This window comes from Columba livia, chromosome 13, assembly GCF_036013475.1.
Source record: "Columba livia isolate bColLiv1 breed racing homer chromosome 13, bColLiv1.pat.W.v2, whole genome shotgun sequence".
Lineage (NCBI taxonomy): Eukaryota > Metazoa > Chordata > Aves > Columbiformes > Columbidae > Columba > Columba livia.
The window spans coordinates 7,909,875-8,054,053 of NC_088614.1; the positions used below are offsets into that span (position 1 = coordinate 7,909,875).

The following is a 144,179-nucleotide window of genomic DNA, read 5'->3' on the forward strand; positions in this document are numbered from 1 at the left end:
AGTCTTTTCAGCAGCAGAGCCTCCAATTCAGTGGAATATGAAAAAATATTTGTCTTTTTCAAGTCACCTAATCACTCTAGAAAGCTGGCAGCAATTCAAGTGATGTACACTTAAAATGTCAGGCTAAATTATAGATTTCAGCCTTCAGAATGTGCCATTAAGAATAATTCATTTTTGTTTTTAATTTGAAAAAAATTTGAACCTTAACCTTCTTTTTGTTTTACATGTTGGGTTTTTATTGTTTATATCAAGGAAGTACCAAAATAAATAAACAAATGAATAACAGGCAAAACAGAGGAGAATATGAAGTGAACAGCATGTTTTCTGCAAATCAGCAAATATGAAAGAAGCAGAAAGAAATATGAAGGAAAAAGGGCCACGTTCTGCCCACAGCACTAAGAATGTATAATAAATCCCAGGTAAAGTCACAGCACAGCAAAGTACTTGAGGATGCCTTCAGCTTTCAGCACAAATTTTTCCCATTTCGGTCCATGGGACTTAAGCATCTTGCTGAACTGGGCTGGCAAAGGGCAGTCAGTTTAATAAACTCCTATAACTGTGCACAGATTTACATTATTATTGTAACAGGATGATTCATGTTCTAAAGGATGTTGACAGCATCTCTTTGAACAAAACTGAGCATTTTAAATCACTGTTTAAATCACTAGGCAATTCTGAATTGGAGTGAGCTGTTACTTGGGAGTGGTGGGGGACGATATTGATAATATACCATCACATGTATGCTCAGAGCTGCACAGTGACATTTTTTTGGTACCATTTTTTGCTGCCTTCTGTGAATCCTACAGTGACCAGGAAGGTCTGCCAAATACCAGTTTTCTGTTTAACGAACACAAGGCTGCTACCAAGAGGGGTTTTGTTCCAATATACAACTTATTAATTATTGCTGATCCTGCAAAGGCACGATGATGTACTCCCTCTGCCGGCTTCACATCTGCAGCCGGTTAGGAAACAACCACGAGTCTCTGTGCACTGATCGCGGGGTGGGAAAAGATGTGTTAGGCTGTGATACATAACAGCTCTAATTAAAATATAATTGCTAGGATCATTCCTCTTGAAGAGAAGGAGAGGACAGAGTCTGATCACAGTAAAATACCCCGTTTTCCCAAAAATAAGACCTACCCAGAAAATAAGCCCTAGCATGATTTTTCAGAATTTTTGAGGTTGCTCAAAATATGTCCTACTCCAAAAATAAGCCCTAGTTACAGTTCATTAAAAAGTCAATTTAAATAGTGTCCAGGCAGCTATACATATGAAAAAGTAAGCATCTTTTGGAGCAAAAATTAAGACCCTGTCTTATTTGGGGGGAAATAGGGTGCTTTTGGTGCAGAATTGAATGTGAGGCTTGAAAAGGGGCAAAAGCTGGGCAAGCCCTGCTGGTGTGCTTGGCAGTCTCTGCTGAAGTGCTGTATCTTCCACAGAGAGAGTCTGAACTGTAAATACACTTCTAATAATGTCATTCTCCTAACACTGTTGAAGGTCCTCTCCGCTTTAACTTAATCTCTGTGAGGACAAATGCCCTCAAAGGAGAGAAGAGTTGGTCTAGTTATTGGCTTCTGCAGGGACACTGAATGGCAGGGCCACTCCCTTCCTATCTCTGCTTGGTTTGCATAAATCCAGCTCAGTGTTTTACATGCCCAGAATTCCCGTTTTTGCTCTATAGGCCTAACTGCTACAGACCAAACTTGTACCCGGCACAAGAAACTCACCTCACTGTTGTAGTGGCCTAAAGGTCTTTGCGGTGAAGTCCAGGAGAAATCAAAAAGGGTCTTGCAAAATAAGTCTGCATCAGAGGGAAGGGACATATGTCTGGGATATTGAATAAATCATGTCGGGCCAGGGGGGAGTTGCAGGTGGAGGATGCTGGGTGTGGTACTTGGTCCTGCGAGGTGACCACCTGGGACCTCCACGTGTCCTGGCCATGGGGTTGACTGAGGCTCTTCTTTGTCAATGATATGGTGCCACCAACTGAGATGGGCTCTGGTATCAGTGCTACCTCCCTTTTTTTGGCTTCCTGCTCCAGTCTTTGCTTCACATCCATTCTGTCATTTTGTATTTTACCCACAATCCCTCATCCTGTCCAACCACATCATCTAGAAAGGCTTTTCTTCCTGATCACTTCCATTATGTATCCTTGGTTGTGGCAATTGTTTGTTGTCATTGTCATCCAACCTTGTTCTTCCCCATAAAGGGAACAGAATTAAATGAAATGCTTCATTTCCAATTTCAGTTTCTTTGGCTTTTTCTTCCAGCCATTGGAATTCAGCTGTCCTCTCTCAGCTACATTAAAGAGATCTTTAATATATGTTATTTTTTCTCGGTGAAAATACTTATGTGCGGTAATCAAGCCTCTGTTTGATCTTTTTAATAAGCTAAACAGACGAATTTCCTTAAGTCTATTGCTATCAGACCCCAGACACTTTAACCAAATGCTTTTGCAAAAGAAAGCTGTTTTTTGCAAAGCAGCCTGCTCTACTTCCAACGCCCATTCAAGACTCTCAATACACCCTCTCCAAAATAACAGCTCAAAGAGACATTTTGAGGCTTGACTGCCTCAACTGCTCTCCATCCCTTCTGCCTTCAACCTAAACAGACACCACCTAGCAATGGGGTTTTGGGCAATCACGGAATAGTTTGGGTTGGAAGGGACCTTCAAAGCTCACCCAGTGCCACCCCTGCCATGAGCAGGGACATCTTCACCAGCTCAGGTTGTTCAGAGCCTCATCCAGCCTGGCCTGGGATGTCTCCAGGGATAGGGCATCCACCACCGCTCTGGGCAAAGTCATGTAGTTTTGCAAGCCCTTTTGGGAGTTGTTTATGAGATGGGATTGACTGTAGTTGTTGTGCGCACACTTTGAGTTTACATCAGCCCCAATGCCAGTGGTGGCCACTGCTTCCCCCGCTATGCTGTTGGATGTGCCACTGGACATCAAGGTCCTGCATTTCCATCCAAGGGGCCAACAGCATCACAGAATCATAGAGTAATTTTGGTTGGAAGACACCCTCAAATTCATAGAGTTCAACCATTAACCCAACATTGGCAGTAAACCATGTCCTTAAGAACCTCACCTGCATGACTTTTAAACCCCTCCAGGGGCAGTGATTCCACCACAAAGCAAAACAAAACAAAAAGGAAAAAAAAAAAGAAGGAAAAGCTCCGGCATCGCTGTGGATTGACCAGGGTCACCCCACTGCTGCATGTCCAAGATGCTGGGCGTGTCCCCAGGTCTGGGGGCACAAGGGTTGTGGGGGTCGTGGGGGCCAGGCTGGGGAAGAAGTGTGGGGGAAGCGGTGGGTTAGCAGAAAATAAATCACAGCGCCTTGGTGCTGTCACTCTCTGCCCCAACTGGTTTCGACAAACAAAACTTCACTGTCCACTGACAAGAACAAATAAACATAGTTGGGAGAGACTGAAATTCACAGGGGATCTGAAATATTTACCTTGATACCTTATAAGGTTAATAACCACTTTGCTGCTTTGCAGTCAATGTCAGAATTAAAAAAAAAAAAAAAAAAAAGAAACCAAAACAAAATAAAAACCTACCTAAAATGTTTGGGGCTTTTGACTAGTCCAACCTGTCCTGGCAAAAGCATCAAAGCAGGATTAGAACAAGGTTTTAATTATACACGCTTTCCATCACCCCCTTCCCCTTCTCTCCTCCAAATCTCTTGCATTTGATTATGGAGATCAGTGGAGTCAGCCAGATATTGCAGCTGATATAAATGATTTCATTCAAGCTCCTCTACCAAAGACACAACGAGCATTTTTAAAGCCATAGGTAAATCTTTTGCTCTCGGTTGTGCGTGTTCACCAAGCTATGCTGCTTTCTTTCGTATTCTTGCAAACCATGTTTTTCAAAATTACCTGTACGAGTCAGAAAGTCGTGCATGCCAATAGCTCCAGGCAAATAAATAACCCACCCTGGGAGGAAATATCCGTCATCTGCTAGACATCAGATAAATCCTGCTTCCCAGCATTTAGCTGGATTCTCTACTGGTTTTGGCCAATACTCCTCAGCAATAAAGTAGTGGTAAATAAAAATATTCACTCATTTAGTAAATATAAAACATGGCAAAAGCTACAGTAGGGAATAATTTCATTTCTCTGCATTTTTTTTCCCTTGATTGCACAATTGCATCAAAGCTTTAAGTAGACAGTTGAAATAGCTTGAATTAAAGTTCCTGAAGCAGCTCTGTGACAGATTTGCGTCATCTGTGAATTGGACACAGTGGGTTAATTGTAGCCCTGACATGCTGGGATTACTCACTTGTGTTGATCAAAGGAAACTCAACCAAACTGGGTGAGGCTGGAAGGGATTTAAATCGTGGATGGGTCTGACAGTTCAGACTGACCTCAGCGGAAGGAGTTGGGTGTTTCACTGTGCTGTGCAAATATTCAAATATGGAGCTTTATGTTGAACTCCTGATCTTTTCAGCTAGGGACATATTCTTAATTGAAAGAAGGTAAAAAAATCTTAATTTACTGGGGCTTCAGATGGGATTCCAAACTCAGAACTAGTTTTGCAAAAAATGCCATTTTTTAAAGACGATCTTCCTCCATTCTGAATCAAACTAGTTTAGTATCACATTCATAAGGAAAGGGAAAACTCCTGCCTGAGTAGTTTTGTCAATGTCAGGGTGACCCTGTTTTCTACAGCCATAAAATTATGTGCCTGATTAATAAAGAGTGAGAAATTTGAATGCTTGAATCACAAGAACCAAATCGGAATTAAATGCAATTTTGTTTGCTGCTTGTCAGACCACTCATGTATTTTTTTTCAAACAAATTTCTTCCTTGTATAACCTCTCCCATTATTTTAAACTATGCATTACTCATAGTTGTGCTGGACTACCTTTACCCTGAGTGTGAAATCGTGGATTATAGTGCTACTGTACATGGATTTATTACTAAAAGTACCAGCTCTGCCTATGTATCCTGTTTTCATTAGCAACTAAGAAGCAATTGCGTGTGTGTGTGTAAACACGTTTAAGAAAACCCACTTATTTTCTTTCTTTGTTTGTATTTTCTTTTTTAATCAGAGATTAAAGTTTTGGTTGGCTTCCCATCCCCAAGTCTTTATAGCTGCACCATAAAACCCTGCCAGCATGCAGGAGGTTTGTCACTGCTGTTTGTCATCCCAGATTACAAGAATTTCCTCCTGTGTGTCTTCAAGGCACCCAGTTCAAGCATCTTAATTAACACCACAGTAATGGGCTGGGCAACCACACTTTTTTTCCACTTCATGATTTTCAAATGCTTGACTTTTCCGACTTTTCAGTGTGGTGGGATTTTTTTGTTTTGTTGCTTGTTTGTTTGTTTGTTTGTTTTTACATGGAATTAATCTTTATAAAGGATGATGATGTTCCTGCTCATCCTGCCCTGTCTCTTCCAGCCACTCGTGTGTCTGTCTTGGTGCCATTGATCACACCCCTAAATCCTTATGCTCCAGTTCTTGCTGGGTGGGATGGCTTTCAAATTTTTATCATTTGAGAATTCCTCAGTTTTTCCAGAAAGAGTGTAGATCCCTGTATTCATAACTAGGAGTCCTGAATTATGAATACAGCAAACAATTAAATGTTAAAATTAATAATAATTCAATGATACATTAATGATCAAGGCAGAAAGGATCATAAGACTAATTCTATTTTTAGGGTAATAGAAAACAAATACTATATAATTTTTTGTTTAACTAAGATGGTGGAGTTACTGACTGTTATATGCCTTGACTACATGGAATTACTGGAGTAAGCAGGAAATTCAAGAACTGACCAAGAAGAGCAGCTGCACAACAGTTTAGTTGGGGCGTGAGGTTTTCTTGCTCTTGGTACAACACACACATCTACATGGTGCATGGGAAGACATGATGCCAAAAAAAAAAAAAAACAAAGCCAGGATGCCCAGATTTTAAAAGGGTGGAAAATATTTTGGTGGATAATTTTATTTTGGAGAATAATTTTTTAACGAGAGTTAGTTTGGAAAGAAAGTCCTCACAGGAAATTTCAGGAACAATTTTTTTTTGTCTTTTTCTTTGGTTTACATCTCCAGCGGAAAACACTGTCGCTGGAAGATGGCACCTGTGCTCATCCCAAATGCCCAGCTGAAGGCTAAAGAATGTTCCTCAAAACCCAGCAAAAGGTATCAGTGAGAAGGAAATGCTTTCATTTCCCCTGAAGTTTACAGGGCATATTTTCTCCCCAGCCCACAAACCATTTGGGGTCATTCCACAAGCCCATTCTTTAAATTTATGATCGTTCTTTGGTATTTGTGCTGAGAGCCAACTTTCTCGCTCTGAGGGCTTGTGGTGTGAACATCTCCCAAGGAAGGGAACAGCAGTGGCCCCAGAAGCACCCATCTGCCTTTAGCTATTCCTTTTTCCACACTAATTTGTTTCTCCCCAGCCCTGATGCTGTAACATTTACTGTGAGACACTGAGGCTGGGAAGGCAAAGGGGACAAAATGTCCTGGGAGAAAGTGGGGATGAAGCAGCCCCAACTATGGCACTAATGAAACAGGACTAAAAAAGATTTGCAGAGTTTCAGCAAGAGCCATCAGGAGGAATTACTCTGGATCATAGTCAGTGCTGTGTCCAGCACAGAGGAAAGACAGTTTGTGTTGTAGAAATCTTACAGGTTACTTGAGGAAGCCTTATTTATTGAAGTGATAGGATGTTTAATAATGACAGTTTATCTTACGCAGTATACAAATCAATCACTGGAGTAAGAACTACATGCACAGAAAACCCACAGCATTATGGGCAGACTCCCACAGACACCACATCGCTGCATTCCATGTGTCTGCAGAGCACTATTCCATGGGAGCAGCTTTTGAGACATTTAAAATTACCTTATTGGGGACCATCAGGAGAAAAATCCAGAATCCCCTATATGTGATGTTTGCATGTTTGCTGCTGATGTCGGACGGTCCCACCGACTGCTCAGAGAGAAACAGGGCCACTTGGCCACACAGAGATCTGGATGAAATTTAAACTACAAAGGGGTTAAATTTAAAACCAAGTCTGTGTTTCCTTTGAAGCCTGCCTGACCCTTTCCCTTGCAACCCTTCGATTTCCATGGACGAGCCTCCCGGGAGATAGGGGCTTGGTTTATGGCCCTGCCAGGTCCACGGCCCAGTGTTGGAGGCTGGAGCCACCTGATTATTCACATGGTCTAACTGGGAACCATCTTTCAGTTTTCCCTGACAAGGATCCAGACATCCTTCTGCAGACACAAGGAGCCAAACAGTCCAGAGGTGCAATTTGTCCATCAGTGCAACCTGTAATTAAGTCATCCATTGCACACCACTCCTCTTCTCTTGCTGTCCTGTCCCCAGTTGTATTCATGCCTCTAATTTGTCATTCCCAAACAGGCTGAGAACACTAGAAAGTGGGGACTTTTTGATTTGGCCCATCTATTTTCATCCCAAAGCATTTCTGCCATTGCTGCTTCCTCTGAAAAATCCCACCGTGACCATTTCAGTGTGGCAAACAAAGCTGGACCTGGCTGTGCTGGCTCTTGTTGCTCTGATCAACCAGCTGTGAGAAAGCAACACCCGGAAGCAAACTACTTTGCTGTAACAGAGACAGCCAGATATAGTTGAGAGGATAAATTCTGGCTGCCTTTCCTGCCCCAGAGTTTCCTTCCATGTTGTACAGCATCGGGTCACTGGTCTGGGAAAGGTCCCATGTGCCAGCAGAATGATGTTCCTGCTATCAAGATTAAAAGTTAAAAAAATAATTCCTCAAATTATTTTTTCTTTTATCTATCTAATTCTCTTTTACCCTTTTTAGTCTATTAATATACCCCATCTAGATATAGGCTGTTCCCATCTTACTAGATTCCCTGATTTCCTTTTCCCACAGTTCAGAATGGGAGGTGAATAATTTGGCTTTACAACACCTACTTCTGCTGCTACAGACCCTCATCCTACAAACACACATGGGAAGTTAAGTTTCAAGTAAGTACTTGAGGCAAGAATTGAAGCAGAAATCAATATAGTCTTAATGGCAGTCTTTATTCCTCATACTTAGCCTGAGAAAAGTAGAGAGGTTAAAGTGATTCTAACTGTAATGTACATTTTCTAGTAGCTCTGAAACAATCATCTCACAGGTCTTCTCAATAAATTTAAAAAGCTGCATGACATTCTATAGGAGATTCTTCTGTAAAAATACATGGATGTTCCTTTGAAAACGTGATGCTTGATACACCTCCTCCTGTGATTCTGAAGGACAGCACATGTCTTATGGCCTAGGATATGAATAAGCTATCTGCATAAATTAAAAACAAACAGATAATTAAATAGCTGGATCACATCCCGAATAGATTTCTGAGGCTGAAATCAGTGCTTGAGAAGCAGTCCAAAATTCCATGATCATTCACCAAATGTCTGGAGCTTCAAACATCTGAAATTTAAAACTTTTAACATCTCTTCTCCATAAATTTTAGCCACCTCAAGGTCTTTCCTCCACAACTACAACTTTCCTGACATGTTTTAGTGCTTGAGGTTAAAAATCACACTTTACCTCAGCTCTGTCAGGATCAGATTTGTGGAGGGTAATTCTGTTGGACAAGATATCTTTGAGATTGCTTAAAAATCTGTCACTTGGGGGAAGAAATAAGACTTTTCCACAGTCCCTTTGAAGAAGCAGCAATTCAAGTGAACAAAAAGGGCTGGCTCAGCTTGCAACAGGGGGAAGAAAAAGTGAAGCTAAACTACCTAAACAGCATTTCAGCTCTTTGCAATATGGCATTGTTTTGCAGCCAGATTAAGTGAGTAGATTAGAGTCCTTGCCAAGGTTAAGACTAGTCACATCGAGACTGGAGCAAAAATTAGCGGGTAAGCCAATTTTCCCAGAAATCTCCAAAGACTAGCTTTAGGAATGATGGTTTTTCCATTCTATTTAGCACTCCAAGGCAGTTTTACAAAGCTTTTCAGTCATTCCAACATCCAGCTTTAATGGGTGGTATTTCCTATTTTGACTGGTACAGAGTTCATCTATACATCTACTAACATGTGCAAAAGGTCTTTTGCCAAAGCCTTCTTTTTCTCACACTCCCTTCATGAGATTTAATGGGTAGAAGAAATGTCCTTGCTCCCATGTCATGGTCCATACGCCATCTTTGTTTTTTGGGGTATTTTGTGTGTTTCTCTTGTGAAGCAGCAGCCTGCTCAAATTAAAGCAAGAAGGTGAACCATTGGCATCTTAGTTTATGGTTCAAACACCTGAGTTCTTAGTAGAAAAAAAATTACCCACCTCTAAGGAACAAGATTGTTCTTAATGTAGCTGAGTTCCAAGAAAAACGTGAGGTGTGGTCTTTCTGGAGAGAAATGTTCAAAAATTATTGCCCCTGAGTCTGGTTAGGGTGAAATTAAGAACTGCCATAAAATACATTTCTGTTGGTGGAGAGATACCCAGTAGCTTGTACTTCTAGTATGTCTTGCAGAAGGCACGAGCCCAGGGATGTTCCTTATGTTTATTGAAATCCACTTATTTTTAAAAAAGAAAAAAATCTTTGTTATTGCTTGGCTGTATGGAATTTCTTTAAAGGCTCCCTTCTCTTTGCTGTGCTGTGGAGTGCTCATGGGTTGCAGCTGCTTGTGCCTTTTGTATTCTCATGGTCCTCTTACACTTTCTCATCTCCGAAGGTGGACTATCCCAAGCAGATGCATGCTGTCAAGAAGAATGACAACTCCCTGGCAGAAGACCAACAGCCCTGGGCTGAGGAACGACAGCCTTGCTGTTTGTTTATTTGATTCTGGCATGTCAATGAAGACATATCAGATCTTGCTCCTACCCACGGTGTTGCTCCCTGGCCTTAGCGAGAGCTTGCACACGTTGCACATGATGGCCCAAGCCAGGAGGTTTCAGGGAAGTTCCCTGCATGTCTTCTCAACTTGGAGAGATCCTCAGCTGCTTCTGAAGTCCTTGTGAAGCTGTGATGTTAACCTTGATGTCCTGGCCAAATTCCAATGTAAGTAATTACAAACTGCCTATCTTATTTCAGCCTCCTATGTCGACTACATGGAGTGTATTTTGGCTCTGACATTTTTTCTTCATTTTTCTGTCCTATACAGTTGCATAGCACTGCTTTGCGGAATTACCCTTCTATCATCTCTGATAGCTGTCCAGTTTGTGATGGTCCACAAAGAAACAGCAAATAAGTCTCCCCAAATTCTCACAGTGTATAATGCTTTTTGGACAGTTGAAACATGACTTCTCTGCTAGGTCTCTGTCTCCTGACAGGGGATGGATGGGACTGGGAAGCTGGCGGCCCCATTCCAGCTATTTTCAGTTGATGGATGGAAAAAAACTGTCATTCAGAGCCTTCCCAAGAGTCCATTGCAGCACTGCAGCTGCCTCCAAATCAGGGACCTGCAATGAGCCTTCTGCCACCAGGTAGCTCACACAAGATAAAATCTCTCCCCTGCCCAATGGTGAGGTTTGGGATGCTCACAGAATCCCTGGGAGGAAGGATGCAAGAGGACATCTCAAACATGTTATGTGTATTATTTCCAGCTGCAGTTCAGCTGCTGTCTGCAGCAGTCTATGGCAATGTGTTAAAGGAGGTGAGTTGTCTTCTGAGTAGTCCGAAAATTGGAATAAACACTACCTCTTGGTAACAGAAAAACTTTCACAGCCCCCTCTGCTCTGCCAAATCTTCCCTGCCATAAATCAGCCCATCAATCTGCCTTATCACCCTGATCATGTGCTCAACTCCAGATTTCCCCCAGGTCTTAACATCTCTGCCCCTTGTCCAGACAGTACAGGAAACACGTAATAAAAAAGTTACTAGAACCTCTCAGCACAGTAAATGCAGGGACATTTGTGCACCCTGAGAAAAACCACAGACACAGTTGCCTAAAGCTTTCATTTACTCACCTTCAGATATTTATTATTCCTTTCTTCCAACCTGCTTCCTCGCTGCCATCTGTCTCCAAAGCAGGAGGAGTACATTCCAGATTATCCCTGATGTTTAAAACGTGGAAAGACAATGACACAAATGGTGAACTCTCTGGTCAGGGGTCATGGGCTTTTCTGACATCTCCGCTGGCCACCTAACCTCTGCCTCCCACTCACACCCAACTTTATGGAATTTCTATAATGTTTCCTTAAAATTGAGGGCGTTTTACTTCAGACCCAGCTCCAGCAAAAAAAGCCTCATCTTTTGTTATTATAGCAGAAGGGTATAGAGGTGGGTGATGTGGCAGAATTCAGTGATTCTTGGGCATTTGTTGTCTCTGCCCCATTGTGACAACCCATATCCAAGTACATTGAAGTCCTTGAGAGGTTTCTGTCATCATAGATCTTGTTTCTAATTCATTTACTTCTGCTCAGCTATTTTTTTTTTCTGATTGACATGAATCAGACTGTGGGATGCAGTGAAAGCTGGTTGAAGAAAGGGTGAATTTCTACTTCCAGTTTAGTCTTGGTATGAAAACTCAGCCTGAGCAATTGCAGTTGCACAGCTGAACATCCCTAACTCAAGGGTAAGGTAAACACACATGCACAAGTGAATGTGTAGTTTTCCAGGTAGGACAAACACCTGCAGTCTTTTGGGGAATAAAAGTTTTTGTCTGATCCACCCTGCCTTATTTTGACCCACAGTGCCTTGACATCATGAGAGGGAGACCCCACACATTAAAATCCCGATAGCTTCAGCACTGGAGGGACAAATCTTCCAACCATGGACTTCAGTGCAATTACATGTTACTGTCATGTAGGGCAGTATTTGAAATGGTGACTGTGTTTTGTTAGAGAGGAAATAAGGAGCCTGAATCTTTCCTCTCCCACATCCAGGCACCCCCACCCCATCTCCCCATTACACTGCAGAGGCACCAAAGGCCATGTGAAATCTTACACTGAACCTGCTTCCTTTTTCCACCTCCATGTAATTCGCCATATCAATGCAGCTCCCACCCTTGGATTTGGAAATTCTGCATCCCTTTTCAGAGATGTCCTTTGATTTTTCTTGGACCTGGCTATGTTTTTAAGCCTTTCTAAGATAGCGGCACAGGAGCAGGAAATTCTGTAGACCCCACTCTGTCTCAGGAAGAGCACATGGAGCCAAACTCCTATTAGCTCTTCCTTTTCATTTGTGAGTGTTTGGAAGAAAAAAAAATCATCAGACACAACAGAGTGCCAAGCACAGACATTTTAATTTAACTTCTTGATTCCTTTTCCCTTTCTTACAGTGTTCAGCACTAAAGGTTTCCATGCATGGTCCATGCCCAGGTCAATGGGCAGGCAGAGGGTATATCTCTGCAGAACAGTCTGTGGGAAACCAGAGCAATTGTTAGTTCTAGACAAGTTTTCAGCTTCAGTGCATGAATCAAATACCTGAATCAAATTATTATGTGCAGCTGTGAAAATTGTGATCGTGAAACCTGATTACAATTCCCCCTCCTCCTTGCAAAGGTCAGGGACAATATACAAAAGACCTTCCCTTCTCTAATGTAAATATCTCATGAAACAAAGATGACTTTCTCCATAAGCTTTGCATTTCTCAGGGAAGGAGGCTGGACAGTGCCAGCAGAGTTCAGAGCTCATGGGAGGTCAGGACGGAGACGCGCTGTTCTCTTGGCAGTCAGTCACTGATTTTTGGAAACATTTTTTTTTCCCCTGGCTGCTTGTCCCCCTCACCTCACTAACCAGTTCAAGACAACTGGTGCTAATCCCTGTAGGGCCATGTTTTGTGATTTGTTTTCTAACAAACAAACTTTTAACTTGACCGTGACCCTCTCCACATGCATTTTCCATGCGGTGAAAGCCACAGCTCCTCTACCTTCAGAGAATTTCTGCATGTAAACAAGCACCGTTGTTTCCCTAGACAAGGTATGTTGCAATGACATATATACAGAACATAAACAGGGATCTACTGCTTGTTGTTTAGCAATGCATACCTCAGCAGCATAGCACTGGTTAAGTTTTTATGCTCCAGTCAACAACTCGTTACAGAGGATGTGATCCAAACCAGATGGGCCCAGGTCATAATACTTAAGCTTCCTCAGAGTGAGATCCAATCTCATGTTGCAGGTGAAGTCTTACTTATCCATTTTCTGGAGAGAATGGATTTACTTGTTGGAGAAGAAGCAACTCACACAAGTAAAGTATTACTGAATTAGCTTTTGAAACCTGTGTGGAGCTGTAAACTGCAGTAGATTCAAATGCTTTCTGTATGCAGAACATCTGCTGCTGCTGGGTTTTCCAGGTGGTCTTTGCTGACAAAATGTCAGCTTGGTCTTCTGGTCAGCTGCTCAAACCAAGAGTTTGGAGCCTTGAGTTTAATCCTTTGCATGGCACAGGCTTTTCAGGTGCCTTAGGAACTAGCAGTCCCTAAGACAGATGGAAACACAGAAAGTATGGTAGGGTGGGACCTTCTCAGGATACACAGGGATGTGTGTTGTCCTTGCTTGGAGGGAGGACAAACTTTCTCTGTCTCATCTGCCTCATGGCTCCCATCACCTGTGCCAGCGGGAGCTGTTGAAAGTGATGGGACACAATGGGAATGTAGAGAGAGACAAGGGCACCATAGCACAGCCTGGATGGACATCTGCAGGACCTTGGTCTGAGGACTCTGGGAGCAAATAGAGGTCAGCTGTGGAGCACACAGGTAGCAAAGCAGCACAATTAAATAGGGAGGAGTAGTACTATCTCCACTGCCCTCAGGGTTTTCTTGTTACAGAATGAAAGCCCCAAAGCTGTTCATGAACTTGGGCCTTTGGATTGGCAATTTGCTGGGCTCTCTGCCAAGCCAGGAGGCCAGATGTTCCTGATGTCGTTTGAAAACCACTGTTTCAGTCAGTAAACATCACATCAGTCCAAGCTCAAACCTGAGTAAAGGAAACTTTGGATTTTCCACTTAATGAGTAAGGGGTGAAAGGTAGGAATGTACAAGAGATTGATCTTAGCCAAGAATGAATCAAGAAAGTCAGTGTCTTTATTTGACTGACTGCAACCACTGTGCTAATTCAGTCTTCGTGAAACTTCAGTTGAACGTGGTCACCAGCAAGTCTGAAAAATATTGGGTTTTGGTCAGAGGATCCTCCCAGAGTTCATTTGGTTTGTGAGGCTTATAAATATTCACATTTCTTAAGTTAAGAAACCTGGGATGGAAAATTGCACCAGAACAAGCTGTCTGTGGGAAATTCCTGCTCCTCATTGCTTCTGTTCCTGATGCTACAAAGACAACTGCCTTCTTCGTTGTGATGCACTGTCTACTTGAGCCCAAATGCAGGCCAAAGAAAGGTATCCAAATATTTTAGAATTACATAAATATTAGCTGCTACTTCTCTTTTGAAAACCTAAATAAATGTGCAGGCAGCTCTTTTGGGGTTCTCCCCCCAACTTTTCATCCTTAATCTGTATCAGAATGACAGGGGCTAGACCTCTTTTCATGACAACATTCCTCTGAGATGATGTTGAGGTGGGCTCCAATTGTGGATTTTCTCCCATATTGCAAGTTTTAATTCCCTAAAGACCATTTTTTGTGGTGTTGCTTTAAAGTGTATTTACAAGTACATCCTACGCTTTGAAACCTCTATTTCTGAAAGACCATTGAGAGAACTTTCCAGCTTTTTGTTGGGATGACAGCAAGTGAATGGGAAGTGGATTGTTAATGTTAAAGTCACACCTGCTGGCTGGATGGACTTGCTATGTGATAAGATGTAGGGCTTGGATGCAGATCTATGGTAACTGATCCCAGAGCTTGAACTGGGTCCAGCATGTCCAGTAAATTTAATACATTTCACTCCCAGAGGTCTGTAAAAATGGCTAGGAGAAGGGAAGCTTGTGTTTCAGCCCAATATCACTGTACTGCCAGCCCTCCTTGCAGTGCTTTGCCTTTTTGATTTTGTTGAAAACCTAGATGTTCTTGTTCAGTGCCAACTGACGTGAATATTAAATAAAAACAGAATATCTGAATTTTCCTGTGTGCTAGGCCCAACTTGCACACACTACTGAGATTTCTGTTACTGCATGCCTGGTTACACCCTGGACAACATTTGTTTGATGACAGCTTGGAGCATAATGAAAGAGGTTCAGTATATGATGGACAAAGCAAGGAATTGCCTATCTGGGAAGGACATTGCTTCCATTTGCTTTGTGCTGAGCTGAACCATCAACCCCTGTCTACCAGAAGCCCAGAAATGGAGATATTAGGTAAATTACTGAGTATAAAAGCGAGGTGTTGGTAACTTTATCAAACCTGATGGAAGGCAATCCCAGGGTGACAATTCACATCCCTAATGTCAGATAGGCCAGTGTGATACGTGATCCCATGCTGCTATGTATTAACTGCTATAACAGTGGAGCATGGATATAATTTATCTCACTTTCATTTTACCGCATGCAATGCAAAAAATGCTCTGGGACCTCAACGAAGTGGTAAAGCAGATGAGAGCAGATCAGCTACTTGGTGAGAGTTAAAAATGACTGTAGGAACATTCAGAGGCATTCAACAAACCATTAAATGCTTTTGTTCCTGGCAGCCTGTAATGGCCAACTCGAGAGTAGAGAAGTAATTTATTGAACTACTTTGTCCTCCACATGCACATGTGTGATGTAAACAGAGAGATAATAAACAGCAGCTGGAGATCCCTTTTTCATGCGAAAGGGAACTTGATTGAAATTTTTCTTGCTCCCAACTGTAAAAATGTTTACTTTTTTCAGGCTAGGACAATAGCCTTCCTATCGCAAAACAACGTTAATCATCCTGAGTGACAGGCTCCGAGACAGAGAGATGAAAAAAAGGTGGAAGCTTTGGCCATTTGGGATGGTTTAAACCAATCACTTGAAATCAGACAATGTCAGTTTAGTTTACTACACATTTTTATGTAAGTAGTCAACGCTGCTATTAACAGCTGGACTTCAAAGTTCAGATGGAGCAGGAGTCTCGAGGTCTGTGCAATGTTACTTTTTTCACCCCTCCCCATCCGTGTAGTCATTAACAAGAGTTGGTTTACTTGAACATCAAGTGCTGATAAGGATGTCTGAGTATTGACACAGAAATTGCTCAGTAAAGAGAGCGATTTATAGGAAAGCCAAGTGTAGGACATTAGTCATGCACTATTAGGGGACAGCTAGGTTTTACAGGAGGATCTTTTGAACTCGATTGGACTTGAACTTAATAAAAGCAAATTCCAAAGGAGAGGTTTGCTTTATGTCGGCCAAACATATTAAAACAATATTGCTCTGAAGGTAATAACAGCAATTCAATTAACCTAATTCTACCTTCATTGGAAATACAATTATTCTGAACAATCAGAACTTAATTGCAAGCTCATAATCATTACAGGAGGTTGAAGGTTGAAAAAGGGTTATTCTCTAATATTTTATCTGCTGATAAATGCAAAATTGCAAAGGATTACTGCCATTGCAGCAAAATAATTGCAGTATAATACTATTTATAATGCAATAGAATTTAATAGAAATAATAATATATAAATAGAAATTGTGTAATAATAAAAATATTTTTTTATTTAATTGGCATCTTAAGAAAGAGAAGTCAATCCCAGGAACTGTGTCTGGTTGACACCATCTGATTTTCATGATCTTGAAAATCCTGTGGATAATTTATTTAGAAATTACTTTCTACTGGTAAAAACCCCTATTTGATTAAAGTCACATTTAACATTGAGATTTAAAATAATTTTAAGTACTTTTCACAGAACATGCTATTAACTTGTAGAACTTGTTGCCACAGGATTTTATGGACAGCAGAAAAAAAAAAAAAAAAATATATATATATCTATATAATTTGAAATTAGGAAAAAAGCATCCATCAATGACTATTAAAAGTCCAGATACAGACTCCGGATCAGGAAACCCCATACCTGCTGGCTGCCAGAAGCTGAGAAAGTGCAGAAGGGAAAGATAATTTAATACACTCTGCCCATTGCAATTTTATTTTTGTCTGAAGGCATCTGCTGGTCTGTGGTAGAACAGGAGTGGCAGGACAGACACATTTATTCTGACCCAGAAAAACAGGTTACCATTTTCTATCACTTAATAAGCATTGGATTTTCCCCTTCCAGGCTGTGAACAACAAGCAAGGAGTTTGAACACTAAATAGATGCAAGGAGGCTTCCCAGCATCCCACACTGCAGCCTGGACCAGTTGCTGTGGTTGCATTTATTCGTGCAAACAGCAAAATCAACAGAGAGAGGTTTAAAAATAAAAAAATCTCCTTGGATCCAAGCATGGACATCGGAATGGGGGGGAATGTTGGAATGTGAGGGACTTCTGGCATCTCCAGGCTGGGTACCACTGTGCTGGGATGCAGCTCTGTGCGGATGCTACCCAGGCAGCACTGCTGACGATGCTCCAAGTCCCCAAGGTGCACCCGCACACTCAGGCTTGGATTTTCAATGTGACAGCACCTGTTAATTGTCCAGTTAGGTATTACCTATTAAACATTTACTGCCTATTTCCTGTACATGTCTGGTGAGGCTAGCAGGAAATTTAGAACAAATTAAGCTGCAGCTGTAATCCCTTACACTTCCAACAGCCCCCCGATATAAAAATATCAGAAATTGATGTCACGAGCAACAGACACTTTTAAGGCAGCAAACTTCCACTGTGTCCCCAGCCTGGCCAGCCCAGGAGGTTAAATTACTCAGCTGGTATCTCTCCGCTTACGCTCCCTGTCTCTCCACCCACATTTTTGGTATGTTTGATGGGGCTCTTTCATCCCCCCCCACTGTTCCCACACAATTTCACATGTGGTCTGAGTGGGGCACTTCCTGCCGTTAAAAAAAGCAAAACCAAGACCCCTGCAGAAACAGCCTGCATGCAGAACACCCAAGTTGACAGAGTGTGAGAGAGAAGGACTAATCCATACCAGATGAGCAACAGCAATAGCCCTACTGAGCCAGGCCAAACACAGAGCAGAAGACAGAACAATCCTTTTCTTCCCCCTCCCCTTCCCACTCCCTCTTCAAGTGGACACTTCAAAACACTAAGAAAATATTCCAAGGAGCATGCCCCTAACTTTAAACCGATATTGTTTGGGTTAAATTGCCTACCATGCAATGTTCTTTCTTCACTTTCAAAATAAACCGTAGGAAGCATTAATGCAAATACTATATAAACACACATTCATTCCTACATTTTTAAAATCTGCCCCAGCACTCAGGCTTTAGTTGTTGTTTAATTTGATGCGGGAACCAGATGTATCTTGAAATTGCAGATCTTCACAACCTTCTTACATGTAAACAGGAGGAAATCTGATCCATATCTGAGACAGAGACCTCCAGAAAGTGACTATTGAACCCTACTGCTTGTCCCTGCCTTTGGGATGTGCTTATCATCGGTTTTATTTAATTCTAACTTCGAGTTATCAGACAAAAGAAAGGAAGTGCACCACAGTCAGATTTTTTGGACAAAGCTCAGTAAGAGCTTTTAGATTTTTTTTTTTCTGATGTTATTTAATTTCTTGGGACATGTTAAATACTTTATTTCTTGATATCAGAAAAGGAGAATTTTAAGTTAACCCAAGTTTCCAATAAAAGAAGGGAAAAGGAACAATCTCAAATTTAAAGCTAGTTGTGATGGGTTCTTCAAATAACATCAAACAAGTTTTGAATAAATATAAATACATAAAATGAATATATTTATTAACTGATATAATTATTCTAATATAAAACTAACCTTTCAATTGTCTTTGTAAAGAACATTCTTCAGCCCAAAGTAATTTTTAGTTAATTGAAAACAAATCTGTTTTTATCAAAACATTCTGCTTTTTAAAAATTAACTTTTTACCTAAAATCTTCAAACCTGGACCTTTTTTGCAGCCCCAAAGTGTCACATTTTGATTCCCCAGGGCCTCAGAGCATCTAGATGTCTCATCTGGACCCTGCCATAGTTACAAAGGAGATGGTAAGTAGCAACGTGGACCGCCACAGGATATTTCTCTTTTTGAAGCCTCCACGTAAAGCAAATTCAGATCTCTCCATACTAACCCACAGTGTAGAGTCACACCGTTTTGCTACCTTGAGCAATGAAGGAAAAACCTGACATGCTTTGAAGAAAAAAAAGCCCCTGTTTTCTGTAGTGGCTCAGGACTTCACCTCCCTCTTGGGCAAAACCTCGGCCTCCAAATGAGGCACTTGTTATCTCTACATCCCTCTTAAGTCCTTAATTCTACAGGGCTGAATCTACTCTGATTGCTCTTGTATATGCCAAAAAAATGCATTCCCACAGTTGCCAGAAGGAGCTAAATAAAGCCTATTGGGTCACATATCCACTTCCATAAGAAGTGCCTGAATATATATTTACACAATACTACACCCGATGACAGCTCCAGAGCTGCTACACTCCAACAAGCAAACAGCTCACTTTAAAGCTTGACTTTGCTATACATTTGTCACAACAGATGCAATAGCCATCCAAAATCCTGTTTTCCATTTCTCATCCCTTTTGTGCTTATGGCCAAAAGGAGTATGAAAATTCCCCAAAGGAAGATCAGAAGCAGAGGGAAACAGTATTAATAATGTGTAATGATGTTTGGGAGATGATGTCAGTGTGCTCCGTCCTCTCTGCTCCCCACCACTTGACGAGGCTGGGCTTACACAAATTGAGCTCTTCAGTGCTTTTGTAGCACCATTCATGGTAGACCTGCAATTTTATTCCTGTTTTTGCTGTCTAAGTGCTGGCACCTTGTGACTTCTCAGAGCAATGTTGTGTCATCTCTGCTTTCCTCCATATGGACACTTCTTCCTTCCTTTGGACCCTCCTTTAGATGGGGGATGTCACACCCAGCCATGGGGACCACAGCTACAGGAATGCACCTGCTCAACCTACTCGTACGCCCATCAAAGTCATGTCTATTGAACAGCAGGGGTTAACAAGGTCTGTCCAAAACTTGTGGCCTCTTTGGGTGACTAAGTCATCCAAGTCTGGCTCATCCAGGGTTTGGAGGTGAGTAGAACAGCTGGGACAGGGAGATTGAACAGAGGAATTGGGGAAGATGGGACTGGCTCCTCTATGAAGGAAAAGCAATAGATCTTCATTGATTTCAATTTTATACTCACAGAGACATAATGTGATTCATTTTTTCCCCGTCACCACGATGGAATGGGAGTCAACCTCTTGATGCTGAAACACTGCTTCAAGAAATGCTGCATTTAAAAAGTATAGGTCACTGTGGTCACTGGCATGCTTCAGTATATGATTCACCAAACCATGAGGCATATGGATGGCCAGATCTTTCCCTACAAATTTTGATGTATGAAGGTGCAAGACCTGAGATTATTAAAGTATATGAATTGCTCACACAAATGGGAGCAGGTTTGTACCCTGAAACTGGGGCACTAAAAAGCTAGCCAGCTGAATATTACATATGTGCATACATACCTTGGGTCCCACTTCACTTACCATTGTTTATTGTGCTATCCTACTTTTATGTAAAGAAGGAAAAAGTTCACTGCCAGTTGCTCTCTCCTGTGAACAAAACCCCTATTCTACATTTTTAAAGCCTGCAGCTGAATAAACGAGAGAACCTGGCCTTTCTTTACAGGCAGGGGTTGTCAATATTATATGATGCTGGAGAAACACAGAGAGAAGTGAGGCAAGGAATGAAACACCAAGATTTTCTGTTTCAAATACCAAATGTCTGAAGCCAGTGTTAGGCTGTGCCAACACACTGAGGAATGAGTGAAATGTGAAACATGATCTCCTAAGACGCTGGAAGACATAGAGGCTGGGTTCTCAGTGTTGCTATTAAAAGCCAATTTGAAACTCTGGGTTCTCCTTTGGGAGGACAACAAGCAAAAAGAGTTTGCTGGTAAAGATTATATTTAATTCCATGTTTAGGATGCCTGGGCAGAGTATCAGGAACAACAATATGTCCTTGGTGTTTCTCCCTTGTTGGGCTTTCTGCAAGATTTTGTTGTTGTTATTAGTTTCTTGGGGCAGGGGGTTGCCTTTCTCCCTTGGGTGCATGAATGGCTGAAACGTCATTAGTTGCAATAATTAATCTTTGCTTCTGTGCAGTTTTGAGAAGCAGTGGCTTTATTGAATAGCCCTCTATTTAAATGTAAGCCAGATGCCGTTCTCGTAGCCATCACAAACACAAACTATTAGTTTTAGTTCAGGTCACGGCCAGTTTAGTTATTTGAACTTCTCTAAATTGTTGTGCCTCCCAGCTCTCTTGCTCAGTGAGGCTGGGGCACAGAGTCTAAATAAGGCAGAAGAGGCTAATTTTTTAAACTGAACTTTAAAGCCAGCAGAGAGCCATGTTACTAAGACCTAGCAAAAGACTTAAAATTTCCTTCAATCATGCTGAGTTACTAACTTTCTGAACTTCTCATGTTTTAGCTCAGCATCAGTGTCTGCAGCACATTTGCATCTACAGTCAGGTGGAGCCAATCTTTGTGTTACAAATATTCCCTCTGAAGCAAGAAAATACTTTTTTGGGAGCAAAGTCCACTCAGCTGAGGACCTGGCAGATACTTAGCTGTATTTATACTCACATTTTGTATAGACACTTTTATAATCCTTCTTACAGCTCCATACCTGACATGTACATACCTGACCTTAATTAATAAAAACATTTGCTGGTCAAAGACCTGCTCCAGCAGCTCTGGTCAGATCTTGGTTTATGGAGTGAAGTCACCCAGTCTCTGCCATTCCTCTGAGACCTTCAATGAGAAGACACCAGGGTCTGCAGAGAGTGTCAGCTCCAGCCAGGTCTAGACAAGGGATAGGTGATGTTTGCAGGACAATTGCTGTGCAGTTGCGATGTGCTTTGTGATGGTGTGTTCCACAAAAAACTCAGGATCCACTGGGCTGGAGCTGAGTGCAAAACCCACTCAGATTTAATGAAGCAAATGCCCTATCCATGAGCCTTTCTTCATGTATCTGCATATTGTCATCTACGGAACAACATGCAGGAACTTCTTGTGTTTTGCCAATACAGGCTTGCAGTGAAGCAGCATGCACAGAGGGTCTGGCTCTGGAATCAGCAGAGCTTGAAGCATGTACAATATTTTCCAATTTCCTGATGGGTTCCATGTAATGCAAACAGAGTTTAACTTTTTAACTAGATCATTAAAAGTGCTGGCAAGAAGGTGTCGGTCATGTCACTGAACTGGTTGTTGCATCACTATAATTGCTATTAACCAATAGAGTCTTGGAACTGTTTTGCTCTGTTAACAGGTTCCAAATGGCTTGATGTTGCTGTGAAAACAAAGAGATTTTTTTTTCCCTGACTTCTTTTTGCACTTTATACTATGCATTAAAAATCTACTTTCTGGATCCTGATATCAGATAATCTGGTATAATTAATGCCTGAGAACATTTGTCCCCTGCCTTACTTTTACAAGAAAGAAGTGTGATATTCAGATTCTTTCTGTTATTAGAATAAAAAAGAAAACATATTAAATTTTAAAGTCAATAGTTGGTGGAGTAGTAGCTGTAAGAGAGTCAAATTCTGTGAAGGATGGGAATAAAAGGAAGCCCAGGGACTTTATCCCAAAAGCATATCAAAATCCAAGTGTTCAAACAGTTACTTAATTACTGTAACCCATGATTGAGATGAAGTGATTTCATCCTTGCTGTCCTGTGAAACAAGACCCCCAGCTTCTGAATGGTGGGGAACAGATGGAGGGGTGTCAAGAATGATAAAAAGTTCCCAAGTATAAAAGTAACAAATAGGTTAACAGAAAGGAATGGCGCCATGCATATCATAAAACCCTGAGAGGCTTCTCATGTTCAGATAAATCTTGATTTTGTAATGCAATAACATCAGAGCCCCCTGCTTTGGGTTTCACAAGTGATTAGGTGGCTGATGTATGGGGCAAGGGATGGGAGAAGAGAGGAAGGGACATCACCAAGAGGCCTTAAATGACCTCTGAGAGCTGTTCTTTGATACAGCGGGAAAAGCCCAGCTAGATGGTGCAGGATCATTATTATTTCTTTGTTAATTTTGTGGTGGCCTTGTTCCAAAATGAGTTTAACTGAAAACAAAACTTGCTGAAACCTGTGCAAGGAGACCTGATGGAGGGGCTGGAGGGGTGGAGAGCCCATCTGGAGAGTGGAACAGCAATTCTTGCCTGCCGATTTTCCCCCAAATCCTGCTGTCCACCTCCAGGCACAACAGGGTGAGAGAAGGACTTCAGCAGACCCTGTGTGTCACCTGCAGAAAGCTTGGGAGAGATGTGAAATGATCTCCAGTGTGGTTAAACGCCAAAATAATTTCCTTATCATTCCTAAGTGGGACCAACAGCATCTTCCTGATTCCCTGGGATGGAAAGCACCATCCCCAGTTCGGCATTAATTCATTTTTACATCCCACTTTCCTCCCCATTTTTTTTCAACACATTGCAAAAGGGAAGCTTTTTCTGAAACAAAAAAATCCCTCAAAATGGTGACATATAAACAAGCAAGGCCTCACTTTAACAAGGGATAAAAACATGAAGCTTGATTTTGGGCAAGAGAGACACCTATTCATCTTTCTTCATGTTGTTCCTTTTAACACTGAAAATACCCCAGAGCTCTTGAAATCCTCAAGGTATATTGGCACCGCAAAGGTCAGTAACTTGATCTCAGTGCTAAAAAGACACTAACAGTTCTGGAGGGTAAAGGAAAGCTCGTTAATGATTCTAGCAGATGAACCAGAGGAGGGGGGAAGGGTCAGCTGGTAAATCCCATACTACCCTACAAAAGATAACCTTTGACTTCTCTTGACTCTCTGAACTGCACTGCCAGGAAAACCCCAAGTCCTTGTGGGACCAATAAATCCTGGGGTGTTCATATCAGAGATCCTATATCCCAGCTGTAAAACATGAGATTCCCAACACAGCCCAGTAGTTAAGTCATTGCCGATAAACCCGCTGGGCTTCATCTACCAGCTGGCTGCGATGTGGCACTGAACTCCTTTCCTTCAGAGAGGAAAAAACCCATTTCTGCACTGGAATTGCAAAATAACCAAAACAACACATCCGTAGGCCAAGCGCTGCCCTCAAGATATGCACTGGCAGCTTGTGGAGAAGTCAATGAACATTGGGAGTGTTTATCTGAGGGCAGGATTTGGCACCAAGCCCCCTTGCTCCATTTATTCAGGCATGGAGCATGCTGCTGAAGGCAACCAGCCCCAGCCATGCCCGTGCGGCCCTCAGAAAATGAATTCTATCAAAAGGAAAATAAAGACTTGAAGCAAGTGGTGTTTGGGCTAGGAAAATCAAAAGATACTGCTATTTTTTTGAGGAGCAGGCAGCATCTGTGGGGAGCATGACATGTTGTTATTTGGAAATTTGTGCTTAAAATGTATTTCGCTTCCCAGAATGGAGCTGGGATGTGGTGCAAATGTCCCAACCAGTGAGGGCTTTTACACCAATAGTGCAACTTTTGTGTTGCAGGATAGTGAAAATGCTTCTTTAGTCTCTGGTCAGCTTTTGCCCAGAGATGAGAAGCCAGTCTGAGAGAGATTTACTGCTTAGCCCTGGTTGGTCTCCTCCCAATCTGCCCATGACTTTGAGGGCTGAACTGCTGCACCTTAGCTGGCCTCTTAAAACAAACCTAATAATCACTTCCCTTTCTAAGCTGCAAACATGCATTCTCTGGGGTTTGGTAGACAATGTGGAGAAAAAAATTCAAGGACATTTCCATGTTCATGTCTGCAGTGAATGTCCGGTCCATGACCGCTGTTCAGATGTGCCCAGAGGAGCAGGGAATGCAGAATAAAACCCTAACTGGTTTCAAGATGGAGCTCAACAAGACTGATGTGGTCAGCTTTGATAGCAGGCAGTTAGATATAGCAATGAGGAGGTCTCTTCAGCTCACATTTCAGGTTTTACAGTCATTTAACTGGATTGAAAACACACACAAACCTAGTTGTATACATGGAAGAGAGACAGGTCTTGCAGGTAATACCACATTAATTACCCAAGAGTTCTCTCCTTCTTTGTTTAAATATATTAATAGAACAGATAAATAACGACTGCTGTGGAAAGCAGCCCTATTCACTTCATAGCTCCTTTATTTCACCTTTGCCAAAGAGTGATATACCTACTCCACTCAAACTCTTTTTTTTTTTTTTTAAATCTAAGAGAAGCTTAATGGTACAAAAAAATGTTTGACAAAGGAAAATAAGATGCAAACAGTGGTAATTTGAAAGGTCTTAGTTGTTCTATATCATAGTGTTTTATTTCACAGTTACTTCTGACCTGGTAAAACAGTTCAGTTTCACCAAATTAACATTGCCAGATCACCAATGGCATCGCTTGTGGAACCAGGAAAATTAAAATTGTATCCAATATTACACTGTTCAGTAATAATGGAAATGAAAAATTTTGGTTTATGTCATGTAATTATACCAGATTCCTGTCCAACACGTATTTTCCAATCTTTTTGTCTTTTTTTTTTCTTTCTTTTTTTTTTTTTTTTAATTTTCCTATCATCAATGTATGAACCAAAATGAAATGAAGACATAAGAGAAGTAAGTATTAAGACTAAGGGTCATGAATATTTGCTTTTGCACTGAACCTGAAAGGAAATCTTCCATAAAGAAGTTTTTCCTGTAAGGCCAGTGGTAAGCTAACAGGAGCATTAAGATGGAAGATAGGATACCTATAAAAAGTTATGTTTCAAAAGAAGGATGTGGGAAGAAAAGGAAGTAGGGAAGGAAATGGTATTCTAAACCATATTAAAGTAAGAAGCTGGTTTCCTAATTCTGAAAGCCTTAATTAGTCCCCTTTTAAAAGTTAAGCAAAATGCATTAAACCCAAAACATTGCGTTAAATTTGCCACAGTTCCTGCCCTTCTATTTGTGTGGGTAGGAGTTTCACAAAAGACCTCAGTAATAATAATCGTAAAACAAGGACAGCAACCCAACACACAGTGAACAACCCATCAGTAATAAACTGGAGTGTGTAGCTTAGAGCAACACTCCAATAACAAATTAGTGTGCGTGGCCCAGAGCCGAAGGACAACCCAACAATAACAAACCAGTGTGTGCAACCCAAAACACTCAAGAGTAACCCAACAATAACAAACCAGTTTGCATGCCTGATGGGAGAAAAGAAATTCAGCAAGGAAACGGATTTCAGCCCGAATTTTCCAAGGGGTTATTATTATTAACAACAGAGAGTTAAACTATTAATGTTTAAATTAAGAATAATACCTTCTGGAGCCCAATCCTGCTCCTATTGACTTTAATTGGACTAGGAATGGACCCAAAGTACCCTTAAAGGATTTAGCCAGCAAGGAGAACAAACTTTTACCTGTAACTAATGAGCCCACCATGGCAAATGGAAATTTTGTTCATCTCCGCTGGATATGTGAGCTGGTCTTTATGGGGAAATGGAAACTGTTGAAGTCCTGGCACCAGGACTATGCTTGTGGTAACCTGCTCTCAGATGCTACTGAGCTGGATTTGGGTTAGATCACTGAAAGCAAGGATGCCTTTTCACCTCCCTGTTTTCCTACTGTGATGAAATTCCCAGACGGTTCTTCAGATGGGATAAAAGGAGGCTAGATCCTCTACGCAGCCGACATAAATCATGCCTTATTGCACAAACCCCCTTCCAACATTCCTTCACGAACACACACATACACACACCCATTATATACATTATGGTGTAAATATATTATGGTTACATTTTCAAGTCCAAATCCATCATCTGGGCCTCCCCATGCAGAAACCTTCTGTGTCAAAGCAAGCTCCCCTGCTCCCTGCTGAGCAGTATCTGACTCCTGAGGTCCTGAGCATGGCCCCAAAAGCTCAGACCCCACCAGCCTCTTCGAACTTCACAGCTTGAGCTCATCTCTGATGGAGTTTATACCTCCCAGATGCAGCCAACTGAAACAGCAGACATCTATCAGAACTGATCCTTCGGAGAAGGCATGGTTAGCTGGAAAGAAGGTGACATCCAGCTTGAAATATCTGTTTTAGTGAGGATGTTAGCCATTCCCTTGCTGTCTTACTTTTTTTTTAGTAAAAATAAGACCAGCTCCATCTCTTTCCCCAGAAGCATGTCTCAAAAATAGTCCCTGTTGTCTGTCTGGATTTCATGGTGAAGAGGATGGATGGAGCCATCCAGAGACGCAGCAGCAGATCCCACATCCCATGACCATGCTCCAGCCAATACAGTCATTCTTCTGTCTTGATATCTTCTGATGAAGGAAGCTGGGAAAACATCTTTATAAAGAGGACATTCCGCTGATGAGGAAGACAGAGAGGCATCTGGCTTAGTAAGGCAAGGGAAATACTATAGAAATTATGAGAGAGCTTTCTTTTTCCCCTTGAAAGACATAATCCCTAATGTCATAAACTGTGGTTTGGCTCCCACGTCAATTTTGCCCAGCGATTACTGCAGAGCGAGTCTTGATTCAGACCAGTTTAACTGGAACCACAACTCAGCTGAAGGTGTTTGGAAATTATTTTCAACCTTCAACACTCCGGAGACCCGGCTGGGAATGTAGCAAATAGATCAAGGAAATTAAAAGGAACATTGGGGTCACTACTAGAGGTCAGGCGAGAAAAGAAGAGTTGACCCTGATTAATCAGAAACATGATGCTGTTGAGAAGAGAAAATATTTTGGGGTTTAGACTCCTGGCAAACAACAGCAAAATACCAACAACTGCCATTGGCTGGATTGTTTCCTACCAACCAAACCAGAGGAAATTCCTGAACTGACAATGAACAGGAACAATGAGTGAGTCAGTACCCTCTACGCCAGAAATTCTCTGGATTTCCTAGCCAGACTGATGTCTTTGGAAGGTCACAGTGATACGGAGATACATTTCTGTAAAACTTGGAGGTTGAAGAGAAGCCAAGCCAAGATGCATATAATGAATGCAGAAATATCCCAGCTACCCAAAAAACGTCGTATCTTTGGAGAGAGGGAATATACACTTTCTCACTCATTCTTTCCTAAATTGTTTGCTCATTTATAGCTTTATGTCGCTATAGTTTTATAAGAAAGGTGCTCAGATGCTGTCTCTGATGTTGACCCTGTAAACTACCTAAAAAGAGTTGTGGGAGGATGATGCTAAGAAATCCTGACTATTAGTACTTATAACCTGTCTAGTCTGATTCCAAGAGGCTTGTTTTGTTTTGTTTTGTTTTGTTTTTCCAGTTTGTGTGGGGTCCTGGCAATATCTGACACCAAAGACATGTAAAAGCCAAAGGTAACATTGATATTGCTTTTTTCAAAAGTGCTTATGCCTTGGTGTGCCATGTGCTGGGTTTATTCATGATTACCTCTAATACTCATCAACTTGTGGATACAGGGTTGAGGCTTAGGTCTATTTTCAAAACCAAATCAACTACAATAAAATACAAAAATAAATCTAATCAGTATAGCTGGCAGCAGGGGTCCAAAATTCAGCCTGATAGCAGCTTGTGTTGAGTTTGGCTAGATCACTTGACTTGCTGCATCTAGGGATGGCACAGGCACATGGTGACATAGTGAGACCAGCTCGTTAAGTGCTCCATAAACGATGGAAACCCAGGAATGGAGGCAGAAGTGGGCAGCCAGAGGAGAACGTGATCCTGAAATCCTAATGGGAGTCTGTCTTCTGTGCCAAAAATTGTTATTTTTACCATATGTTACTCATCTGTTTACTTGCTATTAATTTAAATAGAAAACTGTGAACATTATCTATGGGATTTTTTATTCTCCTGGTAGCTGTAAAGTCCCTAAAATCCCCCTTCCCAGTTCTGATCTCACACTGTTAGTACCATTACTAAACTCACACACGATAGATAAAGAATCTGAAGACATCCAGGCGCACAGAACAGATACACAACGTGATATTATTACTGGCATGCTATGAATTTCATTACTTTCAGCAAATATCAATGGAGAAGTGACCTCCTTGCAATGCGAACACAACCAGAAACCACAGCCCCCAGGCCCTTTTTCAAACTGAAATTTCCTAATCTCACACTACTGTACCAAACACACAAATATGCAACAATGGATGGAAAGAAAATAAGACTTCTCTGTATGAGCATTGGATTAGAATGGAATGGCTGGAAAACCTAAATTGTAGTACAAGAACTTTCCAGCTCGGGGATCTGATGACACTGGAGCTGAGCTGTGGTTTAAAGTACCACCAGACTGGATAACCTTGCGCTGAAACAGCTTCATCCACATTATCTCTGTGTTATTTTTCTCTGTGATAATCAGAGCAGCTACTGTTATTGTTAGATAAAGATGAAAAGCTAACCTGGGAAAAACAAGGTGTTTTTATTATTATTATTTGTTTATATCTACAATTTCAAAGGGTACAGTGGGAGCAGAAGATATCCTCTGGAACATGCTGTCAGGAACTGCAAGTTGATACAGATGTATTGATTTAATCAGCCTGTATGACACCATTTATTTATGCAAAACATCTGTGACAAAAATGTGGTACTTTGAAGGCACAGTGACATGTGTCTGGTTGTGTCTTGCATATGAAAATGTGTGATAAGAGCATCCACATAGCTTGGAGAGGTTGATTTCAGGGTATTTGCTTTATGTACCACCTGTTATATATATTTCTGTTACACAAGTAGCTCAAAACCCAGGCAAACTCTTAGATTGTTTTCAAGAACTGCAGTGAATTTTAGATTTGAATTCAAAATTGCAATCCAGCACACTATGTTGAAATGGGCAAAGAAACCAGAATGTACCGATGTTAAAAAAGAGGCAAAAATAAAGAGAGAGATATATAAAAGACATAAAGAGCTTTATAACACATTAGAAGGAAAACTTGTCTGCAAATTTAAGAGACTGCATGACTGGATATGGGATTGTCGTCTCTTAAACAACAGTATGAGAAAATATTCGGAGTTCATGCATACACCAGCAAAAGTTTACATGGTAAATCAGTAGCTTGAGTGCTTCCAGAATACTAGTACATATGAATGTGTTGAAACTATTGTTTCTGTTGTCTTTTTAATGCTACTGGGAAGCTTTTTGTGGTAAAGCAATAGAGTTATTGCCAGATACGTTATTACAGTCTCAGTCTAACATCTGCAATTACTATGGAGTAAACGGTTTGCATCCCATATGAAATATAAAAAAAATTAGGAACAGATTTCACTATTATTCTCTCTCTCTGTGAATTCTGTGACATTTTTTACTGTTTAATCGTGCCTGGGCAGTTTAAAAGTCTGGGAGAAAAGGCAGCCAAAGCGCTCATTTGCAAACAGTGATGGGTAAACATTAAATAAAAATTAAATAAATTAAAAAAAAAAAAAGTAAATAATAAAAAAAAATGGTGGTTCAGAAAAATGTCAGAATTCAGATGATGATCAGAAATCTGTGGAAACTCCTTCTAGAAATCAGATTGAAACACAGTAAAAGGAGGCCCTCATACTTTCTTTTCTGAAAAGGTCCTGGTCTGAATATGAAACCCGATTTTTTAAATGCCTTTATGAGATTCCCCTTCTCTGTCCTGTTCAGCCAAAGGTGCTGGTTCTCCCTTTCCATGCAGGTCACAGTTGGGCACACTTGGCTCTCTCTCTTCCATGATCAAGCACCCAACCCTACAGTCACCCACTTGTAACAGCACCAGCCATCACCCCACTTCCTACATGTTCTTTCTCACACCCTATTCCTCAGAGCTGGGAGGAGATCCTACCACAAATATCCATCCAACTAGCTTATTTCCTTTCTTCAAAGCTCTCCTTTAACATTTTCTTCTACCACAGTGCCTGCAAAGAACAATAAAATCCATAAAAAAGCTGGGCTTCCTGGAGTGAGGAAATAATTTTGACAATATTTCTGACCAATACCAACTTGCCTCTTCCTCTGTGCAAGCCACCTTTGAAGGAAGGCCTTTGGTGTGGTTGCCCCAAGAGCAAAGGACACTAAATAAGCCAAAATTTCATCCTCTGACCTATTTTAGGTGCCTTTAGGATGGGCTCTGTTGCATAAAGTGTCCGAGATGCTGGACCTCGTGATGGAGACCTCATCCTTGCTGAGGTGGTTTGGGCCATTCAGTGAGAGACACGGTGCTTGCACTGACTTCTTCTGGCACAGCATGGCCTTGAGGCAAGGTTTAATTTGTGGGAAAGCTTTAGCCAGCTAGGATGGATTCCAGCCTTTAAAAACTATATAAAAAAACTGCTTTTATGGACCTGTCAGGATGTGCATTTCTTGTGTGTTAACATCACAACCTCAGACAGGCCTTAGACAGCAACACCTTGATGCGATGCAGTAAGCCCCGATTCCATACTGGGTATTTCTAATGCCAAAAGCTACTCCAGCAGTAGCCAGTGCAGGCCTTAGTGTGGCCAGGATTTCCAAAACACTTTCACATCTTCCAAGCACTATGCAAACAGGAGATAATTAAACTTTAATTAATGTCTTGACAGGTAAAAGGTTTTTCATTTTGCTTTTAGCTAACGCTCATTCATTGCTGGTGGAAATCACCTAAGACCCCAACTAAAACACTCTCAGGGTAAACAGACTGTGATTTGCTGCATACATTTAGCTAAGAGCTGAGTGAACACCTTTTTTGTAAATGTATTTACTTATGCTTTTTCTAAAAAAAATTTCCTTGTTTTTTTCCCTGCACAAAGATAAATAAATAGCAAGCTGGAATTAAATGACAGAATATATGTAAAACAGAGGGGAAAGGTGAAATACCAGAGTGAAATTGGGCATTAAAACAAAAGTCCATTCTCAGGGTGTAAACAAAGTTTCCAGTCCTTTCATCAAAAGTGTTTACAGCTTATTTTTGTAATATGAGTCTAAGTGGATAATGTAACACACAGCATGGGTCTGCGCACAAATATGTTCCTGTTTGTGATTTTAAAAATCATAACATCCTTTGAAATATGAAAATCCTGAGTCTTGATACAACCCATATTATTGAACTGACGCCAGTCACCTATATGTATCTGATTTGCTTGCAGCAACCCAGGGATTGGATAAAGACCTGTTTTAAGAGCATAGACTTGGTAAGGTGGTAATGAAATGACACAAACTGTGCAGTGATTCGAAAAGATGCTGAGTTTTTCTTCCTTCCCTGCTTAAGCTTCAATGGAAATGCTCAGTCTTCATGTTCTTTGGAAAATCAAGTTATTTAAGACCATGGACACCTCAATTAGATGGTCTTACTCCCTTCAAGAAACACAGCACACCATGGTTCATGCTGTAGTGTATAAGTTCTTGCTCTCTGACTCTTGTAATGGAAGTCATTTTGTGGCAGGAACATGGGCCCCAGTGCCAGGTAGGAAGCCCATGTTACGTTGCCTTCTGTCAGTTCTAAACGGTTTCCAGTAAGAGAGCAAGGCCATATGGTCATCTGCGCATACCCCAGTACATATAGACTCCACCTGTGGTTTGGGTGTACCACAAAGACAACATGAGAATTGGTGCCTAAATTTGGACACCTCACTGAGAATTCTGGTCAAAAACCACTTCAAGAAAACTGGACCTGGACCAGCTTGTCCTGCATCACCTGATGTTTGTGCTGGGAATGTAAACGATGCTTCTTCTCTCTTGTGTTCTCACAACTACAGCACATCGGTGGTGGGTTCTGGCAGGGTTTGCTGAGAAATATTTTGAAACCCTAGAAGGAGGGAGGATGCAGGCATAAGCTCTCAGAAACCCATGTTCATTTGTGACTGAGAGCTTTTTGGATGCACTAGCTACATTTTTAACAACGAGACCATTGGCAGAACTTTCTAAAATCATTGGTCTCCTGCACCAGAAAAGAGAGAGCCAAACCCTTCCCATTGAGTTTGCTGTCGACTGTTCTTGTTTCTTGCGTTGCTACAGGAAGCACTAGAAGCCAATATCTTTAACAACTAGGATCCAAGCAGCTTTCTTACATCTCATTGATGTTTTGTTCAGACCAATTTATATAAAAAGTTTTGCAAATTCCGATCAAGTTTACCATTAGGAACAATTTCTGTTATTCAACATTTTCCTTTGTTTAATTTAATCTGATTTATTCTAAATTTCTTCTCATGCCAGCGAAACAATTTCTTTTCTTTCCTGGTGGTTTAGAGACCTCATAAACATGCAGACAGTTATCATGTCATCTCTTAGTCATAATTTGGGCAATTGACACGTATTTAGGTCTTCTTAATCTTTTCTCATAAGCCAGTCCTGTTTGGCTCTTCATCATTTTGTTCCCCCCTTTTTTGTTTTTTTCCCCCCTCTGAGCTTTCTGTGCATTGCTGATATCTTGCTGAGGTTCCCTGGATGGAACAGCATTCAAGAAATTAGACAATCACCATTACCACACTTTGGAAAACTGTTCTCTCTCTGGTCAATTAAGCTTCATCACTCTTTATTAAGTCTCCATAAGTGGCAAGTTTTCTGCTGCCATATCATACAGCCAGCAGAGATCAAATGTGCTGCCCCATTGGTGGTCACATACCCTTACATGCCTTTAGGCTCTTTATGCAGGAGATTACTTACTCTGAGTTGAGGGCTTCTCAGAAGTTCAGCTCCAGTGTTTTTCACAAGTGTTTCCCCTTCATCTGCAAACACAATGAGCATTTTGTTTGCTGTGTCTTCCAGCTTATTAATGAAAAAAATAGATAAAGTTAGGTATAATTCCTTTTCTTCTCCCACTAGAACCTACTTCATTGCCTCAAACCTGACTTCTTAAAATTCACCTTAGTTTACAGCATCTCAGCCAATGCAGAGACCACAGACATGTACTTATATCCAGGCCAGATTGAGTCAATCTTTCAAATAAGATTTTATGAGACTATCAAATGCTTCACTAAAATATGGATATATTTGCCCAGAACCCAATGTAGCTATTTTAAACTTCCTGGCCAGGCAATTAAAGTTGGAGTAGCTGGTCACAAGAATGTCAATACCTCTTACGGTGGTCTTCTGCTAGTTCAGAGCCAAAAGCAATGTTTTTAAACCAGCTTTCCTCCCTGCTAAAAGGCTCTGAGCTCCAACTGCTGTATCAGCACATCAAAGTTGTTTAAAGTGGTAGAAAATTTGGGCACAACTCCTTGACTGGACAGATCCAGCCATTGTTCCTGTGATACTCAAATGGAAAACCAACGTGAGCCTAGACACCACATCAACCTTGGTAGTGTCCTGCTGTGCATTAGCTAAGTCACCTTGTCTCGTGACACTACAGGTATGTGGTGTCAAGACTGGCATAGGATATTGATGTCCACCTGTGCGGACATGCCCTCCTAGCACATTTGGGCTGCTCTGAAGTCATCTTAGCCCATTGCAAAGGAAACTCAGAACTGGGAAAAGAGAAGTCCAAGACCTGAGGGCACTACACGTTGTCTTGTCATCACTTGATTTAATAGTTAACATTATTATTAGATTTAAGAGAGAACATAAGGAACGCATTTGTCTGGAATCACTTACCACTTGGAAGTCTAGGCTCACAAGAAGATATGAACAGCTTCAGCAGGTCAGACTGGAAGTCCATACCAAATAACCTCCTATCTGCAACTGTAGTGAGAGCCTAGCAAACAGTACAAATGTATTAATACATCAATTCTGCAGCAATACTTCCCCCAAAATACTTGCCCAACCTACAGTGGTTTCTGGCTCAGGCACTTTCTGAACCAGATGTGGCATCTTTCTGTTTAATACAAAACCCAGATGGATTTTTAAAACCTACGGTGGATTTCTCTTTCATGAATGTATCCAGTAAACTTTTAGCACTCCTGTAGCAAGGAGCTCCAAAAGAAGACTAAGCATGATGTCAAGAAGGATCGCTCCTTCTCAGTTTAAACTGTCAGCTGCCAGCTTGATTTCATGCTTCTGAGTTTTTGTCTTAGAAGAAAAAGCAGCAAACAGCTGCTTGCTATTTTTTCCTTGTCACTCATAATTCCTGAGAGCTCCATCATATCTTCTCAGTCATATATTTTCTGGCTGAAGAAACCTGGTCCACTTGATCGTTCTCACACTGAAAACGTTCAAAGTCTTTAATTATCTTTGGTGGCCTTCTCCAAGTCTGTTCCAGTTTGACTACTTCCTTTGGGAGCTGGAAGACTTGAGGTATTTCGAGTGAAGATGCACCAAATATTTACAAAATAACACAACATATATATATTTATATATGCATATATATATATTCTTCATGTCTTTCTTAGTAATATTTAACATTAATTTTGCTTACAGAGAGCTGCAGATAAAAAGCATTTTACAGTATGATCAGTTTTATAAGATTCTGTATTATACCTCTAACTCTCCTCAATTATTAGAGTTAGTTTAGAGCATAACAGTTAGATTTAGTGTAGAAGATTTTCAGGACCTTCCTCCCCTATGTACATCACTTGAGATTTATCTGTCCTGAATTTTACCTGATTATTTTATCACTCAGCCATATACTTCCAAATGGATTTGTGGCACCTCATCACAGTCAGCCTTCATCTTTAGCCCATGAATAATTTAGTACTATCATCATTGTATTCTCATCAGTCTGTCTCCATTCTCATAGTATAACTTCTTTTCAGTTTTTCCTAGGACTGATGCTAGACCCCAGTCTATCTGTCAGGTGGAGTGACCCAGGCAGATCTATAGCCTTAGTGACTGCTGAAATGCCTTGGAAAGCATCTTTCCCTGCTAGGATGAGTGATGTGGGAAGAAAAATAGAAAGAAATTTCCTCTTATTCCTGGAAATAAATTACAATTGTTCTTTAAGTCTGCAGACGTCTGGCTATTACATCATCTGAGGCTCTGGTGTTTCTACTAACAATCACTAACAAAGGAGATGCATTTCCTTCAAGGAATTTCACCCTTTACACATCTGATATTAATTCTTGCTGGGCCAAAACAAGAATAGGAATAAGTGACTTTTTCAATTTATGTTTACTTTTTCCCAGGCCACAAAACATCCATCGACTACAAAACTTAAATTTACTGCATAACAAATGCCCGCTTTCGTAATAAGTTAATAAAGCTGTTTCACAAATAACAACACGAGAAGCTACAGATGTCGACCTAAGGAAAAAAAAATACAAGCAACATTCAGTTTTAATCTGATTTTTTATTAAATATTTATCACAGTATCTGAGAACTGAAGAAATTTGGTTCTCCTCAGTCATTCTGAGATGCTGAAGTCAGCAAAGGAAGGCAAGATGCCTTCTGGGGGTTATAGATCTCACTTTCGGACTGCAAGTTGATTGCTTGCTCCTATTTCCCCATCCCTGAGACAGGGAGGATGTTTCTTTGCTCACTTACATGGGAGAAAGAGCTCATTTAGAAAGTGGGGTGGAAAACACTGAAAGCTGGGTTAACAGTTGCTCAGCCCAAGCTCAGTGGTTATAAATGATTCAGGAGCAGATCCCTGGCACTGAGGTGGCAGGGCTTGCAGCCCCATGGCATCTGAGCCACTGGGATGGTCCCTGGGATCCATGCTCACCCCACCCTGCTCATGAGTCACAGCAAATTTTCCCAACAGGCAGAAAACATGGCTGAGCAAATATGCACATTGGGCCAGGAAGGGGAATAAAACACGATGTTGATTATTATCTAAATATTACCCTCTTTGAAGTGAGCAGGTCTGTGTTTGGGGAGGATCAGATACTCTTTTCTCACAGTTTGAGGCACATCGTGAGTTATTTGGTGTTCTTGCTGTTGTGAAGATTATTTCACTACAGCCTGTTGCAAAGGGCTAAATAAGGTGAAGGGCAGGGAAAGGCATGAGGATACAGACACCCTACGGTGTCCAGCTGAAAAATGCCTACGTTATAGCACAACACAGCCATCAGTCATCTTCTAGTGCAACTGCTGGTGGGGAAGACAAGGGGGACAGGCTGACTTTAGTGTCCTCTTCTTCACTGCCCCAGGCCAAGCAGCACCAAGAGGTGTTCCAGCAAGCAGCAAAGGATTACAGGTGGGATAACTGTCCGGGGAAAATTTCTGCAATGCACCACCCCTCCTTGTTCCTTTATTGAGTTTGAGAAGCTGATATTTGAGCTTTATTCTTTCCTGGGAAGGCTCTGTTCTTTCTCTTTCTCCATATTCTCCATTGGGCAAACAGTAGGGTAAAAAAGTCAGCAAAACTGGGCTTGCACAGATGAAGAATCTGGTCAATGTTGTATTAAGTCCTTGCCACACAAGCACGATGTCCTGTATTTAAAGGATGTATTTGGAAATAAGCCTGCTTTTTTCTACTGTTATTCAATTTCTCTCTTTATTTCCCAAGCATCTGTTATGGGGAAAAGTCAGTGAGTGTCAGTGTCATTCAGGATCAGGCCAGGACAAGCAGGGCTCTCCTACGTCAGTGCTTTTCAGGGTTTTAGCACATTTGGATGCAGCGTGGAGTCAGAGATCTGTGATGAATAGCCCTTCTGCATCTTCTTCTTGTGCCACTGAGATATAAAACAGAAAGCATCAGCTTGCAATAAACTCACAGATGTGTTAAGTAACACACAATGAAGGTTCTTTCAACAAACTGCCAAAAGGAGAAGACTACAGTGGGAGTAGGAAAGGGCAGGCTACCTCTCTGCCAAATTCAGCAGGCTGTATTTTACAGCTGGTCCCCAATCCATTAGAACCTCATTTATCTGCTTCATCTCCATCCCCTGCCCTATGCTAAGGGACATGTAAGGATAAGGAGATTCAGGCTCTCCAGGGATGCTGGAGCTGCAAGAACAATGCCAGCATCAAGGAAAGTTTCTGAGAGTTTAAGGATTTTGGCAGGTACTGTAACAAAAAGGAGAGAAAGTTTCAGCTCATGCAGGGACCGTTTTCTTAACCAGAAATAAATCAGATATTGGGCATTTTCTGAGTTGCCATCTTCTAGAAAGAACAATATATGGCTGGCTGTGTGAGGATCAAGTCTGATGGATAAAGGGAAGAAAAAGGACACATCTATGGCTTCAAGCCTGCAGGATGCATTTCCACGCCATACTGAAGACTTGGGCTGGTATGCCCTCAGCAGAGCTACTGAAAGATATGCTTTTTTATTACCAGAGATAATTTTCTTCTGAATATGAAAACCCAGAGACAAAAAGGTCTCTATTTATAAGTGTTGGAGCAGAGAGGTTGCAAACTGCATCCCTGAGCCAGCACAGGTTTCTGTGCTGGGGTGTGAGCTGAGTGGGAAGTCAGTGGTATCAGGGATGCTGTTGGGAATGGTCCACCAAACTTTGCCCCTGAACTTCCGGCATTTTCTGCACTCTTTGACACTGGGACCCTTTGAATCATGCCTGCATAGACCCATAGAAAGCACAGAAATTAAATAGAATCCAACTTTTCACTTATCCCATACAAGCTTGGCCCTCGACCATATCTTCAAATGACTTACTGGGGTGACATGCCTAGATTGAAAAGTTATGGGGCACAGGTTGGGCCAGCTCCCCTTCGCACCAGCAGTGATCAGACCCTCTGCGTACCCCCAGCTGTCCAGGTTGGCAAAAGCCAGAAGTTTTCTGGCCTCATAAATGATGTTTTCTATAGCATACACAAATAAGCGCACCCACTGATTTTGTTTTGGAGCATTTGAACAAGAGGCATATTTTTAAATCTTTCTGTTTGAAAAATAACCTGAAGGAGGTTCCTTATACAAGTGAAACTCCATAACAGGAGCCTTCCTCCAATTATTCCTTCATACTGGGACAACAAATGTCTCTAGCTGTGAGCCTTGCCACTTTGCTTCCTTCCGTGTAGAAAGAAGGGAAAGGTTGAGAACCGAGGTTGTGAATCCCTGCTGTACTCCTGGAAAGTAATAATATTAATAGCAGCATCAGTAATAGCTCTTAAATCAGGAGGGCTCGCTGCAGCTTGCTCCCACGAGGCTTGCATGACAGCATTTAACGTTCACAGGAATGACATGTTCCCAGCAAGAACATTCTCATTTGCATTACGGCAGGACATGGAGACCCAAGTCAAATTTGAAGTGTTGAGCAAACCTGATGTGACAACATAGTCCTTGTTTCCATCCCATGTTTAGTCTAAGCTAACCCTTTGCAGACCCTCCTCCCTGCTCCGAATGAAAACTTTGTGAAAAGGCGCATGCAATGTAACAACAAGGAATAAAAAGTATAAAAGCAAGAGAGAAAAGGAGGCAAAAAGCACTTGAACCTCCATTGCCTCCAGAATTGCTGTTAACCCTCTGACTTCTCTGTTTTCTAATAAGCATAATGAGATTTAAGGCTTCTCTGTTAATTACCAGGATGTGGAACGAACTCTTACATGAGTAACATCATTGTCTATTTTTGAAAAGTAATAAAATGGAAGTTGGGTTAAAACTTCATTATGTTTTTCTATGCAAACACCATGCCAAAGCACAACGTGTTATTAACACTTGGGTAAGAAATAAGCTGACACATGTTGCATTCGCCACAAAGCCAGCAAGAAGTCCAAAGTACATGGAGGAAGATATCATTATCAGACCAAACTGCACTCTCCAACTATAGTCTCAACTATTCCATGGGTAATTATTCCTGATTTTGCAAAATGATAAAAATTCGTGTTTTTATGAAAATACAGTCTCCAATTTGTAAGGAGTCCAGTACTCAGATCCAAATCCCTTTACAACAGATAGAAATGACTCATTAAATTCAACACAGTTTGGATCAGTCTCCTACGCAGGAAACTCTGTAAAACCACGGTGAGATTTTACATATGTACAAGCTATAGAGTTATTCTCTGTGTTTTATTTGCATAATCATCTAGGAAAAGGCTGAAAACTAAGAAAGTTGATCTGTTCCCAAGAGATGGAAAAATGTGGAGAAAACTGTATCCTAACAGAAAACAATTAATTCTGCTTGTGGGATGAACATTTCAAAACAGAGGACCAACTTCATGCACTTAATGATTTTAGGAGCACAAATCCCACAAGAGATAACAGGACTTCTCTTTTAATTTAGCTAGATACCTTTAAAAATGCTTCCCCTAATTGTGAAGCTGTTCCTATAGGTATGAAGTATGCATATTAGGTATATACAGAGGAAGGATAACGTGCTACACTCATTAAAACAATGAGAAAATATGCATTTTAAAGAAACAATTCAATATGTTTTATTTGTGTTCAGCTTGAAGGTTACCTAGCAATTATTTTAACTACAGGAAATTACAAGTAAGATTATTTTTTCTGCTTTTTTTCTTGTAAAATAAAATATGAAATTATGATATATATCTTTTACTGCAAGAAATATGACTTTAAATATAGTAACGTTGTACAAATTGCAGGCAACTAGAAGTAGGTTCATAATAAAATATAATGCAATAAGTTTCTGCTTTTCATAAATAAGTATGATGTAACACAGAATAAGGTTTTCACTACTAATGATTTTTTAAAATACTATATTGTGATTTTAAAATGGAACTGATATCTGCAACCTCAACAGTAATATAGCACTTTTACTCCTGTTTGTATCACCATAATGCACTGGTTTTAGTGTTATTTTGTACTGAGAATAATATTTTATAATGCTCAGTTTCTGTACTGTGGCTGTTAATGTGTTCTGTGATTTACGATCAATTTTGCTTTTCAGATCAAGAGTTCTGTGTTTCAGAGAAATATTTTGCCAACATTGTTATTCAGCTTTTAAATTCCATTTCAATGTTAACATATTTTTAAGGAGTGAAGCTAAAGAAAAAATATAGCACATATGTTTTGAAAACTATACAGCCTTGTATAGTTTTCATGCACAGCCAAACATTCGTCATCATCTCCCTGCTGCATTTTAACCACTAATGTTATTATTCCTTTCTTTTTTTCTTTCTAGGTAGCAATATTAATAGGATATCATTCCCCTGCTTTTGTAAAAATCTCTCTCATGTTGCTTGTTCAGTGGATAAAAATTCACAAGTCAATAAGTAGTGAGACCACCACTGAAACCTCATACTCTGGCTTTCGGCTCAGCAAACTCACAAAACAAGCTTCACATTTCACCCTTGTCCCCTGCGTTTGCTTTAAGCTGCACCGAATTGCAGAAGCAAAAAATTCTTCCCGTCCCGCACTTTCACCATCAAAGAACCCAATACATTATGACTGAGGCATATTGCAAAAAAAAAACCAAACCCAGAAACAAACAACCAGGCAAACTGATTAAACATCAGTGAAACAAAGTTCTTAGACATCAGATTTCCTGAGCTTTTTCCCCTCTCTCACTGCACTACTTACTTGTAATTACGTCTGGGGCCATTCCTTCCTATTCCACAGGATAAACTGGAATATACTGCTCGGCAGTTTTGTCTCTAGCTCTTTAAACACTAGAGACCTTATATGCAAACAAACTTTTTTTTTTTCCCTGCCTGTTATGAAATTTTAATGATCTTCCAAGGCTCTCAAAATCAAACCAACTTTCTTCCCTCCCCCTGCCCCAACAGCTTGGCTTCTTTATACCTTTTGTTTCAGAACTGTGCCCAAACTAAATATACTAAACCAGGAGGGAATTATAACTTTAAAATAGGGGTTAAAGTGCCCCTTGTTTTCCCGCGTCTCTTCCCGTTGCTGGTAGGCTGTGGCACTGGGCTTGGGGATTGTTGGAAAAAGCAGGTTGTGGAGTGGAAACCGGAGCAGAGATGTGGTGTCCAGACGGAGAGTCCTCAAAAAAGAAGGGGATGAGAAGTGCCAGCTTGGGTGTACACCAAACAGCTTTGTGATGGATGTGTTTATCCTTAAAACTAAGCTCCCATTCAAGGCTGTGATAGCTGGGCTCGGGAAGGCGGATGGCAGAATTATGCTGGGCTAAGACAGGGTCTGTGTTAAGGTGCCTTGTTTAAGCGCTCCCTGATGCCTCAGAGAGACAGTTTTTATTAAAGGTGATCTGTAGAGCTTAAGGATCACCTTAAGGTATCCCAAATGGACTTTATTTTGCTGGGAGAGCAGACAACATTGCTCCACAGCCTTCCCCACCTCTGGGCACAGCTGGACTAAAAGGACCCCAACGTATTAACAGGGAAGTTGCAAGGTGATGATAAATGCCATAAAATAAGTAAAATACCTGGTTAGTCTGTGTTGCTGACATGTTATTTTCTTAACTCAAGACTTGCCTGGAGATGATGGGTAATGCCTTAAACTCTGCCAAAGGTATCTTTGCAGTTCTTGTTGCTCCCTTTCACCTCAGTACCTCCAATTTCATAGTATTTGAGAATGATTCTTCTAAAACACCACCTACTCCAAATCCTGCAAGGGGAAATTACACATAGATGGAAATTACAGCCTATCTGAACATTCCCTAATTTATACCAAGTGCTTTTAGCCAGAGGGGTTGTTTGGAGATCTGGCTGGCAGTCCTTAAAATGTTGGTTTGTACCCCTGAGCTACAGCGAAGCTGTCACTACATGTGGAGCTAGCAGGTTGCAGCCCAGATTGCTTCACTTCAAAACCTGACATCTAAAAAGCACCAGCACAAAACGTGACCTGAGCAAGAGGCTGGCAGGAGCTAAATGTTGCTGCAACAACTCATGGAGTCTTCCCTGCTTCCAAAGGCAGGTTTTGGAGGAGGGTGATGTGTGACACTTGGTGTGCTTAATAGATATGTGGGAAATGTAGGAATTTCACAAACATCAGAAGTGTTGTGTTGTCTCAGGATGAGGAGATCTGACCTAACAGCGCTTGGTTGCAGAGGAGGATGTTTGGCAGCTGTCCCATCCCCATGTTATTGTCCCCATCAGTCCATTAGTGTATGAATGGTGTAGAAGAGAAGAAATAGCTATAAGAAAAGTCAACGGAAAGCATTTGGGGTAAGAAGAAGAGGAAGAATTACAGGCAGAAGGGCAGGTCATGAGTTGGAGACTGGAGATTTGAGGAGTGTTCAAGAAGCCCCAGATCATCCCTATTTACAACAGCTCAGGGAGAGCAAACGCTGTGTCTCCATAAAGGGGGGAAGAAGCTGCACTTCCAAATTGTCCTCGGCCCTCCTCATTTAGATTTAACCCTCTGCAAAGAGGCCAGTCACAGCTGAGCACCGCCAAGGGCTGGCCTGGGAACAGGGTCCGGGTTAGGATTCGCACACATCAGTAACTCACTCCCACGGCCCTGGGCAGCATTGTTCTCTAAAAGCAGACATGTTTCCTTCCAAGTAGCAGACATGGAAAGAAAAACACACACAAAAACAAATCATCTCGTCCTTCCTCCTCTGGATGGCGAGCAGCCCGTTCCTGCTTGTCACTGAGGTTTGAGGTGGATGCGATCCCAGTCTGACAGAGGAGATGGAGGGATGAAGAAGTCATCTCCCAAGTCCCTTTTCCCTGGAAAATCCAATCCTGAGAATGGCTGGTGCTACCAAGTTTTTCTTCAACCTGTCCTATGTTCATCTCACTGTTACCAGCCCATCTCAGCACATCTCAAAGGCAAGCATGGGCTTCTTGAGGGTTTTTCCATGTGTCAAATTCTCTTTCTAGTCTGTTGGAAAGGATCAGAATTAGCTCACAGCTCTGTCAGGCTTCCCTAATATTCGTTCAGTGCAGCTCTTTGTGCCTCTGTAAGGTCTGGAGCTTTCCTAATGTCTTTCAGGCTTTTGGGGCTGCAAGACTGTAGCAGGAAAGAAATCCCTACAGAAAGAAACAGCCTTGGGCTATTACACCTCTCGGGCTGCATCCAGTCCTCGTGCCATGAAGACATTGAGATGCTGGGTAAACCTCTGACTATAAAAGTTCCTGGGTGTTTTGAAGGGGATAAACCCACCCTTTGCGACAGGATCTCCACCACCTTGTTGCCCCGGCTCTCTTATTTGTCTCTCATCGGCTATTTTTTTTAAGCTTTCCCTCCTCATAAAATAATCCGTAGATCATAACAAGCTAAAAACACAGTTGGGCATCTGTCCTGCCGCTGGAGCTTTTGGCTGCTTTGAGATAATTAAATGGGCCTGGCTCTACACAACCTGACAAATACGAGGTGAACTTTACCCCCAGGTCTGCCACCTTCACACAGCAAGGGCACATATTCCACAGCTGGGGAGCTGTTATTTGACTCGGACTGTACCACAGGTCAGAATTTATGGCTTTGTTATTATTATGTTTGTGAGTTTTACAGCCACATGGGTCCCGCGGGAACCTGCAGCACTTTCGCTTGGCCATATTGGTCAGACATTCATAATGCGGAGAAGAGGAAGCATTGAAAATGCTGGGAATATCCTGTCTAACACTGTCTCTCATCTCTCTGACCCTCAGGTAAGGGCCAGACTTTGTTTGCACCCAACGTCGGAGGAAGCTGATAAAGGGCATAAGAGGCACATGGAGGGGGAGTCAATGGCAATGAATGCTCAGCAGCATTGCTGCCAGACACCTCCGCTGCCCTGTTTGTTCCCTCTAATGACACATGTCCCAAATTTCCTGATCATAACAGTCATCATGTTGCGCTTGGTGTTTTATTGCCCTCTGATGTCGAGCCAGAAGCTTCACAATGGGAGTTAACCTGATGTTAATGAGTTTAACCACTCCGGTTCATCTGCTGACTCCTCAGAGTGCTAATGGCATTGGGGGGACACAGAGAAGGATTTTTATTTGCATACAATGTAAACGCACCACACTCTGCCCACATTTCCCTATAAGCCACCGACAGCAATGACAGGAACTCAAAAGGTTTGTGCTTTGTCTCATGGATGCCTGTGGTTTGTGAGGGGTGGTTATCACTGGTGGGGTGAAGTATCTTAGGTGGGAGCCTTTACCCCACACATGCGATGGATGAATGTTGGTGAACATCTGTCAGGCTTCCTTGTGGGGACTGGTTGTGAGCAAATTCTCTGTTGCCATATAAATTGTGAGGCCACTGACATGATGGCATCTCTTATTGGTACCCAAGATGAAGGCCCCACTGAGAAGGACGAAGCCTTCCAGTGTGGTTACCTGCCAGAAATGCTCCTGTTTGGCCACCTGACTCACTTGCAGCAGCACAGTCCTTCCCAACCAAGTTCACCCAGCCCTCAGGGAAACTTCACTGTTCAGAAAAGTGTAAAGCTTCCCAAATAGCAAATGTCCTAACCCCCAAGGAGCACCAACACCTCCCACCGTCCACAGCCAAGAGCTGATAGAGGCTGTTTCATTGTCCCCCTTGCTGGGAAAGGGACATCTGGGCCAGGGACCAGGGTATCTGATGGAGATGTTGTAGGCCAGGTCTGAAATCCTTGCCTGAGCCACTGGCCTCTGAAGCCATAAAACACCTGAAAATTTTTGCCTTCTTCTGTCATTCCCTGCTCCCTCTTTCACCCTCTTCCAGGCAGGTCAGTAACACCCAGACCTCCAGGAGCCACCTCTCTTAATAAGCACACTGTTAAAAGCAACAATGGCTGTATATTTTACAAGACCTGGGGTTTGACATTCCTCACATTTAGATGAAGAAAATATTCAGGCAATGTCATCCTTTCATTGCCTGTCCATCCTGGATGAACAAGGATGTGCTGGTATGTTTAATTACCATTGGGATCCACAAATCTCTGTTTCGCAAACACACCATGCAAGCTAACCTCTGAAGTATTAAAAAAAAAAAATGGAAACCATATATAATAAAATATGTAATACTCCCTGTCATCCAATGATACGGCTATTCTGTAGCATAGGATAAACTTTCTAACCATTCTTTTTTCCTCCTGTCTGAAGAAGTGATTCCTTTCTCCACCTGTCCAGAGAACATATCATCTTAATTCAGCATACCTCAGCTCCTGCTGGGCAAGAGGAATGGGATACCCACAAGCAAAGGCCAGGCCAGGAGTCCTTTAACCTAATAAGGCAGCAACGCTACAAAGGCATCTACAATTCCCCTGGATTTTTCTCTGGGGAGGCAGGTGCTGTCTGTCCTTGAGGAGCACAAACATCTGCCATGGCCATGACTTTGTGTTGTGTCTTGTCCTTTGCTGTCATGTGTTTCTGCGCTATGGCAATTGCTGGCTCTCCCCAGAGATGCTGAGATCTTTGGCAGTGATTACCCAGAGCACCTACGACAGTTGGGTTTGTGTAACCACCACCTGGCTGCAAATCCCTGTCTCTGTTCTCAGCCGCTTGTGCCGAGAGTGACCCGAAAAACCGAAGGCTTGATGATCATCTGGGCTGCGTGCACCGAAAACTACTCATAGCCATAGGAAGCTGTGACAGATGTGCTTGTCTGGTGTCACCGCCTGCAATTCTCCAGCAGCACGTGCAATCACAAGGGCACCCAGGGAGGTAATGGTGCTGCTGCCGAAATGGCAACGGGAAGGATCTGCCGAGGACTCAGGGCAGAGATGGTGGGAGAACAGAAGAGATTTGGTGCCCCCAGAGTCTGTGGGGTTTCCCACATGTGCCAGCAATTCACACCCCGGCTTTTACGAGGTGAGAGGAGCTGCTGGAAGGCATTTTCCCAGCTTGTTGGGGAGGCTGATGTGAACCCCCTGGTGAGGGCAGGTTCTGCAGTCCCAGGTGCAGCAGACAGTGGTCAGCAGAGCTCCCGGAGTCCACACATGCCAGTCTGGAGAATGGGCACGGGAAAAAGGTCAGCACTGCTTTGATAAGAAATATAACATCTGTTTATTAGAAAAAAAAGCCTATTGATAGAGTACATAAATGCTTCTCTGCACTATGAGAATTTCTCTCTGGAGCTTCTGAATAAGGGAGTGAAGAATTAAAACCAAAACAAAGTGAATACAAAACAAAACAAAACAAAAAAAATGAAACAAAACAAAACAAAAGAAAACAAAAAAGCCAACCAACCAATCAAACAAAAAAAAACCCAAACCAGAAGGAAGATACAGATAAACTTCAGGTCCAACGCTGCAGGCACCAGTTGGATGAATGTAATCTGCTTTTCTGACACTCAGCAGAAAGAAAGGCAGAACAGAGCAGGAAGAAAGGAGGATCTGATTTCACGTGTTTCATCTTAATGAGCCCGAAATCACTCGTGCCTTTTACAACAAGGAAATGCTCTGTGGACACTCGAATGCCTGCATATGGATTTGTGCATATGTGTGATATACTGAAGGACTTTCAGGGTAGAGCCTCATTGTTTAAGCACAGCTCCCCGCTTGGGCATGTAAATGAATCCTTGTGGATGCTTGGATTTGCACTTCACACTCTCAGCGAAATGTTATACATTTGTGTGCGGCGTGAGAGGGAGAAAAGGCAGCGGGTTGCCTGGCAGTTTGGGGTGACCTGGTGTTATTTTGGTCCTGGCGCCCCCCAGACACACTCACACACACACACATATATATATATATATATATATATACTTTTTTTTTTTTTTTTTATTCCTCATTACATCCTGCACAAATTCCTTCTGGTCTGAGAGTTTCCATTCTTGATCTCTGTCCAAAGGTGAGCGTTTGCTGTTGAAAGCTTGTTCTAAATTGATTTAACTATTTTTAAAAGTTGCTCATTGCTGAATAAGTATACCTTTCCTCCTGCAAATGTATTTCCCTAATTTCCTTCTCCAAAGGGAGCAGCAGGGCTATAGTAAAACATTTTAGAAAGAATAGTCTGGTTGATACCAAGGGAGCTAAATGAAAGAGAAACAAAGAAAGCAAACAGGATATTTATGGCAACTCTAGAGAGCTCTCTGTATGTAGCCATTAAAAATAGCCCTTAAGTGAACAATATTGGCTTTCTGCTCTATCCTCAATTACAGAGGATAAGCTTTGAAAGCTTCATAAGCACATCCAAGACTTGTGTGAGTAACTGTGGATTGGCAGGTGAAAAGAAATAATTCTGAGCACGTTCTTAACCTGCCTAAAAAGCAATTTGACTTGAGCGTGCACTGAATAACTCACACTGTTTTGTTTTTATTTGTAGTTTAATCATTCGCTATTAATTTCCTTGAAGAAAGTTTTCAGTTCTTCAGGGGAAAGAAAAATGTAGCAAAATTGGGTAGCTCCTGTGCCTTGTCCTGCTTCAGATTTTGAGTTGCTATCCTTCCTTTCAAAAAGATGAGTAAATAAAATAGTTGAACAGGAAAAAAACTAATTTAGTTTTAATTTTCTAAATAAATGTAAGGGAAAAAACATACATGGTTTACCTAATTAGCAAGTGCCTCTTATATAAAAAAAAATTCACAGTATTTTCCCAGTTTAGGCATCACTAATTTAGAGTGAAAAGATGTTGCTGTATTAGCAGTTTTCATCTCCCGTAAATGCCTCCAAAAGTGTCCTACACTGCCCAAATGTTCATTTTTCTGCCAAAAAATAAGCTGCTGTTTCCCTTTTTGTGTGTAAGCATTTGACACTAATACAAGCTCAGGTCTTCCACTGTTGGTCAGAAACACGCTGAAGCAAAGTATTGCCTGAGATACATCTTCCTTAGACAGCTTTGTCCTTCCTGCTCTTTCCTCCAGCAAACATATCAAATACTGCTTTAGAAAGCGGGTTTGAACAAGTGAGCCAGTGTTTCAGCATTCATTCTATTTTTCCAGCTGAATTTAAATTTTTTTTTTGAAACATAAATGGCTTCATTAACGTCAATTTGCGGATCTGTTAAGATGTAGGTGGTCCGATGCCTTAAATGTGACTGTACATTTGTTCCACTCCACCACGCTGAAAAAATGCTTCAGTGGGATACGATGGAAGGGATTACCATCCAACTTATGGGTTTTTTCTTTCTGTTTTCAAAAACAGCTGTGTCAGAGATAGTCCTCCCCTCCCTTTGCTCCTCTGACCTCTTATTCTGCAATCCTCTTGGATTCCCTCCAGGGAGGGCAAATATTCCCTCCACCTTCCCCCAGAATTGTGTGTTCCTTTAACCTTGGAACAATCTTCAGCCACTAAAAATAGATTCCGGGCTCCAAACTTCGCCGACTCTTCTTGTGCTACAACTGCATTTTGACATTCTGTTCTGCTGGGTGGATCACACGTGCTGTCCCTGTTTCCCTGCCAAGGCTGACAAAAGCACAACGTGTCACCAAAATTTTGAACATGAATTCCAATGACCTGAAAAAAAAAAAAGGTACATGGAGATTTTTCTTATGAAGAGCAACAGAGAAAAAAATTCACAGAATTACAGCCTCATGGAAACTAGAAATGGAAAATTAGTTAGATCATCCAGGCTATTTCTTTGCAAATTCAGTATAATCCTCTATGGCACAGGCTGGTTTAAAAGACCTAAACGAGAAACCTCTTACCAGGATCTGACAAGATTATCCACAACCCAAGATATCTCCCAGTATTTCTGACATTTAGACTGAATTTCTCATTTCAGAACAACATCCTGTCCCTTCACATCACGGACCTCATCACCACCTGTCTTTCCATCCCATCTTCATTAAAGGACTTCAGATCTTGAGACTTTCTCCATAAGAAATGTGGGTTTTTTTTAATTGATATTTGTAAGGTAATATCCCTGCTTGGTGTTTTACATGAGTTTTTGCAGGATTCACAAATTATCTTTCAACCAAGACACACAGGAGCAAAGATGTCTATCTGTCTGTTTGAGGAGAAACTGATTTAATTGTTGCATGGCTGTAAGCTGTCTATAAAGAGTACGCATACCCACAGATAGCCCCAGGGAAAATTATACCAATGCAGGGATGACCTAATGGATTTTCCAGATTTAGGGTGCGGACAGAAGGTGAAATTGAGTTTCCAAGGTGTTCCCTTTGGCATCAATATTATTATACCCTGTGTCACCCCATCCTTGCTTGAAATCAGTCACTTTGACCCCATCAGCTACTTGTACTTTGGAGAGATTAAATGCTCTTGTTATTCACGAGCACCACAGTGAGAGAGGGGGTGAAGAAAAGCAAATCTGAGAACTCAATGCAGCAGAAAGCTCCGACAGGTTGGTGGTCTGGTGTGGTTAAATATTCTCTTTCTGAGTTTCCTTCCTGCTGGCAGAAAAACCTCAGGGCCAATGGCCCACAGGCCCAAGTAAAACCATTTGTATCAGCGTCCTGGTAGCACCATATATCACTTTCATTTGAGAACTGTCCTCACAATCCCTGCTTGTTCCTGATCAATACTTCACTATGAATAAATGTGAGCAGAACAAATGGGAAAGATTTATTAACCCTGCTGATATGTTAAAAGCATTCTGTCAAAGAATTTGAAAAATGCTTCTCATATTTAGTGTACAGAGACAGAAAATCCCTTTTGAGAAAGGAAAGGTATGTAAAATACATCAGTACCTCAGTGTGGAAATCCAGACCTGGCTCACTCCATACATTACTGATGAATAGGTATTATTGAAAATTGCATGTGGTTCTTAGCAGGGAGAGCAGTTCCACATAAGAATGAGAAAGCAATTGTCAGCACTCAAGGAGAAACACTGGTCACATCTTTAAGGAAGTTGAGCGAATGGGAGGCTTTGAGATGGTAAAACACAAGATTAATGGAATTGGGAGATACTGTTGACAGAATTTCTTGAGGGGAATGAAATTGGAAAGCGATACTTGTTGGGACGTGGCCCTTGGAAATTTGCAGCAGTCTAAAGCTATATACAGAACTACTCACTGTAATAAAATTACGGTCTGAAAAGAAATGAGTATTTGAACCGCATGTCAGAAAGTCACTGCTGGAGTGTGATTCCAAAAAGCACGTTGCAATGCAGCAAATGAATCACAGACCGCAGGGTTCATAACATACATTAAATGAATCCAACATGATGCGCTGCGCTACGGAGCAATCATCACCTTCAGCATTGTCATCAGAAAGCAATAACTAGCTTCAAGGCACCACCTTCTTCCAAAGTGGTTTTTAAAGGTGCAATTAGGGATGTCTACAGAGGAATGAATAACACCTCTGGCCAAACCACTGTCCAGTTTGTGCCTTTGGGGTTTACTGGACCAGTATAAAAGAAGAGGGGTAGCCTGCAGCCCAGATCAGACTAATGCGCTGCTACTGGGATTGGGGAAGAAACAAGAAAATATGTTGAAGAACGTACTGTTTTTGCATGCAGATGATGTGCTAGTAATTTCTTAGCAAAGTTTGAAGCAAGACGGAAAGGAGAATGGCGAAGCTAAAACATGAAGCAATTTTGCAGCCAGCAGTTTGAAGGCAAGTCTTTTTTCTTCTGTGCCTGGCAAGGAGGCAGGGAGTTTTATTGGAAACAGACATAGTTTCCGTGCCTTTGTCAACTCCAAATTAGACTGTTCTTCTGGAGAACACCTTTAATCAACTGGAAGCTGGTCAACCCACTTCATGGGTTGGGTTTGTCACTGGAACAATGTAGTAACACCAGAGGCCTGTGAGCTGTGCTCCAGTTGGATTTCTGGCATTTAAAGCTCTAGATGGCTTAAGCAATGCGCCTTTTCTTATATATCATTTCTGAACAAAGGGAAATGAACAAGGCTTTCTCCATAAAGAACCTTTAGCTTTGGAAATAACTATCCCTTCTCTAGATGAAAACACCCTCAGATGTTGACAGGATATTGGAGTGAACAGGCACAACGCTCACATAAAGCCATTTGGTGAAATAGCGGTCAAGATCTTGAGAGTGCTCAAGGAAAGCAAACCTCTCCAAGAGCAGATCCCTCTCCTGGGACACTGACGCAATACCTACTCGAAGCTAAGAAGCTCTTTTCTCACTGAAGGGACAGCATTCACCACTGATTGTAGGAGGTCTTCCCTGTGAGGTCTTCCAAACCCCTCGTAGCCATGTTGAACCTACCCAGACTGTGAAAGCCAAAACCATTGCAGGCAAAGCCAGTACAGCACTAGGAAAGTCAGCTGGAAACATACTTTTTAAAAATTTCACAACATGAAGTGAAGAAATGTTGGTCATTTCTTCCACAGAACTAGCCTAGAATTATCAGGGATTATAGCTAGATACAACATGAAAAGCATTTTAGTGTATTTTGCATTTTTTTGTCCTCTTTGGAGAGATGGGGAGGAGGATTGTGGAGAACACAGAAGAGATGTAAATTTAAAATAGTCATCTTTCTTACAATGCCCTGCTTGGTTTCCCAAACAAAGTGGCATTGGAACACTTCACACTAAATGGCATTTTCTGGCTCTGTGTTGATGTCAAACCCACAAGTATGTCTTTCCTCTCTGATGAATTATAATCCAGCATCAAAGAATATGCTGCCAGCTGGATCATTCATTGGGCAGACTAATTCAGTAAGTCCTTCAGAAAACAGATGTCAAGTCAGATATTGGAAGGACTAGTGAGGACCTCCCTGCCACCACTTTTAGAAGAAAAAGTTGTTTAGATCAAATAGAACAAAGCAAAGGGGGTTATTTTGGGGTGTGGTTTCATTGTTGTTACTGTTGTTGTTTTTGTTTGGTTAGTGTTTTGGCTTGTTTGGGTTTTCTTGCTTTGTTTTAAGCTTAGAACTAAAATAGGGAATGCAAATGGAAGGGCCTAGAGATGCATCTGATGGTTTGGACAAGTGGGTCTAATTTTGGAAGAGATGTTACATTTTGTCTCTAACTCACAGTGTGGACCAGAAAAGATGAAAAGTTCTATGAAAGAAACATCTGCACCCTTTGAAGAACAGGGATGTGTTTTCTTGAAGGAACTCAAGCTTGTTTTTTATGAGGGAAATAGCAGGTGAAGGAGTAAAGTTGGTAAGAGACAGAAATTCTTAAGAGAGTACCAAATATTCAAATGTGACTCTTCTATGTCCCATCAGAACTCCTCATCAGTAAGGCAAAACTAATAAATATCAACATTTCAAGACCTTTTCTGAGAGAGGGGTGGGCTAATTTCACACAATGAGTTGTCAAAGTTGGGGTGTGAACCCTCTTCCATTGGTTCTCCCCTGTTGTGAGGGGCTGCTGTGGTTCCACACAAGGAAATGTTAATTACATGATCACACTGTGTTTTTTCCATACAACCCCCTACTTCACTGAAAGCCTTGGATGGAAAGTGCAGCGGGAATGAATCCAGGCTGTGCCTTGAAATGGTCTAGTTTTTGCAGGTCTCGCCTCTTTTTTCACAGTAGTTGGAAGGGGCATGAACTCGTAGCAATCGGATATTTAAAGGCTTTATAGAATGGGGCCAATTTAAGGTTGCTTGGGTATTCTGGATCCAAGCACTTCCTAATCTTCTCAGAGCTTGACTTTACAACTTAAACATTCCTTAAATGCTGATTTTAGATGTGCTGCGGAGTTAAAACAAGGCTGGCACTGTATGAGGTTGTAATTCTGTATTGTATAAAAAAAGACAAAGAAAAAGAGCAGTTATTTAGGATAATCTACAGGGGTTATACTGCACACTGGAAGTTTGGACTGTCATACTTTGCTATTACCCTAAAACCTACAATGGAGTACTTTTATAAAGCAAACGGGATGAAACACTTGAAAAAGTGCCTTTCGTATCCTGGCCGATGAAAGTCCTACCCCATTTGGAGTGTGAAAAGGCATCAGGATCTGACTCTGTAGGATTTACAGGAGCAATTAATCAATCACCTCCACACTCTTAGCGAGCTGGGCTTGCACCAGTATCGCCTGCCAGGTTCAGCCAAACAAGTATTTGATCTGAATACGCTGCAGCAAACCCCTACATTTGTGTATGATTACCCAAATTACAAAGCCATTTTGTAATATGCCCATAACGAATTAAATAAAAAAATATGTACAATAGTGAGGTCTTTATTTCCCAACATTTATTTTCTATAGCAAATGAATAAATTGAATGATTTGGGCACCAAAATCTCCAGTCCACCTTGCCCTAAACAAAGTATAGAGTGATTGCAGAAATGAAGAGGTAATTAACTGGGAGTTAACTCAACCAGCTGCTCTCTGTATTACTGGGGCAGACTAAGCCTTTGGCAACCTGGCTTGGTAACACCCCTCAGCAATTTTCAGCATGTTTTTTCTTGGAGTCTTTAACGTGGCCAAAACACCAGGAATCCACAGGTTTTTAAATGATCAAATCCACAGTTTTGCCTGCCTGTCATGTTCATGCTGCAGACTTGGTGGATCTCTTAGAATAAGGTTTACAGCACGTCTTCTGGATTTGATTAGAAGAAAATCTGTACTTCATCTTAACTCCTCCACTTTTTCTGCCGTAGACCTGAGGAATGCAATATTGGCTTCTCCCTCAGCAACTCCCACATTTGCAGCAAACATTATTGCGCTGGGTTTCTATCTAGAGTGTACTATTTTAAAAACTTCTTATTCCCACCTGAACACCATGGCATCTGCAGCATTAAAAACTTGTATTAATTCATATATATAATTATTAATGATGTGTACACTTCATAGCTTGACTTAAGCTTGGGAACCTATCAGGCTCAAAACTGCACTGTCTTCTGGGGTGCATTTATCAAATAATATTGCACACTAAATAAAGAAGTACTGATGACAAATTTACTCCCTCCACACAGAATATAAAATATAGGTGATTAAGTAAAAAAGGTTTATTCATTCAAATTTATTTCTACAGATTAGCCAAGAGCTTTCCAATTTGTTCAGACATGTGATACAACAGAATACATTAACTTCTCTTTTTTTGGCACACATGCATTTAACATAATAAAAAAAAAATACAAAACAAATTGATTTGGATTGAAAATCAATAGCCTATGTCAAGGTTTTTCATTTTTACTGTAATACATGCAGCCTGTTTAGCAATGAACATCAATGTTCCAACAAATACTAGTAAGGAGCTTCCAACTAATGTTAAACCTCATCTCAGCAAGTCAAAGGAATGTTTTTCTCAATTTCTGTAGCAACATATTGCCGTGATTCTCGTGTAATCGGAGTTTCAAGAAGCTGTCATCTTCCATCCTGATATTTTACCTGCTACATGACTGATCTTAATTAAACTTCCATAGTCAACCCCTGTATGACCACTTGTGTAAATCACATCTCACATACGCAGAGAGCACGGGTGAGAAAATTTCCCACACAAAAGTTGCAGACAGGTTGCCTGGGAAGGATTTCTTTGCTGTCTGCTGATAATAACCACTGGAAGTGAGCGGAAGGGGATGAGAGGTGATATTAGCAAAACGCAAACAGATAAGGAAAGAAAAATGGGATATGTTTATCACTCCTGGCAGGGATTCAGTGTTCTGTGCTGTGTGAGATGGTTCAGATTCCAGGAAAACTACTGCATAGGTGTAGATTGCCCTGAAAAAACAGACCTGATGTCTTTGATTTCAGTTTGCAGTGTATCTAAAATATCAACTACTTTTTCTCACTTTGGGTGAACTATCCAATAGTGGGTCCTGAAGTTGATCGAGGCTTTGGTAGCTCACTACTCAAATTATGATTGCAAGACTATGGGCACTGAAAAAAGACCCACAAAAATCTGCAACCGAAGTGAGACTGAAAATGGTTTTTGTTCTATTATTGAGCTATTTTTGTGTACCTAATTAATCTCGCTTAATGCTTATGAGTTCTACTCATGGATCAGGAATTAACTGCTAGAAATAGAGTCACTGAATAATAGAATAAAAGCCTGATTACTCCAGTGCAACCACAATTTCATTTTTGTGCAACTTGACTTTTGGTATCGATTAGCCAGGAAAGTGTTTTGCATAAATATCAGTTTGATTTTGGTACAAATGCCACATAACTGGGGATTTCAGGTTTGTCTGCAAAAACAAAAGTGAAACTCAGCTGAGTCTACATGATTTCTCATGATTTTGTTATACAGGTCCAGGCTTCTGCAAGCCTAGGACATTTTGTTGAAAACTCAAAAACCATTTTGATGAACCTTGGTTGACTTTTCACTTTCAAAAAACCCCTGATCAGGGCAATTTTTACCTGGTTTCCAGTTTCATAGGTACAGCTGGTTGAAATTTTTCAAATCAAACAAATCATGAACACTTGGCTTTTCTCCAAACATCCATATTTTTCAAAGAAAAAAAAAATCATTTTTTGACCTCACTACTTTCTTTGGAAAAAATTCAAAAAAATTCTTCACGATCAAAAGAGAAAAAAAATAAAGGCCTTCTCATTGGCCTACAAAATACATCCTTTGTTTACTTCTAGGCATTTTTTGGTTTTGTTTGGATAGCCACAGCAAGTGTTTTGACTGGTTACCTCAGATTGTTGTGTGCTTTAAATTTCCTTCCATTCATAGCTGAAACACTTTGGGCCTGATTTTCCAATGACAAAGCCAAAAATATTCTACTTCTGGTCATCATCTCCCAGGTTTTCTGGGGCAATAAAAAATGATTTATCATAAAATGAAACAGGCTGAAAAACATTATCACACTTGTAAATGTCCCAGTAAATCTTTAAACCCTGCTTTTCACTCTCCACTTTTAAGCAAAGTTTTTCCAAGTATCACTCAGGAAGGTCACAGCATATCACCATACGTAGCTTAGGCAAAGATTAGCTTCCATTTCTTGAAGAGTTCATTTTAGATTATGTAACAGATGCTGTTGAAAATCCAAAAGGTGCAATAAATCCCCTGGTCCAACCCCGAGAGAAAATAAGTTGAGTGACTGCAGACGGTGGAGTGAAAGGTCCCTGTGTTGCTCAGCTCCCCGACTCGAGCCTGGCGGTGACTGCACATTGTCAGGAACAACCTCTCCTCCCATGAAACTGTTCCTCCTCTTTCTACAAATACTGCAATCATTTTACTAGCAAGAGTCTGGACCTCCCAGCATGGGACCTGATCTGTCCTTCAGGGTCCAGTTGGAATAGTTTTCAATTAATGGGTACTTCATAGATGGTTGACACCTTGGCAAGCATGTTGTCTTGAGCTGCTTTTAGCCAGAGACACACAGCTTAAGCTTTTCAACAGCTGCTTTATCTCTGCTTCTCACCCCGACCCCCACCCCAATTGAAGTTTAAGATGAGCCTCCACCCCCGAAGCCCACGATATCTCACTCCAAAGTCCTGTCAGAGCCACAACCAAGGCCATAAATTTCCCAGCTGGGTCACAGTACTCCCTATTCATTTACTGAAACATTATAAATGTGTCCAGGCTCTGAGTGAAACCTAATCCCGACATTCCCCGCATGGCAATTCCTGCAACTGATGGCAGGGTCATCTGGAATTACAATCGCCTTATCTGATTGGAAACTCATCACCTGCGTTTCAACACTGATGGCTTGGTGATGCCTCATAAAATCAAGCCCTCAGCTATTTCAGGTCAGTTGCTTTGGTACAGAACAGGCATCCAGCATTTGAAGTTACATGGGGTGGTTTGTCCTGCCTGGCCAAGGAGCAGCAGAGATGAGCTGGCAAAGAGTGGTGCTCTCAAGCAAGTCCAAGGGTGGCTCATAAGGAGAAAAAGGATGGGAAATGTTACCCCAAGACAAAAAATGGTTGCAGTTTAAAGCTTAGCATGGCCAGAGCTCTTGAGGAAGGGGGCAAAGTGTAGCTGTTGTGAAACAGCATCATTTCACTGAGGCTAATAATTTATGTTCTATTTTACTTCATATGGGACGCTCACCATGTTATAGCTGAACATCTTCTGGTAGTGGTTATGACATCATGCAGCATATGTCTTTTCTTTCTCTCATCCCATTCTTTGAGGCAAATTGAATCTGAAGTGCAGTGGGGTTTTTTTGGTTTGGCAGGACAAAGGCTCAGTTTTGTTTTGCTTTGTTTGTTTGGGGTTTTGTTTGTTTTTTGTTTGTTTGTTTGTTTGTTCGTTTGTTTTTGTTTTTACTTCCATTTCATCCAGAGAAAATGAAATGCCATCAGGAATCACACCTTGGACTTTATGGTCTGCGTACAGATACCTGCAGGGCAGCCACATTTTGAACTGTTCAACTTAAACCCACAGTTAAACACTTTAAATGCTTTAAACACCACCCAAGGCCTTGTGCAGGTGCAGAAATCAGCTCCAGGTAACAGTAGATTGAGCTGCAACCTTCCCGTCTTGCCGTGCAATGCTATCTGTGTTACTTCTATTCCTAGATATGAAACAGCAAGTGCCTCCGAGCTATACACTGAATAAACACAACCCAGGAAAAGCTCAAACCAAAAAGCTTCACTTCCAGCCAACATTCCTTCCCCCTTGCCAGCCATTCATTCCTGTAATATTTAGTGGATTGCTAGGAGATTTTGGATTTCCTGTCAGGTTTCTGTTCTTCAGGGACAGAATAATGACTTGGGACTCAAGGAATGGTCTCTGCTGTGGTGCCACATTCATTCACGTGTTGCCGCTCTGATTTATCCTTGTGCCCTTGCTTCTCTAAAAGGTCCTGTTCAAATCACTAAAGAAAAGCAGTGAATTTAATGTGAGCTTGACTGATTGATTGGGAGACAGGAGGGGACAGGAGGTTTGGTAACCTGGTCTGGACTGATGGATTCTTCTTACACAGCTACAGGGGAAAAGGAGGAGAGAATGCAAAAAACAGAGGTTTTAGTGTCCTTTAGTGCCTCCACCTCATATCCAGCTCCCATTACGTGGAATCATAGAACAATTTGGGTTGGAAGGGACATTTACAGCTCATCCAGTGCCACCCCTGCCATGAGCAGGGACATCTTCACCAGCTCAGGTTGCTCAGAGCCCCGTCCAGCCTGGCCTGGAGTGTCTCCAGGGACAGTTCTGGTTCATCCGCCACCTCTCTGGGTGATCTGGGACAGTGTTTCACCACCCTCAGTGTAAAAAATTCCTTTCTCATGTACTGAGAACTTCAGAGTTGGACACAGTACTCTTGGTGGGGTCTCAAATAATACAGCATAATTCAGTGTTCTGGGCTGGCAGGAGGAGGCGTCAGCTGCAGGGACACAGATCAGCTCCTGGGTCTGCCCGCAACACCTCGCACAAGTCATTCAAACCATTTATACCCTGCAGGGAGTGCAAGTAGATGCACTTAAACCTGTTTGCACTGAATTCAAGTGGGTTCTCCTGGCGTTGACCACCGAGCTACTTGCCCAAGTATTTACCCAGCTTCTCAGGTGGGTTTTCCAGCCATGCTGAATTCCGTTCTACTCAGTGACTGCCGTGAATACATACACTTAAGTCTCTCTGTGAGTAACTTCCCCAGCTGTAAAACAGGGATAGTGTATCTCCACGTTACAGGGGTGAAAGGAAAATAAATACGCTAAAGCTTCTAAGCTGCTTAGGTACTAAGAAAATGAGATACATCTGTGGCTAAAATTTATAGATAGACCATTTGGATATAATCTGATTAGATTTATCCCCTAGTAAAGCATTGTAGTTTCTGTAAGTTCAAGAATGTTACTTCTGTCCCAGTAAAGCAAAAATCCCTGCCAGTTCCTGGGCTTAGGCTGTGTCAGCTTCTGGGGAAACATCTGAATGTAGCAGCTGATCCAGACAGCCTCAGCAACTTGTTTTCCACCCTTAGTTCATGCCCATATTCACATGCAGGAGCAATTTCCGTGGGTCTGCATGCTGCAGATGCCTTCAAGCAACAGATACTGGCTGTGGGTCAGGTGTGGGTTCATTGCAGCATTCCTGTCCCATTTCCCAGTTTATACTGGATTGGTGTTTTGTGGGGTATGACTGTGGCCTTTTAGACCTGGTACGAAAAAAATAAGAAGACGGAAAACTGTATTTTGCTGTGTTGGTGAACCTAAACTACCATTGCCTGGAAAAATATGTGGTATTTAACAGAGTTGGTCTAATAACACTGGGACAGGGTTACTCCAGCACGTAGAGGGGACCCGAGGGAGCCAGCCCTTCAGATAAAATTTATCATCGAGGCAATCTTCTGAAAACACCACGATTTACAACAGAAAAGACCTATTCCCAGTGTTAGATTTTTCCTGTGTTTACTACACAGTCAGCCAAAGTCATGCTCCTAGACTAAATGAGTACCCATCAGCCAGAACGCTGGTGAACATTTTCATCTCCCTCTTTTACTGGTGTGGGTCACCTCCTTCTGCCCCACCACAGCTACAGTGGCAATTGCGGAATCCTTGCTGCCAACAGCCACCCTCCTCACCTTCAATTTGATGTCAGACTTTCTGAATTTGAAAAAATTGAAAAATTCTGAAAAATTAAAAGAAAAAAACTTTGAGGAAGCCCCAACCATTTCCCACCACAGTGAGTCTTTACCTGTCTCTACACCTCCAAACTTTCTCTTCCACTTCTCAGCACGTGCAGAGCCACCTTTGTCATCTTCTCCACTGCAGTGCCCCATGAGAGTCATGCCGGGTTTATGGGGTGCTTAACTGCCTTGTGACAATTCACTGGGGTAGTCAATCTGTGGAACCCCTATAGGAGGTATTTTGTGTAAATCACGGTAGTTTGACTGAATCTGTTGGCCACCTCCAGCTTGCTGCTGTTTCCTTACACGTTTTTATTAGAGCTCAAACAGCACTTCCTAAAGCACTTCTATCATCTAAAGGCTTTGACCTGGTTGAAAAGTTTATTGTTAATATTATTTTCAGACCATTAACAAAGGTGTCATCATCTGTTTGGGGAAAGGAAGGTGCAATAAAGCAAGAAACTTAGCCAGAGCCACTGAGAGACTCACTGTCAACACTGAGATTAAACTTCAAAAATCAAAGACCACCTCTTTTTTCATGAGGCTGTGTAAAAATATAGAAATATACCTTAACTGGAAGTGGGTTTGTAAGCAGAGGCTCTGCCTTTTCTTAAATAAGTTGTATGTCCCCGGACTATCACAACTACCGCAAAAGACCTCTGGAGAGCCAGACTTTGACAGAAGTAGTAGAATGTTTGAGTGGCCTATGAGTAATCAACCTGAACTCCAAAAATAATACAATTTACAGAATTAGTCCCTAATTGGTCTACCCTCAGAAAAAAAACAAAAGAATGCCACAGTCTCAGTCAACATGTCAGGTTTATTGATTAATACTATTAAGTTAAATTTGAAATTATTATTTTTGCCCAGAAATTAGCTTGAAATTTCTTGATTAAGACCCAGAGATATGGCCTATCTGATGTACACCTTTTCCAGCTATAATACATCAGCCTGATTAATAAGGATATATTGCCTATTGTTAAAACCTTGCCTTGCCTTTGTCTTTCTCCTGTTGCAGCAACAACAAAATATCAAGACTTAGTGCATCACAAAATAAGGTCATAACCTGGCTCCTCTGACACACTCTGCTTGAGAAGGTGTTTGAGCAGGTACAAGAAGGTTCTGCTGATCTTGAGGTGTATCTGATACACCCAGGAGGCATGCAGCTACTTCCAAAAAACAACAGAAATTGCCCATTTTGCATGAAAGTCCACAAACAGAGGGGTTTCACCAGTTTATTTTTTCATTTCCTTGCCCTGTAACTCTTCCGCAAGAAGACCAGCCACACAACTCTGCCTGCAACTGTCCTTGGGAGCATCGCACCAGCTCTATCGTTGTGTTACCTTTGGACACATTCAATTTGTTTGAAGGAGAGCAGGGAAAACCTTTTCCTGGAGAAATCCAGAGGACTCATTTGGGTTTTCTCAGCACCAAAGGCTTCACTGAACTCCCACAGAGTTGAGCACACCGTAATGAAGGAATTTTTAGCAACACTACATATAAAATTGGAGCAGGTGCTCTCAATAAAGAAAATTCTTAACCCTGCTTGTATTTATTTCAGTTCCTCTCTGTCTGGGCATAAAGCCACCATTTCAGTTTCAAGATTTCCTGGCTTGCTGGAAAGGGTGAAGGATAACATTTTTTTCCTTTTTTTTTTTCCCCCGCAAGAAAATGTGGAAACAGATTTTAACATCAACCCTGGAAGAAGGTGAGGTGATTTGGAGCAATACGTCTGAAATGAACTGCCAGGCCACCTAATTAAACAAACTCTCCCAACATTTTTTAAGCTTCTCTCTCTCCTGGAGTGCACAGAAGATGGCTTTTGTCCTTTCGGAAGGTGGCATGAAGAAGGGAACACAAACAGCTTGATCCTGGTTGTCTCCCGGGTATGGATTTATTTCAGAGATGAAAACCACCTGGAGAAATTACCTCTGGATCCAGACTCCAGCTGAAGGATCCAGACACTGCATGTTTGAGCAAACCCATAAGTGGAGTTGGAGCTGCTGGTGATGGAGAGAGCTTTTGGATTTGGGTTATATTGGGAAACGCCTATTTAATTTTGGTCAATTATTTTTCCTGGTTAAGCATGTGAGGTGCCCAGTCATGCATCTAGGAATAAAAGCAGTTCCTTGTCCTCTGCCTTTTCACAAAGAAGAAATTCTGCGGTGAAAAAAATAATAATAATGACAAAGTGCCAGCACGCAGGGTACAAGTCAACAGAGCCGTATTCACATTTTCATAATTCATGTGAAATGCCATATCTGCTCTGCTAAACTGCTTTGGGCCATTGGGCAAGTGTGGGGTGAAAAAGGAAGGAAAAAAATAAGATTAAAAGAGGGCTGCCAAGGGAGAGGTAGACAAACAGGCCATTCATGAAGGCATCGCTGCAGAGCTTTATGGCATTTCACGCTCATGGAGAGGAATCACTGGGAACCAGGCGTTAACCAGGGATGAGTATTGAACTCTCCTGTTTAAAAACAGATGGGTGCTCCCACCCCGCAGCCGGTCTCTTAAGGTAGACCCTACTGAGAGATGCGCTGGGTGGGCATCGAAGAGGAAAGTTTTGTTTTTACCACTTTGCTGAAGTGCCCAGGGCATGTCCAGAGTCAAATAATGTGGTTTTTTTATCATTTCTAACTCATTATTAAAAAACATAAATATATATATATATATATAGGAGCAAAAATAAAGTAACTTCTATTGATTTGAAGCACTGTGTATGAACACTGAACTTTCCTAGTGTAGCTTTCCTTACAGTTTCCACAGTCACCAGGTTGGGTGATCTGAAGGAAAATATTTCTTGCTTGAAATTATCATTTGAAAGATTTCACAGAAATTTTTCTTTCCTCCCTGAGAATGGATGGGCAAGTTACCAAAGCAATACTATCAGCTGGGAAAGAGATGAATATCATTTTAGTCAAATCATTCAGTAACAGACATATTGTAAAATCTGCCAAAAGCATTGTCCTGTGAATTTATTCAACAGATTCCAATCACTGGTGGATCTGATGGCAATCAAAATACTGCAATGCTTTTTCCTGCCAATGAAGCAGATTTTTTAAACAATTGGTTATATGCTACTGAAAAGTCAGAAATTTCTTATCTTCATAAATGAAACCCACCACATGTATCAGAAATAGCTTTCTACTTAAAAAAATAAAAACAAACAAAGCAAAACAAACAAAACTCTAAAGCCAAACACAAAAGAGTTAAATATTGCTTAAGAAATTTACTAGAAGAATTAGTATTACCTCCTGAACAAAAAAGACAGCCTTACACAATTAGATACAAATTTAAAGCAGAATTAGGAGTGCAGCCTGTGTCTCTGAACTCTGTCATATACTTATCTTATTGCATTATTCAGCAAGAGGTGGCTTTTTTTTTTTTTTTTTTTTTCAGTAGGAGTATGTGAATTAAATCTAAAAAGTCCTCACTTATTAGGAAAACAGAGGGAACAATAAGTAAAGATATAGAAGTCTGGGTAAGAATTAACTAAGTCTAGAATTGTGAGGAAAACATTATTCAGAGGAGCAGAGAGAAATTCAAACATACAGTGAATTTGGGAGATTTTAGATTAAAAAAATCCCTTAAACAAAAGTAATATACAACAGTGCTGTTACAATATATAATTTTTGAAACTGTTTTCTCTGATCAGAAAGTGATGAACTCCCAGCTAGAGAATCTATTTTATCTTTTCCTTTCATTTTTTCCCTGGATTCACCCTTGGTAAGACTGCACTTCATTAAAGTGATAGTTAACTTTATTTCATGTGAATATTAGCTCAAAGGTCTACCCACAGTATCTGACAGGAAATACATTTTCCAGGTATCAAATACTTTGTTGTTGCTTGCTCTAGAGAAAAAGAATCAAACCTCCTAAATACATAAATATACAACTACATGAACTACTTTGATTTAGAAAAAATAAATCCCTAAATATAACTACCAGCTTCTGAGTATTTGTACACATAATTAGGCTTGTTCAACATCTTCATTAGCTAAAGCCTGTGAAATTCTGTCCTTTTTTGATAGCTGCAACAATCCTGTTCTTGAGGAAAATTATGCTTCAAATTATCACTCATATTACTGAAAACTCAAGATACCCTTTGAATGTCACAGCCCAGCTCATCGTAACAACTGAAACCCCTGGTAAGTGCTACAGAACTTGTCTAATTTCATGGTCAGGGCAGCCTGGTCATCTATTTATAGCGTTGAGATGAACATTTGCTGGCATACACATGGAAACAATTGCGAATGCAAAGTGGCTCATGCTGGGTCACAGACTGACACACATTTGTTAATCCCCAGTTTTGCCTTCACCTGAAACTGGAAAGAAATGGAGATCACACTTTCAGCTAAACATCTCCAGCGAGTATTTCAATTAGAGCTGATAAGACACTTGGTGTGTTTCAGTTAAACAGTGAAGGCACTGTAAAAAAAACCCCTAATTAAGTTTAATTGTTGCACAATGGTTTAATCAATGTGGTTGGTAATTAAGTGCAAATTATGCACATAATATACTACAGATGTGGAGCCCTACTTTGGAAATATAGAGGCTATTATGGGATGTAAGAGAGGTTGCAGGGAGGGGAAGAAATTTGTTGCTAAAGTTGCAGTGGAGACTTTGGTTACCCAAGAGGGAGGTTATATATCTCTACATGTCATAGTAGCTTTAACATTAGAGCTTATTCTATCAAGAACCTTCTTTGTTGTTGGGCTTTAAACCAGCAGAAAATGTAGAAAACTCGAGCTCTAAAATATGGGATGTTGGTGAGATTTGTGATGGTTATTAGTTTCCTCAGAACTTGAGTAATACTGTAAACACAATAAACTCAAGTTGAAAGAGTCATTCCACTCTAACCCACTGTTTTTATATCTTCCCACATAACTCTCACAAAAAAAATTTCCTCTCTGGCTACAATTTCTCATGTTTAGTCTGAACCTAGAGGTGACTTTTGTTTCCTTCAAAACTGAAATAAAATTAGATTGGCTACTATAAGGTTTAAGACATGAGGAAGAAGATTGTTGAAATGGACGACCTTGCTCTGTATATACTCTTGGCATCACATAAATAAATAAATAGCATTTAAAAGAAGAGGTTTATAAATTTTTCCTTTTGAATTCAGCTTGGAAAGAGTAAAAAAACACTGATAATGGGATATGCTACAGTGAGGAAAAGGTTTTTAGAAGCTCTGAAGAAATTTGATTAAAATTAAATTATTTCAGAAATTTGTTTTTGACTCTACATCAAATGCAACTCCAAAGAGAAGCACAGGACTGTGTGAGCGTGCACAGCGTTCATCCATGAGTGTAGTGTTATCCCTGATACCCCTAAGGTAAGGACTCTGAGTAGCAGTACTGTAGTAGGATAAAAAGATAATCCCTTCACCAGAAAGGACTGATTTACAATTTATTTGAAAAAAAAATGCAGTTCTCTTTCTTACATTTGATCAGCTGAAGTTTACCCCTGACTACGTGTTCACAACTCTTTGAAAAAGGGAAGTTGGATAAATCCCATTTTACAGGTGGGGAAACTGAGGTGTAGAGGAAAAATAAGAGGTTGATGATGCTTTCTCAGGAAATGTGTAGTACTACCAGCCTGACTCATCAAACTTTTGCCATCTGTTCACCCTTTTGTTTCCCTTCTTGTATTATTTTCTCCCCTTTTTCACCTGAGCTAAGTCAGCCAAGCAGCATATACGCATAAAACTAATTCTATCATTGGACACATTCATGATCTTAAGCCTTCTCTCAAGCTCTGTAAGATTTTTTTAGCTAGAATATGAGGTGTGAATAAAAAGAACTGTTAAAACAATTGGGCTCAGAACCTGCCCACTGGATATGAGAACTCCTGTGGACTTTAATGGGATTATTTGCATGAATAAAAAGAGCAGGGATACCCTATGGCTTCCTCATTTATTTCCAGCAAATGGAAACCTGGTGTTATATGACCAGAAGAAAATAAAAAAGAGGTGGTTGGAGTGTGGTAGTTCTCCAGCGAATTTTGTAAGTAACTAAAAACCCTTGAATTTCCACAGAAACATTCTTGTTTACTGACAAAAACCCCAAACCTAACACTTTTCCAATTTTTAACAACTGTTCTTCAGTTACTTCTGGTTTCTGAAAATTAAACCATCTTCAGACATATTTGTATTTTTCTCTCTTCCAGTTTTCAACCACTCCTTCCTTACAGAACCCAGTAACTAAATCATCTTAGCAGAAATATCAATTTTAGACAGAAAACTTCAGTTAGAAAAAAGGGTCCTTTCTTTTGTTCCAAAGAAATGCTGGAAGGCAGCTCAACTTCTGATAATAATTGTAATATCAGACAAAGGTCCAAGAAGAAATGTCACTGCAGCTCAGCCCAGGTAGAGCTGTGTCTGAAATGTACCCCAGCCTGTGTAGGGAAAGGTCAACTGGAAAGGTGTCCCCATGCCCTCCTTGCTCTATAGGACAATGAGGTCCATATGTTGCATGCACTACTGAGACCATCGTGAAGAAGGTCAGCAACTCAGAATTATGGGGAGGAAAGTGAAAAGCGAGAGGAGGCTTACAAAGGCCGAAAAGCAGGGCTTTCATTTTATATTCAATTTATCTTTTCGCCTCTGAAAAGGACACAGAGGTTGGAAATTATGATTGAGTTTTTGTAATTTTATTAATGGCAGGCTTTGTGGTTGCTAGGGGAACTTGACCCAACCAGGGAAAAAAACAGCCCAGCGTTGTATTATCAGGATTAATCTGCTGCCTTGAAATAGTTGGATCTTTCTCCATTGGCCTCACCAGTCCTTCCTGCTCTGCCTCTATCTCCATGACCACCTTGTTGACATGAGCCTACCACTTAATCCTTGGAAGGAAACCTAACCCTTGGCCCCGGAGAGTTGTCCCTGAGAGAGGGTAACCAAAGTGCAGCCGTGCAGGAGGTGAACCCCACCGGAGCCGACGTTCCAACCTCCAGGCGCTCGCTCCCGTCAGACAATAAAGCAGCGAGTGCAAGCGAGACGCTAATTTAACGGGAGGCTTGATTACACCGCGATAGGGCCCTGCTGGTTGTTTCCAACAGACCCCTTTATAGTATTAGTATTTATTACACCCTGTATTATAAGGCAGAGGGATTTGCTTCTGTAGGGCAGTTTGGCTGAGCAATGAAACATAATGTTTCTTTTATTGCTCAATAAACACTGTTCTCCCTTTCACTACTGCTCCAGCCCAGCTTTTTCAAGCCTGTTAAGCCTCTAACACAATAATCTCACAGCCCAGCAATGAGAGGTGGCAGCTTCTAACCATTTTTGGTTACTCCTGAGGCCTCCTAGAGGTGAGATTCTTGGATAATTCAGTCTCTCAGACTTTTGCGATCCTCACATGTTGTATTTTGGAAAGGCTTTGGCTTTCTGGATGTAGAGGGTCAATATGTTGTCCTCATCCTCCAGAAAGAAGAAACCTCATTTTGGTCTGCAGGACATGGCTGCAGAGCATCTGTCGTTCTGTTTTCCCATCCATGTGTATCCATGTGTGGGTTTGCATCTCATGATTTAACGCGCCTGGTCTGGGCCAGGCAAAGTGCTGACAAGCAACCTCCAGGCATCTTCCACACTTCTCTGCCAACAAACCTAAATCTTTTCCTGTGACATGCCCACCTCTGAGGTGTTCCCAACCTGGCCTTCTCCTCTGAGGAGACCAGTGTCTGTAGCATATTAATTAATAGTGTTATGAAGTGTTCGGCTGTCCCACCACAGTCAAGAACAAGATTTTCCAGTGTCGACTTCCCTTCTGCGTTAGTTAATGTTTGGAAACTCGGTCCATCAACACGTGGGGCTCCTGCACTAGCCTCTCATCACCTTGCGTGGCTCCTTGTGTGCAAGACCGTTATCCCTCACGCTGTAATGGGATACAGCAGTCACAAATACACCTCCTTGCAATAATATCGCAGTCAAGTAGCATTTACAGCAGTGAAATTGAGCCATTTTAGACTTCAGTTTTGTAGAGCAAATTATTAAGGACTTAAAAGAAAACACTATACAAGCTTTGAGGGCATGACCAAGCATTGCATACAAGGATGACAGAGATTACTAGAAACTTCTACAGGTTGTTCAGCTTTCAGTTTTTAATTTCAAGTTCACATTTTACACTCTAAGTAGCATTCAGCTTCCTTTTTTTTGTTGTTTTTACAGAATCACAGATACCTGGGTTAGATTGTGCCAAAATCTTGCATGGGATTTATGTTTAATATGATTTCTCATGAATGGTGATGGCAATCTGTGCCACTGGAAACCCTCCGGCAAGCAAGGGGCTCTTTCACTGAAGTTCTCCTTGAAACATAACCTTTGGTATTTCCTTCACACTGGACCATTGTCTCTCTCCCTCTTTATTTTTGTCATCTTAAATAATTACTCTCGACCGCTCTTCTTCACACATTTGTAGATTACTTTAATGTGCCCATAGGTTAAAGCGAAGTATGACTAGAGTTAGCAGTTTTAATCTTTTATCTTTTTTCAGTCCACGTAGCTATCCCTGCAGGAATCTTTTCCATATGGTTATGTTTTATTATGCTGCCCCCCACTTCTGTTGAGTGATAGGGGTTTTGTTTTAATTAAATACCAAAGGTATAACAATATAATTATTGTGCTGACTTCAATGAATGTCATGGCAATTTTCTTACCTGCCATGATGCTGACAGCTTGTTCTTTCCCAGAGATTACTGGGATACTGGATTTCTCTTTAAATGCACATACACACATATTTATATAATTCTCTGCAGCCATGTTTAGCTGTTTGAAACTATTTCTTTAGTTTTCTATATATTAAAAAAGTTCTATTGGGGGTAAAAGTATAAAATCAACTTTAGTATAATTTAAGACAAAGAGAGAAGATTTACATTTCCACTAACATGTTTTCTGGCAAAATAACATGGGTTTAATTTTAAAATTTTTATTAATAAACTAAGAAATCTTAGATACGGTAGCAGCAGCTTCTCTGCTCACTTCTAAGATTAATTTGTTCTGAGTAGAAAATTTTGTCTTCAAACTGTGCAGATGGCCTCACTCCTTTAGTTGCTAAATATTCCAGTGCCTCTTCAGGGGATGTTTGTTCTCATTTATTCCTTTCTGTAATTAGAAATAGTGGTTAGAATCTCTCTCTGGGCCTGATCTGAAACACAGAGTGGTCAGCTGAAAGATGTTTATTGACTTCCTTGGATCTGAGTGAGCCCCAATTACCCTTGAGTTCTTTTTTTAGTTTACAGGCAAGTGTAACATCTTTAGTCCGAGCTCTGAACCACTTTTATGCATAAATGAGAACTCCTGGACCAGAGAGCAGCATCATCAGCTCAGAGCTCTTCCCCCCTCAAAAAATCACACATCTCTATTAAACACCTTGTCCTGCCATCAAAGGGTTAAAAAATACACATTTTGAAAATAATCCCTTTGAATCATGGCATGAGAGCTCAAATCTTTTCTCAATGGAGAGTTAGTGGAATTTCTATAGATCTGGGGTGAAAGAAAAGTCTTCAGAAAGTCTCAGAAGAAAGATCCTTTGAAATGGCCCGACTTCTGTTATGATAAGAAGTTCGATAAGCCCACCCATGGTAAAGTTATTAGGAATTCATATCATATGGATTCCATTAACCTAAACGTTTGCTTTCAAAGTAAACTTCTCGGTACACGACTACCACTAAGTCTAAGCACTTCAGGTTTGAGGATTCTGTTTTTACAGATGAATCTAGGGTTATCCAATCAATTAGCTGAATTCCCTGTGTAATTGTGCTTTAAATGAATCACCTGGTACTAATGAGACTGCTTACCCATTAAAAAAAAAAATAAATAAAAATCAATGCCTTTGAGGGAAACACTTTAAAATCTGTGGAAAAAATACCACAGTGTATATAGTCAATCTTTGGCACTCACTGCCTTGGGATATCACCAAAAGCAGGTAGACTTGAAAGATTAGACAGAAGGATTTAGGTCATATGGAAGTCAAAATATCACTCAAGCTATTTTTAATTAATTATTACAAGGCCATCTGAAATGATTATTGAGATAAAAACCACATAATTTAGGTGGTAATAAAAATATAGGCTAAGAATAAGGTTGTAGCTTACTCTTCCCAGGCAGGAAGCAGAACGGTGCCATTGAGGTGACAAAGAGGAGGAAGGAACTGAGGCTGAATGACCAGTACTGGTTACACAGAAATTTGGCTTTAGAGCTTGGAAGAGAAACCAGTGCCTGATACACTCTGTTGCACTTTAGAAGGGTGTAATATATAAGCTTTGGCCATTAAATAATTTGTCTCTGTGCTATATTATTGCACAATTTAGACATAATATACTCCTTATAGAAGCATAAAGATTCCAGACTAAATGGGCTATCTGTCTGCCACAGTCAGGCAACACTTGTCTACCAGTGGTTTGGTGAAGGATTTTACCATTGACTTACATTGTGTTTCTAAACTAATTCAGCTGAGCAAAAAGAAAAAGAGAAAAAAAAAACAATTAAGGCCATGCTATAAACAGCAGAGTCCGCAGGCAAGAGACTGCAGCGAATTATACAGAACATACTTCTCCCAACCACAGCTTGATTGAAACGATTTACTGGATGTGCGCGTTGAACAACAGTGGGTCTGGATGACTGACGGGAGAGCACCATCATCCCTCCTTCTTCCCACCTCCAAATCAGATATTAAGCATATTGTTGAAATTGTTGCATGGGCTATTTTTGGTTCATTGAAAGTTCAGTGCCATTCTGTGAACAGGAAGTTATTAGATATTCCCCTGGACAAACAAAGAGATAATTACTCAGCAAAATAAAAGAAGGAACTTAGAAGCTGGCAAAGTAGAGAGTATTTTTGTTCTAACTTAGAGAAAGTTCTGATACATATAGCTGGGATTTCTGGCATGTAAAAAGAGTCTGGTTGAACATCTACCCAACTGTTTTCAGTGAAGTGGAAAAAATGAGAAACATGCAAGAAGAACCTACTTTTGATGACCAAGGTGTTTTGATCTCATAAATTATGTCCAAAATTAGGAATGGACTGGAAAATGTGAGTGTGTTTTCTCTCGGTCTGGGAGCTTCTTGTTTTGAGAGAAGGAGCACTGTTCCTCTGCCTTCATCAAATACCATTTTCTTTTTTTCCACCTCTGCTTTCTAACAAGTAGGTTTATTTTGCCATTTATCAGAGGTGTCATGAGTGTAGGATGGAGAAGCACTGCACACCTCCCTTTCTTTCTCCTTTGGGACTTCCTCAGTCTAAAAGTCAAGCTCAGATCCAAAGAGACCTGAAAATGTTCCAGTCTAATGAGCAGGTTGACCTGCAACCTAATCTCATCCCAACTGTCATAACACTATGTTAGCCATGCACAGCTAATAAATCATCATAATGCTAGTTTAATGGACCGGGCTTTGACAGTGCCAGGATTAGAAGGGCATACAATAAACAAAGAGTTTCTGAGTCAAGAGGTACAGTAGAGCAGTAAAAAATCACTCAATGATGCAACAAATCTTCTGCAGGTATTTCCATGGGCCCCTGCTCTAGGCAGTGCCGGGGGGACCTCAGCTGCCTCCCACTGTCCCTCTTCTCCTCCTCCTCTGTCAGACCCTAAGACAAGGCACCAGAAGAAGAGGTTTGGTGTAGGAGCTCAGCCTGGTGTAATGTGCAGCTGAAGAGACAGGACAGACTGTCTGGAAGGGTATGAGAGGAGACTGGTGAATTATCTTTCCTCCAGCAGAGATTTCCTCCTCTGGCAGCAGGATTGCTCACTGGTGCGGCTGGGAGTTCATGGTTTTGTAAGGGGGAGTGAAGTCCATCCGACCAAGACAAAGCACTGCCCTAAGCACACTGCCAGGTTCAATTTAAATAGAGATAACAAATAAGGAGTGAAAATCACATCAGAAAAAGATGTGCATTCGTTAAAGATTTCAGGACGTCTTACTGAACATTGGCCCAAAGATTTTTCGCTGTAACTTCTACAACTTCTGAAGCACATGCATAGGTAGAAAAGCTGTGGAGAAACTTATTATCTTTTTACTAGAATCCTTTCAGCACTGAATTGTGCATCTCTTGGATCCTGAAATAGATTTTAATCTTGTTTTCTTAACCTTGTCATGGGAAAGAAGGTGGATTTCTCAACCTTTGTTAATGATGGACAAGCCTGAAGACTTTTGATAATTTACTTTACAATGGGTAAATAGCCAAAGTAACCTTATCTGAACTAGCCAGGATCATTTGGTCTGAATAAAGAAGCTGAAAGTCTCATGAGAACAGGACATCTTACAAGATTTCCATTATTTCCTCTTTCCAGTAGGAAAAGTGACACAAAGAGGATATCCTATATTTCTGTATTTCAGCACCTCTGCTCCTCCTTGGAGCTGGAACCAAGAAGCTGCAAAGTCACAAGAAACTGGAGGCTGGGAATCGCTTAGCTGAACTTTTTGAAAATATTAAATGTGGCTGTAGGTTTATCTGCATAACCACATAGTGATTGAGAAACAATATTTATTTCATACATTTCTTCTGTTAAGTCTATGAATTTCAGTGATGTTATTTCTTCACTTACATATTTTGTTAAGGGATGAATCAGATCCCCCTTTATCCCTTATTCTTTAGCAATATTTTTGGCCGTAGAACTGGGACTTGGTTAGGAGAGGAGAAATCTTAATTCACCTTGGAGTCGCCCAAAGAGGTGAAAGAAGGATCTTAGGTTACAAGTTGAAAGAGTAGATTGTCAACTCAGAGGAACTAATCTTAAGCCCAAGTGAGCAAAATGTGGTTTAACTTTCAAACATGAACTTTTAGAATTGCTAGAAACATCCCTTTGCTGCAAACCCTTGGATTTCCAAGACAGAAATTAAAACAGTGGAGGAGTTAAGTTCTGCCTGACTTGACTACTAATATGGAAACACGCCATGTGCAAGAGGTCTGAGCTAAAAAATTGGAGAACCTGACATTAGTAGAAGTGTGCACCTCCAGACAATAATGGGACCTTATACTTTAAATAATGTGTATTCAGAACTAAAAAAAAAAAAATTAAAAAAAAAAAAAAAAGAAAGGAAAAGAAAGGAAAGGAAAGGAAAGGAAAGGAAAGGAAAGGAAAGGAAAGGAAAGGAAAGGAAAGGAAAGGAAAGGAAAGGAAAGGAAAGGAAAGGAAAGGAAAGGAAAGGAAAGGAAAGGAAAGGAAAGGAAAGGAAAGGAAAGGAAAGGAAAGGAAAGGAAAGGAAAGGAAAGGAAAGGAAAGGAAAGGAAAGGAAAGGAAAGGAAAGGAAAGGAAAGGAAAGGAAAGGAAGAAGAAAACAGAGGGAAAGAAGTGCCATGATCCATGCTGATGCCTGCATTTTTATTTTTTTTTAAATAGTATTGGCCCTGTCCCAGCCAGGAATGTGTCACATCCAGAAATCAAAATGAACCATTGAGCAATACACTGAGGGGCTGGGGACCGGAATCTCCATGTTTCAGTTTGCTCCAAGATAAGCCGAATAGTGTGATCTGGATCCACCCACACTTCAGTGGCTCCAACCAAATCTGCTGGATTTTGCCGGTGGTCCACACCAGCGCTACCCAAAGCTCTTCAAAATGAGCAAGTTTCAGTGACTTCCTTGGTCTTTGGATCTTGCTCTTGAGAATAACTTTGACCTGTAATAACTGTAGGTATCTCCTTCAATTCATGCAAGGAGTCACCATCAGTGCAATAGATCCAAAGATTTATAAACTTCTCTGCTTCAGGTAAATTGGTAAAAGTCTTTCATCAGCTGATTCTTCAATTACTTTTTATTTGTATGGAACTGCTGGTGACTGAACCCTTGGATTGCCTTGGGATGGCTGTGATCCTGTAACATCTACCTCTTCCTGGGTCAAAACAGTTGTACAAATCAACTTTTGAACATCTGTGGGTGCTCTGTTTTCTTACATACTGACCTTCACATGGGTGCAGAAAAACCTGAGTTATCTCCATGGAGATCCAGATGGACTCCAGCTGGTTTTATTAGCCCAGTACAGCTCTGCCTCCACCTAGAGATGATGAAGGCTCAAGCTGAACCTCAGTTAGTAAAACCCAAATGTTTGAGCCCCTGCAGATGTGTGTCTGCCTAGCTCCCAGTGGTGCCCTCTCTCATCCATCCAATACTTGAGAACCTGGTGATTTCATTGCCCATTTTATGAGCTATTGAGTGGAGTGAACACGTGACTGAACTGTAATTGAGTTTTAACTGCTAGAAAAATATCTCATTTCTATTTGGGTACTGAGTTTATTGGTTTCTCAAATTTTTATCAGGTTGGTTTTTGTGTGTGTTTGTGTGCATATACTACATAGCTCTGATGACTAAGAAATGGGAGAGAACATTGTGAATTAGAAAGCATAAAAAGGATGAAATGCATTTAAGACATGTTTTCTCTTTCCATAAATAAATATTTATGACTCCACCAACAGGTTATCCTGCTTCAGCCTTGTACAAACACTGTCTCCAGCAGATGCAATCTTTATTTTAGGCAATGCTCCCTCAGATGCAAACTCCTGAGTCTCATTGCCTGCAATGGGACTTAGTGCAACTCAGCTCCTCACAGCTTTAAGATTCTTTGACGGTTAAAATCCATGTCCATGTACTTTCCAGGCAACTGGGAAACTACTTTATGGAGATCCATTTACACAGTGTCTCCTGAATGTTTGCAGCATTTGTCTTTGTGATTGCTGTCATTGAAAATTTATTCAAGCTATTAAATGAACGGCTGCAATGTTGCTCAAATTCCTCAACTCCTGTTTCCTCAACACAAGTCTTTATTTAAGAGATCCTGTCCTTTCAGGCTGTCCCTCTCTTTTCCTTATGATGTTTCAGACCCAAGCGAAATGAAGACTATCCTTCTGTTGACGTTCTGATTTTGGTTGTGAAGAAGGATGTTTTTCCTGTGAGAGCTGGAGTTTCCGCAGGCAGCTCGCTGAGCTTGTTTATTCCCCGAGCATTTCAAAGCCTGCACTGTCCTGTGGCCCCGTGTTACTTGGTACCTGACAAAAGTGCAGAGGAAAACCCCCTTGAGCACTGGATGTTACAACCATCTGCAGAGGAGTGGCCAACCATCCCAACGCTCGCTTGCCAGACCACGCAGCCCCAAGTTGCTAAAATATGTTCTCTCCTGGCAGCGCTCGAGAACAGCCAATTTAGTGGGAGAAGGAAGCTGGCAGAGCTCTGTCCAATAGAAGACTTTGAAATATTATGATTTTTATCAGAAATGACAACAACAAAAAGAGCACAAGCCAAGTGTGCTCCAAAAGCTGCGCTTGTCCGCTGCCTCCCTCTCCTCTCACTGACGTCATGGAGAGAATTTCCTTAAGTTTTCTCCAGGAGACAAACAAGACTCTGTATATTTGCTGCAAACATCTTGGGTCCTTCTGTTTCTGAGGGATAATGCATGTTTTAAGTAAATTATCGACTAAGCAAAAGTGTGACTCTTCTGAGGTCGTTTAAGTGCATGAGGCTACATTCCTTCTTGCAGAGCTGGTGAAAGTAAACAACTTTATTATAGATTTTGGTCATGCCCTGGCATCAGTAAGTATAGTTTCTGTGTTTGCCATATGCTCGCATTGAACTGGAACAGCAATGCGTACACAGGGAAATTGTTTAAAGAGCCAGTTCAACCTCAGTACTCGCTGTCAAAATTATGATGTACATGATCCATTCTGCTAACCACAAGAGAGTTTTTGTTTGTGAAGTGAAATAATGTGTAATTTGGTATATCATTTAGGAAAACTTTTTTTTCTTTTTTTAATATCCCACTGCAGGCCTGGAGTCTGCAGCATCAGATTAACGGAGAGCATCCTCAGCTCCCCGGGACGACAGCAGCTCGACGTGAGATAGGAGACAGAGAAGGCAGAAGCCAAGACTTTAAACTGTGATTGCAGAAGGCGGCTTGCTGAGCCAAATAAAGAGAAGAGGGAAAATTGACACCCCACAAGACATGGACAATTGTTGCCACCGGCTGGGAGGCCTTAAATTACAAACCCATTTTGTATATCCAAAAGCTTACACTTTCTATTTATATATCCTACTTCTTCTGTGCACCAAAAGTTGGATTTGGCAAATGCAGCTACTCCCTGCAGGCATATGGGTGAGGTTTTCTGCAGAGAAAATAACTCGATTGTTGAAAACCTGTGTTTGCAATTACTCTGAGTTTCAATATTCTGAGGTCAAAATAGATCCTTTAAAAATCATAATACTTTGAAAGAGATTAATTTTCTTTCTGAAATGGTTTATTAGATTAAAATGAAATATTGAAATGTTTTTGGTAAGCAAGTCATAGCAAAACCTTTCGATAGAAATTATGAAAAGAAAGAGAAAGAAAGAAAGAAAAAAAAGAAAGAAAGAAAGAAGAAAGAAAGGGAGGAAAGGAAAGGAAAGGAAAGGAAAGGAAAGGAAAGGAAAGGAAAGGAAAGGAAAGGAAAGGAAAGGAAAGGAAAGGAAAGGAAAGGAAAGGAAAGGAAAGGAAAGGAAAGGAAAGGAAAGGAAAGGAAAGGAAAGGAAAGGAAAGGAAAGGAAAGGAAAGGAAAGGAAAGGAAAGGAAAGGAAAGGAAAGGAAAGGAAAGGAAAGGAAAGGAAAGGAAAGGGGAAAGTCAAAAGCTTGGGATAAAGTCTTTTTGAGTTAAAGAAGACCATTTCTGTTAAAAATCATTGGTTCTAGAAATGACAGCTACATTAATCAGTTGAGCTACATTGAACAGGCCAAACCAGGTTTCCAGTACATCTTTTGGGAGATTATTCTGTGGTTTGAGAGACCTTTGTTTGGCAAAAGAGCAGGTATAAATAGTAAGAAACATTTTCTTTGGGGGTTTTGGTAGACTGGATGAGAATCTTAGTTCATAAATATTGTCACAGAAAACTATGTGACTGTCTTTGGAGAAAAAGTCAGATTTTGCAGGGTGTTTAATGCACCTTAATTTCCTTAGGAGTAAGAAACACAGGCTGGCATTTAAAAATAAATGAAAGGTCCCAGCCGTGATTGAGCCAAGGAGGTTTCAGAAGCTGGGAATAATCCTTAAATTCTAAAGCAATAATTCAAGGGGACAAACTATTTTTAATCATCTATTTGCTATATATATTGCAATGACATCTGCAGAGCATGTCAGCACAGCTTCCACCTTGGACGACCAGCTCGAGGTGACGTTTTGTCTTTCCAGCAATGGGGAAAGAATAAGAAATCAGGACCTCAGTAGCTGCAATAAAAAAGCAGATCCAGAAACAAAAAAAAAAGGAAAAAAAAAAAAGTAATTATTCAGGTTCTTTGGGCATAGCAGTGCCGTGCAAAAGGATTTCAATAAGTCTAAGAGCCAGAGATTTTCTCCTGCACCTCGGACTAGAGCTACATCTGGCATTTCACCCTGTAGGAAAACAGTGAGGGGCTTGTTCCAAGGAAGGTGCAAGAAGGGCAGCAAGAGCTGCTCCGCACGCTCTTTGCCTTGAAATATTCCTTCACTGCATGCCCACTTGAAGGCCCCTTTATGCAAAGGAAACTTAGTGTAAATAGGAATCAGGCTCAAAGAGCCTTGAGAGCAACAGCACCAGAGTTCAAACCTTTTCAGTTCAAACTCTTTCAGATCAGAGCAGCTAAAAACATCCACCCAGATTTCACCACGCTGTAGAAAGTTGCCGTGTGCTCATTAGGTCTGGCTGATTATTTCTGCTAATTAACTTATGCTTGGGGCTGCCATGTTATGGATAGCAAGAACACCCAGGGTATGTTTTTGGAGGAGAGGAGGGGACAACTCTTAGATCTCTTCAATTTCCAGAAAAGAAAAAGCTTTTTTTGCCTTTTTTTTTTTTTTTCCTTAAAGTGTTACTTGTAAATGGAGGCCAGAATTTAATTTCAGATAGTGTTACTCCACCTTGTGCAAGTGATTTCTCTTGACACTGCACCGACTACCCGTGCACAAAAAGCCCTTTATGACTTACACGCCAAAGAGCCTGAAGTATTTTTTGCCTCTCTGAAAATGACATTTCATTCCCCCCCACCTTTTTTTTTTTTTATCACCTGAACACTGGTCTTAAAACCACAGCACGCAAAGGCCCCATGTGAAGCAGGGAAAGGCATTCAGCATCTGCTTATATCCCCAAACTGAAGCACCAGTGTGCCTAAAAAAGCTTGTATTTAAAGGCATTGCAGCTGCATCAGCTCATATTTCATCCAGCCACCAATTTCCTTTTCCCCCTGACAAACAGGCCTCAGAAAGAACCCAGGCCAGAAATTCTCCATGTTAGCGAAACATTTCCTCTTTCCCATTCTCCCTTCCATTAACATTATTACGCTGCTCCTGGGAAAAGATGACTTTTCCAATCCGGGCAGCATATTTCTCTCTTTTCTTTCTTTGTTTCTTTCTGTCTGTTTTCTCCCTCTCTGGGCGTGTGGTAAGGAAAGAAATGGGGTGGAGATAACAGGGGGAGAAGGAATATATGGATGTGAAAGGAAATATAGTATTTCTTCAGGAAGGAGACCTTAAAAGATGCCTCCCTTTTTTGCATGCAAATACAGAGGGATGGCAACTCCTGGCTCTTCCCTCCACTGAGTACGGGATAAAAAGAGTTAAAAAAAACGCAACGTTGGTGACAGTTTTCCAGGAGGGTCAGGTGCTCCCTCTGGGATCAAGAGCTGCTTAAAGCCCTGTTTGACTGAGCCAGGCGTTAAACTCATCCCAGACCTGCCTGCAGCCAGATCTACCTACAGGTGGTTAATAAGTGAATATTTGCAGCCCTCGGGATGTTATGTCTTCTTCTAGACATCCAGCAGCCTTCGCAGTTTGTGCAATGTCTGTTGTAGACATCTCACCTGGGCTGAAGGTCTCCATCGTCCCACCTTGCAGGACCAGCCCTTCAACAGCTTTAACTCATGCAGCTTCACCGCCTGACATACACCATGACCGTAGCAAATACCTTCAACCTCCGCAAGACCAAAACCAGATCTGATACAAAAATGAGTGATTATACTGGGTGTCAGGAGAGTTGCGCTCATATCACATCTGATTTTACCATGTGCATGTTCACTTCACCCTGCTTTTATTTTTCTTCTCCTTTCAAGAATTGAAAAGCAAAGTCCCAGAGGACAGAAAACATCTCAATGAAATTAGTGGCAAAGGAGAGACAGCCAGGTCATAATTCCTTGCTGCTGAGCAAGCGTATCGTGACTGAGCCATAAACTTTCTGTTATGCCTGTAAAAAGGTGAACAGCAGCATCTGCTCACTCAAAATACTCTCTGGCATTATTTTAAAGTCGCTTTACCTTGTTCTAAGGTAATCAACTCAGGAAATCCATTCTTGAGGCAGCTCTTACAAGTTCTAATGGGGATTTTTTTCTTCTTTATCATTTTGCCTGAAAGTCCGAAAATACTCCGCATTAGTTATGTTTGGTTTTTCAAGAAGTCAACACAACAGCCAGTAACCTTTCTCAAAAAGTAGATTATAAAAGGAGCAATTTTCCAGTAAAGAATAGGCCTGACAGATTTCTTTTTCAGGTATTAGTTGTTTAATCACGTACTAGTGGCTGAATCAGGTATTTTTGATCAACTAGATTTTACCTAGTGTTTTAGCAATTCTTGGCAACAAGTACAACACCTGGCTGCAGAAATGGGCGAAAAATCAAAATTTAAAACAAAGTCCAGGAATGGTTCATTTCAAGAGACCAGACGGAGCAAATTGACTTTCTCTTGTTCTATTCCACTTTGACTTTGTAATTTTGTTCTAAAAAAATCTTCTGCATGAATTGCCATTTACAGCGAGAAAGGTAAGAATCACGTCAAGACAAACCCCTGAATTTTTTCCTCCAGGACTGTCAGAAAGGGGCATTTTCTCCAACTGCATTTTGTTCCCCAACCTCCCCCCTTCTTTTTTTTTTTTATTTGTTTTGTTTTGTTTTGTTTTGTTTTGTTTTCTTACTTGCTTTTCTGTTTTTGCTTTTCACTCTGAGTTGTGAGCTTTGTTCAGACAGACCTTCCCTTGTGAATGGTTTCAGTTTCAACAAATTGCCATTCTGTGACACCACGCCAAATTAGTACCTTGGAAAATTCCCAACCACCTCTAGTCTGTTTGCTGGAGAACATTTCATTTCCAAATCCTCGGCCATGGACCAAACCATCCGCGGGTGTAGCTCCCTTGACTCCAGGGCATCCTCTCTGCAAGGGACCTTGGCCCCATGCTCCGGGGAGGTAATTTGTTATCAGAGGAGTGCGCTTATTTTGGAGGTGAGATACAGACTGAGTTTAAAGCTTCAGAGGGTGTTATCCAGCAATTTCGACAATAATGTGTGATGTTATTGTGTCTGGTTTTGATTTAGAGCTAATCACAAGACCACGTTTTAAAAAGATTAAAATTATTCCTATTTTGTAGGGCTTGAAAAGAAGAATTTTCTCTTTTTGAAGATGAAACACAGACAATTCTCTCAACTTTATGGCTTTCTCATTGTCAAATAGAGAATCCTGTTATATTTAACAGTGTTTGCAAAAAATACAAAGTCACTAATTTTTAAAAAGAAAAATAAAAGTACTGATAATGCCAACTTTTTGCAAAAAAATGTCATTTTCCAGAAAGGAGTGTTTTTCAATGATAACATGCTTACAGTGAAAAAAAAATATTAACTCATATAAATTTTTTCTCTAGGTGTAAAAATAAATCTATAAAGTGCAGAAGATACATCATGAGAAGGAGAAACACTTGGGGCAGATGGACGCGGTTGGACAACCCAGATTAATTCTTTATTTGCACATTATGCACCTCTTGATGGCTGGTTCTACTCATATCCCCTGAACGTGATCCTTGACTTAATTTTTTCTCTTTAACTTTACACTGGAATATCTTACATTTTATTTTGAACCATGCTTTAAGTGATTTTTTTTTTGTCTTACCTCACATGGTTTCTATGGTCTATAAGAATAATAAAAATAATAAAAACAATGTTAAAGCTGTGCCTGGAGAAGCTTTACTTCAGCAGTCCACCAATGTCAAAATACCATTTTTAGCAGTCCTCATTCCCTGTTACGTGGGTAAAGATTTTTGCTTCATGCCTTTCTGGTTAGAGATGTCTTGTTCGAGAATTTTATTTCATGCATGTCATAGAACAAGTATGTTTTTTATGACATTTATGAATGTGACCAGTCTGGGAACATGCTGTTTGTCTGGTCGGGTTTAAGCCAAAATTTAAGTCATTGTAACTAGAATTTCCAATTTTGGTGATAGCTGATATATCAGCTGGGGTCGATAAATTGGCAAAGTCATCTTTTATAGTATGAAAAGGTAGTTTGTCTTCTGCCTAACAGGAATTGTCAGGGTGAGTTTTTAATTATCTGAGATATTAATCAGAATGATTCTTTCTACTATCCTCTGCCTTTTCTTTTCATTAAGCTGGTCCTATAAAATCTATATTAACTGTAGTATTAAAGCAAAAAATATGCGTCTAGATTCTGAATGCCTGTCACAGAAATCAGTTTTGTCCTGAAGTGTGAGAATCAAGCCTGCAGCATCAAAACATCAAAGAATTACAGTTTTATGTTGGAGTAAGCCTGCTTGCCTTATTTCAGCTATTCTAACACTCTGAAATACATGATTGAGAGCTGCTAAATCCCAGCGATATGCTCCTGGCAAGCAGACTTGAGGGTTTTTTTAATATTTTATTTTAATTATTTTTAGTTTATAGCTCAGCAACTCAACTGACCCAGGGGAACACTTAAACTAAATTTGATAGATGTCAAGTTAGAAAAAAATAAAGACAGCAGTGTTCTTTCTCCCTGCAATTACAAATGTTCGCTGGAGAGTTTTCTGACAGAATTAAGCGCAGCAGAGACCTGGGGGGAGCGGAGAGGGACATTGGACCCCGTGGCTGAGGTCAGTTTGGCTGATGTTCTCCAGAACCTGGAAGGGGAGGAGGACAAGGACACCAACCAGTAGCAGTCGTTCCTAACTCCAGATACAGTGGGTTTGTCCTTTTTTAATTTTTTTTTTTTAATTTATTTTTCCTTTTGCCTGAGTCTTTATGTGTTGTGCATCAACTGAGGAGCTAAAAAGAGAGCGCTTGTTTTTTCAGCTGACATTTGGAGCTGCGGAGACCTGTGAGATGCCCCATAGATGGGCTGAAAAACCCCCAAGAAAAACAAAAAAAATGGAGTTTAACGAGGTGCAAAGAAGTAAGGAAATGCTCCAGGAAACTATGCAAAAGCCTGCTTTTGACAGTCTACCTGAAAAACATATATAAGAATTTTTTTTTTTTTTTAAAAAAGTAGATCTACTGTTTTCTACCGTATTTTTTTTTTCTCGTAAACCAAAATATATGAAGATACTGTAAAATACACTGATGCAATAAATTGCGATAAATGAAAAAGAGAGAAAAACTAGTCTTTACAAAGTTCTATAGGAATTATTCAGAGGGGAAAAAATGTTGCATATTTCCAGTCTAATACTGGCTAGCTGCATCAGGGAAAAGGAGTGGGCTTTCCAGCCTTTTATCATTAGATCACTGGCTCAAATCTCTCCTAGAGATTTCATCCAAAACTCAGTTAAATTAGTGGGAGTCTCATTACTCTGAATCAATACCCAGGTACACAACAAGAAAGGAGTAACAGAAATTATTAGAAAGACAATTTGAATGTTATTACATTATTTTGAAAATGTTCAGAGCTTTTTTTCAATGGAATAAGGGGAGAAATTTCATAATGGTCTGATCTTTCATATTTCTTTTCAATTTCTGTTCTTGGGTGATCCCTACTCCTGTAGATTTACTTCTTACATTTCGTCATTGGAAAACTAGGGGAGGCATGGGCTGGGAATGAATGAACCCTCTACACCAAAAATTAGGTCTGGTTTGAAGGTTGGAAACCACCCTTTTTTTTTTTCTTCTGCTTTTCTTTTTGTAACAACAACAACAAAAAATCCATGGGAGTGGATCATTTTTCCCATTGAAAGAAAAGGCTGAATAAGAAATGTTGCACAAATTGACATCATGTGAAGCTGTTTCATGGTTCATGTGAACTCATCTGATGCTGGCGCGATCTGGTGAATTTTCTGAGTGATACTATTGCCAGAGAGGTGCCCACAGCAGAAAGCCAGACATCAAAAATTCCCCAAATCCTACATCTTCCTACATCGTACTAAACCTGAAGTGCATTTTCCTGCTGGAGATGTGCTTTCCATAGTGGGAGACAAGGGTGGTACTACACTTGCTCATGATTTAGACTGGTTTTACTATCTATTTTCCAGTCTTATTAATTAATTTTGAGATAAGTCCTTTACTGAATGGACAGATATTTTTATAACATGTTGAAGATTGTATACTTAAGGTAAAAACCAAACTGATTTATTTCTATAACCATAGAGGGCAAGAGTATTCCATCTGTATTTTTCTTCCCAGCTTTCAGACAAATAAATCAATGCATGTATGTATATACACATTTACAATACTTGGTAACAAAAAAGCAAAAGGTTGAGGTCATCTGAATGATTTCGCTATCAGGCAGGTAAAGTGGCTTAGCAGATTATGAAACTGCGCCACTGCCAAATTGTTCCATGATGATAATTATTTGCTTCTGTTCTTTAATTCTGGGTGGGCAATGCTGCTTTTCCTCTGTCCACTGGAAAAAAAAAAAAAAGCAGGATGGCTCTCCCTATGGTTTTTGGCTTAACCGCACACATCTGGGTTTTGTATCAAAAGAAATAAATATCAGACCTAATTAATCCTCCGAGGCTGCTGGGTACTGACTCCTGAGCAACGCAGACTTTAATTACGGCTTCAACCAGGCAGAGTGATGGAGTCAGTTGTAGAAGGCTGACTGTTGATTTAATGCACTATATCATTTCTAAAAGCATCTGGAACAACACTGATTTACATCAGCTGAATATCTGGCTTATTTGAGACTCTGGGAAGTAGAGGGGCGACACCTATATACATACATATACCATAATTTGTTCAGATGCAGCGTGTAGCAAACTATTGCAAAATGCTTATGAAATCCAGGGAACATTCTATAAACTCAATTTGTTGAGATGAAAATGTTGAAAATGCTTAATTGGGAAAAAATACTGTGATTGTATATTCTTTCAAGAAACACAAATTACTTGTTTTACAAGTCCTTTGTAAAAGGTTATTTATAACTGATAACACACGTAATGATTCTACCAGAAGATAAACTTCCTGTATTTCAGATAAAGGAGTATCTGAACACTAGTATTCTGATTAGTTTTATATCTTTTTTAATTCAGCTAATTTAAAGATAATCTTGAGGAATATAGTTGAACAGCAATAAAACTTGTTGGGAATGGGGTCTGCTATATGTTTTATAATCCAGAAGTTGTCTTTCCATCTCTCTTTTACTCTCCCTCCCCCACCTTTTTTCTTTGAGACTTTATAACTATTTTGATTGCAAATATATGGGTTAATTCAGAGCAAATGAATGTAAAGAGATTGTTAACACTGGCCTGGGTACAGCCAGGCTTTGTGCAAACTTCCCCTCCTGGCCAATGCACCTCAATTCTAAATTGAGTAACCCTTGTTATTCTAGTCCCAGATTTATCTAGCGAAGGGTTGCCAACGGTACCAAATCATGTGGCTGATTTTTGTAATGAGGACTAACGAGACCACCATACTTATTTTCCCTCGCAACCAGAGCCCAAACTGGAATCGGCACCCCCGGAAGTACGAATCTGATGTATTAATCCCCTAAAAAAGCCCTCCTGCCTCCTCACTACGGCATCTGAATTCAAATGCATGAATCCAGGCTGTTTTTTGTTGTGCTAGGCAGCCGTGTGTTTACATGACTATCCATCTATTACAAGATATTATTTTTCCAGGGAAGAATATTTTAAATATTTCCAAGGAAGTTTTTTTTTTTTTCCTGCTTTTTTATTGGTATTATTAAAAATAAAAAAGGAAAGAAATAAAATCATACCACAAAAATCTATGGTAAAGTAAGAAAAGCAGGGGAAAATGAGAATTTAAAGATGAAGCTGATTCTGATACTTGCTCCATTAAGTTATGGTCCAGGTTGATGCACAGATCTTAGTCAGAAGTCTTTAATTACATGTACCATTTTCTAAAATTTCTTGCGTGTGCATTAATTTCACACTCTTCTACATATGTATGTCATACGAAGACAAAGCAAGAGAATCCTCAAAAAAATCCCATTAAAATAATGATAATTAACATCCGTGTACAGTCTCGCTTTCTGAAAGTATTTCATAAACACTAGGGGCCAGAGTAATTGGTGTAATGGCAGGAAATCAATGGCAGACAGAACTAAATCAATTGTAGAAATGTTCCATAATCACTGCTTTCTTGTACCCGGTCTGTACAATTCTTTATGGACAATCCAAGATCTGCCACTATCTCTTTATATTCTCTAATAAAAAGGAGAAGTAAATCAAAAATTAGCTAAGCAAAAGTGCCTGCGGTTCTCAGGCTACCAAAGCCCTTGCGAAAGAAAAGCAATGGCTTCAGAAAGGTCATTACCAGGAAGCACACAAATGCCATCAATCCTCCTCTGTCAGTCCTGCCTGGCTGATAAGACTCTTTTTAGACCCTTAAGTCAAGTTCCCTCTACCCTAATATCCTCAAGTGGTCACTTCGATGCTTCTGTTCTTCACGTCTGTCCTGGCTCCGGAAGCAGAAGAATGTGGTCTCATCATCTGTGCTCTGCTCAGTTCAGGGGAACTGTTTTAGATGAGTGTGCAACACCCATGTTTGTATTTACACGTTCATTCTACATTTATCAATGATATATGAATGTCCAGTTTTGGCACAAACAGAGAATATCACATCTTCTACTGACCACCTTTCTCCATGGATGGCATCATAAATTGTGCTTTTACTCTACTCAGACCTAAAAATTCATAGATACAAATGTGTGTTTGGGCATTAGGGCAAAATGTACTCAAGACTGCAACATTTAATTTGAGGGGTTTTTTCATGCTTAATTATTTATACAGCTATTTATGGGATCAAGCAACCCGGGATAAAATGTTTAACAATGCTCAATTCTTTCTAGCTCCCCATTACCACAACATCTGAATACCTCACTACTTCTAAACATGTATTTGCCTTAATGAGAGATATTAAATGACCGTATTTCACAGGGACACCAGAAACAAACATAAAGCTAATTCAGCTCAAATACGTACATGTGAATGAACTGGTAATACGCATCACAAATCCTATTGCTTGTGGAACTAAAACCTAAATATCTTGTTTGGTCACCCCCCAAAAATAATCACAGAATCAGAAAACATGTTTCTCTCAGCACCATATTTTAACTGCAGATTTTTCCTCTATCTTACCCAGTATGCCATTTTCAAGAATTATTCCACATGGTTCAGAAGTTGGTACACAGGGAGAGACATGAAGGCACAGAAACTGGTTTGTATCAGTTACCTTTAAAATTAATTTTGAGCCCCTATTTTCTCTGTATCTTTAAAAACAACACTGAAAAGAGAAAGTAACGTTTTGAGCACTTTCACGTGATAAAGGAACAACACATGTTTGGCTTATATAGGGAATAGTTCTGTTTAGTGCAGTGAAATATTCATGAGAGACTTTGAATTTCTCAGAGCTGCTTAAACAGCTCAGAAAAGCCATTTGCTTAGGCACTTTGAAAATTAAAATAATCTTGTTTGTTAAAATAGACTTTCAATGTCAAATTAAAGTTTTATGACTCAGAATTGAACACAAATAAATAGCCAGCTGCATTTTTGGAACAACTTATTTTTTATCATGCAAATAATATTGCTGAGACTGCAATTTAAAATGAGAATGAATTTGTCTATCTGGTTTGCTCATTATTGGTAGCAACGGTAAGGGCAGCACTGAAAACATTTGCTGGGCTGTAATTTTGGCAGAGGTCTAAACTTGGGATGCGAGAGGTTGGTTGAATACCCCGCTCGCTTGGAACCAGTCTGACAGCACTGAAAGTGCTCAATTCTGCCAGCAGACATGACCATCGGTCCAAATTCATCTCGTTTATTCAGCTAGCAAATATGTAGTTAAGGTGGGACTGACTGTGATCTAATTCTTCTGAGAGAGACTTGTGAAATTATTGCCAAACGAAGCAAGAGGCATTGTTATCATTAAGTGCTGGTAAGTCCTTTGACAGTCGTGCAAAGATCATCTTGAGGGAACACCCAAGCCAGGTGGACGCATTCCCCACAGTCCCATTTTAATGACACCTGGGCACATATCTGAAGCTCAAAGACATGTTTAACCATTTGCTTGCACTTAAACATGTGCTTAAATCATTTTCTGCATGAAGATAGCTTGCTGAACTGGAGGTCAAAAAAAAGTCAGGCTCCACTTCCAATACATTTCTGGAGTAATTGTGCAGGAAATTAATTGATAACTGTTTTGTAAATGTCAATCAGGGATTGCAGCTGATGTAAATCAGCATCGCTGCATTAGTTTTGAGGATGGAGAAGTTGGCTCAGTCTTTCAACTAGTTTATTCACCAGGGATAATTGAGAACAAAATGGCAAAATGGTTGGATCTCTTATGTGTGAACACACAGTTGTTTTAGATTATGCCATGTCACCATAGGGACTTTCATATGTCAAAACGAAACTGCATAATAAAGTTTAGAACAAATATGATCTTTCACATTTTTGTTGTGTTATCCGTACAGAAATTCATCTCAACCAGATGTAATTTAGAAAGTGGAGGAGGGTTTCATGGTTATCGGTTACATCATCCAAATCCACTTGAGAAACACTTCATGAACATCAGAGTTTGGCACAGATTTGGAAAATTTCATATCCCTTTGGTGGAGTGAGCTGACTAGAAATATCCAGTGATCAGATTTTCAAAGATGATGAACCTCTGCAGCTCTTCACATTTCCATAGCAGTGTTCCAAGCTTTGACATGGCTGAGAATCTGTTTGTTATCACCTATATGTTTCTTTTATGACTCCCTTATAAAAAATGAATCTGTGCAAAAATATGTCTTCCAGAGAATAAATTGTGTCAGCTTTGCCTGTGCCCTGTAGTAGTACACACAACTTAAACCCAACCTCATGCCAGCTTATACACCCTGGCATCCCCAAACTACTCCCTGACTTCACAGCCTGCACCCGTCTGAAACATGCAGGTCTTTCTACTCTCTCGTTTATATACTTATTTTTTAAGCATGTAGTTTTATGAGAAAAATTAAGGATTTGTACTGTGAGCTTAATTTCTTGCCTTGTGGGTTTGCATAAGATTCCTACAGCATGACCATCCACTCCAGCCTTCCCTTTAAGGAGGACATTAAACCAAATTTCTGCCTCTAACTATTTTTATGAGACATATAGGAAGTTAATATTTTGGGAGACTTTCTCTCATTGATCAGATTTGACAGATGGATGCACAGATACAACACAGCCACAATGACTACACAAGCCTTAAATCCCTAAGGAGACCAGCTAAAAAACATTTTGCAAGAAGTAGACTCACTTATTTACAAGCAGCTGCAGAATTTCAGGTGGGATTTCAGATGAACTGTGTAGCTTTGGCTTTGGCCGGGAGTGGTTTGTCTGTATAAATGAAAAACAAAATAGACATAAAAAATGTGTGAAATGGGAAAATCAGAGCTCTTAGTAATTTATAATTAGGCCAGAAGGGCTGATTTCACATATCCAATCTGTTTGCTCGATGTGCTACGTGCTCTGATTTGTCTGGGATGTATGATTTGAAAGAAACACCAAATCATATTTACAAATCTCAGCTGATAACTTTGCCTTTTTCTATTTCATTTTTTTTTCTTTTAAATCATAATCAATTATTTCTTTTCTATTATGACTTGATTATAAATATGGCATTTTGGCGATAGGCTACAGAACCACTCTGGGCCAGATGTGCTGGCTGCCTGTGAAGGGCTTGGCCATAGGATGTTAGTGGTTTAAAGTAACAGGAAACCTGAGGAATATCATAAATCAGGCTTTTCTGACTAGGTTTTTTGTACAGAGTATAACAAAATGTATTGAATAACTTAAGTATGTGTGAGCCTCCTGCCTACCAAATTACTGAGGTCTGCCAGTGGAAAGCACACTAATTTGATGTTGGCCTCCAGCAGAAAATTGTTAAATGAAAATTACGTTTCAGCATTTTAACAAAAAATCGACTTGCAGTTCAGTGTTAACAGGAGCCTAAGGATTTAACTAACTGTAATGAAAATACAGAGAGACAAAATTCTTGACTTTCTAAGCCCCAGTCCTGAGAAAAGATTTCTACTTCTGGATCCCAACACACCATGAAGGACAGAACATTTCTTTTCTCTCTACTGCTATGGATTTCATAAGGTCATAGATTGACATTTTGTACTTTTTCACACTTCTGTTGACTTTTATTAACAATAAACAGAATGTACTGGGCCAAAGCCATTGAATTCATGACGGCATGTTTTAAAATATTAAGCCTCCCTCATACAAGAACATCATAAGGGGCTGAGCTCAGAGTCTTCTCACCTGGTGTCCTGGCTCTGCCCTGGCTGGTGTAGGACACTTAAGGAAAGGTGTGAGGACCACATCTGAGCTATTCCCCATCAATGAACTGTTTCCAACCCTGACTGATGTAAGCAATCACATTTCAGTGCTATCCCTGGAGATAAACCTTCCCACAGCACTGCAGCTCCTGGTCTTACTAGCTTAAATTAGTTATTGCAAGTTGGTTCATCCAGGGCCTTAATTAAAGATTATCTATTCTTATAACCCAATTAAAGGTTGCCTGTTTCTCTCCCAACTCTACTCTAGTTAAATAAGTACAAGAAGGTAAATGCCTTTTTTTCCATCTCAAAACCATTAATTTTTTTTGAAAGAAGTAACCCTAAGTTTCCTTCAGTCTCAGCCTTTTGACCATTTTTGTGGAGACAGTCAAGACATGCTGATGTATTCTTGTTCCCTAAAATATGAGTCCCACATCAATGCCTTAGCATCTACACCTTCTCAGATGCCCATGTTTTCCCTTTCAGAAACTACTGCAAAATCACTTTTAAACCCATTAAGTTAACAGAGTTACAGTGAAATGGCACAAGTTTTACCATTTCCTCCATACTGTAGATGGGTTTTGGTCAATCTGAGATGATCTCTTTCCTGCTTTTCCTCTCCCTTTCTCCACAGTGTCGCTACATGATACACATGTACATGGACCTCCTCCTATACCAACTTCTTATGGCTGTGTGAGCAGTTAATACATTAAATGTTAGAGAGAGCTCCGACTTGAAATGCACCCACAAACCTTAGTCCCGGGCCATATTTCTTATACTTTTTTTGTAATGTATATTTTGGTTTCTGGCAGGGATATAGTGAGCAAGTGTGGCGTGCAGCATGCAGCATTTCCCAGACTGTGTAGCTTGGCACCAGAAAATAATTTCTTCAGAGTTCAAAACCTGTCAGGATGCTCTCTCAAAACCGCTCCACATTTCAGACGTGTAACACTAAAATGTCACTTTTGGAGCCCAAACCGGAGTGCCTTCGGCTTTCTGATTGGCAGAAAACTGATGGTTAAGCTCCAGGGAATTTCTACTACAGCTGTAAACTTTCAAAAATACTTTGCTGCTGCAAAAACTATAGAGTGTGGTTTAAATGAACAATATGCCCTCTTCATACCTCACCGCCAGAAAGAACATGCATTCGACTTCAGCATGAACAAACCATGGTTTGATTTTTTTTTTTTTTTATTTTTATTTTTCACCCACACAAAACAGTTTAAGCAGATTCTAGCTTGGTTTCTACCTGTCACACAAAAAGGACTATATTCCAGACATCTCTGGGAGGGGATGCTTGTGCAGATGTTTGGATCCTATTCTCTTAATGCTCTATGCAGGACAAATTTAACCTCCTTATATGCCTCACAGAAGACTAGATCACAGCCCTACTCCATCCCTGGGATCTCAGAGAAAGCCAAGTATCTAGCTAATATGTTTATGTGACATTCCGAGCTTGGCTCTCCTTCATCTTTGTGGGCCAAATCCTAATATGACCCAGTGCTCTCTCACATCAACTGGAGTTTTGCCTGAATAAAGTATAAGGCAAAATGGAGCAATATCTCCAGGTTTCAGTCCAGTGATTCCATTTCACAAAAACTCATTGTATTACAAAAAGATACATGAGCTTCAGCCCACTGCAGGGTTGTTTTTTGGTGTTTTGTTGGTTTGGTTTTGTGGTGTTTTTTTTGTTGTTGGTTTGGGGGTTTTTGTTTTGTTTTGTTTTGGTTTTTTTTTTTGTGACCATTTTTAAAAATCTGAAATAAGAGAAGGCAGGTCTTTTTATTCCACTCCTGAGGATACTCACTTCCCTGAACAAATCTACGCTCAGCAGGACCTGGATCCTTGCTGAACCAATTACATCTCCAGAAACCAGAGGTGCTTGGTACCTTGTCTTATTGCAGCCAATAGCAAGATGTCTTCTAGGGTTTCCAGGGGCTGGGTCAGGTCCTATTTACTTATAAACAAACCTCATCTTTCATTCCAGTCTTATTTTAATACTTATTCCTATATTCTCTCTCTGCACTTCATTCAAACCCAATACATGACTGATGGTTTTATAAGGTACAATCCTGACAAGCAACATAGGAAGAGCTAAACAGTCTTGGAGGATGAGGTAACAGCTCTCCAGCTGAAGAAAAGCTACTGGAAAATATGCAGGATCAGGGAAAAACCTCAAGCACTGATTATCGGTGAGGCTCACATGCCTTGGGTTTACCTGTTGGCTCCACAGTGCCCACAGTTGTACAGTCAATTCTCGTCACAGATCTCATAGTTCCTGATGTCAGGACTCTCTGGACAGCTGGGGCTGCTGTGGGACATCTGGGCTGTGCTTTGCAGGGAACTGTGAGGAAATTTATTGGAGGACTCTCTGCCCCTTGCACAATACATCAATCCCAGTTCAAATTAGCAGATACCCCAAGTCTGAACCCACTGGTTGGATGAGCGTCTTTTTCTATTAAGGGGTAAAAAATTGAGGTGTCATCACCTCTTTGGATGGACCATGGCTCTGTAGGCCAAGAAATATTGTGTGCATGGAGATATCCCTGACATGTTTGGTGTAGTGTGGCTATATGGCCTCTGTGTGGGAAGATGTGTCCCCTTGCATGGGGGTTGGCTTCCCCCAAGGCTGGATGTGGCACAGATTTGTTGCCTTCTGAGCTATCTTGCCAGCAGTACTTGAAATAATTATGAGCCCAATGAAGACAAGAAACCAGCCAAATTAATCTTTGATGTCAATCTCTTATACATGTACTTTGGAGGTGCTGTTGAGTCTCTAATCACAATGCCTCAGCACTTTAATTGTGCCGTCTGCTTTTGAAACACATCACAGCCAAATGACTGAGTAATCATCACAATCCCATGAATGAGCCGGATAAGTTAGATTGCGCATGGAGAAACTGAGAGAGAGAGACCACACAGCAAGTAGCGTGAGCCAAGGGATTAGAAATTGGGATTTCTTTTTCTCTATGCACAATCCACGAGGCCATGCTACCCTGTATGATCTCATGAAAGAAGTATATTTTCCATCTGTAAGGAACTCCTAACAGTATCAGCTAAGTGCAAATTAGTATGATCATTAGCCACTCTTTGAACAAGACGGCTGCCAGGAAGCCTGTGTGTATGTTTGAGGAAGAATGCCTAATGTCTGTGTGTCTGGAGGAGTATAAATTCTTCTATTCCCCTCCAGTAGCCTAATTAGATTTTACTCTGTTTATTAGAAGAGTTCAGTTGCTAGCTTAACATGAAATAAAATCCGCATGATTAAGAAGTCATGAGCAGTAAAGCTTACAGTATGCTGTTAGAAATTTTCCTTTCATATCAGCAACGATGAAATCCGCCAGTGTCAAATAAAGTGAAAGCAGGAGTGTGTTTAGATCCAGAAGCTGGGATCAAAACAGAGTGTCAGGGGTGGAGGGAGGGTCGGAAGAGGGTATCATGTCATTCAGGTGATACCTGCAATGGAAGAATTACTGGAAAAATTGCATTTTTAACCACACAGCCGACTGGAAGAAATATCCTTTTCTATGGAACTTCAAAAGGATAGGAAAGATGCTATTCCATTTGAAAATATATTTTTCAGCTCTCCTCACCTCCTTCTTTAGACACAGCAGTGTATCAAGAGCCAAGGGTCATAAGAAGATGGACTAACATCTATATATAAGTCTATTTGAAAATCTTTAATAGATGTTCATATCTAAGACCTTCAGGGGTTGATGTAAAATAGCCTCCAGGAGTAACTATATCCATTAGACATTAATTTTTCTAAACCAAGGCCTGGTCTTGATCTTGGAAGGCATCGGCCACTGAAGGCAATGAGATGTTTGCAGTTAGGATTAGATCCTTGCACGAAAAATGCAGAGGTCTATGATGAGCAGTTAATAGCCACAGAGATTTCTGAAGTTCAGAATTTGCCTCCCAGTTTCCAGATCTGTGGTGGCACTGAAATCCAGGCATGCATCTCTCAAAACCTTCATGTAACATTTTAGGTGCTGGAGGTTGGGAAACCAGAAAAGATGACAGGTATTCTGTTTCTCCTGGCTTTGTTGGGAACAGCTGGCAGTGTGTCACATGCGAAGTCATTAGCAACCTGCAATAAGGATTTTTCCAAATGGTCTTTGAGTTGATGACCCCAAAATCCTACTCAAAATACGCCTCCGTAGTCACTTACTTGTGGAAAGAAAAATACAGAGTGTTTTTTCTTGCCCCTAATAATCTGAGAAAGTAGCCTTTAATTGCAAGGTACGTTATTCTTTTGGAGGACCTACATTACAAGAAGCAGCTGTGTCTAGTGTAGGTTTGCACCGATGCTGGGTTGCAACCACAAACTCCCAGTCCAGGCTGCCTACTGGTGGTGGTAACCTGATCTAAAGCCACAGACACAATCAAGTCCTACTTCTCACGAATCATTTAGGAAGATATTGGGGCTTAGCATCAGGGTGCAAATCTGAGGACGAGGTAGGAAGCCTGGTGTAGAAAGGAAGTTCTGGAGCCTGAAAAATAAAAGAGTGAGCTCAGAGAAGAAGGTTAAGTCAAGAGGAGGACAATCAAAACCTAAAGCCTCCCCAAAAAAGCAAAGGGATTTGTGTAACCCAAGGGAATTAAAGTACATTTTGGCCCACAATCTGGTTTTCTTCAGCACGTGCCTGGCCACAAGAGTCCATGTGGTTCTTCTGTTTTCCCAAGTCTTTTGAAATATAGATGCAAGAGTCTTGAATCCTTGCACTTCCCTGCATTCCTCAAGAAATTGGCCCACCAAGTAGTTGTAATTCAGGATACCACCATACACCCACGTGTAAGATTCCTTAACAACTATGCACATTTTTAGGCTCAAATATTTTAGAATTGTTTTCACTGTGCCTGAGCTGTAATTGGCTCAGCTTCCCAAGTGTTGGATCATCTAACTAGAGTGATTTTTGACTCAGAGCCCAGGCACCATATCAAAACATTTATCAATTAATCATAAAAAGTAACTAACATTGTTGTCCACCCAAGAAAAACTGTCACTTACAGACTCATGTATGTTATTCCTTATGAAAGAGCTGCTATATAGAAGTTGATTTCCTGCACAGACCAGGTGGAAAATCTGCTAAAGGGAGAGGTCAAATCTAGTTTAATTTTATACCCTTTGTTAAGAATGTTCTCTCTCTCTCTAGAAAAAATATAAAATAAAAAAGACAAGAAAAAACCCCACCACCCTTGTGTCCCTTTCCAAGTTTTCTAAAGTTAATTCATGTGGAAGAAAAAAAGATTAGGATAAAATTTCAAATACTAAATTCAAATGCAGGATTAATGAGTTTTATTTCAAAGCCCCAGAGGTTGTCTGGAATTTAGGACATTTTTTTAGTAGCAGACTAGAGACATAGCCAGATGCAGTCGTGTTTTGGACCAGCTCAGCACAAATTTAGCACCTTGAAGGAGAAATTTTATGTCTGTTTTGTAAAGCAAACACTTCAACTTTTCCAAAATCCATCGTCCATAAGTTATTACTGTTGCACTGAATGAAAGAATGGATTTAAAATAGTGCTGACTTGTTCTAGCACATAGTATAATTGACACCCCCATCATCATCATTGTAGGTGATGCAGGTCCTCTGCCCCATGCAATATTTTTTTTTTTTAATAATAGTGTGAAGCAAACCAGATTTAAAAAAAATAATTAAACCTTTTTCTGAAGTCAAATTCAAGACAGTCCTTGCAACACTCTGCAGGAAAGAGTGTTTTGCAACATGGCTTCTTAAGGACCAGCAGGGAACAGCTTGGCAGAGGTGCAAACACAATTCTTCTCATGTCCTTACAGATAGCATGGCAAACCTGCGGATGATAAGCTACTTCATTTCACACCTGGTCCCTGAGGCAAAGGAGTTGTAGGCCAAACCAGCCCCATCATTAAAAGATTTTTATTTAATCATCACAAAAATTAACAGCATTCAACTTCCTTCCCAAACAGGCTTCCTCTGAGAAATACCAAATAATAGTAGGGTTTCAGTTCCCCATTGCTAGTTTGTTCAGCTGAGAGAAATTCTTATTTTCAGTCAAGACTGCACTTTACTGTTGACTCAGAAAAGGCCAGTAATACCCGCAAAGCACAACCTGTGGATTCAGAGCAGGTTATCTGGACCACAATGTCTTTTGGACAGCCAAAAGTGTTTAGCATTGGCCTGATTGTGCTCTGCCTGAAAGCAAAAAATAAAATCCCCATTGAGTTCAATGAAAGAAGAAGTTGGCCAACGTCTAATTTAATGCTTTATACATCAGCACTGAAAATTTGATGGGAAAAGACCAAAACCTTGCAGTGAACACCTTCAAACATTGGAATCTTGTCTTGAAAGATTCCAATTATAGCAAGAAGAAAACACTGGCGTTTCAGTTTCAGATTCTGGCTTTTTTTCAAATGGACATACCACAGTCTGTAAATAGAACCAAAGCTGAAAAATCATTCTGTTTAAATTTCTTCATTGCCTTAGAAGTCCATCTCACCTATGGAGAATCAATGTAATTAGCTGTAACATGAATAGGTAATTAGGACCTGGTGACAGGCAAGTTTCAGATGAACTATTCCGTTTAGAAAAGAACTCACAATTATTTTTTTTTTCTGATTTCTTTTTGAGCTAGAAATCCTACAAGAACAGGTTTTCTTTTCTTTCCCTCCTCCTTCCCCAGTACAAAACAAAAATAGTCCATGGAAATAGCCTTGATTCACAGTATTTCTGTTTATGGCCCCCATCAAAATCAGTAAACAAAGCGGCACACAAAATACTATGCAATGAAGCAAAGGTATTTGAAAAAAACCTCTTTACAAGTTTTGTTTAAGTTGCAACTAAATTTTCTGGTCAGACACAATTTTATCCCACCCAATTCCTCAGAATCACATCCCATCTCTAGCCCTTCTTAACAGTGATGGAAGTCTGGATTTGAAGCTTCATTTTCAAATGGATTTTTTTCATCCATTTGATTTTGGACAGAATGGGAGAAGATGGGCATAATTGTCAGGAATTTTAGATTATGACTGCCCTGAGCTATTCTGAATGCGATGCTGAATCACCACTACAGGAATGGGAAAACTGTGCAAGACAATGGCAGCTGCACTAACGACAACCAGATTTCACTTCCAGGAGACTAATACCTCATCTTTCTCATCTCTGAACTCAACCTCTGACATTTTCTCAGCATTTCAAGCTGAAAAATATCTTAAAAGTCCAAATTGTCCCCCAAATTTGGTGAAGACTTTGTGTCTTGCCTAGTTTAACAGACAAAGCCATGCTATGCGGTATCAGTGGTGCAAGCCTGCATTTCACCCCAGATATACTTGGAAATGTTTTATTCCTAGACACTGCTTGGCACATAAACAATCGGTATCAATACTGTAGTTTGACCCAAAACACTTGTGTGCAAAAGTTGTCCCCAAATCACTTGCATCACTATGACTTATTGTCCAAGGACAGCTAAACTGGAGACTCACCCAAGGGAAATGCGATCTGAAGGAAAATAGGAATAGCTGAAACATATTAGATGCACCAGAGGATGGGAACCCTACACAACATCTTCCTTTTTTGAGAATGCATAATCTTAACACAATAAAAATACTGGGCTGTGCTCCCACCTGAACTGCATGAGTTCCTCATAAGGCTACTCATCTGAACAGATCTGATGCTTTTCCATTCTTGGCCTGGACTTCAATAGGAAATATTCCCACAGTCAGATGCTCATTTATGCAACGAACAATCAGTGAAGCATCTCAGTGACCAGAAAATAGACACACAGGAGCCAATCCAAGGACTGGGTGGAAGCCTGCTCGGTGACCAGTTGCTCCACACCTGGCTCAGAGATCGGGGATTTTGTACGTGGTGCCGTGAGGTTTTATGGGCACTCCATCTATCATTGCATTGAGGAAGAAAAAGAAAAAGAAAAAAAAAAAAAAAAAAAGAAAAAAAAAACAGCAAAAATAATAAAATTAAGATTTTTATGGGTCTAGGAGGAGCTAACCTGGAAATACCGTTGGCACAAGTAGAGCTGTTCAGTAGACAATAGCACGCTGCTATAGCCACAAGTTTGTTTACCCAAACGTGACCATCCTGGTTGTGAATTCCACACCCTCCTGGTGTCCACCGCCCTTGGGCTGATGGAACACAAGTACGGCTGGGATATCCATGCTGACAGCTTTATTGCCTCTCTGACCTTGCTATTTTTAAAGAAACAGGTTATCTTGGGGATGTAAACAGGTCTTCCTCATGCAGTTTTGTTATCCCATTGCAGGGAGCTGGAGCCTTTGGTACTCGCTTTGACTGTCAAGTCAGGTGTTTCAGGTGCTCAGGAGCTTATGGAACTGGTTTTACAGAAAGCTGCCTAGTTTGACAAAGTAATTTTATTTTCCCACATCACTCAGCTAGGGAAAATTAGAAAAAAATAAAATATTTCACCTGTCTGAGTGATACAGATTTATTAAAGACTTGATGTCTAGATTATCTTTTCTGGGGCAGAGATGAATATGGTTTAAGGAAATGTTAGAAGTTTAGGCTAAACTAGAAAAGTGCTTAATGATTTAGTGGCTATTTATCCAAGATTCTCTGTATGTAAACTATTTACTCAGAAGGATACAAATAAAATGGAAGGTGTCACAACCTCTCTCCAATTCTAAAATTCCTGCCTCCAGCCCCAATTCCATAGGCAAAGAAGTGTCCACAGCAAAGGTTAGACCATTTCCATCAGGAGGCCCTTCTTCAGGTCCCATGAAAACAGAACATCTTTTTCAGTCTAAACTGGAATGAGGAAATTAAAGGGAAAAAAATAATAAAAAAATCAAATTCTTCTTGAACTACTGCGGTCTGACCAAGGCTGAAGGTATCTAAACTGTTCCAAATCATTCCACCAATCTCTGTTCTTGTTGATCCCAGTGTCAAGAAAGTTGAGAGACCCTATAATGAAACTGCCTGGAAGATTTCCTTGATGCCTCTAAGCCTTCAAGAAAACATTGGGGCATATGCATTAAAGGAAGCTTCTGCTTAGTCCTTGGGAATGGGAAGAGGGATTTATGTGTCACTAAGCACCTATATTCCCTTTAGAGGTGATGGAGACAAATGCATCTGAGGCCTCCATGAAGCACAATCCGTAGTGTAGTGTAATCTGCACAGTGACACGGTTCCCATAACGTCAGAGCAAGAAGAGGTGGGATAGAGTGAAATGCAGTTCAGTTTTTCACCACCCACCCTTCTGTTTTGAAGGAATTTAGATAAGCAAATTGAAAATGATGTCATGGCTCCCATAGGACGTTGCAATATGATGCCATTTGTCCAGTCAGCGTACAACTCTTATTAGTATGATATAACACAGTAGTTGGGAACTCAGTAGAAAAAAACAAAGCTGGAATTCAATAAAAAACCCTCTAGCTTTTAACTCATTGCCCTTAACATGCAAAGCTACTGTAAGTGAGTGTCTTAACACGAAAACTCTGAAGACCAAAGAACTAAAGTAAATGTAATCAGCAGATTACTAAATACCAATGGGAAATTTAGAGCTATAAAGCAAAATCCCAGAGCATTAAAGGATTTACCACTTGGCATTGATAAGAAGCAAATCTTTGGATTTCCATTTCTATCCTTAATTAGTAACTGAAGTTTATTTTAGTCTAAACTAAGTCACAAAAGATAACACACCCCAAAAGAAAATAGAAAGCGGTGCAATAAACTTCATTAAATGTCTTATTCAAAAATAAGAAGAAAAAAGAATAGATTCAAATGGAAAATTATTTTCCAGCACTTCCATTTCCTTTTGTTTTCTTGTCTTCCCACCCATATTCAGCTCTTTTCTAATAACATTCAGCTCTTTGCACCAGAGGTTACCGCGGGTAATAACAAAGATAGCATTTTAAACCCAAAAGGGAGGTTCCCTTTCTGAAGGGACATTTTAGGAGGGTTCTTCCTCCTTCACAGCTTGGCTTTTTAAATTTTGCTGTCTCCTTGCCCAGTTCCCAGGGCCCCTCACTGGAAGTAGGACCTGAAACAGATGATTTGTGCTTCTCCACGGCTTCAGCTCTGAAGAAAACAGCTTTGTCAAATGGAGTGGTTTTTATAAAGACACTTTGTGACAGGGGAAAGATAAAGTTCTTGTGGTTAATTGGGAGATCCCTAGCTTGGCTATCCAATATCTCCATCTGCCATTTGTACCACTGGTGATGAACTCGCAGGATTTGTCTCAGCAGGCCATCCCAGTTTGCAGGCAGCAGCCTGGCTGGGCTGGATGGAGTGTGCCCAACTGCCAAGGTACACCAGGAATTTGATGTCTGATCTCCTGAGCTGTGATACAGGCTCCCACTGCAGCATTTCGAGCACAGCTCTTGCCATGGCTTCAAGGAAAGCAGCTTGCTTCAAAACAGGAAAATAGCCTGTGAGTAAAATGGGAAGAAATAATAAAGAGCCCAGGCCCAAACAAACCATATGCTTCAGTAAGAAAGAGGCTGAAGTACCATCTCCCTTCTGTTAATCACTCTCTGCTTTCCTCCCTTCCCCACTGAACACAATACATTTGGTCCCCATAAAAATTTACTATGGAGTGGGCTGCGTGTGATTCCTGGACTGAGGCTGAAAAGCAATGCCCAGGCATGATGGAGTAATGAAAGATGGCATGTTAGTGAGGCTAAAACAGGCAAAGTAGACCCATTTAAGGAGAAAGAATTTTAAGAAGTTTCCCTGTCTGTGTTTGTATCTGCTCAGTGTATGCCTAGGGTGGCCAGATAAGCAGCAAGATGTGTCTGGGTTGCTTGTTTCTTTGTCTTCCACGGTCAGAGGACAGCAGGACCTAGGACTGGAAGGGACCTCTGGAACAACCTAATATATCTCCTTCTACAGCAGGTCAAATAATTTTCATAAGAAACTTACTAAAATCCCATTTTTAAAAATGATTCAACTATTTACAGTCTTTACCTACCGCAGCTGCTCCAGAGCCTCCTCTCAACATCTACCGATTTCTACCCACCTGAGGAGACTGTTAGGAAAGATGATAGAGACAAGAGGGAATCTTAGAGAAAAGGATTAAATACTTGCAGCACACAAGCCAAGGTCAGCAAGCTTTGTCCAAGAGTTAAAATACTCATAACAGGCTCATATGTGCAATAACATAACCTCTTGATTTATCTGTTTATCTTGGGATGCATCGTGCTGAATGCTAGTGGGGTCACTTCTCTGCTAAGCCCAGTAGATAAAAGATTATCTCCTGCATGATCCCAGCCTATTTAGCTCTGTTGCATTGCATTTGCTGACTTCTTACCACTGTCCCAAGTTATCTGGAGCTCAAAATGGACCACAGCATAACTGTAGCTGTGGTTTTGAGTTCCTTTGTCTGCATTTGGAGGCTGAGGTGGCACTACATGCTCTCTCCTGCCCATGTCCTCCTTCTGTCTTGTGTCCTTCTCCTCTGTAGTTGCTAATGATGATTCATGGGAAAAAAAAAAAAAAAAAAAAAGGAGAAAAAAGGAAAACAAAACCAAACAAAAAAACCACAACTTGTTTAAGGAATTACTTAACAAGTCGTTGGTATTTTTATTACTCATTTTACTCATTAGTCATTCATTGGATCCTCATTCTTAAGGTGGATCATGATCTACTCATTTTGAGGCAGTGATGAATATCTGCCTATCTGAATAAGAAGCCCTCTTTATCTCAGTGCTTAACAGCTCACAGTCTTTAATGTATTTTGGGTTTGTGACACCTCTGCTATCTCCAGGAGGAAGATGCCACAGGGGAATGTGATGAACGAGCAACCACGAACTGTGACTACACCTCCCATCATACGGGGTGCCCTGTGCTAGCTCAGAGAGAAGAGAGAAAGCAACTCCCTCACTTGTTTTTTTAATTTGTTAAAATAACAACTCCATATTCCCAGGGGCAAATGTCAGGAATAATTGCATGCAAATTGCACTGGAGTCATGTTAACGCACCCATTGCCACCCAAGGGCTCCTGAAGGGTTAATATCGAGGGCTCGCTGGAGTTCAGTTAATTTACAACTGGAGACCTTTATCATCTCACACTGACATTGAGGGCTCACATTTCGCACTTAATTACTTGTTCAGCAATCACGCCTGGAAGAGATAGATGTGTTTCTGTGTTTAGCCCATGCAGCTGTGAATTGTTTATTTACTTATCGTCAGGCCGGGAATGGCTGTAATTTAAAGGTTCAGATCTCTGCTACCCTGAGCGGTGCAGGTCTTCCTTTAAACATTTCCATATTGCCGTGGTGGAATTTCGCTGGAGATACCCGTCTTGTCCTCCTGTTCCGGGTAATGGGCCAGCAGGTGTTACTGGTTATCGGTGACTGTGATTATTTACGCTAAACAACCGCTGCCAAATTCACAATCACAGCTGAGGATCTGCAGAGATAAATTTTGGAAGGTAAAAAAGCAGGCCAAGGAGATGAAGCGAGATGAATTCCAGTAACTCGGCTTCTGGGGAACGAGTCCATCCCCTATCCCAGTGCTGGAATAGCTGAATCACAGCAGCTTCAAACAGTGGCTCACAGCAATTCACAGGCCAAATGGTGTAATTACAATTTGAGCTGTCAAATGGTGACCAGATGGCTTTATCTGTCACACCAGAGGCCTAAGAAGTTGGTAGGTGTGACCTTTCCACATACCAATCCACCTGCGCAGCTCTGCAAAGCCTGTGTTCCTGGCACACCCAGCCCTGTGCACTGATCCCTGTCCTTGGCTTTGATAATTTTCTAGCAGAGCTGGGTAAAACCAACAGCATCGATATCTACAGGGCTACCAGGCTGTATAACCCTTAAATGCTAATACAGCACCCACCAGTAACGTCACTGGGTTCCTTCATGGTGGATGCAGGGGGTTGCTGGGGTAGAAAGATGGGGGGATGCCCCCCGTTATTCCTTTGGGGGTTACAGACCTCCCATCTACCTAGGAAAGAAAGAATCACGCAGGGCAAGAGAATATTAGTTCAATGGCTGGCTGACAAGATATATCTCAGAAGGAAAATTGGTGAAACTCCCTCCCAGGAGGGAGTAGCCAAAATGGTTTGTCCGGACATCACCAGCTCATGTGTAGGCAGAGCTGTGATGCAAAAATGCTGCATTGCAGCTGCCCTTGTGATGGGCAGGATGGAGGAGTTACTGGAGGAAACAGGAGGGACACATCACCTTAAAAAAAACAGGGTGGTTCCTGGAGGGTGACCCTGGGCAAACCGCGGGCCAGTTTCCCAGCAGAAACCAGCTCCTGAGGTGAGGTGCTTGCTGGGGAGAAAGAACATCCTCACAACCTGGTCATGGCCAGCGGCAGCAGCCAGACCCCACGGGAAAGCACACAGCTTTGCAGCAGGTCTCAGATTAGAGCGGTATTAAAAATAAGGACTTCAAGTTTGATGTTAACCCCAGTGAATTATGCCTGTGGGCATATGCTGCTGACATACACCAGCAGCAGAGTTTCTGCCTCAAGGATCTTGCAAAAACCAACTGCTTTCGATTTAAAGAAAAGCCTTTCCTGTCCCACATTCTTATGAGAAACACACATTTCTCGCAGTCCCAAGGTTATTTCTATCTCACAGATGAGGAGAAGGGGATTCAAGCTGACAGGGAGCACAGCAAGGGAGGCTCATGCAAACAGGTGGTGCTTCCTAATATTTTTTTCTAGTATCATCATCACTTCTGCTGTAACAAATCACTGATCTCTGAAGATGAAACATCATTAAAATGATTTGATAATCAGATGTAACAAACAACAGATCAGAACTTTCTGGGTTTGTAGAAGTGCAAGGGTATTACTGGGCATACATAAACAAATACAAATGCAGATAATTCCCAGGTGAGTTGAATTTTCTCAGAAACAATCTTATGTGTCACTTCAGTAAAGCCAAAGAAAGAAGAAAAGAACCTAGATAGGTATAATTCAATTACACAAAATCCTGAAATTTGATGAGAGATAAAGAAAAAAAAAAAAAAAGAGACAGAAAGAAAAAGAAAATGAAATTAAAATGTCAAAAGAGCAGTGAGCTGCTTAATTCAACATTCATTTTTGGGTGCGTTCACGGTTGTGTCAGCAGTGCATCCGTGTATGCACCGAAGCAAAAACACTGCAAAAATGGAAAACCCCCAAAACACAACTTCGACAAAGGACTGAAATGAACAGCCCAGGAATGCTGCAGGATTTACAGAAGAGCATTGCAAGGCAGAAACAATTACAATCAAAAGCTGAGCCAGTAACACCCCTGTACGTTCCAGCTCTCCAGGGCTGGGAATTGCTCCGCGAGCTGGATCTGTGCAAATGGCACGAGCGAGTTGCACCCAGCCAGCTCCTGGGATGGTCACCTCCACCAACACAGAAAATGGAATGGAAAATGTGTTTCTTTCAGTATTTTGCTTTTTTTCCTCCTTTTAAAATTTTTGCTTCAGCTGACTCTGGTCTGACAGGTTGTGGCAGCACCTGCGTGTTCAGGGTCGCAGCCTCAGCTCAGGGAAATGGGGATTTTCAGTGAACTATGAAAATTTAACTCAGACAAATCTCACCCTGATTTAACAGACACAAAATGACAGAAGGTAACTATTGGTTATCTATCAGCTTTCCAGGACGTCAGAGGGATTATTGCCGAGCTGCAAATAAAAAGATTAGAGAGATTAAAGGCAACGGGTGCAACAAGCTGTTTTGAAGACAAACGTGGAGGGTAAGCACGAGCATCCCCTCTGCCGTTTCTCCAGCACTTAAGTCAGGCTTTTCCCACACAAAAAATTAACTGAGAGCCTGAGGGGATCCAAGGAGACAACGTGGCCTGGGAAGGATGCACCAAGGTCCTGTTGGGTGTCATAGGATTCTGGTTCAAATGTAAAACGTATGGAGGGAGAGGGAGGACCCGGTATCACCAGGATGTTCCATTATTATTTTTGCCTTGCACACACACAGCACTGGCTATTGCAACAGACTGGCTCAGTAATAACATCATTCTCAAACTCATGTTTTGTACCAGGCTTTTAACACTGGAGGACATGCACTTCTGCAGGTGATGTCTCTTGGGCTCTGGGACCCAAGGGCAGAGGGGGGATCCTGTATTCTGACAGTTGCTCATCACCACCCCACATTTCAAAGAGATTTTTATCTATCGGGCATGGAAGATTTCCCAGACTGTTTATATTAAGAGCAGCTTTTGAAGCCAGCAATGAATATTACTATATTACTGAAAGGAATCAAAAGCTAAAGTGCCTGCGTGTACAGTTAATCTATCCAAACAGAAAATGTTTCTTAAAAAATTACGGCACTATTTTTATAACAAACCTCAGCCAAACTCAAAACTGAATAAATATAATATGGTCTTTTAAAACCAATTTATTTTTTTAATCGTCGGCAAAAATACTTTCCTTGCTTTCATTCATCAGCTAATACTTCAGCCCCCCCCATATTTGAGCACATAGATTTGCCTGTGATGGGATTCCTGCTTCGGAGATGTTGGGATTGAAACACCTCCCGAGGCTGGTGGGAATGCGGATGCGAGCACGTTAAATTACCATCACGGCCAGTCTGTGGTTTTTATCTCTTTTTAACAAAACCATGAATAGCACAAGAAAATGCCTCAAAGAGGCCAATAGTGATGGGAAAGGCAGCGACGTTAAAGCCGTGATCCATCAAGACCCTAAATAAAGGCAGAGCCGTATGTATTTCTATAAGATTGTGTAAGGGCGTTTATTTCTACTCATATGCTCTTAAGGCAGGAATAAAATTGACAACTTTGTTTTATTATAAACTGGCCTGTACAGCCATTGTAATGTAATTTTCACTGGGGTAGCTTATAGCGGAGTTTGTCCCTTCAATTTTTTTTATTATTATTATTGTCGTTATTAATATTTTATTTTAACTGGGATAGCTGTGCAGAAATTTTCCTGGAGTTTTTAAGCACTTACTCAGACTTGCATCATTGGCCAAGACCACAATTTGAATCTCTCAAGCCTCATCCCACGATCTTTTACCCCCCTAAACACGGTGCATATTTGATTCTCTCATTAAGAAGAGTCTAACCAAACGATTTTCAGGATACAAGTACCCTAAAGTGTAGTTTAAAATTACTAGAGGAGACAGCACTCGGTGATGAATAGTCAAACGGAGTAACCTGACCCCTGAGAGCTTACACATCCCCTTTCTGTTTGTTTGTTTGTTCTGCTGAACTTTCCAAGAGCTTCAGCTACAATCAAACCTGGGGCCTCCTGGTGCTAGAAACAGCCGTGAAAATGCTTTAATTCCTATCTCCACATTGATCATTTGTCTATGCATTTTTTAAGAGGGGATGGTTCAAGTTGCAAGCTGTCACAGAAAAATGTATTTCAATTTCTTCCATCTGATTTTCTTGTATGAAAGAGAAACTGTGTTTGGGTGCTGCGCTGTTTGCCCAGCATATTCTGCTGCTCTGCTAAAGGTCAAAAGCAGGTAATGTATGTTGAAATTTCCACAGACCAGGGTAAGCTCTAAGGTTATTGACTTTGATATCAGTTTTCTCTTACCCGCAGGAAAGAAAAAAAAAAAAAATCATTCCAGCTCTTCATTGATTTTTCATGGAAATTCACCGATTTATTCTTGTTTAAGATCTGGTCTCTGATTTCTCCCCGATTATCGTATCCCTCTGCCCTCAAAATGAAGTCTTGCTTTGTTTCAGCTCAGGGTGATTATATCATTATTACTGCACCCACCACAGGACAAAAATTCCAGTTTGCTGGAACATGGGTGATGAATGACATGGTTACTTCAGAAAAACAAACAAACAAACAAACAGCCCAATAAATGCCCCTTAATATAAAGGACAAATAATGAAAGCAAAAGTTACGCAAAGCTTGCAATGGGAAGGTGAAGTGCCTGTGCCTTTGTGCAGAAGATGCCCATGAGCTCAGTCTTGCAGAATTAACCACTGGGATGAGTTTAAATGCTGCTTTTGGAAATGACACTTCTGTCTGGCTGCGGGGGGTTTGTTTTAGCTCTTCCCTGGCTTCAGCCCTTCTGCTTTCAGATGCAAACTGATACAAGGGGAAACAAAAAAAACAAAACAAAACTGCTTTGCATTTCTACAACTTGAGATAATACAACAATTTTGTGGTCCCCCTCCTGACTCCGAAAGGGGTAAAAATGACCTTTAAACAAACAACATTTTGATCATCATCATGCTTAATTGGTGCAGAACTGCATTAGGATGTTGCCATTGGGCTCCCCAGGGTTAAAGCCACTTTTCTTCAGATATATTGACATAGGTGTTGGTATTAATTCATCGTTGTGGTTCTTGCAGATGTTACAGGGAAAGTATTTAAAACTGACATCTTAAAATGTGTCTGGGACACGAACGCAGAATTTATTATTGCTGGAGTCTAGAAATCTAAGGTATCAGAGTGAATTTGTTTTAGTAATTGTCATTGACTCGCATACACAAAGAGAAGTGCCATTATGTGCCCACCACATTTAAAAATAAAAAGTGCTTTTCAAAACTTCAGTGGTCAAAATAGCCAGAATATTCCCTCCCATGAGAGCACAGGAAAGCAGTCTGGGTTATTAAAAGAAGTCCAACAAATCAGACTTTTAACGTTTGCTCAGAAAATTAATCCAGGAAAAGAAAGGTACAGTAAAGTAGACAAAAGTGGAAAAAAATGTAGCCTAAAATAAAAATATTTTTTTTCTAGAAAAAAAACCACTAATGCTTTAAAATCTATTTAGCCATTAGTATGCATAGATATTTAATCATATATATATATATAGATAGATAGATAGATAGACAGATATGTATGTATAAAGCTAACATTTCCCATACAGTTTATCGGTCATAACTTTGACAAAATATGCAATTCAGTCTTTATGAATCAGGATGTTTTAAAGCCACTCAAAGAAATTCCTTCTTTAAAGACAGTGGTTTGAGATTAAAATACAGATTTAATTATTTAGAACACTTTTCCCAAACGAGAACAAATATGAAGTCTGCCCTTTAAATTAAATGACAGCAAGTAGTCAGGGGAAAAAAACAAAACAAAACAAACAATAGCAAACAGTTTGAGATTGATTCTGCTCCTGCTAAACCTCTTTGTAAATAACGGACTGGCTCTAATTCAGTTAATGAGATTTCACCAGTGTAAATTAAATTAGGCTAATTATTTAGATTAAAGCAATCTATATCTTTGCAAACAAAATAGGGTGGTTTTTTAATAATTGAAGGATGTTTTTTTCAATTGAAAAAATGCTGCCAGGAGATGTAAAAGCAGGACTCCCATGAACAGAATATTACTGTGAGTAGAAATATATTTTTCTTAATTGATTTATATTTAATTATTTGTTTTAGAATTTTAATTATTTTTGTTATTTAAAATATTATCTAGAATCTCTCAGATCAAAACCAATTTGTGCTATATACATTCAAAAAGCAGTTTTTTCTTACTGTCATCATGGCTTTGCACAGCGTACAACATACCCACAATTTGTAAGCATGCAAAATTCCTTTGCCAATGCACACAGCTACCTCACAAGATAAGGGCTTAGTTATCCAGGTGTTTCAACCTTTAGAAAACAGGAAAGGGTTCTGTATAATCTGTTATACATTAGGTTTGATTGTTACGTTTTTTAAGTGCTGCACAATAACCAATTATTTTTATAACGCTTCTGATTGCATGAAAAAGTAGATACCATGTGCACCATTTAGGGCAAGAGAGCACTGATTTTCATTCTTGCTACAAAAAACCTACCCGATAAAATTATTAAACTGTGTGTTGATAAAGTAAATTGTACTGTAAGGATATAGCAAGTGCTGAAAAGATAAATACTCTTGCAATTGCAACAGAAATACGTGACCAGTGCATGAAGCCGCCTTGTCCCTCTCACTCTGCCAAAGTAGCAATGCCACCTAATGGAGATGCCGAGCAGGGTTTTTTTTTTCCCTGATAGCAATCTTTCCTTAGCTTTAACAGCTTAAAAAATAATAATAACAAAAAAGAAAGATTTACAAAGCAATAGTTTCGATGGAAGAATAACAAAATCTTGTAGCAAAGGCTGGATAAATATTTTGATTGCCTTGCTAGATGTCAACACTTGAAACGAGTCGCGCTGTCCCAACCCATCCCTGTCTTGTGGATCGATGCACGTGGGCCCTCAAGTACAAGTTTTGGTTTTCTATGGGGTACACAGCTGATGCGGTAGCTTAGATTTATTATCCTCGTAGAAATCCCCCATTCCTGTCAGCCAGCAAACTTGGAGACGTGACCTGCCGACAAAGCGACGTGCAAATACACTCAGATGCGCTAATCCCTGCTCGCTGGCACATGGTCGTGACACGTTTTCACCTTCCCCATCGCTCACAAGTGGCCGTTTGCACAGAGATGCACATGGAGAAACCAAGACTGGGGTGCGGAGACAGAGAATAAACACGTTCTTGCCTTAAACTGCTCTTTGCACGTTGTATTTGCTTTCTACGGTGTTACAAACATCCGCGTGTGGATGCACCTTCCCGGGAATACTTTTCTATATGTATTCATAGGCAGGCATCAGTGCTGACAAACACGTGCATGGTTATTTTATACACATGTATGGAAATACAGGGGGAACTCTGGGCATACACCAGACTCAGGGGAAACTCTTTCCAATTCAAGCAAATTATGCTGTGTTTTCACTGGTGCAGCAAATAAAGTTTGATCAAATTTTAGGACTGACTCCCAAACCAGGCCCTAATTTGAAGATGATTTAAGATTTCCGCCCTAGTTAAATACCACTGGACGTCAAACTATCAAAAAGCAGTTTGGATTTTGCTCCCCCCCCTCCCCGTTGCAGCTGAACAAAGCACCATTCTCTCGTATGTATTTTCCTTTACACTGTACCCAAGATTTTCTCGTAATTTATTTCTGTAGGGCCTGATCCAAAGCTCCCGCTGATTTCAGATTTGGGACAGGGCCCTGCTCATCTTCAGCTCCTGACCTGATGCAGACAAGTCTGAAGTCAGTGCTGATTTGCATGATAAACATCAGGCCACACAAAATAATTTAGAAGGGCGGCTGGGGAGGACAGATGGTAATTTTCTGTAAAGCGTGCTATGCTTATGCTAAGGCTTGCACACACACCCCACCTATTTCAAACATATTCTAATATGGTAAGGTTAGGGAGAAAAATCAACCATAAGAAAGAAACAGTTTTAAAAGCAGCAGGATTACAGGCAGCAGTAAAAAACAGCAGGGCTGGGAGAAAAAAAAAAGGGGAGGGGGGCAAAAAAGTACTAAAAAAGATGCAAAGGGGAGCTTTGCTGCTTTCAAAAAAAAAATTGAAATAATAGTAAAATAAACTCAGAGAAGCACAACAGAAAACCCGAAGCAAATAAAAGTGAGTGGAACACATTTCCATGTTTACTTTTCTTTCTGCAGTTGGATTCCTTCTTGCAGCCACAAGAACTCTAAGGATAGGACGCGAAATGGGAAATAAAAGACAAGGAAAAGAAAAAAATAAATTAAAAAGGGTTTTTTTTAAAAGCAATTTAAGGCAAAGGAAGCAAAGCCGAAGGCTCCAGGCTGGGCTGGCGGAGCAGCAGCTCTGCAGAGCAGCGGTGCCGCTTCCCGCCTTGTCCCAGGAGCCCGGCGGGATTCGGGATTTTGCAAAGGCAGAAGCGAGGAAGGGGATGGTGCAAACCCTGGGCTCGGAGGGGAGGAAGAGGAAGAGGAGGAGGGTTTCAGGAAGGGGAGAGGGAAGAGAAAAAGTCCAGTACATACAGCTCGATGCGTCCACCAGCCCCCAGCCTCTGCTTCTCTCTCTCTCTCCCTCTTAAGTCAAAAAGGAAATGCGGTTCTTTTTTCTTTTTTTTTTTTTTTTTTTTTTTTTTTCCAGAATCAGAAAACGAACCATCAGGAAGTTGGCAAAATCTCTAACTAAACAATCAACCGAGGGAAATGCAACAAATTCGCGCGGGCCGGGCGCTTTGGCGGGGAGGGGAGTGCGGGCCGGCCGCAGCCCCGCGTAGCGCAGCGCAGGGAGCGCAGGGCGCTGCGCACCTCGAGCGCTGCTCCGATCCCCCCTCACTGCTGCATTTTTACCCCACGGAAACGTATCTCCCGGGGCCAGGTACGCGGCCGCGGATCCCAAACATCTCCCGATTTCGCTCGTTTTGCTGCTCGCTGCGGCAGAGCGCAGGGCAGCGGCGGGGGGAGACGGCCGGGCACCCCCCCTCCCAAACGCTGGGGGCTGCTTGCCCGGCAGAAACACCGACATCAGCTCATTTGTCCCCAGCTCCTTTTGGCAGCTCCTGTACCCCCGTGCAGGGTGTGCAGCCCTTTCCGAAGAATTATCTTCCCACGGGCTGGGACAAGCAGGATGGAGAAATGAGAGAGTTCAGTGCTGGCATTTCTTCGAAAAGTGCATTTCGCACAAGGATGAGTGTAGCAAGGGGAGATTTGGTTGTTCTTGGTCTTTGTTTTTCTTTTTTTTTTTTTTTTTTTTCACAGCTTTCCCTAAGTTTTCCCCGATTCAACCGTTCCTTCTCTCTTTTCTTCCCGTTTCGAAAATGATGATCTCTGACTACTGACACGGACCGAAAGGCTACCCCCACCCCCCCGGCTCATTACGTAAAAACAAACAAATAAATGAATAAATAAAAGCTCCGGGAGCGCGTCCGCCGCATCGCCGCGGGGGGGGACGCGCTTCGAGGGCAGCGGCCGCCGCCCAATGCCGGGGGGTGGGTTGGCTTATTTAGGCCCCCGTCTGGGCGAAAGTAACCCATCAAGTCCCCGCAAGGGTTTTTCTTCGGTGGGGGCTCCGCTAGATATCGCTGAAGGCGGCTGGAGACCTTCCCCCCAGCTCCCATTTCTTGCAGCCCCCCCGGAGAGTGCGGGGCCGGGACTGCGGGAGCCCCGGGTAAGAGGAGCTGCCCTCCACCCCAAAATGCGGGACGCGCTCCGGGGTCACTGCTAAAAGCAACATAACTCCGTATTTTTTAATAAAGAGCGTTCTCTTGCGAGCTGGCCGCTTTCCACCCACCCCACGGATGAGCTGGCTCTGTAAACACGGAATAGAAGATTAACACGGCTGTTCTAACCTCATAGAGAGATCTGTGCCTTAGGAAAGCTTTGACCGCTGCTGATCTATGGGCTCCAGAGCAGCCCTTTTGTTTTAAAGGTGACAACAGGCCCCTCTCCATCCCCGTCCCCTCCCCTGCCCAGGGGTTGCCGAGGCTCTGGGTGTCCCCCATAGCAGAAGGAGCGGCTGCAAAAATGCGGCAGAGATTCTTTTGTATTATTATTATTATTTTTTCTTTTTATGGGTGATGTCTTTAATTTGGCAACCGAGAAGGGCTCGTAACAAATGACAGAGCGAGCTGCCAGCAAGGTTTTCCAGCAGACACCGGCCTGTTCGCAAGAGCAGCTTTACCGACCACTGAAATCTCGGGAGGGGAAGAAAACAGCGCTATCTGCAAGTGGGAGTGCGGGTAATTTATTATAGAAGCTTAGCTCAAAGGTAACTGCTATGCAGCGATGTTAATTGAGCTCTGTATTTGTGAAAAGGCGGAGGAAAGCTGGCAATGGAAAGTTCATTCGCCGGAGAATTACACAAACACACCGCAATCCCAGGGGAAGCCGAGACCCGCACGGACGAAATGCGGGATGGGACCGGGAGGCTGCTTGTTTTGGTAAAAGAGCACCGAGCTGGGGGGGAATGAAGAGCAAATCAAGGGAAAGTATTGGAGGAAGAACTGAGAGCCGTGGCTGGAGCAGCCGGGGGACCCACCGCAGCCTCTCTCCATCCCTCACTGACACCCGCCTGCGCACCGAGCTCAGCCCCCAGAAATAGTATTTAGCGAGCAGAAAAGAAGTTGAAATAAGAACAACCAGGGGAAAAAAAAAAAAAAAAAAAAAGGAAAAAAAAGATTAAAAAAGGGGGGAAAAAAAAAGAAAAGAGAGGAAAGGAAAGGGGAAAAACCATTTCTGATTTCTGATTTCCCCTTACTCCCTCACAAACAAGACCTTCACAAAATAAACTGTTTCCTTGGGTAAGGATTGTCCCTCATATCGTTTCACTCTCTCGGTGCCTTTGGGTAAATCCTTGTGATGCACGATATGTTTGGAAATTTTTTCCCTCCCCATTTGCCCTTTCTGAGTAATACCGGTGTGAGCTCGCTTGAGGATGGTGGTTTGATTTGATTTAACCACAAAACTTATGACGGCGAGACTGGGGCATTTAAAACCGGTATAAAATCGGAATAAAACAGCAGATCGATGTTGGAGGAAAACTGTCAGACAAAACACGCCGTAGCCAGAATGGGCTTTACCTTTATGAGACACTACAAATTGCTGCTATGGACACTTTGGAGACCTTTGAAATCCCTTCATTAGCTATTTGATGCATTTGACATCCGAGCTCATTGTACCCCCGAGGCGTCCAAAACCTTGAAAACCAAGTTTTATTAACCTAATAAAACGCAAGCCCACAAAATTCGGGGAAAAATTCAAGAATCAAGAAAGACAAAAACACCCCTCTGACGAGTTTCTGGAGATTTTTCAAGGTTGGGTGAAATGTGGAGCAGCCAAGTATTTATTAGTCAGAATAGGAATTTTTAATTTTTTTTTTTTTTTTACTTAGATGATTAGTTTTATAGCGGAATCGCTTTATAAAAGAAATCGAGCATTCATTTACACTTATAACTGACAAGCTGTCTTCGTTTCCATCTTTATGATATATTTCCCCTCTTTCTTGATTCCTGTATTATGCCATAACTCAGTCATTTTTTATGAACAAAGCGGAAATATAATGAGAAACATTACAGGAGCAGTGTGTATTTTCTACCCACTAGCAGAGCGGGTTGCATGTCATATATTTTGCTTCCAGCCAAAACTAACGATCTTAACGTCTTACATGATGGAAAAGGACGTATTTACAGTGTGACCATTGTACGCCGGGATATTGGGACTTTATGCCATAAACTTCACCTGGGCTGGGGTACCGGTGCCGTTTCCCACACCTTTTCGGGCAGCATCGCTTCTCCTGCAGCATCTGGGAGAAAGAGATCCAGATGTTTACCCCCTCTTCTTTATTTTCCGTCAATTTTTCACGAAAAAAAAAAAAAAACAACACGGTAAAAAATAATAATTATAATAATAGCAACTATAATGATAATGATAGTAATAATAATAATAAAATCACCTTTGTGATCGCTTTGACCCAAGAAGTCTAAACTAGCTCCAAGGTCTCTCAAACGCGGCTGAAATGCAGCTGCAGCTGTCTCTCCCTTGCGCAGTGTTTTTAACGCCCAACGCACATATCGCTCACTTAAAGCAGCGTCTGGTGTGAGAAAAACCTTTTTTCCTACCCGAATCCCCCTAAAGCGCCCTTGTTTTCCACGAAAAAAGTCCCTTTTTGGGCTCCCTGGGCATGGCGAGCCCCCTGTGCAGATCACCGGGGCTGTTCGCACCCTAATTGAGGCACAAGTGCCATAAACCCAGTAGCCATTAGCAATCGGTAAATAAGTGTGCGGACTGTAAAGCTAAGTGTCGTGTCCTTTAGATAAGGGCTTATCTATATAGCCGTTAAACTCACGCTTGCCTCTTTAGCATGTAGAGAGGCTGGGGGTGTCGAGTCCTATAGGAAAATATTTATCTAATCCCCTTTGGACAGGAGGATTTGAGTCTGATTTGATTTGCCAGGAGAAACTCATTTCTTGTTTTTGTTTGGTGGGTTGTAATGCTGTGGATTAAAATCCTTAAAAACTTGCTATTTGCCCACAAAACAAATAGAAGATAATCCGGGTGGAGTGACAAGAGTCTTAATAGATGGTGTCTTTTCTGTCATTCTTTCTTTGTAAACTTAATCATCTGACCAGATATACAAGCTGTTGCTAAAATTGAGCTTTATATGTATTCCAGAAGAAGAAAAAAAGGAAAATAGGACCCAATCCTGCGGCTGTCACTGAGCCTGGAACAGGGAGGTTCAGGTCCATGTGGTCCAGCTGAGCTAAAATAAATCCAGCAGCAAGTTTCCCTGGGAACAGAGCATCCTCTGGATTGGGCCCTGGAGATGGACATAGTCAGGAAGAAACTGGGGAGAAATCTTTCCAAACTGGTGTACATCACCTATAAGGATCCATGTTGTTACGTAGCATGGTATGAGATGCATGGATTAAGTAGAATTAACAAGATTTAAGTCATGATCCTGTATCCCCAGAGTTTTATCTATTTAAGGATGCTCTCATGCAGAATGGACTGCAGGGTACTAGGCAGCTTGAGTACCAGATTCAATTAATGCAACAACAGCAGTGAAAAACAGTCTAGGAGGTAACTAGAAATTTGTTCTGTTGTTTTTCCTAGCTCTTTTGTAATTCCTATAAATTTAAAAGCTTTGTACAAAGATTGGTAGCATACATTTTCATTTTTATAAATGAGGAAACTGAGGCAGTAGGAAAAATAAAGGAGGTTTATCCAAGGTGCAATTTCAGTGGTAAAGCAGAAGATTAAAACACAGGCTGTTTGCATCCCAGTTTGGTGTGTTTATACCAAAGACACATTGACTTTTAGATAAAAGTGTCTGGTTCTTACTGAAGTCGATGGAAATTGTAGCACTGCTTTCAAAGAAAAGGCTGAGGACACTCGTAAATGATCACTTGCTATCAATCCTTTCTGAACAGTTCTCTGTTTTGTTTTGGGTTGTGTTCTTTTTTCTTTTTCTTTTTCTTTTTTTAACATAAGCAAATCTCCCAGCCCCATCTGGGGCCTGGCATTCACAGTGGGGAGGCTGCAGAAAAATGGGAGCATTGGTATATTTTGGTCCAGAAGGAAGTAAAATAATCAGTCTTCCAAGCAGCATTTCCGAACAGGGGAGAGCTCCAATCTGAACCCTTTCTCGCAATTGAAACTGTACATTTTTAGAAGGATACCCTTCTTGACCCATCTATAAAATCCTGAAACATGACAACTTTGCTGGTAGCAGAATGCCTGAGAGCAGTGGACTGAATTATTCATGTGAAAGCTTTAGTGATACAACACACCGAAAATTCAAGGCTAAACCGTGAGTAGAAATCTTACGCTTTTTAACTTAATCTCAGTATAATAGAGACAGATTACAAGAAAGCAGGTTTCTCCGGGTAGCTGTCAGCTTTGAGGACAAGGCTGTGGACATTATCTCACTGCCTTCCTATCCCCATAATGAAACTAAAATCCAGACTCCCGAAAGCAGAGGCAAATTTTGCTACTGAGTTAAGTGAGAAGAGATGAAATCTCTTGCTAAAATAATATTACATCACAGTCGGTTTGGGCCAATTACTATCCTGTGTTTGCAATCTGCCTTGCTTGAGAAATGGTCTTTTGGGTGCAGGAATCTCATTAGCTTCATTAGCAGGGCCATGCAAGCCAGAATTGCAGCATCATGGCCTCCTCCTGCCCTACTCATGGCAGTGAGATTTGAGGGCACCGTGTTCTGTGCACGAGAAGATTTTTTAGGCCAAAATTCAGAGGTGTCCTCTGAGCGCTATGGGAAATGAGATGTCTAAAGGAGGCAGACACAGTCATGGGGGTCAGGTCCCCCCTGTCTACATTTGCAGGTTGTTGATGTGCATTTAGCTGCACCTTCCATGGGGTCCCATCTGTTGTCCCACCGTGTTTACCGAGTGCTCTCATTACAGTGAACCGGATGATGGACTGCTAAGATTGAACTACAAAAGGTTTTTCTTGCCCAAAATGTTATTCCTGAGGGCCTCTGACAGTTCCCTCTGTGATCCCATAAAAGCCACCCCGTTCTGGTCCTCTTCTGCATTTGGTCTTGGCAGAGGTGCTAAAAAAGAAATGAATGGGCCAGTAAGAGGTTTATTGCACAATGACCCTGAGTACCCCCTGCCTTGTAATCACATTAGATTGTGTTAGCCCTCAGCCTGCCACAGAAAGGTCTATTTCTTATATTCTTGTGCTTTTAAAAGAAAAAAAATTGTGCTGAGGTAAGACATCAATTTTCCTGCCACTCAATATTTCAGGCTATAATTGCTGACTTGTTGAGTGCAGCACAAGCCAGCAGTAATTCCAAAGGCTCCAGATGATTTTATGCTTTCTTCTTCTTTTTTTTTTTTTTTTTCCCCTGGTTTGTAAAAAAAAAAAAAAAAAAAGCTCAAAATTAAACCAAAACTAGGCCCTCTTAGCTGAAGTTTTAAAAGACTAGAGGGCTTTCTAACCAGGTGAATGAGCAGGGAAAAGAAATGAGCACAGCCAGAGGGAGCAGATGATGTACTTCCCACAAGCACCTTTTTTGCAGGATTATCTAACCCAAATGAACCAAAGACCAATTGGTAATGATTGATTTCTCATTAGGATAAATTTCCCAACCAGCCTCTTCCTTTCCACCTGCTGCAGGTGGTTTCTGAGCTGGAGTTGGGGTTCCGGGGGCATCCACCTGCTGAGCCCAGAGCATCCCGTCCGGACACAGCAGCTGCTGCACATCCCAGAGCTTGTACCCTCTAGTGGGCTTTGGGTGCATTTTCTTTTGGAAAAAAAAATGGGAGAAAAGTTTAATATGCACCTTCCATCTTCACCGAGCACACTGCTGAAAAGCTCTGCAACGCTTTCCTTGCTGTGCTGGTGGGATGTCTTCATTATTGCAATAGCTTACCCACTGAATAGGCTCTAACCAGACATTTTTAAAGAGGGATCTAAAAAACACAGTGTAAGAAAGAAGCCCTCTGAAGGAAATTATTTTTCCCTCATGGGAAGAAAGCTGAACATCTTTTTTATTTTCCAGGCATGAAAGGGCAGAAAGAATTCCAGCCTAAAGCAAAGTGCTAAATAAGAGTTAATATATTTTGATTATATTTTATAACTGTATGGATCTTATTAAAAGTAATCTTCCTAAAATAATTCCCAGGCTGAGCACTCATTCTGTGGGGGAATATATAATGATAAAATAGTCTTGTGAACAGAACCAGTTCCATTATTCAGAGGTACGAAATTTAAACAATGAATTAAAAAAGATGAAAAAACACTTCCAATTTGCTCTTTACTGTGATCACATTGACTTCAGAGCTGGTCACAGTTACAAGAAAAAGTATATAAAGTTTGGAAGATTCTACCCACATTTAAAACAATTATATTGACAGTATTTGGTTATAAAAAGGAAATCCCGCATTGAGGGAAATGTTGATATTGTGCCTCAAAATTTCAAACAACTACTTTGTTTTTTTTTTTTATCCAGAGTTGCCTTGGATTTTACTTTACTTTAAAAAGTGCAAATTACACATATGGCAAATGTAGGGAAGAACAGTCCAGAGCTGAGCACTTAGTAACACACAACAGGGAGAGGGAGGAAGGAAGAGAGTGATAACTTACATACAGATTCACAAAACCCACCAGTTTTATCCCTTCTCCACCAATCCCCAACCAAGCAAAAGCTGTAAATTCCTCTTGGGCATATGCAGGTAGCTCACCTCCACAGCCAGCACAAAGTGCTGGCAACTCTGGATCAGAAAGACACCAGTTTGACCCAAGACGATTCAAACAAGATTCAGACGCTAGTGTTATTTTCCTGTGGCTTTGTAGGTACCAAAATCAGCTTGTGCCCATGTGTGAGGCTGAGATTTCTTTCTAGATTTTTTTTTTTTCCCTTTTATTTGCCTTTTAGTGTTAAGCTTTGACCTGCTGAGCTAGGAAAGGATGGAGGAGAAGCAAAGGCAGCTTGTCCCCTTTCCCAGCTCCCCAGAGTTGCTCGGCAGCTGTAACCTGAGGGATGCTCTCAGAATAGCCAGATGCACCAAGCTTAGAAGCTGCACGACAGTAGTGGTGGAACCACTCGTATTATAACCATATAACCTTGTGTTAGCAAAGGTCTCCAGTACAAAGCAGCTCTCCTTTTGCAGGCTTTTTGGATTGAACATCCATATTAATTTTATGCTCTGTTTATTTAATTGTAGGAGGGGAAAACCAACACGTTTCCACATTACCAGAGGAAAAGGAAAAGTGGCAAGGAATTAGGTCAGTGAAGCTGCCCTGCTCTGCCGAGAAGGGGTTTTGTCCCTTAAGAAATTTCCACAGAAGAAAACAAGGATCCCATGCAGCAGAGTTGTCTCCTTTGTTTCATCCCAGACTCCCTTCCCAGCTCTTCGCCATGGATCCAATTACCCTTTCCTGGGAACAAGCTGTGACTCTAAATTAAATCAAACCATTTATTTGTCTGGGGCAGTTTGGCTAAGATACATCATGTGGTTTTCAGAGGAGCTGCTGCCATCTGAAAGTGTGTCTATGCCATTGTCACTCCTCATCAAGAAAAGGAGAGACATGGGCGTCTGTGTCACATTGGCATCTCTATTTCTATTTTTTCTCCAGGATGGGTCTTTCTTTACTGATGCTATTCAGCCATCTCCATTCACAGTCTTCTTTTTGAAAACACTTTTTTCTATTCTGGAGACATGGAAATCTGCAGATACGCCAAAACATCTTCTTCCCAAAGTCTGATTTCTTCTGGGCTTCTCAAAGCTCCACGCAGGTAAAGATCTAAGAAGTGTGTTCTGGGGAAGAATCTTGTGAATTTACCTGTTTTTTATTTTTCCAGGCTGAAAGGAAGGAGAGAGTTTTCTATCCACTTCGAGACTGAAATAGGCCCCTCAGCTCCTGACCAGCCTTTCTTCTGCAAGGGCCTCTCACCACAGAGATGCCCCAAACTACATCAGAAGGCTGTTCTGGGACTTAAAAACTTCCACTTTTTTCTATGTACACTCCATTTTTTATGGGAACCCACCTATAGGAAACTTTGGGACTCAAATGACAGGATTGTCCTCTTGTTTATAGTCTAGAATGTGTTTGATTTTATGTATATATATATATAAGCCATTTGTGATAATGGGCTGCTGAAACAGCCATTGCAGCCTTTGGTCCTGGGGGCACAGAAAGGAGCTCATCAGACCCTCCTAAGAATTCATTAGGTAAAGAGATGCAAGGAATTAAAACAGGTTTCTGAGCATGTGTTGCTGGACATAAGGCACTGTTTCTGTCGCCAAACACACGGCCATACACAGAGACCTTCAAAAGAATTTCCATTTTTGACCATTGCAGTGTTTCCCATGGTCTGTTGAAAAAAAAAACAAAACAAAACAACAAAAACCCAAGCATCTCCAGGACAGATGGAGAGAGAAGGTCCAGAAATCAACTTTCCATAAAGCCAGAAGCATCCTGAGGTCAAACAAGTAAATCTGAACAAGGCAGAGGTCCACAGCTAAAGAAGTTGGCACTTCAGGGGGCAATTTCCCTCCTGGGCAATAGGGCAAATGTTGGCAGGGAGTAACATCCAGTTTTGCATTTACATTGGTGATTTTCCCCACCCGTAATCTAGATTTCTGCAGAAATGGTTCCCTGGTGGGACCCCCCGCAGCGGGTCCTCGCCACAGCCCCTGCTTTACACACCATCTATTGTACCGCTGTAAACACCGAGTGATGGAGAATTAGAGACACGTTTTGGAAGGGGCTCCTGCTTCTGTGTTAGGTTAATTAGTGGTTTGCTAGTATGTTAACTGCTCTGCACATTGACCTCAGGCTGGTTCGTCTCTAATGAACAAAAGCAGTTCTCCAGCAACAGGTAACCACTGATTTCTCAGGGACTATAACTTAACTAACAAGCATTCAGTTACTGAGTCTCCCATCTGGCCAAGAAGTGAGAAAATCTTTAGGAAATTCACCCTCTGCACCCCCTAAGGAAAGAGGTTATTAGAATGATACTGAGTCTAATTTAAAACTCGAAGCCTGGAATTGTTTGAAACCTTCCTTGTTTCTTTTCAATAAACTGCCCCAAAACTGAAATGACTTTCTGGACCATAGTCTGATGACTGCTAATTTAGTTCCTATGGTAAAGTTCATCAAGAAAGAATTCACCTTTTGTAGGAAACCCCATTTTGATCAGGAAGAGTATTTTTGCCGATGTCAAGTCCAGCTAGACAGGCTCTTGTCAGGAAGTAGGATAGGGCCAGGCTGAAAGTCCAAGACTTTTTCCCTTTCCTGTTAGGATGTCCTTGCATTGATAGGTTAGAAAGCTGAAACACACTGAAAAAAAAATCCCAAAAGCCAACAACAACGCACAGAGATGCCTCTTGGGTGACCCAATGGCCTGGCTCCTGTGGGTTTTTTTCCATGGGGTTTAGGAAGAATTGCAAAGACTGCAAACCTTTGCAAGAGAAAAGTTGCAAGTTGCAAGCAATATCAACTGCGGTGGCTGCCAGGAGTTTCGAGATGATCCCTGGAAACACATTTGGTTTTAATCAGGCCCCTGCACTGTGGAACATCCTGTTTGTCTACACTTATTATTACTGACAAATTATCCTCCTCCAAATCTCAGGGAGCATTCACTTTATCCTCACATTAAACCTGATTGGAAACAGTAGGTTTAATTGGACGCAGCATGAGGCCCAGTCGTAAACTGCACCCGTTCGATTTTTTATTGTGGCATTCACTAGATGTGTGAAAATACTATATTTCATATACAGACCCCAATTTGCTACTGCAAGGGCTGTTAAAGACAATGCACAGATGCCCTGTGCTACACGAGCAACCTCTGCCCACTCTCGGCATACTTACGGCTGGGAAAATTTGCCATTCTCAGCAGTTTGTGTGTATAATATGTCGTTCCAGAGGAAAAGATCTGGCCTCAAAAAAAAAAAATCTAAAAATTGTCTTTCATCACTAACTGAGCCCTGAAGTTTGCAGGGCTGAAAGAGTCTGCTCTGCTTCAGCCAGGGTCTGGAGTTCGAGATGGAGAAAGTGATGCAGGGTGTGGAAGATTGTCCTCATGTTGGTCTTACTGAGAAACCTGAGCATCTTCTTCACCTCTTTAGTTGGAGACTCTTTCCTAGGAAAAGCCTATTGCACTAAGCAAACCTGAGGGGTTAAAGGTATATGATTTCAACCTATCTGGAGCTCGTGTGGATGGCTGATTATACAGGAGAAGAGTTGAAACTCTTTCATCTGACGGAGCCCACCGTTGTTAGACTGACATGAAGACTGAGGATAGGGTTACATATTTGGCCAAGACTCTGAGATTGTTCCAACATCTCTGATTTTCCCTCATCTGGACTGACCATCCAGCAGTTGTGCTTTGTCCAGGTGTGCATTGCAGGCACAGTCAGGTGTTTCCAAATCAGGGAGAAAGTCCAGTGAGGTGTCACGTAGTGGCAATCTTGGGTGGAAGCCCAGAAATTGAGCTCATGTCCCACGTTGTTGAGAGCTGCTGGCAGGAGCTGAGCTATTGAGTAACTGCTTTCCAATGTCCTGGGTGTGGAAAAGCATGAGACAGCACGATCTGTCTGGGTTTCAGAGGAAGAGGAAAAAACAAACCAGCAGAAGACAAACAGAGAACCCGACCTCTTTGCTATTCGTGTTTACACAATTTGGGATTATTCATTAGGATCTGAAGGTTGGAAGGGGTTTGGTCTGTTGAAATGAAGCTTTTCATGACAATACAGACTTTCCTTAAGTTGCTAAAACAATACCATTCAAGGGTTTTTCTTGGTCTAGATATTATTTTAAACAATTTAAATCGTATTTACATTCACCGTGCCTGTATATACCTTGCTCTTGAAGCAAATCTTGAGGGTATTTGGTGTGTTCCCAGTTTGTAAGCTGTTTCTCCCTGTGTTTTGCCAAAAAACTGTTGGAAATGATAAAAACAACACATGGGTTGTTGATTAAGGCTCCCTACCAGAACAACAAATATAAAAGGAATTGCAAAGCTAATGAATATGCATAAGATGGAGTCTTGTCCCAAATCATGCCAGAGCACAACTCTTAAATCTGTCTCCAAAACTGTCTGACAAAATCCGTACCTCTTGCTGTCTGGCAAATGGTGTCACTGTAAAGCTCCTTCCAGTGACACAAAATCTTTAACTGTCAGTCTTGACTATTAGCTTGGCACTTCAGATTGCTTGCTTGAGCAGCTGCTGGCTGCTCTTTGGAGGCTTTTACTGTTTTTTGGTGGTGGTGGTGGTGGTGGTTTTTCTTGGTTTTTATTCATTTGTTTTTTGATTTGGTTTGGTTTGTTTGTTTGTTTGTTTGTTTGTTTTTGGTGGAACTGTTAAAAAGGTCACAGCAGAAGCTTGCGTGTACATGGCCGTGATGTTTAGCAAGTCCAGCCCATCTGAAAGTAATGCCCCTCTGCTCTGCCATTAAATATTGGCCCAGTAAAGGTAGCAGCAGATGTGTCTTCCTTGAGCAGTAAATCCTCCGTGCTATTCTGGAGGCCTCATGGATGTAGCTTTGTAGCTGGTCCCTGCAGTTCCTCAGATCTTCCTTCAATGTGGACAGGAGATGTGCAACCAGGGTCACCCCACACACCTCCCACTGAAGTAGGGTCAACAAACCAAACATACGGCTCTGCTTCTCATAACCTGGAGTATTAATTTCTACCACATCATTTTTCGGTGCTCTCTTCTTTGTGAGCCTTATTTTCTTTGGCTTAATTTCTGAGGTACACACCCCACATATGTGACCTTCAGGTATTTTTTAAACAGATAAATCTACAAGTGAGTTATGGCTGAGATACCAACGTACGTCATAGTCAGGGCACCCGTCTCTCATTGGAAATTGCTTATATCTTTCTCGATGCAATATGTTTCCTCTATGATATTTTGAAAGAAAACACACTGCAGTGGTTAGAAGAGATGTGGAGCTTCTTACCAGATGGAGGTGGCCCGACAACTTGTAAAAAAACCTTTGCAAACAGTAATAATGACAACTGACCTCTATCACTGAAGCCTTTCATTTCTCTGTCTGGGTAGAGAACTCAAGATTGCACGATGTTGGCGTGATAAACAGGCTGGAATGAATACGGAAATGCTCTGTGTAAAACCATAATGCTCTTAAAAACATGTCCCACAAACAAATCCTTTCTCATGCTGTGTTTTTCCCCCAGTTCAGCTTTGGTACTGAACTTTCCATTTTCAACTGACCAACATAAATTAAAGGCAAACATTGGCATGGAGAGGAAAGATGGAGAAAGTTGACCATTTCCCTCAGGAGGTCAGCCACAAATTCCTGCTGTTGTCTGAGAAATGATGAGCTACTCTTTGGAGACATGACTTAGATCATTTAGTGTCACAGGGAAACTTTTCAGGCATTTCAACAAGACTTGAAATATGTCGTCTTTTTTCCCCCCTTTTTATAAATATAGTTTTAGAGTATGTGGATTTTTTTCTCCTTTCTTCTTTCCTCTTTCCTCTTTCCTCTTTCTTCTTTCTTCTTTCTTCTTTCTTCTTTCTTCTTTCTTCTTTCTTCTTTCTTCTTTCTTCTTTCTTCTTTCTTTCTCTTTTCCTCTTTTTCCCTTTTCTCTTTTCTTTTTCTTTTTTTCTCTTTTCATTTTTCTTTTTCTTGTTTTCTTTTTCCTTATTTTCTATTTTCTTTTAATACAGTATTCTATACAAAAAGCCAGTTGTGCATGGTGCAATTTCCTTTGGGCGATCTTACAAGAAATGTTCCCAGCTTGTTTCATGCCACTACAAATATGTCTTTACCTCAGAGAAAAGGGCACATCACTCACTTTGCGGGCCTAAACAAATTTGACTGCTTAGAGCTCTACCAGCTCTGGGTGATAAAGTATGTAAAGGAAAATATGTCATTCCCCCTTCATCATTATTCTCACTTTCATTATTCATAAATATAGGGTATAAATCCATTGCCTGTAAAAGGACTATGCGTCATGGGAGACAAGCCCGCTGGAGATTGCCCACCAGCCCACCCTGCTGAGATTTGAGACAAATTTCTGACCAAATGGAAACTCAAAGTGCTAAGGATGGAGGATTTTGAAGATCTTGTAGGTGACATTTCCAGACAGAAGGAAAACAAACTTTGAGTTTCACCTAGAATGATAAATAAGGAGAAATGGTTCTGAACCTTCTGCAGGGGCTTTTCTGGTTTTCACATTTAAGACAGCTCCTTGCTGACTGACTTAACAGATGCAAACCGTATTTAATAGGGATGGGTAAAATGGTTCAAGACGCTGTAAATGTTCATCAAAAACTCACACGAAGCCTGAAATGAGCTTTCTGCTGAGCTTCTCCAAGCTGACTTTTTAAATTCCTCTTCGTCATGTAATGGCTCTGGCCCCACTTTCATCCTTGGATTTCATCCAGGGAAAGAAGTCAAAGAAATTTCTTCTGCTGAGATATTTATTGCAGTTGCTGTTCTAGGAAGTATTTGTAACTTGTTCAAAGTTCAAAAAATCACCTCAAATCTTGCGAACTGACCTATGAACCTGTTGCAGATTCATTTCTGAGAGTGTAAAATACAGGTCTGAAGCTTTTACAGTTATTTGGGGGAGGGAAGAAAGGTATAAATAAGTGCTTTTACCACTAATTCTTATTTTTTGTGAATGTCTAAAACCAAATAAGTAACTCCCACAGGGAAACGATCTTATGCTGGACTTTTGCTAAATGAAATTAAATCTTTCTTTTCACTGTCTCTTGTAACTATAACAGGCTTCCACTTGAGGCAAGAGATCTGGATGTCAGCTGGAATCACCTTATTTTTTATTTGCTGGTGAATTGTAGTAAATCCCATCGGTAGGATACCGGTGGATTAGCTAATAACAGCAACATAGTTTCTAAGGCACATAGCCCTTAATTTAAAGAATAATTTCCAAAGCAGGTACTGTAGAGTTTTCCTTTTTGTATTTTTGCTGCTACAGATTTACACTTCACTCCTCATTTTTTAAAATTATCCACACCCAATGTAATTTAATGGTATGTAAGTCCACCAGCTGGTTTTGAGCCTGCAGATCATTTAATTGTAAGAAGCATCTGGGGACAAGTGGAAAACCGCTCCATGAACTCCAAGGCCCTGCTCCCCACTGTGTCACATCCATCGAGACCCAAACTCAAGATGCTGAAATACGCAAGAAAAAGTCAAGAGAAGTTGTCTGGGAACACCACGTTGGGCGCCAGACCACCCCATGTGCATCTACAAGTCAGGGGTTTAGCCTAAAAACTGAAAGTAGACCTGACTACATTCCCAAGCAGCAAGCCACCAGCAAAGACTGCATTTTACTTGATGAAGACCACCTCTGTAACACACTTTTTTCCCTTCCTTTTTGGGAGAACAAATTGTATTTAAACTACAGTTATATTATTAACAATGGTAACAGCATCAGCATTGTTAATTGTGGTCACAAATGACATCTTGGCTCATGGCTCCCCCAAAACCCTGTTTGGGGCAGGGGACTGGTACCCACCTCTGCTAGTAGGTTTGGAAATAAATATTCCTCAGTGCAAGAAGATGATGGTCCTGCATCCCTAAACATGGGTATTTCTTGGAAAGATTTTTTTTTTTTCCTGCTTATTAATATTTCCAATACATTTGCTTTAGTGGCCAAAGCAAATAGCATTTCTAGGAATAGTTTATGATGGCTCCTAGCTGAGCATCACTGGATAGGCAGAAAAAGGGAGAGGGATATTTTCTGTACCATTTGTGAAAAATTTATGCTTGCTGTGTCAGGATGTACGCTAGCACTCCAGGTCTGAAAGCTTAATCATAATTAAAAGGATTATCTTAATGAACATGTTAATGTATAGCAGAGAGTGGACCTGTGGTGGCAAACAGCAAAATCATCAGACATGGAACCTACTTGTTTTTTGGTACAAGAACAGGCACATACCCTTCTGCAAGAAACCTTAATTTCTATTTAACATAACTCCTTTGCTGTGGAAATATGGGTTCAATTTGTTTTAAAGGTGCATTATGAAGCTGGAGTTTGAAATTAGGAATTTACAGTTTCAAAGAAAAGGCATCTTTGCGGGGGTGAGGAACTTGTAATTTTGTCAAATTACACAGAAAATGAAATTGGAGGAGCAATAAAGTGCCTGAAATGAGGTAGCAAAATGTTCCACAATGAATACCCCCTATGTGCTGCATACGCAAACCCCACATTTCCATTGCCTTTACTTAATTCTGCACATTTCTGCACAAGCAATAACAACATAGTCTTGCTTTCACTCTTAAATACACGGCTCTTTGTTTAACTGCTCTTATGTTAAAATGCGAGGATAACTATTCTCAGTTGCATTTTACCTTTCCCTTAGCCTTAACTGTTCAGATTCAAACAACATAATTTGATTCAGACAGGTAAATAATCCTTTTTATTTAAAAACAAATCAGCTGTCATTAATTAAAACCCATTTTTCCCTAACCCCTAATAAGCATTAGTCAGCCTACATTTGATTGTAGTAATACACTTGTCATTTCAGATACAGCATTTTGGAGGTGGTTTTTTTTTTTCCTAAAGGCTTTATTGGAATTCCTTGGACTAAATTTGCTGTGGGTTTATGATGGCTTCATTAAAAATCAGAAACCAAATGGATGTGAAGGACTCTGAATATTTTGTAGCACAAACATGAAATAGAAATTACTTGCAAGATTTTTAATTTTAAAACTGCTCCTGTTTCAGATGCCCTCAAAATTTGTCACATAGTAGTAATTTCAGGCCAAATGTGACATCCTAAAGCTACTAAAGTAATTAGTGAATTTATTTTGAGTTGCCAGTTATAGTTGAGATTCATGTGCAATATTGCTTCTCCCTTACTTAGAGTAAATCCAAAGTAAATCTGCCCAAATTCTGAAGTTTTCTCTGATTTTATACTGATAGAGTTGAGATCTCAGGGAAGATCAGAACAGAAATCCCACTCCTTGAGTAACGGTGACATATCTCCAGAAAAGAGTTTTATTTCAAGTAATCACAGCTTGCATTCAAAACTGTCCTGGTGCAAAATAATAGTCTCTTTTATAAACTGTGATTTTTGGGTTCTTCCTTATTTTAATCTCAGAGCAGAGTCCTGAGGGAGAAATGTGGGCAGCAGAATCTGAAATTACAGTTTCTGGTTGCCTTTTTCTGTTAACTGTGGAGTAAGAGCAAACTTCAGGCTCCGGCTTCATCCTAAGTCTAATTAAAATAGTACTGGGTGACTATCATTAAAAGGGGACAATAATCAGGCTATTTTCCATACTAGCAGTGCTTTGAAGTCCAAGCAGCCAAAAACTGCTTCGGACAGCATGGAGTGGTGTGTTCTCTATATCCATGGGCCAATGGTACAAGAAGAAATGGGATTACTTTACATCAAGGAAGGCTCAGATTAAAAATTTAAAAAGCTTCCAAGTGGTGAGGGTGACAAAACATCACCTTGTATGGCTCGGGGACCCTTGATGACTGCAGAGTTTTGAGGAAATGTTGGATGTTGCTTCTGACCAAACGTTTTCATTCTGCCTTTTCTGGGTCACAACTTTTGGCTCTGATCATTTTTAGGTCAGTTTTACCTTCCATTTTGGGACACAGTGGCTGAACACCATCCAAATACATTGCATGACCAGTGAGTATTAATGCGAGTTGTAACTCATTGTAGGCATTTAAATGGCAAATGATCATGACATGAAGCGTTTAAGGCATAATCAGTAGAGGTGAAGTGGAGCAGAAGTTAAACACGTAACCTTCTTCCTCAATTACCTTCCAAATCCATATGTCCGGTATTCACTCACCCTCATTTACACTAGAATAGACCCATTTTACTTTCCCTTTCATATTTTACCCTGCTGGAAGGTAGCCCACTCTCTTATGTCAGACCTGACAGGATGTGAATTATCTCCATCCAGCCTTGACATAATTTTGTGCATGGTGATGTAATGCTCCAAAAAGTCTGGTTAAAAAAAAAAAAAAAGAAAAAAGGAAAAATTTTAAAAAAAGAGAGACGGTACTTATTAACCGGAAAGGAAACGAGCCTCTGTTTGACAACCAGTGGCTGAATATCAAGGAGAGCTTTCTTAAGAAAAAAAAATAAATCGTTTATGACCATATGAATTACTATTATTCATTCAGAGGGAAGAAATGGCTATTGAATTTTTAACTAGAATCAGCTGGGTGAGCAACCTACAAGGACCAGGTATTTGGGCATAATTTCTAGGTAGATTCAGACAGAAAAAGCTCAAGCTCGCTCCCTCTGGGATCAATAAAACTACCAGAACTTAAGCGTGAGCTGGAGCAAGCAAAGCCCGCAACATCTCCCTGTGCTCCCCTTCCTCTCCCTCTGGGGGAATCTACCAGAACAGCATTACCCCACTCCAGCAGTCCCCTTTTTCTCACTTTTTTCCCCCATCTCCATTTCCCCAGCACCATCCATGGGTGCAACATGTTTGTGTGAAGCCCAGGCTCTATCACCCCCTTGTCCCTTCTGCTCTGAGCCCTCACAGCCGGGGCTGCATTCCAGCGGTGCGATCTGAAACCATATCCCTCTAAGTTCATGAAGTATTCGGCATGTGTGTGTGTGGACTTGTGAACTTTTACCTTTTACCTATCAGCAATGCAGCTTGCTTCACCCTTTCCTTGCCTTGAACTTGCTGGAAGTGGTGGAGACCTGATCTGCATGGTGTCAGGGAAAGGTCTCCAGCACAGCATCATGGCAAAATAGCTCCCTATTGATGTGATTTCCTTGCTGTGTTGATCACTCTGGGCTGACATTGGAAATATAGGAGAATATCACAGAGAGCTTGGGTGGATTTGCAGTTTAAAGCATGTTTTGCACGATGTGGGTGAGCCTGGCAGCCCCAGCAGTTGCCAGCTCATGTAGCATCCCTGCAGGTGATGGTACCAGGCAGAGGAGGAAACAAGAGACTTTCTCCAAGTGTGGTTTGAAGTCTCTAGGTTCGGTAGGGTTTGTGACAGCCAGAGCTCAGGCTGAGCTTGCATGGTGCTGGCCCCAGGAAATGTGTTCAAGCTGGGGAGATGGAAGGAATTGATCATTTTCTGCAGGATCTCTTTTGTTGGGATAAATTACGTGCCAGCTCTGAGTCTGATGCTTTGAGAAGTGGGAACTGTGGCGCATCCTGACTCACAGCACTGCCTGCGAGATGTGTTTAGGAACTGTAAACCAGGTGTGATAAAAACCCATTTAGTGCCTGTATTCTGCTCACATTTCTTTTTTAACCAGCAAAGTGCTACCTGGAGATAGTGCTACCTGTTGGGATAGTGACAAGAGCCTGAAGCAGGTTCTTGAGCTGCCCCATGCTTATGTATCCAAAATGGTCTTCAACTCCAATCTTTCAAGCCTTTCAGCTAACCCTATAGCTATTCAAGAAAGGGAGCAAAGAATCATTGACAGGTATCTTACTATATCTAATCTACATGTATCACTTCTGTTTTTGCAAACCATACTGATGCTTATATATGTGTGGTTTTTATGGAAGAGATGGCATGTGTGTCTATATATATGTATATATGATTACACGTTGGACTTTTTCTTAGCTACAAACTTAGATGCCAGTTTTTTACTTTCCCCCATTTAATTACAAGATGAATTTGGTTCCTGGGGAGGTCAGTCTGACTGCGATGGTTACAACCAGACATCTCGCAATGTCAAGCTTTCCCACGCAGAGCTCTGCCAATGTCTCCCAGCCTCGACCTTGAAACACCCGCTGCCATTCCAAGCCCTCAGTGAAAGCTGAAAAATGTGCTGACACTGAAATCCCGGCTGTACACATATGCAATATTCAGGGATATTTCAGAACAATCATGCTCGTTTTGCAAACATGCTCCTCAGCTCCAGGTGCTGGGGGGAGCTGAGTGCCATGATAATCTGTTTTGTCACTGTGTTGTCATTTACACACTAACGCCATTTAAATCCATTTCAGCCCTATTTATCTCTGTTATAATCTAAACTGGATTGGTTAAATCTTGGGCCTTTAATTCTGGTTCTTTTTGATTAATGGAGAAGTAGAAGAGCTGCAAGTTTGCTCTGACTCCATGGTGACTCCAGGGATCTGGGAACCTGGGTTGTTATCTCTTGTCAGTCCTCCGCAAACACGTTTGCAGTCTCAGGGTCCAACTGGAAACATTTGTCAGTGCCCCTTACATAATACTGGGTTTTATGGAAAAATTGAACCCTCCAGTACATGCAGAGGAAATTCCAGAGCAAGCTTACTGACAGATATGTCTTGGAAGTTAGCTAGTTATTTTGGCAGACACCCAGGATTCTTTTTTTCACTTCTTCCCCACCACCCTTACAAAAAAATAAGGGGGCGGGGGGGAAATCTCTTTGGAGAAGAGGGTCTTGAAACCCAGGAAACCCCATTGGTTCCCTGCTTTCAGCTCTCTTGAGGATATTTGTTGTGCATCAAGATGGTGCATTAAGGAGAAAAAGCCATTTGTGAGACAGAAAGCTGCCAATAAGTGAAACCTCTAGAACAGCAAGGCTCTCACTGTGGTGTTTAGTGTATGAAAATGCTGTGGCTTCTCTGGTTGAATTTATTAATTACTAGAGTACTGCGATCTGTCTGATAAATCCTCAGCAACAGTGGGCCGTAGTAGCTCCATGTGTGTTTTAAGGGGGGGCAGAGATCTGACCTTGCTGTGCAAGAGAAGGAGCTGCAAAGCCCGGAACCAAAAGGCTCTCCCCTGTTGTTTAACCCAGCAGCTGAATCACTGCAGGAATCAAGTGCCAAGAGCACTGGGAAACTGAGACAGCACCAGCTACAGGCAAAATGTCCATTAAATCCCTGTGGATGAATGTCCAGGAGGGTTGTGGGGGAAAAGAAAAAAAAAAGAAAAAAGAAAAAAATATTTTTTAAAGTGGAGTGGAAGGAGGATGTGTTTGTGTTAAGGCTGTAAATACATCAAAGTGCATTTTTTTCTGATATTTGGAAAAATAACCTAAATTAATTTATCTTCAGGTGCTCTTCCCTAAAACTCTGGTTTAAAAGAGGATTTCTATTGAATTCCTGTGGATTTGATCAGGCACTCAGTCGCCCTGTAAACAGGAGTGAGTCTTGCCTTGCAGCACCACCATCTCAAACCGCTTGCTAATTCAGGTGTCCTCATTTTTCCAGGTCAGGGAAGTGTCTGCCTGAAAGCTGAATACACTGTAGGTACCAATGACTTCCAGCTCAAAAGAGATATTTTCATCCTTTCCAGTTCTCACCACACTCCTCACCTTAACCAGGGTGGATGAAAGCAGCTTCGTGTGCCCCCTGACGATGACACTGCTGTGGCTGGCACCCCGCCGGTCCTGACATTGGGCATCAAAAAACAACATTCATGGGGACAAGGGACCAAATATTGGAGAAAATGCACAAGGCGTTTTTCATCGTTTTCTTGCTCCCCCACTCCTGTCCTGGTCTGTGGCTTTTCTGAGTCATCTTATAAATGCCAGGCTCTGCAGTAACAAAACAACCGACAAAAAAGAAAAAAGAAAAGAGAAGAAATGGAGAAAAATGAACCCCTCCTTCTGCTTCCCACCAACACCCCTCACATTTGTTATTGCATAGGATCTTCCTGGCCAGACTTGACCTGCAAACAGTGGTCACCAGTGAACCATCAAAGGCCTTTCACATCTCCAGCAGCTGCAGGGAGGGTTCCTGTAAGCCCTCCTATCACTTTGACACCTCCAAAGCGGACAACGCCAATTGTACGCTGTCACGGGCTGTGTTTCAGGGACCACCTTCAATGCTTTGGCTCCAAAGAGCTGTTTTTTTTCCAATTCATTGACACAAGGGGATATATATCTAAAAACTTGGCTGCAGCAGCGAGTGCATGCCTTGAGGATTACATAGCAAGTGAACTTTGTCAGTGTAAGCCCTAGTCAATAGGAGGAATTAAGTAGAAAGACCTCTATTGTTCCAGCCAGCCTTCTGAAGGCACTGATTGGCAGTAAAATGTCTTAAGTGACAGATGTAAAGTAAATACTACCTACGCCAAGTCTCTATATTACTTTGATTACCCACCATCAATCAATTTGTTCTTTGCCTTGTAACAATAGCAGCTGCTGTTATACTTTAGACCCCTCTGATGAAGCCTGAAGTATAATTGATTAACAAACTGAAAAGAAAGGTTACACAACTGACAGCAAAATGTATTGCAGAAGAAAAAAGGGAGTATTGTCTCTGTGCACATGTATGTGCCTTAAGTAACTTGTCTATGAGAAACAGAATGATATACCTTCAATTAAACATATATATATACACACACATGCACACACATATATCCCTTTAAGCCAGCCAACTGCCTCATTAAACATTAGGTCAGTATTTGTAATATCCCCATGGCTTTTACAATGGCAAAATGTCAGGAAGTGTAAGGAAAACAGCAGTACTGAGGTTACCTTGTGAATGAAAGCAAAACTGGAGGTGAAGAAGCTGTATGAGTAGAAGATACCTGGTGGGTTTGATGCACAGCCTAACTACAAGCATTGATAACATTTCTTGCTTCTAGGGTTGTTTGGGGCATTTCTTGCTTCCAGGGCTTACTTGGGACACAGTGAAATATCCCTTTTCCCCTTCATTTGTTCTAAAACTAACAGATGCTCACAGCATTGAAGCTCCTTTTGTATTACTTACATGATAGGGGATGTCAAAGAATTTTCAACTCCCTCAAGGTGAAGGAAAACAACTGTTTTTGAAGTGAAGAGTGCACACACTTGAGGTGTTTCTCAAGGTGTCTCAGATGCGGCCATGCCCAGGTACAGTGAGAAATACTCTGCACAAACACCACCTTAGCAGATGTTCCCCATTGCCTCTAGCCCTACATCTTCTTCTCACTAAAAATGAGAGCAAATTTAGGGCTCTATGTGCAAAGATGTAAGATGTAAGATGTAAGATGTAAGAATGGCCACACAGGATCATGTTATCTTCCTCTGACAGGACCTAAGGGAAATATCACAAAACAAACAAACAAACAAACAAACAAAACCCACAAAAAAACCAAGAGTAGTATCTTGAATATTCCCTCAGTTTATGGCTCATCCCAGTGCAGGGACTTCTTCATCTGGAGGCTGCATGTGTGTCATTGCTATTCACGGTCACTGATGGATATGTCCCATGGGGATTCCTCTAAACTCTTTTTCAAGCCATGTCTTCTCTCCAATATCCTGTGGCAACGAGCAGCACATGGTGCGAACAAAACGGTACTTTCTGGATTTGTGCTTAAGCCCTGCTATCTGCTGATGTGTCTGCGTGCCCCAAGGTCACTGTGAGCACGTGAGGTTCCCGTGCTGCTCCAGGGGTGATTGCACCGATCCTCTGGTGATCCAGCTGCTCTGTTAATAGCTGGTACTGGCTAGATTTTGACCCCATATTTGTGTTTATGGTGTGTTGTAGCACTTTGTCACCCTGTGAATCATGACAGTCAGGTACCTTGCTTAGTAATACTGAAAATGAAGTGTATTTCAGCATTCATTCCACATTTCAGGTCCCTACCATGGACTAGTTTGGCATGAGCCTTTGCAGACAGTGGAACTAAATTTACCTGACAGTGATTTTATACCTATTCTCAGCCCTAGCAGGCTTGGCTGAGCATGTGCCTAAGTAATGGAGATAAACCCTTTCGTATTTCATGATGTTCTTGTTCTTTTCTCAATTACTGTGTTTGTGGGGTTTATACAAGTATCTGATAAATAAGTTTCCTAATTTTACTTAGTACACATGGGACCAGGTCAGCGACAGGCTGAGAAGGCAACATGGCAAGAGAAAGATAATTTTGGAAGTACTAAAAGATCAAAGAAGAGGAGAAAGCAGGCATGGGAGACCCATCTGGAAACAGGATTAGGTGCTATCTTACAAGTCACAGTCACCCTTTGTGCCTGGGTCCCCATGGAGACTTTCTGCAGCTGTTGTTCACAAGAGGGTCCTTCATGGTCCTTAATGTCTATGAACCTCAAAAATTTCCATAAAGCTCCAAAGGTCCAGGGAATCTGTAGAAAAAACATCTCTACATCTCACTGTCATCCCTGTAATGAGGGAAGTGACCATATAACGTGCGGGAAAGGACTCTGGATAATCTTATGAACCAGTAGCTCATGCTGCCTCCTTGGCTTTCTCTCCGAGAGGAGGTAACGTTAGAAATAGCATAAAAATGGAGATTCTCGTGTGACTTTAAACAAGGGCACCACACAGGCATTTGTGCCACGACAATTTTAGTAGCTTTAATGCTGCTTCTCTAGCACTAATAGCTGCCTGGATACTATATTGGTTAATACATGACAAATCTAGCTACAGAATTAGCTGGTGTGCCTGATATGTGTATTTTTGGAATTACTTTTATGGTAAAATCATTAAGGCCACCCACCAGCCAACATATGATCTCCCTATTGGCTTGGCTTAGATTAGAGGTATTACCAATAAGAAGCTAAACTTTTTCCTGAAAACAGACATTATTCAGTGGCCTTCAGCAGCAGATGGCCAGAGCAGCAAGCATTTATTTCTGGCTGCTGTGCGGTAGCTTTCCTTAGTGAACTTGTTTAAAACATATTTTCCAGCCAAATTGGGAGCCCAAATGGCTATAGAAATGGTTGATTAGGTGGTCTCAGCCTTGTTTGCTGGCAAATGACTTTACTGTTGCTTGGCTTGTTGGCAACTTGGGGAGATGTGAAGTGCAAAAAAAGAAATCACTGAACAGTTTTATTATCGGTGGATGGATTTTGTCTCACCATTTTGTGGGTGGCTGCATTCTTCATACAGCCCAAATACCCAAGGCAAATTAGGAGAAGGAGGTAATATGACAGTTTTCATCAAAGCCTAGACAGATTTCCTTCTGAAATAGACTCTCTAGGGGATGGCCCCGCACAGTGAAAAATGGCTGCAAGTTCATATAAATAAAAGGGCAGTGTGCCAGAGCAAACAGAGCTGCCCAGCTCTGCTTGTGACAAGAAATTCTGTCCCTCATTCCTGTCATTCTCCCACCCAGAAGCCAAAATCTGGTTTTGTTCTGGCAAACTGAGCATGATGAACACGCTTTGCTGCATTAAAAAACCCGTCTGTACACCACAGAAAGAAAGGTGAACTTGGGCTGGATGCCTTTTTTCCCTTTCTTCCTGCTGAAAAATGAATGGCTCAAGGAGGATGCTTCTGTATGTCACACGTGATATTTTCCTTATTCATTTTCAGATGAAAACTTCTGACAAAGGAGGACGAAGCTTCCCAGCTGTAATGCTTCTCTGTCCTTTGATCCTGGGGATTTTTGCCAACAGATGAAAATGTTAGAGGTCACACAATAAGAAATATGGCTGAATTTAAAAACTGGAAGGTAAAGACCAATTTTTCAGCCTGCATTCTTGCACCACATGACAAATGGTGTCTGCAGTCATGTCTGAGGCTTCTAGCATTTGTTGGGATACCAAAAACATAATTAAGAGCAACAGTCTGGTTTGCTGATGTGAAGCACTAAATCACCCATGTTCACCCTGATCAGGAGTGTGTGTAAGAATGTTAATTTCCAAGATGTAAGGTCAGAATTAGTGCTTCTTGGAAAGGTATTGCAATCACAACTGCTGAGGAAAACCTTAGCACCTTCTTTAATCCAAGGAAAATAATGTATTCCTACTAAAGCTCAGCCTAAGCAGATGTTGGGTATGACCATGAAACCAATTTTAATATTACGATCACCTTCAGATTCAGACTGAGACCTATCTCTGTTTCCCATAGTCGTAAAATGAAAGAGCTCTAATGGTTTAGATTTTGCTACATATGTAGCATAGAACCATGGTGGTCTTCCTTGGACAGGTTATGGAGGATGCTGGTTATAGTCCAAGTGCAAATGAGGGCCAGTCTAGTGGTAGATTCAGAATGAAATTATACACACTAAAGTCCTAATACACCAAAGAAAAATTTCGTTATTGTTATTTCATATTCACAAGTCTTCAGTGGAATAAACCCAGCATTTGTTTAGAGTCCAAATATTAGGACATCTGGCTGGAACACTAGAGATCTGGTTTATACTCCACTGTACTGAGTGATTAGGGAGGATTTTTCTTCTTTTTTCTTCTTCCTGACAGTATGATGAGATGGATGGAGTCATGATAAGTGGGAGCACCTGGAGAGCAGCCACAGTGGGTGACAGAAGAGCAGGCTCAGCACCACATCCCCACCTGGCTGAACGGATGGTGTAGGATGCGCTATTTCCAATCAGCTGGGAAGTGAGGAAGGGTTTGGGGAAAATGAGTTTAAAAAGTTGCAGATTTTGTAGTTGTGGGCAAACGAGCCACCGGGTTTTGACTGTAACTCCATTACATTGTGGCATGTATCATTTCTCAGCCTTCATTTTGCCAGATAGCAATTTCTTGATCTAATTTTATGTTACAATGCTTCGTTATACCTAAATATATCAAGAACATGGATCTCAGCATTCCAGAGTCATAACTCATGTCAAACTAACCAAAGTAAGCATATTTAGCTTCTGGTGGCCCACAATTCTATCTCAAAGGTCACCACAATCTCCAGGGTCTGAGGAAAACCACAGTTGCTGCAATATCTGTTTTCTTTGAAATACAAAAAGCCCTCTTCTCCTGAAAAAAAAGTATTTTCTTTTTTTTTTACCCATCAGCTCAGGTGATCTGTAATCCCGGCTTTTTATAGGAAAGTAAGAACAAATGGAAGAATAAGTATCTGACAATTCAAGCAGCCCAGTCTTCATTAAACAAACACAATCCACTAAGTTCTTCTGGTTGCATCTACTCCATGAAGGGGATGACATTCCAAACAGCAGACTGGAAATGAAATATGAGCTGTAAATTTACTTTTGATGCCAATCAAGGAAATTAATACAACTTGAAGTGTCAGGTTTCTGTGTGTCAGTGGCAACATGAAAATAAAAATGTGAGCATGGACCAGAGACTGTGTGTTTTTCTGAGAAAAAATAAAGAAATAGAAAAGAGACTGTCTTCAAAATATGGTGCTGATCAAATGTTCCTATGTGAGGACCTCAAGAGGGTGTGTAAGCAGAAGGGTAAAGGGTGTCTGTGCTTCAGAGCAAAAATATTTAGACCTTATACATAACCATAGCTGAGGAAAATTGTTCAAGGTCTAAATAGCTTGACTACATGAATAAGACTGATGGATGTTCTGGTGGGGTAAGGAGATATTGGGTGGAGTGAACCTGAGACTAATAGATGCAGTGCAGCGGTACAGAGCTCTGTAAAACAGACATGCACCAGGGCAAGGTGGGCACAAAATTCTGCCTTTGTAGTAAAGCTATATGCCACTGGGAGTTGTCAATGTTTTTGCCTATTTTTATAACAAATTACAAACATTTTTCTTCTTCCTCTCACAGAAGAATCTTCCTCCTCTTTGAGAAGTTAGAGTATTTCTCTAGCATATGCTCATGTATTTTCTTCCTCCTTGAAGAGCAACTTCATTAAAGCCCCACCTCTAAAAGGAGGATCTGTGGTAGAGGGAGAGATGTAAATGAAATATGACATGTAAATGTAAAGGGGGAAAGTATTTAAATATGTAAATGACCAGGCAGCAGCATCTTCCCAAAATGCTGCCATCATTCACCAGCTCTTCTGCATTGTTTCCCACTTTTGTGGGGCAGCTGCTGAGGCAGATGAGAGCCCCTCCACTGCTAAGGCCAAAACAGGGGTGTCAAAGGGAAACCTGAAGCACAAGACCCCCTTTTTGTTAAACAGGAGAACTGTGGATACAAGCAGGAGAGGTTTCTGTACAAATGATATCAGTGATGAACAAACAATTGCCTCCCAGCCCTTGCAGAGGGGACTGCTCAGTGTAGCACATCATGATGCTGACAAGTTTATAAGAGAACTGGAAGTACATCGGGGAACCAGCCAGCTTTTAGACACCAGTACTTCAAGTCAGAGAATGACAGGAAGGGAGTTGAAATGCGTTCCTCAGCCCCCTGGTTGCATGATAGCTCATACTTGACCCTCGTTGATATTGCTGAAGGAGTATTAATCACCACCACTTTGCAGCAAGGACTAACCCAGAGGCTTTGCCCTTGAATCAACTGCTTTCAATGCTAATATGCCTGCTGCACTTGCTACTTGGATAGCAATCCTTGGCAGAAAGACAAGGGTCAGGAAGATCTCAGACAGCAAGAACTAAACTTGCCAGAGCTCCTCTGTAAGGTTTTTTAAAATGGTGGCCACACAAGAAGTCTTTGGTAGGGCTGTGACAACGGTCGGTCACTGCCCTGGTTGAACAGCTGGCTGAGGCAGCTTAATCTCCTCCAGCCACTGGACCACTTGGGCATCTCTCTCCACTCTTCCACCAGAACACACTCCTACCTTCCACAGAGTCTATTTTTCTTGTGATTTCCTACCATAAATGAGTCAAACCTTATTTTGTGTTAGGTTAAGCAAAGCAGGCACACTAAAAAGACACAAAAATAAGTGACATGTTACATATATATGAATGCATGCTATAAAAACTCTCAAATGGACCAGGATTTTCATTAAATAAGAAAGTTACACAATTAAACAGCCTGGCAGCCTCCACCTGCTGCCTTGCTCTGCAAGTCGTCTTTCTGAGGTTTAGTCATGGATGAAACTATTACCAAGCAGGAGTGAGGGAGAGACAATCCAGCCCTGGTATCCTCAGGCAAAAAAGGCTGTGTGCAATGCAATCACCAAGCATTCATGCTGTTGTTTCAAAAAGCTTCAGTCGCTCACTGCTCCTGTCCATTTGCAATCTGCAGGATACTCTGCTGGAAGGAGTCCTTTTTTCTAAGCAGTAATGTCATGCTTTAATCTTTTCAAGTCATGGTTGAAATGAAAAAAAGAAGAAGAAAAAAAAAAGGTTATAAGTATTGAGATTGGGAATAAAAGAGAAAGACAAATGCCAAGACATGATGAAAAAATTCTGTTTCTTCTGCCTGCTGCTTGTACTGAGACTCATATTTCTCCAAGAGTGGAACAGAAAGTAATTAAAACAGATTTCTAACATCGACTTTCATACCTAAGGCTGGAGTGACAAGACATACAGATAACACAGGGCAGAGCTTCTATGCTAAGCATCATGCTCTACATTTGAACTAATTTCCAGCAAGATAATTGGAAATCTTTGCACTGACAGCTAAGAGAGTTGGATCCAACCCCACCTCATCCCTGGAAGTTCTCTGCAGAGATGATGCTCACAGTGAGCCCGCGCTCCTCACCACCGCTTGCACCACAGCACATGCAGGAATGACTTCAAAAAGCATCTTTCTGTGGCAGTAACTCAGGCATTTGCACAAAGGACTGGCTGATCTGGGTCCATGTGTTAATGTTCAGATTTAAGTGAAATAACTCAACAAGACGCCGCCCCCCCACCCCCGGCCCCTCCACAGTCTGTTTTTCACGTGGTCCAATTCTTGTCAGTTTGTCATCCTTGTTAGGAAAACCTTTCTCATCATTCCAAAGACGTTCAAGTGAAGAGGTTAACAGGAATTACGGATTACAGAGACATCTGGCTTTAAAAAGTCCCAAACCCTTCAACTTCAGCCTTGGCAGAAAACCGGGGTCCACTGGGAAGGATGTTTTATGGATTGATTGCAGAGCCCAGAGTCACGGCGCCAAGACCTGATGCTACGGCTTGGATGTGTACAGAATATTGTACAAGTGTTTGAGTAATCAGGTGGTCAGTGCACTTGTGTCCTGAAAAACAACTTCTCCTTCTTTGTCAGAAAGCTGCTATTTAATTACACACAAGTGACATTAAATGAAGTTTCCAAAAAAGTTTTCAAATCTCCAGTGTGCTCCAAATAAGATGTTTGGGAGACTTGTTTTACTCATTTTTAACCTGTCCCTTTACTGCTCTAATGGGAAACAAAGACAGTCTAAGTGTTGAGGAAGAAAGGCAAAGAGCCATTTAAATTGCTTTCTGTGGGTGTGAATTGTTTTTAACTTTCTGTGTTAGCTTGAACTGTTCCCATAAGAGCTATGCAAATGTAATCGCTCATTTGACAAGCTTGAATGAGTCATCTTTCAAAACCATTATCATACAAAATGTAAGATGGTTTGGAACTGTTTCCAGTCTTTGTAAAGTGATATTGCTTCTTTTTGCCCTTTTCTTGAATCAAAGGCAGATGCAAACGTCAATGTTTCTTTGTCTGTACAAACGCACAAACACAAGGATAACCCCTCTTTACACACTGAAATTTGCAGCTGGAGCTACAGACTTTTTGCAGACAGTGATTCATAGGTAAAGACCCACTCAGGGTCCTCTTCCAAGGCCATCTTTTCAAGGAAATAACTGTAGATGAAAAGCACACAATTTATTTTTCAGTGTATTTTGCCATTAATATAAAAATAAATTGTGGTATAGAAGTAGACCAGGTTGGAGAACAGGTGATGTTAAAGCAGCCAGTTAAATGTACTGAATAATAAGAGGCACTTCATTGCTGCCAACCTATGACGAGTCCAACTCTACGTTAGTGTTGTGTAGCTTTTGGACCTCCTAAAGGAAGTGTGTAGCAAATTCCTTGTGAGTTGAATGGAATAAGAGGGAAAAGGGGTAAGCGCTGAGTGTTTGGTGGAGGAATACCACTTGTCCCAAGCATAAAAGAGAAGTCAAAGCGGGAAAGGGAAAATAGACTTGTGCCTTCGCATTTCAAAGGAAAAAGTCATGAGGCAGTGAGGGGGTGGACTTCAAACCATCTCAGCGTAAAAGAAAGCTCTGGCTTGCACATTGCACCTGCCAGATGTCAGTGCAGAGAGTCTAAGTAGGTAGAGCAAGAACTATGAAAGCAGGGAGCTGTTTAAAAGACAACTTGAAGGCTGCAGGTGCTGGCAGAGGGGTTGTGTAGACAGAGGTAGAAATGGGGCCCTGAGGGTGAGGGGTTAGAAAGAGGTGAGTTTTATCATGTGGCAAATGAACAAGACCTCAAAAGTACTAGTTTGAAAAGAGTAAGTTTGGCTTGATAAGCAGCTGCTGAATGGAAGGAAAAAAATAAAGAAGAAGGAAGACAGCAGATTTGGACATTTGTCCAGAACAAGGGACGTCTGTGTGATCAGGCACTACTTTTAGTTAGGAAGCATGTGGAGAAAGACACAAGCTCCAAGACCTTAGGAAATATGGTGATAAAGGATGCTAAATAACTGATCTTAAAAAACTTGGGAGAACTAGGAGACACTGAAGTTGGATGAGCAATTTCAAGAGAAACAAGACAAAGAGGAGGTCAAGAGCATGAGGAAAAGGAAGTGCCAGTGGTAGAAAGGGCACAACATGAAAACATCTCCATGTTGAATGTTATTTCTGAGAAACCCTGAGTGACAGCAGCATCAGGGCTGCAGAATAATTGTCTACAAAATATTATCCATATGGATGGTTAACCACAAACCTAGCAACTAGGGCAGCTGAAATACAAATCAATGTACCCACTGGTCTCACCTCACCATGACCTGGGAAAGGCAGTTTTCCACCGCAGGATGCCAGCAGACATGGTTGTTATTCTTGAATGTCTGGAAATCCCAGTGAGTGGTACTCAAGGGGTTAAAGCATCCTTACGTTTTGTGACTGTATTAGTCAGCTCAGTTTATCCTTGTCCCCATACCTCCCCAGTGGTACTGCAGTGTGTTTGTAAAAATAGCAAACAAATCATTTGACAGCAAGAGTTGGAAGTAAAAATTTAAAAATGCCATGCTCTCTCTATTAAATTTTGATAGTCTCCCAAAGGCTTTCAATATATTGCACACGTCCAAGCTCTACCGCAGAATAATTGAATCTTAAGGACTAATACCATGTGTCTCTTGAGTGTGTACACAAGTCAGGGAATGCTGCGGGTGGGCGCAAGAGTACAGGAGGACATGGCATGGTTATCTTTGAATTTCTCCAAGTGGATGGGAAAGCAATGCCCAAGAGGCATCTTCTGTCTGAAAAAGGGAGGTCTGCCAGGTGTTCAACCATTTTTTAAAACATAAGTATTACCTTTGCATGGCTCAGATATTTTTAACCCTTCCTAACAGCCAGCAAAACAATTTTATCAGATCATCACAGGCTGTTTTCAGGAGTACACTCAGGTGAGGTGAGCTGGCATGGGGCGATTACACCACATCCTTGGGAGAGTGGTGACAGAACTATAAACTGTCCAGAGCTGCCGTCCAATATTCCATTTTTTTTGAGACACTGGCCTCTGGAAATCGGCATCTGGCTCAGCTCAGTCAACAGAAATGAGTTCCCAAATCTGTAGGGAAAATATTCTGGATTCAAGTATTTTTAGGCCTAGGCTCACATATGGGTCCCGTATAGAAGCAAAAAGTTGAAAATAACAAAGTCGAGGTTATAAAAAGCTGCTGTAGCTGGGAGTGGCAATGCTGATGCCAGTGCAATGACACCGGTGGGAAATGAGATAGAGAGACAGAGCCTGACACCAAGATTTCCACTGACAAACAGCAAAGCTCACTCAGGTGAACTTGTTGACTCCATAAAGAATGATAAGTAGGATAACATAAAAGTAAGAAAACATTAGCAGCTATGTTGCAGTCAAGAGGATCATGTTCCATCAGTCCAAGTTGTGTAGGTTCAAAGCCAACATAAGGAGCGGGACTTTCATTTGCCTACACCCCTAATACAGCAAAACTCTGCAAACATCTCCAGCTGATCCTGCTTCAGAGTTGCTTTGAACTTTCCCTGAAGAAGGAGAGGGGTGTCATTTTTACAGGCAATGTAAAAGCTCTCCACGTTAGAACGTCTGAGGGAAGCTTTGGCTTCAGTCTAAAAGCTTCAGTGCTTTATTCCAGAGATGACAACACCCAAATACAATGTGTTTGCAATAGCAACACTGCTCGTTAAGGAGACAACCAAACTGTCTCTCCAGAGCTGACCTTTTTTCATTGATTTCATTGAGTTAAGAGCCTGGAACAACAAACAAATCTGTCTGAATATCTCTTTTATATATATTTTTTTTTAATAGGAAAATCCTGGACCTTGTAGAATTTTTTTCATGTGCCTTACAGACTTCATGATAATTTCAAATAAATTTTACCTGTAACCACACACTGCTGGAAGCTGTGTTGGATGCTCCATTGTATCCAGGGTTAAGCTTTCTCTGCTCAAGCATTTAACCTTATTGAATGCTAACACGTAACCTAAACATCACCAGTTTTGACAAAAGCATGAGTGCACTTAACTGATTTAATTTCTGCATTTGTTATCATTAAATATAAATAATGATAGCTTCAAACTTTGGGGTAGAGGCCAAGCTGTAAGTGAAAGAGGTAAACACAATAAACAAGTACATGTAAAATACAGTAAGTATTTTCTGCATTGAGAAACTGGTTGTGAGAGAGTTAGCTGAACACTCATGCACTTCATAGAGTCACTGGTTTTAGTTACTAGAATAATAATGCAGGGACTGTAAATAGAGTTTATGACTTTTTATGAGAATGCCATGTGATGCTTTTACAACTCTCACAAGTAATAAATGTCTACATCAATTTGATTGTTTTATGTGGGTTTCCTTCTTGTTTTACACCATGGAATGGGTTGAACTTCAGTGGAAATCCACTTGAAATTCTGACATTTCAAAATTTGGTTTAGTGCCAAATCAGAAAATTTTTTTTGAAAATCACATTTTGTCTTCAACAACATAAAAAAATTGGGTTAATTAAAATAGCCTGTTCTGATAAAACTAAATTAGAACATAATATCTTTCTTTTTAACATACATTATTCAAAGCATAAAATTAAATCACTTTTGTTATGAAAAGACACTTAGGACTGACAATCAAGTCATTTCACTCCAACAAGGTCCAAACACAACACTTCAACCTAGTCAAAACAATTATTTAAAAAAAAAAAAAAAAAAGGAACAAAGCTTCATTGACAACAACATATTCTGATCAGAAGTCTTGATTTTAACAGGATGGCATTTTCCATTGAAAAATTGCCAGGGAAAGTTTTTTTTCCTGCTAGCTCTAACCTGATGTTGTCATGTACAGCAGCACTTGGAGTTTAAAATTAAAGCACATTTTGAGGTCGCCCAGAACACAGTTTGTCCGACTCCAGCAGCACTTCTGGGCTTTATCAACTGTGAGGCAGAGCCTTAAGCACTGGAAAACATCCATCGGCAGCCAACATGCTCTTACAGATGGCTAATTAATTGGTAAACATCACTTTACAGAGCACTGGCATGAGGTTAGTCCCACCATGGAAGGAAGCTTTCTGGGAGGGTCCACAGTTTGTCCCACAGAAGTAGGTGATCTGTGGGTGCTCTCTCCAAACACCTCTACTTGCAACTTGCAGTCCCTGATGTCTTTTTCTGTGTTATTCCCCAGAAAACACCCCACAAAGAAGTGGGAAATGGGAGCACAGCCTGAGGAAAAAGGGAGACAACTTCTCTCTTTCTTCCCGCTTGATGAATCCCATTAGATCTGCTACCAATAGGGCATTATGTGCGTGGATGGTGACTGATCCTAGAAAAGTTTTACTATTCATTGCTAGAAACTGTGCAGCTGGCTCACATCAGTGCCCTAC

General features: G+C 41.0%; 1 long non-coding RNA gene across 3 annotated transcripts; it reads right to left on the minus strand.

Moving 5' to 3' along the window:
* Nucleotides 1-11,604: 11,604 nt before the first annotated feature.
* LOC110360460 (uncharacterized) lies at nt 11,605-113,087 on the minus strand. 3 transcript variants are annotated; one of them, XR_010465933.1, is made up of 7 exons: nt 109,747-113,087; nt 88,023-88,102; nt 78,852-78,941; nt 36,437-37,267; nt 34,311-34,410; nt 33,384-33,485; nt 11,605-27,171 (listed from the first exon to the last, which is right to left on the minus strand). It is a non-coding gene; the product is annotated as an uncharacterized LOC110360460 (long non-coding RNA). The 3 variants fall into 3 exon arrangements; XR_010465930.1 differs by having other exon boundaries at nt 11,605-32,526; XR_010465931.1 differs by having other exon boundaries at nt 11,605-32,526; nt 33,384-33,445; nt 109,747-113,086.
* Between the last annotated feature and the right edge of the window lie 31,092 nt (nt 113,088-144,179).